Here is a 128240-nt window from a genome sequence, read left to right as displayed (position 1 = left end):
CAAACAGGCCCTAAATCTATATATGCATCCATTAAATAACGACTAGTTGAAATATCCATTTATTTTATCCATGTATATCCATCAAGGTATCCACCTGTGTCCTTGACATATTTTATCACGAATAATGTGGGTGCAAATTTCTTTAACATCCCTGCTCAAAACCATATGAGATTCCCTCAAAAAATGACGTGAAGACCCCATTGTTTGCTTTCAGACACCTTAAACCGATGAGAATACCCCATCGACAGTAATATACCATTTATTGATGGACAATTAATTAAGAGTGTGTTTGGATGAGATAATTGAATTTTTTTAAAGAATTAGAATTATAGGCAATTCAAATGATTTAATTAAAAAGCTTTCATTTCTCAATAATTTTGTTTGGATAAGGTAATAAAAAGTTTTATTGTCATAATTTTTGGGCAACTTTTATAAATTTTAATTTTTTCGGGCCAAATTTGAAAATTGAACTGAGGGGTCAATTTGTAAATTTCAAAAAAATTTAGGGTTCAAATTATAATTTTTGAAAAACTTGAGGGGTCAATTATTTTAAAAAAATTTATTGTGTTCAATTTGAAAATTTTGAGGACCAAAATGCAAAATTTGAAATTTTATAACAATGAAGAAATTTGAAATTCCTAGATTTTAACAAAATATTTCATAAATTTTCATTATTTTGAAAATTCTTCAAATTATTATCTAAACAATGAAATTCACCTTAACGTATTTCAATTACTTCAAAACATTACGTTACCTCAAAATTCTCTCATCCAAACACACTCTAAGTGTCGTTCGCTCACCTAATGCAATTAACTGTCGTTCAATGAAAAACTCATCTATCAATTAACATTTACATGGCACTCCCATATCTATCAATGATTATAATCACATCAATAAACTATTAAAATTGAACTTTTTATCAATTGAATCATTGGCTACCTCCATTGCTGCATATATATCACGCATGCATTACAAAAGGTCCCATGACCCTAGGAGTGTAGATTACATCATTCCAAAATAATGGCACAATTGCACATACGGTTACTTTCTTTCTTTATGATCCCTAACACACATGAAATTCAACCGATCTTCATATATAAACATCTACCTAATCTTGAATTTTAGTTTGTGTAACCTTTGCAACGTAAGGAATATTGTAGCAAACCTCGTAACTTCATGTCTAACCAACTCAATGTTGCTGGTTTTCTTCCTTTTTAAGTTCAAAGAAGATGTGTTGTGAATTCGGACTCAAATCTCACACCAATAAACTTAGATGTGTGGAACAAAGGAAAGTAGCAACCAACATTAAAGTAACCTCAAACTACAACAACAATAACAAATTAAACCTAGATCTAATCTATGAATCAAGTAAAAATCACAAAACCACATGTAAAAGATAAAGAGAGAAAAGAAACAAACACACGATTAAATGTTTATCCAGTTCGGTCCAAATTGACATACTATGGAGGAGAAATTGATCTCTTCAATCCACTATCAATGAGTTGTTTACAAAGAGATATAAAAGCGTTACAAAAAATTAGCTTCAAAAACTCACAAAGAACAAGCCCTAATTTCTACCTTTTTTTCCCAATCTCTCAAATGGACAAGACACTCAATGATTTTCACTCCTCCAAGGTGTTTACAAATGTTTCCCAACTCAAGAGAACCTTTACCAAAGACCCTCAATCCTAAAGGCACCTCCTTTGATTTCCCAAGTTTCTCTCTGGAAGCCTCACCCAAAAACATGAAGAATGAAGCCTTAATACAGTGTTCATACCCTGATTCAATGTGCCATGCTATAAGCTCATTGTCCCACAATGGAGTTGGTAACGGTACAGTGCTTACTTATCCTCTGCATCGTGCCACGTTGCTCCTACATCGTGCCACATTATTTCCATTGACACTCCCAAAAAACAAACCAACAAATCGTGCCACATTATTTTGTCGAAGGAAACTTCATCAAGTAAAGCTTGGACTAGAAAAGTTTCACTTCCATTGATAGTGAGATGGTGCTAAATTGATCTTTGATTTTAATTTTGTCTTCTTGTACCTATGAGTAGTGTAGGAGATAGGTGTGTCTCAAGATTTAAGAAAGTATTTTGATGTTGATTTGGAGCCTGGTTAGCATTGTGTTTGACGCTCATCGAGATTTGTTCTTAGGATCATATGCATTTGTGAACTTTGATGCTCATTTCTGCAGACCACTTTGCAATTATCATTTTGTGATGTTGTATTTCATACTTAATGAAGGACATTTGTTTCCAGTTCAAACTTTTTCTAGAACGAAGGACATCATTCTCTTGAGAATTTCACATAAATTTCAATTTTTCGTATTCACACTTAATGCGAAGAGTACCGACTCAGAAAACGAAGTCTAGCAAGGCAGGAAACCATATAACTTATAAGAGAGATTTCAGTTATCTTATATCCCCTACAAAGGGCAGGGCACACTCTTTAATCATAATTTAATATCATTTGTTTGGCATAGTAGTACCAGATATTCATGTGGGAAATTGAATAATGCATCAACTGAGGTTAATAATTGGATAGGTTAATGACAATCAAGCTTTAATAACATGGTTAATAGCATAGATTAGTAATTGGATACCATAATCAAACATAAACTCTGAAATGCATAAACACCAACATAGTTTTGAAATTGTCATAAAAATAGATGCTCACAAAAATGGATAAAAATGGGAGCAAAACTGGTTGAAAATGGAAATAATTTTGGTGACCAAGTCCACAAGAACAGAGAAAGTTCTTGAATCTGTTTTTTTCTTCTTCAAGAAATGAAAACTTCAAGTCCATAAGGTTGTGTACATCACAGTTCAGCTTCCTTCTGATATGAGTGACTGCTGCATCCCCAAGTCGGTGTATCAGCTACCTGCAGTCCTACATTACCGGTTCCTTATGCATGCACATCAAATAACGCATGTCAGCATATTGCATAACTCATGCCATTTATTTTGCCGTCAAACTAAGATACGATTAGTCGATTACCACCAAATAGTTGCAGTAATAAATCAAAGTAGGAGTAATTCTTAACCATGAAAAAATTCTTAAAATAGTTTCAGTAATGAATCTTAACATTCTTAACCAAGAATAAACTAATTTTTTTGAGGGAAAACCAAGAATAAATTAATTTTTTTGTGGGAAAACCAAGAATAAATTAATATTAACCTAATCTTTGGACTTTTGAATGCTGGGTTCTGAAACAAACTGAGGCGGTAGATTTTAAATTTAAAGCCTGTTCTTCGAAAAGAATAAAATCTGTTTTCCATGCCTCTCAATTAAAGAGATCAGTAGGGCACCAAATAGTGACAACAAAGCTGCCAGCTAAATTTGTATTTGAAGGAAGTTGGTTTTAACACCTTCTCCTTTTGGGAGAACAGAACACATCAGGATACAAGTATACCTTATCTCTTGTCCTGAAACAGTGGCAAGAGAGACCAGTTGATGAGGCAACTTGGGAGAACAAGGCAACCATTCAACAACAGTTTAGGACAAGGTTGTGGGAGGATGGTATTGTTACGTAGTAAACAAATTATTGGTTGCTATTTAGTTTGTTGATTAGGAGTAGTTGTTTTCTGTTGGTCCTATATACTATAAATAAGAGTAAGCCCTTCCTAACGGAGGTTAAAATATTATTTCTTGAAAGAATAATTTTCTAATTGATAGTAATATAAAAACAGAAACAAAAACAAATTCACTGAACTCAGGTGATTGTTGTTAACAGTAGCACATAGATAGTCATAAAAAATACAATCAATGTAAGCAACCATAAAATAGAATTTCAAACAATTTTATTATTGTGAAGACAACATATACAAATTAACATAAATTCAAACAAGTAAAATGTGGAAGAGGACTTACTTTCAAATAGGTGAAACTAAGCTTTCAACGTAACAATTGGGCGGGTACCAACATATATCACATCCAGTTCTATCCTTGTCTAATTTCACTTGTTTGAGATATCTACGGGCATATACAAATAGGGGTGTGCATAACAACCAGTTTTAGGCCCAAACCCATAACCATATCCTCTGGATTTTTTATAAATGGGTTACCAACCAACCCATTTTAAACGGGTTGGATATCCAACAGGTTAAAATTCGGATTCGGATTTTAACCATTTGGCCATTTTCATAAACTGTGAAACAATGTTCCTTGAATATTAAAAAAGAAAGATCAATAAAATATTGGTTTGTTTTAGAGAATTGAAGCGCCTCATAATAATACTGTAATAAAACTCATATATCAATTAACAACACATGCACATGCACTCCCATATTTTTATACGTGATTCTAATCACATCTATAAACTTGTCTAAATTAAAATTGATTTTTTTCCCATTGAATCGTTGTCAACCTCCATTGCTGCATATATTTCACCCATTAGAAGAGGTCCCATGACCCTAAGAGTGTAGACTACATCATTTCAAAATGATGGCATAATTGCACATAGAGCTATCAATTTAGAGGGCCTTGAGAATTTAGGCCACAATATGTTAGGGTGTTTAAAATACAAAAAGAGAATGAACCCCCTTTTTTATAAGAATTTTGCTGTTTACCCAAAAGTTTTTTTTTGAATTTTCATATGTTAATCTTTTTATTGCTGCTATGTTTATGCCTTTTGCTTGAGGACAAGCAAAGATTCAAGTGTGGGGGAGTTTGATGAGTCAATAATTAGCGTTTTTAATATAATATTTGAGTCCGTTTTATTTAGATTTGATTCCGTTTTATTTAATATTATTTCCTTTTTAGAACTATTTTACTTCAATTACAAGTTATTTAATTTCAGGAACAAATAATTGAAAGATTGAGTCTTGGAGTAAAAGAAAGAGGATTTGGAGCTGATTCGGGTCAAAAATACGAAGATTGAAGACAAAAATACAATTTCCCAAAGTCAGAAGCTTGGCATGGCCCGTGCCACTAGCCACACGGTCGTGCCACCTCCCAGGACACTCTTTTGCTGCTTTTGCTTCAAGAACAAGCTACCTATTAGTTTATTTTCTGACCTAAAAGCTCATGGTTTCTTGTGGAACATTCTAGTAATGTATTGCTTAGGTTTTAAGTCGCTATAGACTATAAATAGAGTAGCTAGCTATCATAACAATTCATCTTTTGTTCTTGGAAATAATAAGTGACAATTGTTTCTTTGAATAAAAGTTTCAACCTTTATTTTATGTTCTTCTTCTTCTTCTTCTCTTCTATGTCTACAATGAATGTGAGTGAGTAGACTCTCTTTTTGTCTTGGGATTGTTGGGTAAGTCTAAATGACATAACCCTAATCAAACCAAGCCTCGAACCCTAATTTTATATAAATATACTTTCTAATCTAATTTCACTGTTATCATAATGAATTAACAAATATCAAACTCATGAAGCGAAAGTGGAGGGTTAGTATTTGTTAATTCATCATCTCAAATATCAATTCATAAAGCGAAAGTGGATTTTTGATATTGGAACAAGTGAAATTAGACAAGGATTGCAAAACATGAGAATAGTCTAGCAAACCTTGAGACAAATAAAGTTTCGTTCTTCAAGGATTCCAAAGGCAATCAACCATGAGAACAGGCGTGGTCGCTAGAGGAACACATTCACTGAAACCGAAAGGAGATGTGAAAGGCTAAAGAGAAACTTGTCTTTAGAAAGTAAATCCAAAATAAAATTATGGTTTATGGTTTGTTTGTGAAGGGCTTGTTGTTTAGATGAACCAATAAATCCCAAGGTGCTTTTTATTAATTGTTATTTTCAATCTCTAAAAATCCAAACTTTACAACTGAACTTTCCTCTAATCACCCATAAAGGTTAATTGAATTGAACAACTCCCTGTCGGAACGATACTCTCTTTTTACTAATTCGATAAATCGTGCACTTGCGGATTTATCTCATTAAGTTTTTGGCGCCGCTGCCGGGGATTTACTATTTCATTTTCATTAACAACAAATTGAAGCAAATCCATAAATAATACCCATCGATTTCCTACCTTCATCCAATTTGTGAATCGTGAATCATGGTTGTTGTTAATCCATAAATCATGAATCATGAAGCAAATCCATAAATAATACCCATCGATTTCGTTTTCAGTAGCAGAAATTAACAACAACCATGATTCATGATTCACAAATTGAACTAAATTAACACCTCAGTTCATTATTTTTATACATAAGTTTATTTTTGGTATATGAAACGATAGGAGAATGTTCCATTCAAAAACTTTTACTGGTTTGAACGTTGTACTATTATTTTACGAGCTTATGGGAAAACTTTTGTTTTAAGGGAAATGCTAAGCGATGTTCCGGGGCGATTAATGATGCTAAAAAAAGAAATTATATAGTAGTCATTACATTGAAAATTGAGTACTTAATACTAAAAAAGTCAAAAATGTTTCCTTTTATGGTAATAATTTCCTTTTTTTTTACCATCCTTAACCAGTGTCCGGAGACATCGGTTAGCATGCCCCTTGTTTTAATTCAGCAGAACAACAATAGCCATTAGAAATGTATGGCAATGCTTTATTCACTTAGATATCTAACCCAAAATGAATGTAGTTACTGCCGTCATTTTAAAACAGAAACACGAGGTATCAAAATCAATAAGGTTAAATTACACCAGAGGTCCTTTAAGTTTGAGGTTTGTAACAAATTTCCTTTAATTTATTTTTGTCACACATAAGTCCTTTAAGTTTGAAATTTGTAACAGATTGGTCCTATAAGTTATTTTGGTAACACATAAATCCTTTAAGTTTGTAAACATTTTCAATTTAGTGCTTTTGTTAACCAAATGATGATGTATCAGAAGGACTAAATTTAACACGTTTAGAAACTTAAAGGATTTATGTGTTACCAAAATAACTTAAAGGACCAATATGTTACAAACTTCAAACTTAAATGACTTATATGTGAGAAAAATAACTTAAAGGACCAATCTGTTACAAATCTCAAACTTAAAGGACCTCTGATGTAAGTTAACCAATAAATAAATATAAAGTAGGAATCACTCACACAAGCTTTTCCAGATTCTGGTGATAAACAACCTAGATTCACAAATATTTAAATAGCTAGTAAAACCTTTTGAACACGTTTTTTAACTCATCATTATGAGTAGTTACACTCTATGCAACACAAACTTCACAAATTTCCCTAATAAACACCTTTCAAACCTTCACCATTTCTCCCACCATCATCTCACACCCTCTCCTTCTACAACAATATGTTTCGATCGTTGGCCTTTCACAAAAAGAGACTACTTTTGAAATTTAGGGATTGCATGAACAATCAATGGTGATAGTGCCGCGCTGCAAAGAAACACGGTTTGTCTGGGTGTCAAGTTGGTGTGTCTGGGTGCAAGGTTGACCATCAAGGTCTCCTTTGCCCTTGAGAGGAAACTAACCTTACCCTCCCTTCCTGTTGTCCTCTCCATCAGCTTGCACTACTGGTTTAGCTTAGGGTTTTTCATAGACTAGCATTAGGTTTGAATATTTTATGTAATAAGCTTAAAAACCTTTAAGTTTAAGCTTTATTTTATTGTAAATGTATTGATATAATAATAAAATGAGATTTTTTGTATCATTTTATCCTTTTAATTTTGTTTGTTTTTACATTTATTTTAGGGTAAATTACATTCACCTCCCTTAAAGTCTTCTTAAATAACACAAACACCTCCTCTAGTTTTGAACTAAACACTAACCTCCCTTCATTTTTATTTCAAGTTACAAGCACCTCTCCTTTCATTTAACACTGTTAGTCCTCTATTAACTAACTCCCTACAATTTGATTTAACACAACATTCGTCCTTTGCTTTGCATATAGCTACCAAGCAATCATGGCCATACCAATGGTTATCTAATTCTCTGTTAACTAATGGAATGAATAGAAACATACCTTAGCTTCTGACGTGTGAAGTTTGATGCTAAACAATGATTGATCGATTGCTTAATGTAACTAAATAGATTGAAAATCGATGGATTAGCTTTTGAGGCGTGAAGTTTGAAAAAAAAAAAGGATAACCAAATTCAAGAGAAAGAGGAATCAGTGCAGTAATTGAAGAAATATAGACAAATTGATTGAAAATCTTAACTCAATAGTAGTATATATTGTTCAAATCAATGTCACATGATGTAAAATTAAGAGACACATGCTAATTGAAAAACCTAGAAAAAGAAGAAGAAAGAAGGTGGGAATTTATGTGAATTGAAGGAAGGTGAGAAATTGATGTGAATTGAAACGTTTTAATACTACTTAAATTTTGGTCAGGAAGTAAGGTGTGATGACCGATGAACAGAGTGTGGACGGTAAGAGAAATAGGTTAATCTCTAAAATTTTGCAGTGATGTAATTACAGCGAGTTAACCTACTGCATGTAGTGGTAGCCAAATGGTGGTTAATCTTAACGGAGAGCTAACAGTGTCAGATGACAGGGGAGGTTATTGTTTAATTACAAACTAGAGGGGGCATCAGTGTTATTTACGAAGACCTCAAGGGAGGTCAGTGTAATTTGCCCTTTATTTTATGTTTTGGCATCAAAATAATATAAATAAACCAAAGTCTATTTAAAATTCTCGGCATAGCTAATTTCGGATTATATAATCCAAAAATTCTTGACAATCTAGTTCGGATCATATAATCTAAACCAGGGGTATTTTTAGAAAGAAAAAAAAAGGCGCATGAGAAACATATAAGATGAGAAGAGTAATAGTCTTAAAGTTATGTTATGTTATGTCAATGGAAAGTTGGACTTAGAAAATACCTTAGTATATCACCCACTTTCATGACAAATTCTTAATGGCTAACTTATATTTTTCATGCCCAAATGGTTTGGTGCTACAGCCTACTTCTCCCCATCTTTTTATCAGAGGGGAAGACTTAAAATAACATTGATCATTCAAATCTTATACTCATGAAAACTGCAGGTTGAAATTCTATGATCAGTTGCAAGAAATGAGGGTCATAGCATATAACACAGGAGCAACAAAAGTCAAAATATATCTTGAAAGTGCTAATCAGTTTTGCAGAATAACTTTTGCGTAAGAATTCTCTCAAGAAACTGTCTAAAGAAATTAATTTCCTACAATAAACAAATCCCAATTCACATACACAGTATGTCTTTGGCATGTAGTGAAACACAGAACAATTAATCTTGCTTATGTAGTTTTCTTTCAGCTTTTATCATCTTCTTGTTATCCTCCAACATCATCTTTGAGTTTGACCTAAGCTCATTCCTCAAAACATTTGAAGTGCTTCTGGATGATTTCTTCCTCCGTCAACCCAAGAAGCTAATAAAATAGCCAAAGTGTGTATAAAATTTTAGAGATGTATTAAAAATTCATAATGGAAATTTTGTCATAAGATCCTAAAGCAATTGCAACACAATAATAAACAATCAAATAACTCATCAGACACTCTTCCACATAAAGGTAGGTGAAACATGAACAAGTAGATATATATTCATCGATGCTTCAAATAAAATCTGCATAAATGAACTTGAAAGGGTTTAAACAAAATCAACAGTGCATCTACTAGTTCGGTGTCATAACAGGATAACTTCTACTAATTCATTTCCCTCTTTTTTCTATTTTCTTTTTTAATGCAAGAGGTGTAAGCTGAGTGGTAAGAGTTTGAGTATGTAACTTTAAGGGACATCGTTCAGATTAAAACTAATTCATACAATCTATTATATATTATGAAAACAACATATAAAAATCAATCCAAGCCATCATAAAAATGAATATTCACAAAATCTATTATATATTTTGAAAACAACATATAAACATTAAAATTAATATAAACAGGTAAATCATGGGAGAGGAACTTGTTGGAAATTTAGGTCTTAATAATAAAAACAGATTTCATAAAGCATGTTCAAATTCAGAATGAATAGCGGAAGCAAACAAAACATTGAACATGATTATGATCGGATCTACGACATGTTTGATTTATCAAGGATATTAAGAATTAGGTATTAGGAATACCTGGATGAAGCTTTGATGACATCCCTCTCAACAACAACGAAGAGAAACGATCTGAAATACACAACATAGGTTAGCGGCGGCTGATTTGGTTCTTCCTCAACCGGTACCTTTATGCCTCAAGTTCTCTTCAGATGGGGAGAAGAGAGAGTTCGCCGTGTACGGTATATTGGGGACCATAGCCTCTTTTATATTGGATGGCCATTAGGGTTTCCCATTATTCCGTTAATGGGCCATCCAGACATCCACTCATGGAGTCCATATCAACTAATTAAATATTTATTTAATTATCCAATTAGAAATCTAATAGCCTTATTACTTAATTTGATCACTAATCAACTAAGGCCCACAAATGATAAATAGCTAATATAATTATTGTTACGATATTTGCCCACATAATATTATTGGAATATAATAAATAATAAAATATTCCAACAATCTCCCACTTGGGCTACATATCTTAATAATTATATCAGAATTCTTTAGGCGCGCATCCGAATGCTATTTATCTTTAGATTTCAACCTTACAATCTGGTCCACCTCATACATTAATAATGGGACCACCGCGGCTGTCGTCACTGACATATAACGTAACGGAACCCCGACGACCACCATATCAATGCACTTGATGACATAGATTGATATGGATGAGTGGCATGGAAATTTCATGCAATGTGATCTCTAAATCATGCCTATTTCCAACTGATCCAACTGAAAACTTTAGTGAGATCAAACTGAAGTTTGCAAATTTAATATTTGCACAAAATGATACAGTAATGGTTATAATAAACATAACCTCATGAACTTTACTTCTGCAGAAAATCATAGCATAAAGTCTGTATCAATACCAAAACAAAAGTATAGAACATAAAATAAAGGAGACTCCCACTAATCCAAGACATCCTTAATGACAACAACCATATGAAAAGACCTTAGGTGTCATGTCTTTGATTAGTGGTATAGCTAGCATAAAGTTTGTCTCTACATGCATGTTCTATCATTCAACAACAATAATCTATAAGGCAATAAACTTTATAAAGGTTGTTGAATAACTATAAGACTGAATTATGTCATTATATAACTTGAGTGGTCTTTCAATACCTTTAACAATATGCAACCAAGTGACATAAATACTTACAGTCATTTCTTGAATTAGGATGTGTATTATCTACTTACATCCAAAAGCCAAAGTCTGACACATAAATGATCTCCAAATTGTCAGATCTCTGATGTGAGCATAAGCTCTCTTGTTCTCTTTAATAATCCTTAAGGTTGTTTTTCAACAATTCGAACTTTGAATTGCTCAAGTATCTGCCAAACAATCTGATTATATATGCTATTTCCCAATGCATATAAATAAGATCATACATAAAAATCCTATAGACAAAGCGTAGGAAAGTACTTAATTTTCTGAGTTTATAAATTTTCTAATGGGCAATATTTGAGACTAAAAGTCTCTCTCAGTGATTGTCACCTATAATTTATTATGTCAATTTATTTTCAACTTTATTGATATAAACCTTTTGTGACATCTGAAGGATACTTTGAGAGTAATCTCTAAGTATCTAAAACTTAATACAAAAGAAGTGTCCCCAAGATCTTTCATCGCTAAACTTTCATTAGAGATATTCTTGGTTTCACATAACTAATATATCAATGTTGACTAAACAAAATATAATTGACACATTAAACTTGAACTATAAATTTACTCCCACTGAGCTTAATAAAACCACAATTCTCCATAATGTTATCTCAAAACCAAATGAGACAATTACTTTATGAGAATTTGTGGTAACACTAAAGAGACAAATTTCTTAACTTATAAGTGGATTTCATGACTTTGCAAACCATCTGTTTTGTATCAATTGACACAAAAGTTTGATTCAGTTGCATCATTAATGTCACCATTAAGAAACACTAAATTGAAATCCATCTTGTGCAGCTCCAAAATTATAGTAAGCAAACTAGTATCATGACTGTCCTAATAGAGTCATCCAATTAAACTAAATAGAATTTCTCTTTTCAGTCAATTCTTAATGACACTAGAATCCCTAGTTCTTGAGGGTGTTGAGTTTGATCTATATGAAATAATTTCTTAACTTGATTGAGAGGAAGAACAATAATGTCCTCATGAGAATCCAAATATACTATAATAATAGTAACTATATGAATTAGTTTAGAACTAATTCTTCCTCATTCAGTTTTGTTCTAAAACCATATCTCTCCCCCAAACTCAATATCCTCAAGAAAGTTTAACAATTTATGTCTCAAAAAAAATTCTTAATTTGTGGGACGAAAAACTTATAATATTCAAAACCTTAAACAATATAGAATGTCACAAGTCATAACTGAATTGACTCTAATAATTGAACTTAAAAGACACATTGAATCATCATTTGAAATTAGAACTCAAAATATCATGACTTATTCAAAGAGAAAAAGAAAAAAAAAACAGCAAATGATGATTCACCAAATTGTCTTTTAAATACAAAAAAGCTAGTAATGACAATCTAAAATTGGTTCAAAAATGAATAAAGCAATCTTTATCGACTTTGTCCATTCTAAATTGATATATCTTTCAACATCATTGGACATAAGTCAGTCAAGACTACCTTTCTCTATTTGCCCTTATCTTTTGAGGTATTTTCCGAATGAGCACTATTTTATTTTCTCTTGCTTCAACTTTTCCTTATTTGCACACTTTATGAATTGATCATTTAAATGATCATTTCTAACTGGAACAGTTAAAAAAACTTAATTGTGCAAAGAGAATACTGAATTTCGAACAAGTCATATGATAGTCAAAATTACTGAATTTTCGAACAAGTCATATGATAGTATAAATTATAGTGTCTTAGCAAGATTAAATATTTACATAATGTGCTCCTAACATTTTCTTTGCCTAATAATCTTAATGAAATACTTACTCTCCAATGAGAGCTTGTCTTTCTTTATATTGCTTTAAAAGCACCTTAATTTAAGCAAAGAAAATATGACAAAAAATTTGTCACCTTAAATAACACCTCTAATACATATGATATTTTAGCTTTATGATCTCACGTGACCTATGAGATTTGGTGTATGCTCACTTGTCAAACTTAATTCTCACATTAGTTGCTGAATTTGTGAGAGAATGTGAGTTTCACCAACCTTATTTAAGGTCTAGATCCAAGAACAATATCAATATTCTTTAAATCCTAAAAATTAGAATTTTAAGTGTTAAAAAATTTAACTCAAATTAGCAGATACACAAACTATATTAGTTTAAAGAGAACAAGAGTAGCTAAAGAACTCACCAAAATATCTAGTGCATCATCAATATCAAGTCTTTAAACAATAATATCAATTGCTAGTGGTATTCTATAACAATGATCGAACAATGACAATTTACTATGACAGAATAAATTCTTATAATTGTCGTGTGTTTACCATCACAAGTGTAGATGTAAACTCTTAAATACTTGAATGAGTTTACATTCACACAACATTAGTAGACATGTCAAAATTAATTAATTATAAGACATGCACAATTTATCTTTATTTGTAAATTAAAAGACAAAAACAAGATACCAAACGCACCATTAAAACACAATCTTTTGACTGCTAAGAATTAATTGCAAGCGGTACTCTCAATGCAATGATCAAATATTGATAATAAGTCCTATCAGATAATGGGTGCCTTTTGACATCCTCATTACCCACATGGAAAAACTTAATAAGTCTTGTCAGATAATGGGTGCCTTTTGACATCCTCATTACCCACATGAAAAATTTAAGAATTACCACATATTTATCATCACAAGTTGTAAATTAAAAGACCAAAAACAAGATACCAAAGCACCATTAAAACACAATCTTTTGACTGCTAAGAATTAACTGCAAATGGTAATCTCAACGCAATGATCAAATATGGTAATAAGTCCTGTCAGATAATGAGTGCCTTTTGACATCCTCATTATCCACATGGATAAAAAGTCCGGTCAGATAATGGGTGTCTTTTGACATCCTCATTATCCACATGGAAAAACTTAATAATTACCGCATATTTACCATCGCATGTATGTAATTATCCGGCCAAACTGTGCCTTCCTTTTGGCCGACTAAAACAGCTTGCATGAACAATTACATACTACATCTTTTATAATTCCAACTGAATCAAATCTACGCAACAGAGGTTACTTTTGCAACTTGTTGTTTCAACCAACTCAATCAAAATTACTAGACAATTCAATTAATGAATTTAAATGGGGATGGTCTGAATTTTACAAGGCAGATGGGAAATGTCTTAAATTCACAAGGCACTACCGACATAATGTAGGCCGAACTAGTTCTTTATGTCGTTGTGTAACTATTAGGCCACTCAACAACCCTTAAGTGTGAAGATAAATTCACAAGAATTCTAAAGAAGATGCAAGTCAAAAACCACACCAATGTGTGTATGACAATACATTTACAGATATCGCGTAAAAACAACAACAAGAACCATAGCATGAAATATTATCCAAAATGCATGATCAGACAAAATATTATTGAAGAAAACTTAATAACAATAAACTATAACTTCATAATCATGCTATAAGAAAAATATTCAATTTCAAACCAAAAGAAAATTGAATCTTATATAAACCAAAATATTCATGCCACAATTGATTCACATATACCAAATAATTCTTTAAATAAAATAATGAATAACTCTAGACTCAATTGTTTCCTAAACAAGAAAACAAACTTTATATGTTTATAAATAAATAAACACTTCTAGAGTTCAAATTTCTTAAACTTTAAAGAACTAAATTATTACCTTATGTACAAAAAAAAAAAATTGTTCATAATATTTTGAGATTCATTATTAAAAGTCAACAAATATATCACAAATATATTTTAACGCTTTATTTGTCTACCTCTCAAAATAAACTTCACGTACCAACTCTTTGTGAATCAAAATTAATTTCAAATAGAAATTAAGCTACAAGATATTTGATATTTCAAAATCATGTCAAATCAAATCCAAATACTTATTTGTTAACAATATATTTATATTTGCTATACCCACTCTCAAAAAGGATATAACAATACAAAAACTTTATAAATAAGTCAAAACTAAATATTTGATTTGAAAATATGAAAATCAATCAAATATATATTATAAGCGATAAACAATTCAACTTGAATGCACAAAATTATAAGCTTCGAATTAATGCAAATGTGTGTAGTCGTAAGATAAAGCCAAAACTCTACGATACCCAATAATTGTAATCACAAAAGTAAATCAATATTATTTACTCAAAAATTATGATTACAAACAAATTTCAAATCCAAAAGTAGAACAAAATTGATGTAGAAAAGCTTTATGCGCAAACAAAACAAATACTGCATGTTCATGATGATTACATCGGCAACAACAAACAAAATGTGCACATAAAACAAAATAGGCACAAACATTCAATTTCTCAAGAAAGGATGATTCAAATATTCACTAACAGGAGCGATTTTACATAGCAAAAAAAAAAAAATTGTTCGATCATCCCACAAAATCAACATAATATTATTTCATGTAAGAAAAATCAATTTTTCTTAATCGTCGGAAAAGAAAATAAACTCAATTTGAATCGATGATCTTATCAAGCCATGAAAAAATCACAAATATATCATACGACAGATTAAACGATTAACTGCAGTGCCATGTATTCTTTCTAGTGATAAAAATTTAAATTAAAACAAAATACGATTCGAATACCGATTGTTCTTGTAGAGAAAAAAAAACAAAGGAGAACGTAAAATCGGAAAATAAACAATCGTCACCATAAATTATATAGTATGCAGTAAGAAGCACAAAAGGTTGCAAAAGGGTTTACGTAAATGATCTCAAACAGAAAATCATAAAATCATATATGAAATATATGATCCGATTCTAATAACAGCTTTATGTTAATTGGGAAATTAACTAACAAACCCCCAAATTAAAAGAAGAAGGGTTTGTACGGCATGAACAAATTTTACAACCTCAATCAATCCCAATAAATCAAACACGAAGACCGCTCTGATACCACTTGTTGGAGATTTAGGTCTTAATTCATAAAATATGTTCAATACAAATAAAAATATAGCGGAAGCAAATTGATCATTGAACATGAATATGATCGGATCTACGACATGTTTGATTTATCAAGGATATTAAGAATTAGGTATTAGGAATACCTGGATGAAGCTTTGATGACATCCCTCTCAACAACAACGAAGAGAAACGATCTGAAATACACAACATAGGTTAGCGGCGGCTGATTTGGTTCTTCCTCAACCGGTACCTTTATGCCTCAAGTTCTCTTCAGATGGGGAGAAGAGAGAGTTCGCCGTGTACGGTATATTGGGGACCATAGCCTCTTTTATATTGGATGGCCATTAGGGTTTCCCATTATTCCGTTAATGGGCCATCCAGACATCCACTAGTCCATATCAACTAATTAAATATTTATTTAATTATCCAATTAGAAATCTAATAGCCTTATTACTTAATTTGATCACTAATCAACTAAGGCCCACAAATGATAAATAGCTAATATAATTATTGTTACGATATTTGCCCACATAATATTATTGGAATATAATAAATAATAAAATATTCCAACAGAACTTACTTTCAAAAAATTGAAACTAAGCTTTCAACATAATTCTTGATCAATTCCCAGTTTACATAATCTCCAGTTCTATCATCAGTAATAGTTCTACATGTAGTAATGTTTGTTCGCTCTACTGTATTATATCTCCGATTATAGAGAATTGCTTGGTGTTCTTGACTGCATTTCATTATCAATGCATTGCCATCCTCAGAAAGAAGCAACGGCACCAATTGAAAATGATACTTTGTATATTCGAAACTATAGTCATAATCAATTTGAAGACTATGGTAACTAATTCTAAGGAATTGAGTCCAAGAATCTTCAACCCCAAATTTCTTCATTTGCCAAACAATAAAATCAGTTTCCTTGTAACAATAAGAAAAGAAAAGGCAGTTCTCCAACACACCAACAATTGGTCGTGCAGGTGGCACCTCATCAAAACTCGGAGGCAGTCGATATTGATTGTATGTCTCAGTCCCCAAATCAAGTGAAACAATAACAAATTGGTCAACAGTAATATCCTTAACATTGCTAACACTATACCAATATTCATCATGGATAGCCAACCAATTAATAGTGCCACTCAAATACACATGATTGTCACCATGGTACAAACAAAGAGGAGTTAAAGGAAAACTTTCAATATTTCTCCAAACATCATCACCAAGATTGAAAACTCTCACCTCGCTTTTCAATTGATCACGAAGGTAACAAAACGCTACCACTTTATAAATGTCCGTTGAATCATCACAACCAAACGCGAAACCAAAATCACCAAATCTGGGAAAGTTAAAATCACTAAAATTTCCAAATTTATGAGATATTTTCTTAGTGGATGGGTTCCATAAACGGAACCAGTACTCTGTATATTCATGGGTGTAAGAATCTCCAGCCAAACAGATCAAACCATTGCAAGTACCAACTATACGAGAGCATCCTTTGTTCTTCAATTCATAGTAAGGATCAACCGTAAGGTTGAAAGATGTGTTCTCGATTAAACTATGTATGGAGTATGGAACGACAGTGTAATCCATCTCAGTTTTATCATCACTGCCATAAGGAGATTCGCCTGGGATATGTGTGATGTGCTGAGAGATTAGTGTGAAGAGGGGATCTCGTGCTTTTGATTTCTTGAGATGCAATTTCACAAAGGTGGGATCAGAAATGAGAGTGTCACAAGACTTGCTAACGCACCTGAATCGAAGAACAGATTTCGAGGGAAGAGCGGAGAAAATCTCTCCGATGAGATCATTGGGGAAGAACTTCGGCAAGGTAGCTGATTGCATATTCATAGTCGCAATTCCAATTGCAATAGGAAACCAACGCTGTTGTAATGGAAGATTTATGTTGTTGAGACATGAAAATCACATTTAATTCATGTATCACAAACAAAATTGTTTTTTTTTTTAGAGATTTTTATAATATTGTAAACATTTTTAAAAAACCTTTCTTTCAAAAAAAAAAAAAAAATTTAAAAAACCTTATTAGAAATTTGAAGGGTACACATGACCTCACTAAAGTAGAGACAAAAAATGGTGGTGGAAAATATCTAGACGGCCAAAATTGAAATAAAATTGTAGAGGAACTAAACCAAAATTTGAAGTTTTTTTAGGGATCAAAAACTTATTTAACCTTTTTTTTACTCTATGTTTGGTGTTTTTAACAAAATCAGTTATTTAATAAAACTAGTTCAAATAAGTATTAGCTCTTGTAATATGTGTAATAATTATTAATTTAGTCATTTGGCTCACTCATACTAGAGAGATTTAAATAAAATATTTTACATATTACATGGACCTATTCCAATATAAATATATGTTGCAAGGACTAAATTATAACAAGGGCCAAAAATTAAATGTTTAGAAAGACGGATTTCTTTTAACGATAATAAAAGAAACAATTAGTATATTTTTAAGGAGCTCTGTTGTTTTGAGTTAGAGACTACTTTTTTTGCCGGTATGAAAAATGTAAGAATTACTTTGAATTTTTTTTTCTTAGAGACTAAATTGGAATGACTAAAATTGTGAAAGACCAAAATGGATTTTCACTTCTTTTTTACTAGAATTCGTGACTTTTTCATCCACCCATATTTTTGTGACCCTGTGTAGCTTAATTCTTTTTGACCCCCCCTTTGATCATTATTGTTCAAGTCCATGTATTCATCCCATATAAACAAGATACGTGGTGTCTCAAGTTCCTACACAACAATTGTCGTATATGAAGACAAATGATTGTATAACAATTTTTTTCGGATGGTGTGGAAGACAAATGTATTGGAATCTAGATTCGGGCAAAGGTTACACAGGAAGCAGTATATATCATATGTTGTCATTTGTGGAGCAAGTTGGTCGTTCCGACATCTATGATATAGTTTGGAACAAACGGCCCCTTGGAAGGCTTCTTTGTTTGTTTGGTGGTTTGTTACACAGTCGCTTACCAACAAAGGATTATATTATATAATGCGTCAACAAAGCTTAAATTATTCAACAGGTTAATGATAATCAAGCTTTAATAAAATGCATTCAAAACATAACTTTTCATTAAAAACTTTCTATTTAAAGTGCTTAAAGAGTGCCCCGGGGGCACTCGTTAACATTTCCCTTTAAATAATCACCTCCCAAACATATCAAGCCATTGCACGAACCAAGTATACGGGAGTATTCTTTGTCTTTAACCATGTAGTAAGGATCGACATCAAGGGTCATTGTCGGGTTATCAATTAAACTGTGTATGGAGTAGGGAATTGCACCACAATCCATCTCGTATTCATCGTTACTGCCACAAACGTTGCAAGACTTGCTAACGCACCTAAATAGCATAATAGTTTTGACAGGAAGAACGGAGTAAATCTTGCTGATGAGATCGTCATGGAAGAACACCGGAGACGATGGAGTCGTGATTGTATATTCCAATATGAACACAGCGCGATTGTACCTACGAGTGTGTTTGTCCATCTTTGTTTTTTAAGATTTAATTCCCTAAGTTTTGCAATTATGTGATTTAGCGCTCCAAAAGTTTTTTTTAAGCTATTTTGACCCCTCAAGTTCACGCCCTTTTTTATTTCCTAGTTCCCCACTCACATTTTGACCAAGTCTCAGCAAAATTAAAAATTAAAAATAAAAATGTTAGCAAAACACATCCTAACAAACTCCATTCTCTTCAACTCCAAATCCTTAGCAATTCATCCTCTTAAATGTTTCTTCATTGTTATTGCTATTGTTGTGGTTGTTGTTGTTGTCCCCATTCTTGTTGTTGTTTGTTGTTGTTATTGTTGTTATTTACTTTCAATCCAAATCGATTAACCAACTAAAGCAAGTAACACATTCAATCATCAGTCGCAGGATAATTCTCTATATTTGAAGCACAAGACACCAAGTCTCAACTTGACCTTTCCTCAAGTTCACCTATTAGTTATAAACTCGCAGGATCCAAATCGATTAACTAATGTACCGTTTTTTACTTTCTAGTCCCCCACTCACATTTTGACCAACTCTCAACTGTTGGGTATAATGTTGGGAATCTGATGCTTTGCTTACCAGCCCCATCTAATGCAGACGACGTTGACACCTTGGGTTGGGGAGGGAGTAACACTTGCCAGTTTACTTTCAGAGTGCCTATTAGTTATAAACTGGGATATTTAAGCTACAATTGGTGATTGGGAAGACGTTGTTTAGTTATAAGGGTCCCTATCGTATTCAAACTTTTATCAGGTTGGCTGTTCATGAGCATCGCCTCACCAATTTTTGCAAGAGCAAATGGGGGGTGTGAATTTCTCCTTTATGCACCAATTATGGGCAACATGTTGAAACTACTCTCCTTGTGTTGCGGGATTGTGTGTTTGCTATGTAGGTTTGGATCCTCCTTGTCCCTTTTAATCTTATAACTGATTTCTTTTCTGTTGATTGCAGAGATTTGACTTTTAACAACATCAACAAGTTGGGGATCAGAGTTATAGATGCTAACTGGCAGACTACTTTCATGACCACTTGTTGATTTCTATGGACGTGGCAGAATAAAGCTATTTTTGAAAATAATTTTTCAAAAGCTAAATGATCTTGTTTGGACAATCCACAATTTCATAGGAGGAATCAATAGCTGTTCTACGAAATCGCTTCATCATAATATTCAACCCAAGGAGACTATCTATATTGGTTGGAAGAGTCCCCCTATTGGATGGATAAAGCTTAATAGTAATGGTACTTGCAAGGGAGGTGGAGAGATCGCAAGATGTGGCGGCTTGTTTCGTAACTCTGAAGGGAGATGGATCAAATGTTACATTAAGAAAATTGGAGCTTATGACACCCTTCAGGTCAAAATGTGGGGCATACCTTGGTTTGGATATGGCTTGAAAGGACTAAGGAGAGTACTTATCATCTCATTGCAGAAAGTGACTGTAAGAGGCATGAACATGTCATGATTTTGTTATTTTAAGTAACTACTCACACTTTTTTCTAAACCTGGGTAGCACAGAGTAGTTTCTATTTTTCAGATTTAACCAATTCTGGTATATGTTCCAAGTTACTGAGACACTGCAATCTTCATCTGCATACATTTATAGGCCAGACTCATATTATGTTCTTTGAACTCATATTAGCAATCTGCACATGTTGGGATGTACAAGTTGGAGGAGGTTGTTTAACAGCTTCAATACATAGAAAGAGATATATAAAAGTTCTATTAATTTGATCCTATCGGTCAGAGCATCAAACATATCGTTACCTATTTATGCTGTGGTAATAGACCCTACATCAGTATCTGTTTTCTTTTTTAGGTTATCTCGCCCTAAAGTTGAGCTTGGAATAGTACTTTGGTAACACCCTCTTTCATGACAAATTCTTAACGACCATGTTCACCTAGAACTCTGCATAGTCATGTAGAAAACCAATGGCCATCTGAATTGATTCGATGTGAATGTCGAATAACCACATTCAGTTGATACATTAATCAAATTCCTAAGCTCCCTCTTGGATATTTACCCAATATTTTGGAGACTCTTATCATATGAGTCTAACCCACAAAGAATGTTCTGTGTTACTGTTCGTCATTTTAAAACAGGGTACACAAGATATAAAAATCAATGAATTTAAGATTTATCAAAGTGAAGGAATACAAGGTACAAATATAGTTAAACAAACATCACTCACATGATCAAACACATGAAATCAGAATAATCTCATGATAGCAATTTTATATTTAAGTATGTAGAATTCCATCGTAATCTTATATTCTTATCTTACTTAAACTAAAATATCAGACATTCTAAACCATGAAATCATCAATCTCCTTTTTACTTCATCCACACTTATAGGAATCACTCACTCGAGCTTTGTTTTGGTTTTTCGCCTTCACCCCTTTCATGACATACCTTTGATGGTGTTGAGTATTTTCCCTAGGTTATGTAGACTAAGTTAATTATGAAGTTTATTTATGTAATGTCATGATTAAGTGCAGAACATTATTAGATAGGTTGCTTATATAAGTAGGACTATCTTTTCTGTTTTGAGCAGTGTGCTGTCATAATTATAGCAGAAACTTATCTTGCACTCTATGTATTTCCTATAAGTATGTTTGTCTTAATGAATGAAAGCTTATGTTGATGCTATTAAAACCAACAACCTTCAGGTGCTTAGTAAAATTGAAATGCATGCATAACCAAAAAATGTGTTGATTTGAGGTAAAATTTATTTTATTTTTGCTCAGGCACGTATCTTTGATTAGACCATATTATGCATTTAATTAATTTTAAATCTTTGATTAGACCATATTATGCATTTAATTAATTTTAAAATAACTTATTTTTGTAAATACATTTTATCAGTTCCTGCTATGTCCAAAATTAGCAGTCACTGCAATCTTCTGTTCTTGGAACTTCTATTCGCAATATGCACATATTGGGGTTCTAGTAATTTGACCACGTTTATCAAATCAAACATATCATTATTATTATTTTTAGTTAGTACATTACACATGAGGGCCTCGTCTAAGTAGCATCATGCTCGGTTAATATGGTTGTACTTTAGAGCTTTCAATCATATCATAAACAAACATGTTCATAAAAATGTATATAAAATTTCAAGTTTTAGGTAGTTCTATCACCGATTATGGTTATTATGGGTCGCTGTTCTAGTAAAACCACCACCATTTTAAAACAGATCGCCAACATAAATATTAAGTATCGAAGTCAGGGAATACAAACCTAAACATTAACAAGCACGTACACATATTTGGGTAAATATATATAGTTAAACATCATTCACATGTTTAAACACATGAAATCAGAAACTTTTAATTTCATTACATCGGTAAATTTTCAAGTATGCTGAATTTCATTATGCTGTGCTGCTTCATTACCAAGTTCAATGTAATTTTTTGCATAAAGGTTAAAGACACATATGGTTCTCTCATTCTCACCCAACCCAAACACACATTCATGTTTGGTTCATATTACATAGACTGGATGACCCTTCAATCTATTTTTATGCATCAAATATTTTAAACTAAGTTACAAACCAATGGTCTTTTCTCTTCTGTGAGTGAGAATAGAGATTTCATCTGTTTTATGTATATTACTAGCTTATAATGATCCCGTGCAAGCGGATATTATGAAAATAATGACGAAAAATAGGTATGAAATTTCAATGCATGTCATCAAGGGGAAGACTTATTCTAGTTCTAAGAATATATTGATTCTTTCCAAAATGCACCCCCAAAGAAACATCAACACCATGGGGCACATAATCATGAAAATGCAGGAGTTTGTACTTGTTGCAACAAAAATGCAAACAAAGGGTCATAACAGATAACATGCATGCTCTATGCCACAAATGTAATAATATATCTTGAAAGAGACAATTAGTGTTGCAGAATAATTTTTCCATCAGAATTCTATCGCAAATTATCTAAGTTTATTTTCTTAGAATAATCTTATCTGACTCGGTACAAGTATCTTCAATACCACAAAACATGTGATCAAACACAGAAAAATTGATCTTAACTTGGTTCAACAACATCATCTTTGAGTTGGCCTTGAGCTCCTTAAAAAGCATCTGAAGTGGTTTTGCATGATTTCTTCCTTCAGCAACCCAGGACGCTAACAAAATAACCAAAAAATATGTGAATAATTAAAAGAAATAATAGAAAATCAGTCATATCATCCTAAAGCAATTGCAACCCAGGAAGAGAAACTTACTTTCAACAAATCGAAACTAAGCTTTCAACATAATCCATGGCCATGTACCAAGATATACTAGTGCTTGTTCTAACATTAGTTCTATGATCGATAATAGAACTACTTACAGAAGCTTCTGTTCGCCTTACTGTATTATCTCTCCAATTATACAGAATTGCTTCCATTTCTTGACTGCTATCTAATATCAGTGTATCACCATCCTCAGAAAGAAACAAGGATTGCAAGTTAAAATGATACTTTAGGAAATCAAAATTATAGTCATAATCAATTTGAAGATTTTGATAACTAATTTTAAGGAATGGAGTCCAAGAATCTTCAACCCCAAATTTCTTCATATGCCATATAACGAAATCAGTTTCCTTGTAACAATAAGAAAAACAAAGACAGTCGCCCAACACACCTATAGTTGGTTGTGCAGGTGGCACCTCATCAAAATCACGAGGCAAGAAGTACCGATTGTATGTCTCAGTTCTCAAATCAAATGAAACAATAACAAAATTCTCAACAGTGATATCTTTAATAGTGCTGAGAATATATTGTAATTGATTTTGAATAGCCAGCCAGTTAAGAGTACTCCTGAAATACACACCATCAGACACACCAGTTGGACCATCATAGTCCAAAGAAATAGGATCAACAGGGAAACTTTCAATATGTCTCCAATTGTTATCGCCAAAACCTAGAATTCTCACATTGCTTCTCAGTTCACGTCGATTGTAACGCGCGGCCAAAACCTTATAAGTGTCAGTAGAATCATCATAACCAAAGTAGAATTTGTAATTGCCATCAAACAAGAAAGGAACATCTTCTAGAGAATTGCACTTTTCACGAAAATACCCAAATATTGGAGATGTTATCCTGGTGGCTGGGTTCCATAAACGAAGCCAGTACTCTATATATTCACAGGTGAAGGAACTACCAGCCAAACAGATCAATCCATTGCAGGAACCAACAATGCGGGAGCATCCTTTGTCTTTCACCGTAGAGTAAGGATCCATGGAAATAGTGAATGACGGATTGTCGATTAAACAGCGTATGGAGTATGGGATGACAGCAGAATCCTCCTCAAATTCATCGTCACTTCCGTAGGGGGACTCACCTTTGATTTCGTGTTTCTGATCGATGATTAGAAGGAAATGTGGATTTGGTGTTGCTGATCTTCTTTTGAGCAGTAATTTCACGAAGGTGGGATCCGAAATGAGAGTGTCGCAAGACTTGCTGAGGCACCTGAATCGCAGAATAGATTTCACTGGAAGAACGGAGAAGATCTCGCCAATGAGACCGTCGGAGAAGAACACAGCCGGCAACAGAGTCATGATTGTATGATTGCAGCGCAGTTGATGCCGTATAGTGTTTTTTTTTTTTTTTGTGTCTGGAGTTTGAACTCAACTTTGTTTTTTTTAGATTTAAAGCTATTTTTTATGACATTTTTAAGCAATTTTAAATTATTATCGGTTTTATGGAAGGAAAAAAAAATTATTACTTTTAATATAGAAGTTTTTTTTGGTGAATCTTTTAATATAGAAGTTTGTAACTATATAACTTTTATGTTATTTTTAGTCAAAAATAAAAAACTTTTATGTTATTAAACTTTAATTGTTTTTTCAAGCAAACCATAACTTTAATTGTTTGTGTCAGAAAAAGTTCGAGTAAAATACCATACCAAAGTTATCCTTATTTATTAATTTTGTTAAGTCTGCAGCAATTTAACCTAATATTTTTCCGCTCATTTGTTGTAGTAGGTTAGCAGTAATTTAACCTAACAAATTTCATCTAAAAAAATGCATCGCACCAATTTCATTCATATCCTCTTGCCTTTTTTTTTGACAATATTTTGTTCACTTATTTAATACTAAAAAAATGCATCGCACCAATTTCATGTTTTTTTTTACAATATGTTGTACACTTTTTTTGTGAAGGAAATATTGTGTACATTTATTTAATACTAAAAAAATGCATCACACCAATTTCATTCCTATTCTGTTGCCTTTTTTTTTGACAATATTTTCTACACTTATTTATTTAATACGTTTACAAACAGAATACCCTAATCTTTATTTATTAACTAGAACGCCGACCCGTGCATCACACGGGTCTTTTAAAATTACAAACTGTAGTATATTTTGAACAATCGGTATTTAGTTTTTTTTAATGAGAATAGATTTCTTTTAATGATGAAGGAATATAGTTTGTTATTAACATATGAAACTATATCATATTTTTTGTATTAACCATCTGGTTCGAAGAAAAAAGGAGATATGGTAATCTGGAGTTCGGTCGAAAAGTAAGAAAAGTTTGACCAAAAATTGTCCTCCTAAAATCAAATTCAAGTTCTCTTGAACAATTCATTATTTATGGAATTCATTAACCATTCAAACCCAATTGTTTGATTTATGAAACATTATCATAATACATTTACGATTGCAATGAGAATAGAAAATATAGAGGTGGAAGACAATACATTAGAAGAATCGTCTTTAAAAAAAAAAAAGATTGATGGAGAGCATCAAGATCCATTCACTATGCTCGTTTACAACACAATCTCAAACATCCGTGTTCCACCATCATCGATTGGTGTGACCTATATTCCCTTTTCTCTTCTCTTTTCACTTGACTTGGTTGATGGAGTAATCACAGCTTTCAAACAATCCTATACAAAACGATAAAATTAAAATTAAAACAAACTTTGAATTTCCTTTGTGTGTGAGATGGACACAAACTTACATGATAGCCTAAAAGCAAAGTTGGATTATTGTAGAACCATTAAATATTCGGTAAAGCACCCAATATAACAACATAACATTGATTTCAAATAAGAAAAGAATACACCAAGTCGATCAATATCATAGTTGATTCTTAGAACCTCCTAACAATATGAATATTAATTGATACCACAACATATAGGAACAGATAAACAAAATATTAAGCACTAAACAGAATAAACAAAACTATCATGCAAATGTATGGAAGGAGGACAATAAACATTGGCACATTGCAGCAACGTTTAAGAGTATGGCTTTGTACAAAAAATGTATGACATAACACAACCAAGATCCTTAAAGCACAACTTACACCAGGTATTGAGGAGAGGATGAGGATATAGGACGCCGAAGTTTGGCTCACAAAAGACTCATGTCCACATTGTACCCACCAAACAAAAAACATAGTGAGCTATCAATTTCTTTCGAAAGGATAATCACAACTAACTATTATAACACCTTTAGATCCTATTAGAGAATCAATGTCAACTGATCAACACAACTACTATTAGTTACTATGCACATCTTTTTACAAATTTTTCTTCGCATGCTTCTAGTTTTTGATAACTCAATTCTTTTGAATTTCTTTTTAAGTTATGAAGATACTTTTTTATGGAAGAACACTATAGTTAAAACTATTAACTCCTCAATGATAGCTGTATAAACAAAAGTAGAACCAACAGAGTCCTCGAAATAGTTTCTAGAGAGCAATACATATTACAATATTTGACCAAAAAAATAAAATATCTGTGTGACAATATTATGGTCTTTGTCACACGGCTAAAGCATAGGATCATAATAAATTACTTTTAAGTTAAATAAATATGCATAGATATAACATGGCTTATAAAAACATACACGCACATAAGTTAAATGGTTAACATATGATAACTTTTGTAAATGTATTTTGCATCACATTGACTTCAAGCATATGACAGTCATAGCTATAAAGGCTAAAATTGTTTCCATAAAAATAGGGGAAAACGACTAAATAAATTCAAAAGCAGCAGAAATGTTTGTTAATTAAGCTAGAAATGAAGCAAAAACAAAAAGCAAAGATTATACATGGAAAAGGGTAAGAAAGGCATATCATTAAACTTTCGATCAGAGGACCTAATGAAAATGACAGGCTGATACATAACTATTGCAAAGGAGTTAACATATACTCAAGTAGAGGAAAGTAATATAGACATACCATAGTCCATAAAAGACTTGATGGAAATGAGTCATTGCAACAGTCATGTTTACCAGGAACTTCATTGGAGTATCAAATATCCAATAAGTTATGTTCTTGCCAACCATGTCCTTGATAATAATGCCAAATTGATTGATGCCAACAAAAACATAGGGATCCCATTAAAATCATGTAGTGTTTGCCAACCATTAGTTAAAAAAATATGACAGCATGGTTAGCCAAGCATTTAGCCAACATGACAGCACCCTTAAAAAAAATCAAAAATATCAACAAATATGAAAAACATCGTATAGCATACTATTAAGAATTCAAATGATGTAAGTCACCAAAACAATTTACCAATGACATATAATAATAGCAAAAAGATTCAAGTCACCAAACATTTAATTAGCACACTTTATTTCATATGGTACAAAAATTTAAAAAAAGTAACCTAGAATTGCATACTTTGTTATATACTTGGTTCTATATATGTACAACATCAGAAGCTAATAACAACAATGACATTCGAAACTTAATAGAACCAAGGTTAAATAAAAAGGATTCAAGAACAAACATTTCAAGATGATCATCTCATCACTTAAACAATATAAATTCATGTTTATATATGATGCAAACAACCGCACTCTGATAAAACTCATACACAACACAAAAATTACAACATTTGAAGAATTATTGTATAAGGCAACTGGACATGATGAGTTTATACTTACTTCTTCAGTATTGTACTCAACGTAATACAATACTTGATCCACAACTTGTTAACCAACTTTTCTAACTCAATGACTGGAAGAATCCTTATGTGATTACATGAAAGAACCTCAACCACCATCAAAATCCTCCCTACCTGCTCCAGCAAATCTGCAATCCCTTGCGGTCGTACCAGATTCAATTATATAACTGATATAGCAAAACCGCACAAAAATCTGAAACCAATTTAAGATTATTTAAGAAAATAATGACTAAAACTGAAACCAATTTAAGATTATTTGTGAGGAATTGTCACCTTCCGCCACCGACTTCGCTCCATCTGATCACACATTCAAGAATTCTGGTAAACTATCACTCCTCATTCGATTCCGCTCCATCTGATTACATATTCTGGTAAACTATCACTCCCCATTCGCTTCCTCTCCATCTAATTACATATTCTGGTAAACTATCTTTATTTATTTTGTAAATATCACAGAAACAAATTTCTAAACTCACAGTTCTTAACCAATAATCAATTGCACCATTCTTGATGGCACCAAACATTCATAATCAATTCCCAAACCATTCCGAAAATCAAAACTCAAAAACACAACAATAAACAAATATCGTGAAATTTACTAAGAGAGGAGAAGAACTCCCCAAGATCGATACCAGAAACGCAACCGTTCGTTCATGACAAAGATACTGATAGTGAAACAGAACCAAACAGAACACCAAAGGTGAGACAAAAGGCGAAATCGAAACTCTACTGGAGGTGTGGAAGGGAGCAACCGCAGGTGCCGGCGGCGGTCAAATCCTTGTGGGGTACTGTTCATCGAAATCACCTAATCAGAGATGTCATAATCAAAACGTGAGATTAATTCAAATGAAAAGTAACCAAACCAATATTTTTTTTAAAATAGAAAGAAAACAATTACAATGTTACTAAAAAAAGACTTTGATAGATCGATAACCAGGAGAAAGGGAATTAGGTCATCAAATCCAACAGATGGGTATTCTGAAGAATAACAATCTAGATCATGATAATCACCGTCCGATGAATTTTCTGAAATCCCTCTGATTTCTCTTCTCGGTTGAACAATCACCTTACACAAATCTCTTCGCTTCATCAGATTCAACATTTAAAAAAATCTGACCAACCATCACTCGATCTCCTTCGCTTCAGCTTCGTCACGTTGCGTTGCCGTATCAAATTTGCGATGCATACCGATGAGAGGGAGAGAGAGGGAGGGGCGTTAACAATTGATAAGAGAAGAGATTGTGGAAGCTGTGAAGAATGAGAGAAAATATGGTCATAGGAAAGAGAGAAAATTTGAATATGCATGGAGAACACAAATGCCACGTTGGGAATAATTAGGGGGAAAAATTAGGGTTAATGATAGCTTTAGGGGATAAGCTTTGGTAAGTAAGATAACCAAGTTTACATGGAAATTAGGGTAGAAAATATTTGCTTCATAAAAAAAAAGGCAAGAGGATAGGAATAAAATTGGTGCGATGCATTTTTTTAGATGGAATTTGTTATGTTAAATAATTGCAAACCTATAAGTGTAGAAAATATTTGCTTAAAAAAAAAAGGAGGATAGGAATAAAAAAAAGGAGGATAGGAATTCAAAAAAAAAAATAATAAGGATTCGGCTGGCCAAAAGGAGGATAGGAATAAAAAAAAAGGAGGATAGGAATTCAAAAAAAAAATAAGGATTCGAAAAAAAAAAGGAGGATAGGAATAAAAAAAAGGAGGATAGGAATTAAAAAAATAATAATAAGGATTCGGCTGGCCAAAATTATAGCAAACTTGATAACAAAATTCGGTTGACATTAATTAAGTAAGATGATCAATGGCTAAAATTGAATGGCGCCTAAATGTGCAAGATCCAATGGCTCAAAAAAGTGGTGGGAGAAATGGGGGGAAAATATTAGGGTTAGAAATAGCTTTAGGGGTTAAGCTTTATTATTTAGGGTAGAAAATATTTGCTTCATAAAAAAAAAGGCAAGAGGATAGGAATAAAATTGGTGCGAAGCATTTTTTTAAATGGAATTTGTTATGTTAAATAATTGCAAACCTAAAAGTGTAGAAAATATTTGCTTAAAAAAAAAAGGAGGATAGGAATAAAAAAAAAGGAGGATAGGAATTCAAAAAAATAATAATAAGGATTCGGTTGGCCAAAAGGAGGATAAGAATAAAAAAAAAAGGAGGATAGGAATTAGAAAAAAAAATAAGGATTCGAAAAAAAAGGAGGATAGAAATAAAAAAAAAGGAGGATAGGAATTCAAAAAAAAAAATAATAAGGATTCGGATGGCCAAAATTATAGCAAACTTGATAACAAAATTCGGCTGGCATTAATTAAGTAAGATGATCAATGGCTAAAATTGAATGGCACCTAAATGTGCAAGATTCAATGGCTCAGAAAAGTGGAGGGAGAAATGGGGGGAAAATATCAAGGTTAGAAATAGCTTTAGGGGTTAAGCTTTATTACTTAGGGTAGAAAATATTTGCTTCATAAAAAAAAGGCAAGAGGATAGTAATAAAATTGGTGCGGTGCATTTTTTAGATGAAATTTGTTATGTTAAATAATTGCAAACCTAAAAGTGTAGAAAATATTTGCTTAAAAAAAAGGAGGATAGGAATAAAAAAATGGAGGATAGGAATTCAAAAAAAAAATAATAATAATAAGGATTTGGCTGGCCAAAAGGAGGATAGGAATTCAAAAAAAAAATAAGGATTCGAAAAAAAAGGAGGATAGGAATTCAAAAAAAAAAATAAATAATAAGGATTCGGCTGGCCAAAATTATAGCAAACTTGATAACAAAATTCGGCTGACATTAATTAAGTAAGATGATCAATGGCTAAAATTGAATGGCGCCTAAATGTGCAAGATCCAATGGCTCAGAAAAGTGGAGGGAGAAATGGGGGGAAAATATTAGGGTTAGAAATAGCTTTAGGGGTTAAGCTTTATTATATAAGATTTTGTTAGGTGTGCAGCAATCTCTTATGTGTCAATCCCTTTACAATAAACATATGCGGAGCACGGGTCAAAAATCTGGTATAGTTACTATAATATAGATGTACGCAGATGCGGCCTAACTACTGTACAGAAGTAGAGAAATGCTAGGGTCACTTCCACTAACACTCTCTTTTAACACACTCAATTAGAATTAGCCACGTGTCCTATTTTTTTTATTTCAATTAACTTGATACCAGTTCAACCTGTTTCTAACATTTTGATTTTTTTTAATAATTTAATTTATCAGTTGGAGAGAGAAAGAGAAGAAGAAAAAGAAGAGAGAGAAGAGGTAGTGAGAAACAACACATCTTATTCAATTCCCATTTTTTCCAGATAAACTCTCTTTGTTTTTTCTCTCTGAATTAAACAACACGGTCTTCTTCAATTTCCATTTTTTCTCTGTAACTATGCTGAATTAAAAATAATTGATGCTAAATTAAATAATAAAACAATTTCTTTTGTTTATGGTTTGGTTTGGTGGAAATCTGTTTTGGGCATATTTCATTGATCTATGTTGTTCTGACACTTGAAAAATTGTATTGCTGTTTATGCTCTTAGTCAGGGGCTTTTTTTGGTATGTTTTGGCTTCAGGACTTTGATGCAATTATCGTTGCAGGTGCTGCTATGGTTTTGGGGGCTCCTTTGGTGAATTTGAAGCAGGAAGCAGGGGGGTATGCGTGTGATGGTTTTCAACACAAAATGGTTTAAAAACAGGTTGAACCGGTATCAAGTTAATTGAAATAAAAAAATGGGACACATGGCTAATTCTAATTGAGTGTGTTAAAAGAGAGTGCTAGTAGGTGTGACCCTAGCATTTCTTCCAGAAGTAAGAGAAAAAACTTGGTTTGTTTTTTTCTTCTTTTGCAGAAGTGAATTAATTATCTTTTGTATAGAGATAGCCCTCATTTGCTCGAAGTCAAAAACTTATAACTTAATTAGGCAACCCAAGATAATGTAAAAATTAATGATCAAGATGTCTAGCTAATTGCCCCAAGGCTTTTCAAAGGAGAGAATTCAATTCCCCTCCTAGGAGTTGCTAACACCTAATGATTTTGTTGATTCACTCCACGGATCTACTTCCCTAACATTGAGGGCTGCAATCACCTTTTTTAAACCACTTGCAACCATCCTTTTGCTTATAAAAACAAAAACATGGTTTTCTTTTAAAGGACAAACAGTACAACATCAAATTAGTTAACTTTGGAGTATCATTATAGAATTTATATACTTGCATGCTTATATATATGAGTCATGATCTGTTGATATATATCAAGTGTCAACGGATTTGGTAACACCAATCATAGTGTTATTTTAGGGGAACTAATCATAATATTAAGAGAAAATTACACTCTCCTCCCTTCAAAGATGTTTGAATTACACTCTCCTCTCCTCTTATGTTAAAATATACACTCCCCCCCCCCTCTAATTCAAAACATATTAGAAAATATTTCACTCCCTTCCCCTAAGAGAAGCTAGAATTACATTTTCCTCCCCTCTTATGTTAAAATCTACACTTTACTCCCTCAATAATTTTTAAGCATTTCAAATAATCATGCAAAAGTAAAAAAATAATCTAATACACTTTGAAAAAAAAATAGCATTGCGGACCATTTTAATATAATCAAAATTTGAATACATATTTTTCGATATTATTTATACACAATTTCACTAACATATAATTTTAAAGTTTATTATAAAATATGGAACAACCAAAAATAAAATTAAAATATGTGAAAAAAATACTAAAGATGATAAAGTATGGTTATTTAAAAGCTAATTTTATACTCTAAATTATAAAATTAATAGAAAAATATTTAAATTTAATTATCATTGACATTTAAATTATAAAAAAATAAATTTATTTTTCTTAAATGGTGGTTCAAAATTAGTATACATCATAAAAATATTTATTTATGTTAAAATAGATTAAAGTGTAGTGCATATTTAATTTTTAAGGGAGGGGGTTGTAATTCAAGCATCTTATAGAGGAGGGGAGTATAAATTTTACTTTTCAATGGAGGGGAGTGTATATTTTAACATAAGAAGGAGAGGAGTGTAATTCAATCTTCTCTTAGGGGAGGGGAGTGTAATTTACTCTAGTATTAATTACCAAATTAAATATTTAATGATTTTTTTTGTTGCTCTTTTAAAAAATAAAAATAAAAAAAAGCAAGATCCTTAAAGGAAGATACCAAAAAAACAATGATATATTTAAGGTACAAAACATGTAATTGGACAAACTTTCTTTCTTTCAAAAAAAATGTAATTGGACAAACTTTTAAGGAAGCAATATTTGTAATGATTAAAGTGGATGTAAATTAATGAGGTGAGTGTAAACAATTTGATAAAACTTATAAAAATGACTATAAATAATCAAATGGGTGTAAGTTGCTAACTTACACCTTAATGATTTAAGTGGATGTAGCTTACTAAATTACATCTTAGTGTTTTTAGGTGGGTGTAAATTAACAGTCCCTATACATATTGATTTTTTTTCTTCTTCACAAGTGAAATATTTATCTTTTTTATTCCCTTTGAGTCCCTTTAAGTTAAAATCATACAAGACTTGCAGCCGTTGCAGACACAACTCCAATTTACTTAAAAAGTCAAAAAATCTTAACTTAATTAGGCAAAATGAATTGATGGATAGATATAATAGTTAGTTAGGAATTAATTAATTGCCTAATTACCTCAATTCAAGAAATCCATTCACAAAAAAAAATAAAAATAAATGGGTACCCTACTCAAAAAGAATAAAAATCCCATTATAAAAGAAAGTCATTTTGCCTATAAATATTGCACCTTACCTCATCAAATTCACTCATCAACCACAACCAATTCATTGTTGGAAAAAGAAAAATCAGCATTATTTGCAAAATGGGTTCAAAGGGTGTTGGATCCATTTTCATTCTCTTCCTTGATCTCCTTTTGGTTTCTACTCTTGTTGTTGCAAGTCATGCTCTTACGAGACCACTACCACCACCACCATGTCTTTCCACACCACCACCTGTTGATACTCCTTCAACACCACCACCTGTGGTAACTCCTTCGACACCACCTCCTTCCACACCACCACCTTCGACACCTCCTTCTCCATCACCACCTATGATAACTCCTTCCACACCTCCACCTTCGTCCCCTCCTTCCACGCCACCATCAATTCCTACGACACCTCCTTCTACACCACCACCGATTCCAGTGACACCCCCGCAAAATTGTAACCTTTTAAACTTGAACATTTGCGCCAACGTATTGAATGCAGTTGTGCTCAACCCACGAAACAATCCTTGTTGTACCCTCATCAGTGGCCTTGTTGATCTAGATGCCTCTGTGTGTCTTTGCGCTGCACTCAGAGCTAATATCTTGGGAATACGTCTTAACATCAATGCTGACTTGGGAATAATCTTGAACCGTTGTGGGGTTAATAGGCCTGCTGGTTTCACATGTAGACGTTAAGAAGATATCATGTATGAGCAATGGCCAATGCATGCCATTGCCAATGGACGGTTCCTATTACCCTATATTAATTAATTATGTACCTATAAATTAATAACGTCCATTATAATAATACTAATCTATATATTTGTGGTGATCTTGTTCTTAATTGTGATATCAATGGAACCCTCTCAATTTGTTGAATATTAGGAGCAAAAGTTGCTTAATAAATATGTCTTTTCTATTGTGCAAATGCGATGAATTGCGAACAATTGTTTTTTTTTCCCCCTCAAAAAAATGAAATTTTGATTCCAATTATTTTAATTTGATTAAATATTTGGTATATGCCGTGTAGAATTTGTATATATTGCACTTTCATTTTATAACAAATTATATTTATTTTTTCAATTATACCACCAAAATATCAACAAAATAACATTCTTATAGTCATAGTTTTTTTTGAGAGATTCTTATAGTCATATTGTTTAAGGTTATAATTGAAAATGGAAAAATCAGCCGAAAATCATGTAATTTCTGTATATGTCTTATCTTATTTATTTTTTTTTAATTCTTTATTTACTTCGAATGTTTTTAACTAATTTGTATAACGTAAATACCACCCTTGCTTAATAAATATGTCTTTTCTTAATATTTAAGAAGTCTCAGAAGTATGGATGTCTTTTTCTCCAAAACTGTCTAATTTAAATAAGTGTTGCAACAATACTATTCTACTTGCCTATTAAAGGAAACTTTCAACTCTCAGTTAAGTAGAAATTAAAAGCACGTATGAAAGGTACTAATAACATCTTTCTACAAGACAAACATATCTCACAAATTATTCCCATATGCAACAAGTGGAATGGTGGGTGCCACTGCCGCATAAGAAGATATTAAGAAGACTCTTCCTGAGCCTAAACAAAATATATATTAGAGATTAAAATTAACTTCAAACTTCTTGCCTTGCAATGGAGATCTAAGCCCTAGGTGCCAAAATGATAAGGTTAATGGCTGCAATAACAAACAGAATCTTAAATGTTCATTTACCACAACAAATCGCTTCTACAACCCTAAACCAAGTCCTGTGACACTCGCACCTAAGTTGTCTCCAATGAATACACCGCGTAATTGTCAAATTCGAAACTTGCATGTTTGCCCTAATATCTTGGGATTAATCTTTGTTGACCTTAATATTCCCTTGAAAGTAGGAAAATTCTATGGTGAAGTCATGAAAATGACTTTTCTGCTGAACTTAAATGGCCAATCATTGAACATATGTGTATTTAATCCATGTCACGTCAGACTATATGGTGTATTGCACATTTGCCCATAAGGTGTGTCATCATATCTTTACTTCTTGCAATTGTGTCCCTGATTAAATCCAAATTAAACATAGATTCTCATTTGTGCACTAAGATTGAAAGTCCCCATAATATTTTGTATGAGGACTTATTTGTAATAAGGTAAAGTTTAGTTTTAAAGTGGTCCATCAGCAGGACACTAGTTGACATGACATCGACAGTTATACTATTGGATAAACAAAATAACTTTTTCAAAAAAGTCAGTTTTCTGACTGCACCGTAGAAACCCTCATTGAAAGTAATCATAGACAATTGTAGGCGTGACAAGCCCACCATATTACATATATGTATGAGCAATGGCCAATGCATGCAATTGCCAACGGACAACTCCTTTAACATTACTTTCAATCTATGAAGCCCGGATACGTAGTGCGATACGGGTACGATACGATACGGGTTCGCGAATACGCGAAATTTTTAAAATTTAGGATACGATACGGCTAAGATACATTAACAAAATATTTATATTAAAATTTATATGCCTGTAAAATACTTAAAAAAAACATTGATTAGTCATACTATATAATCATAAAAGTTACAATTTACAAAAAAAAATAAAATACATATGATCAAAATAAAAAAGGCTAAAATATGGTTTTAGTCCCTGCAAATATGCCTCGTTTTGGTTTTAGTCCCTGTAAAAAAAAGTTTTGTTTTTGGTCCCTGCAAAATTTTTTGTTTTTGAAAATAGTCCCTGGAGGGACTATTTTCAAAAACAAAAAATTTTGCAGGGACCTTTTTAAAAAACAAAATATTTTGCAGGGACCAAAAACTACAAAATGGGTTCAGTCATCATGTGTCATGCCACGTATGCAAATCATCACAAAAATGGGGTCAGGGACTATTTTAAAAAACAAAAAATTTTGCAGGGACCAAAAACAAAACTTTTTTTTTACAGGGACTAAAACCAAAACGAGGCATATTTGCAGGGACTAAAACCATATTTTAGCCAATAAAAAATGTAAAGTTTTTGTATAAATCATATTCTATTTTCATTCATATGTTAGGATATCAACAAATGTATCAATAAAAGAACTCAAAACAAAGTTTGTTTAATGTTGATTGATTAAATCTCCCCTCTCTCGTTACTTTCATCCACCAAAATCATAATATTTAATTTGTTAATTGAAATGTAATTATAGTGATTCATATCTTAAATTTTCACAACACAGTCTCATTTTTATACACTTCATTTTTTTTGGATACGTCTGTGTGAAGTATCTTATAAGTATCTGTGTGTATCCGTCGAGTATCTTTTAAGTATCCGATAAAATATATATTTTAAATTAAAATAATTAATTCCGATACTTCTGGGATACAGTATCCGGAGTATCCGTGGAGTATCGGTATCCGATACGTATCCGACACGGGTGCGGCACCATTTTAGAGTATCCGGGCTTCATAGCTTTCAATAAATTATTAACGTCCAACTCACTTGGGCTGGTTTGGTGGTGTTGGAGTATGCTCTTTCTCATGATCTCAGGTTAGATGATCTCCGATGTCAATTTATATTGGTCAATTTAGCTTCTTAAAAAATTTAATGTCCATTATATATAGTTTATGAACGTAGCTAATAAAATGCTTTTTAATATTTTAATTTATTATTTATAGTCTAAGTAATATTAAATATTGTGATTTAGAGATTTAAAGATTAAAAAATCCCTAAATTCTTCAAGCAAATCAGGTGAACGTGGTTTCAAGGACAACATATCCCCAAAGACCCCAAATGTCTTAGAAATTGTATATGATGGTCATGAGATTGATGTAATTAGTCCGCGATCAAATTTATGTAAATATTTGAAAACTAATAGTCGACAAAAAGTTATGACCCTAAGTGAATTGAATATTTCTTTTGTATTGTCTTTAGAGTATTTAAAAAGACCCTAGGTGAATTAACTATTTCTTTTGTATTGTCTTTGTCCATTCAACTTTGCCATATACAAGACTTGATGTCGATACAGACATAGCTCCAATTTGCCTAAAGTCAAAGACTCATAACTTAATTAGGTAAATCGCAGCAAAGCTTCCCTCGTCCTCAAGCTAAGTAAAGTAAATCGTTAATTCATCCCAAGGTAGCAGTGCATGTGCATGCAGTTCAAAATTCAAAACTTAATTAGATATTGGCCAAAATGAAAAATTATGCCCTGATCTTTCAACGAAAATGAAAAAGAATTATCAACCGAAATTTGGCCAAAATGAAAAATTATCACCCTCATTACTTAATTTTAATTCAATTCATGAGATCTACTTATTCAACCAAAATGAAAAAGAAAAAAATAGGACATATTGACTAAAAAATTATAAAGAAATTAAATTGAACTCCAAAGTCAATCCTTTTAATTTGCCTATATAAATTATGCCCTGGACTTTTTTTTATAAGGCTAGAGCAAAATGACATAAAAAAAATTGGCTCTCAACTAAGTTGGTAGCCTACTCTAATGTTAGTCAAATGCTCATAAATATTATTAAAAAAAAAAAGAGCAAAAAATTACATATAAACTGGGGGACATAAACCTAACCCAGTAAACCACACAAGAGTGTAAGTCGACACCAAACGGGTGATACAAAAATTAAAACAACACACAAGTGTATCAACCTCTAATTAATCATAAAACTAACTAAAGGTCTTTGGTGGGTGATTGAACCCTTAGTTAACACCGAGGCGGTTCATGTACCTCAACTCCCTGCAACAATGGCAGCAAGCTAAACAACCCTTTCGAGCCCCACAATCCACACCAAACAAAATAAATGACGAATCTTAAGCTGGTATATGATTCGTCTGCCAACACATAAACCATTCAAGATAAATCAACTCCCCAACCATTTCCTAAGTCGACCCCAAACGGGTGATACAAAAATTAAAACAACACACAAGTGTATCGACCTCTAATTAATCCTAAAACTAACTAAAGGTCTTTGGTGGGTGATTGAACTCTTAGTTAACATTGAGGCGGTTCACGTACCTCAACTTCCTGCAACAATGGCAGTAAGCTAAACAACCCTTTCGAGCCCCACTGTCCAAACCAAACAAAATAAATGACGAATCTTAAGCTGGTATATGATTCGTCTCCCAACACATAAACCATTCAAGATAAATCAACTCCCCAACCATTTCCTATCACAACACGCTATTTCTGAACGAAACAGTCTGAATTTAGTCACACGATCAAACTGACTTTGAAGACGATGACAGCTACGAACCCGACCTACTCCAATCAACCATCAGCACCATATTATGTTGCAGATTTCTACCCTAAAATGGGCATCACAGACTAACAAGCGAGAAGTTTTGTCGTTGAAGTTTATCATTACTAAACTTCATTCTCTAAGGAATTAGACAGTTAACACAAAAAAAAAAAAAGACACCTTTGCTAGTACAATTTCAAATTTCTTTATGTTACGAATAATTAAATTTTTTAACAAAATATAAAATATAATTATTAAATTGCCAAACTTGTAGTTCTGAAAACCGGATCGGACCGGCCGGTTGGACCGGTTCGACTGGGAACCTGTGGGGTGGCCGGTTTGAGTCAACCAACGGATCGGACATGCTTTTGAACCGGTGTGAACCGATGTGACTCGGGCTAAACCGGATAAAACCGGTGAACCGACCGTGTTGACAAATTGGAACGGTTTGATCTGAAGTATGAATTTAATTAAATAAATTTTTGTATTGAACCGGTGTGAACCGATGTGACTCGGGCTAAACCGGATAAAACCGGTGAACCGACCGTGTTGACAAATTGGAACGGTTTGATCTGAAGTATGAATTTAATTAAATAAATTTTTGTAAAAAGTGGCATGGGTGGGAGTAGAACTCGTGACAGCTAAACCGGCCGTGTTGACAAACCGGAACGGTTTGATCTGTATGAATTTAATTAAATAAATTTTTGTAAAAAGTGGCCTGGGTGGGAGTAGAACTAGTGACAGTTAGATTAACAAGGAAAACACATTACCGCTACACCACTGAACATCTCTTGGAAAGGATTTGCTTCTGATAGATTATATATAATTAGAAAATCTTGGAATAGGAAAACAATATCAATGTTGCCATCACATATATAAATCATTAAATTGTGACCTTAAATATTATTTGGCAATAAAAAGAACTATACCTGAATAAAAAAATAATTATACAACATAAAATAATTTCATAAACATTTTACTTGTCAAAAAAGAGAAAAATTCATAAATATTTTATATGATTACAACTATTTTTTTAACACACTTGGTTTATTTGTATATTAGATGCGAAGTGAAATGTTTTTTAATATTTATTTGAATAAGTACTGTATCTAAAAAAAATATGCAGTTGAATTCAAGGGGCATCTATGAAGATGTTTCTATTTATATTATAAAAATATGCTTTTATTTAGTGTCAAAAAAGTTTATAATTTTTTTAGAGATCAAAGTCACTCGGTTCAATATAATTCAATACAAAGAATCTTCGTTATAAAGACCGAGTCATATAATCGAGTCATATAACCGAGTCATCCGATTCAATCCGATTCAGTCATGCGGTTTGACCAATGACTCAATGGTTCGACCAGTGATCCAATACCCCCACCGAGTTGATCACGGGTCCGAGTTTTAAAACTATGGCCAAACTAAACAGGGTAAGAATAAAAATATAAATAAAAATGACATGTATATTGATTCTTTTTTAATTGCTAGTGTTATCATGTTAATTGTTATGTGTGTATTTTCTCTCTCGTCAAGGTTTTAATCACTTGGACTCAATCAAGTGAGCTACTCATCCCCTAATATGTAGAGTTAAAAATACTCATACCACTTAAACATATCCTTTCAGATTAGTACAAAAGAAATATTCTCAACTTATTCTATTCCATTTCTCCAAATGGTTCAACTATGATTCATGCTCTTGTCATTATAAATAAACATTTGAGCAACCACAAGTGGCATTTATTTTTTTGAAAATGGATATTATACATACCAATGTGGCTATCTATTGTGATTTTTACAAGTGTATACTTCCAATTTCGTTGACAAAGATTTTGATACAGATATTGAACACTCCACTACAATTCGCAATCATGCATCCAAAACACTTCCTTTGTTACATAAATATGTGGAATCATATATCGTTTATTCTAGATTCTACAAACACCTATTTAGCTCAAACTCCACGTATAATCCTTTAAATATCTCTTTGAACCTTCAAATTCCCAAAACTCAATCATTGTTTGAGCATAGAGAATCCTTATACCATACACATGTTTTTGACTGAAATGTCTGTTTTTGTCTACTAATTGAGTATTTTGCACTTTTGGGAAGGAAAAAAAACAAGTTATAATGAACCAGTTTACTTGATTTTGATACAGAAGCCTAGTTGTGGCACATGAAACTGTAGGAAAAGATTTCATTAAAAAATATTTATGGTTTGAGTGTTTTGTACCATCATAAGATTTGACTCTTGTTATGTGTGTTTAACCACAATTAATCTTCAAAGTTATTTTCATCATTTGAAAACAGAACACACAAGGTATCAAAATCAATGAATACAAGGTATCAAAATCAATGAATAAGGTTATGCAGGAAATAAGATATGCTTGTATATGCCACAGCCTCTACTGTCTCATTTGAAGACTTATTCTAAGGTACCAATTAGTTTTGCAGAATAACAAAGGTCAAACTATGTCTAAAAAAATAATTTTCTTAAAATAACATAATCCCAATTCACATACACAGTACATATTTGGCATGTGCATGGAATATCAATGTGAAGACTCAAAACGAGTATCTTCTTTGCCACAAAACATGCAATTAAACACGACAAGTATCTTCATTTCCTTCAACATCTTTGAGTTTTGACCTAAGCTCCTTCCTCAAAGCATTTGAATTGCTTGTGGATGATTTCTTCCTCCATCAGCCCAGGAAGCTAATAAAATAGCCAAAGAGTATGTCATGAATTAAAAATTTAGAGATAGATTAAAAATTGATAAGGGAAATTTTGTCATATGATCCAAAAGCAATTGTAACACAATAATAAACAATCAACAACCCATCAGACACTCTTCCACATATAGGGAAGTGAAACATGTGCAAGTAGATATATATCAATCAATACTTCAACAAAATCAGCATAAATGATCGTGCGCGGTGTAAACAAAATCAAAGGTGTGTCTGCTAGTTCAATGTCCTATCTTGTCAGGATAACTTCTACTAATGCAATTCCCCCTTTTTTTATGTCAAAGATGTGTTAGCTCATTCGTAAGAGTTTGACTTTCTAACTTTAAGTGAAATGGTTCAAATTAAAACTGATTCATACAATCTATTCAACATTATGAAATCAACATAAAATCAATCTAAGCCATCATAAAAAAGAATATTCCCAAAATCTATTATATATTTTGAAAACAACATATAAACATTATAAGTTAAAACTAGTTTAAACAAGTAAACCATAGGAGAGGAACTTACTTTCAAAAAATTGAAACTAAACTTTCAACATAATTCATGATCGATTCCCAGGTAACATAATCTATAGTTCTATCATCAGTAACAGTTCTACTAACAGTAATATTTGTCCTCTCGACTGTATTAGATCTCCAATTATAAAGAATTGCTTGGAAATCTTCTAGAATGGATTTCAGTATCAATGTATCACCATCCGCAGAAAGAAGAACCGGCACCAATTGAAAGTGATACTTTGTAGTTTCGTAACTATAGTCATAATCAATTTGAAGATTATGGTAACTAATTATAAGGAACTGAGTCCAAGAATCTTCAACCCCGAATTTCTTCATTTGCCATATAATAAAATCAGTTTCCTTAGAATAAGAAAAACAAAGGCAGTCCCCCAACACACCAACAATAGGATGTGCAAGCGGCACCTCATCAAAACTTGGAGGCAGTCGGTATTGATTTTATTTCTCTGTCCCCAAATCAAGGGAAACAATAACAAATTGGTCAACAGTAATATCCTTAATATTGCTTTCAGTATACCAATATTCATTATGGATAGCCAACCAGTTAATGGTGCCACTCAAATATGCATAAGGTTGACAATGGTGCAATTGAAGAGGAACCACAGGAAAACTTTCAATATTTCTCCAATGATCATCACCGAAATTGAGAGCTCTGACGTCGTTTTTCAAATGAGCATGAGAGTAACGGAACGCTAACACTTTATAAGTGTCGGTTGAATTATCACAACCAAACATGAAACCAAAATGATCAGATCTAGAAAAGTCAAATTCACAGTCAAAATCACGAAAATGTCCAAAACTTTTAGAAGTTTCCATGGTGGATGGGTTCCATAAGCAGAACCAGAACTCTGGATGTGCATGGGTAAAAGTATCGCTAACCAAACAGATCAAACCATTGCAGGTACCAACTATACGGGAACATCCCTTGTCCTTCAATCCATAGTAAGGATCAACCGTAAGGTTGAAAGAGGGGTTCTCCATTAAACTACGTATGGAGTAGGGAACGACAGTGACATCATACTCAGATTCATCGTCACTGCCATAAGGGGATTCACCTCGGATACGTGTGAGGTGCCCCGTGATCAGTGTGAAGAGTGGATTTCTGGATTTTGATCTCTTGAGATGAAATTTCACAAAGGTGGAATCAGAAATGAGAATGTTCCAAGAATTGCTAACGCACCTGAATCGAAGAATAGATTTGACAGGAAGAACCGATAATTAAGACCTCAGTTATGAGATCATTGGGGAAGAACGCCGGCAATCGGGATGATTGTGTACTCATGGTTCCACTTCCGTAGATTAGTACCAAACGGACTCTTAGAAAAGTTCCATAGGAATTGGAATCAGATTTTAATCTACTTATATACGTGGGTAGATTTTAATAGAATGATGTTTGTTTTTATTGTGTTAACGAGTATGAATTATTTACAATACTTTTTTTTATGAGATTTTGAACTATAATTAAAATTATAAGTATAAATATTTGCTACTTTCAAATTATAACTAATATTCGTAAGTCTGCCCTAGTTTTCTTCTCTAGGTTTTCTCTTTCATTTTCAATATTAAGAAGTAATTTTGGGTCAATTTTAGATATGAAATCACCTCTCTTCATCTTTTCTTTCTATTTCAATCTAAATAAATGATCTTCACATAGATCTAGGTTTCTTTCTTCGTGATTTTATTATTTGAGTGCATCGTTGTGTTCTTTGTCGTTTTGTGCGGTGTTGCTTACATCTTGTTGTGGTGTTCATTCAGATCCTATTGAATGATCGGTCATTCAATCATTGCTTTAGGCGTTAACGTTGTAGATCTAGACACACGAGCATTCCGGTTCCTTTAGTTTTATTATATTATTTTGTATGAATTTTGTTGTTGTAAAGTATTAAGTTTGGATGATGTGAGTTTATTTGAATATTCATCATTTTCGTTTATAGCAATATTGAAAGATGTACTCTATCAATTTAAACGAATGAATATTGTGTTGTTTATGTCAACAAAGAGAAACAAATTTTTTTTAATGGTTTTTTTAATGGTATAGTTAAAAGTGAATAAACCACCCCAAAATCAGGTATCATCTTTATATATAGGTATTGATACTAGCCTAAACGCACACTAAATTGTCCGTCTTTATGCTTTTTTATTATGCCTAATAGTTTGATTTATTACATTTGGTTGTAATAATTTTTAGAATATACCAAAAATAGATAAAGATAAATATTTAACTTATATTGTTCCTATTGCAGTTGAATTGTTCCTATTATAAATGGATTTAACCATTTTTTTAATTAAAAATTTAAAAAATATTATGAAAAATGATAAATTGTAATGACTAAAAAATATTATGAAAAATGATAAATTGTAATGACAATAGTTTAAATGGAGGGTATAATTGAAAAAAAGTACATCAATCAAATCTTATCCCACCAAGTGGGATCAGCTACATGAATCAAGCGACGTCATATAGTTCTATAAAAAATCATACCTTTCTCAAATTCATTAATCTCTACTACATGTAATGATTTGACTCGTCTCCATCTAATATACTCTCCTTATTACATAATCAACAAGTCTTCTCTAGATATGCCTAAATCATCTAAGTATAGTTTCTACCATCTTTTTTACTATAGGTGTGTTACTCCATATACCTCTCTACGTATCTCAATGATCCGACTTGATTGTGTCCTGGTGTCAGAGGATTGGTGGGATATATGGGGTGAGGCGAGCTAGTGGGACCTCCCTCGTGATGTCTCAGATCACTGCATGTTGGTCCTCCGTTACTCTTCTCAATTGTGGAGGCTAAAACCATTTAGATTTAATAGTTATTTGTTAGATCATAAGGATCTTGAGGAGCTAAGTATGAATTTAGAGCTATAACTAATCTTAAGGGAACCCCGCAACTTTAAATGGTTGAATTGCAGAGACAATAAATATACTTCCACTGATTCATCACGAGATTATTTTCTACTTCGTTAAATCCAAACATTAAGCAAGTCATAAACTAATAGTTAATTGAATCACGAAACCTAATCTCTTGGTAATTTGAAAATTTAGAAATGATAAGATTTTCAAAGATCAAAGTTTAGTGGTGCAGGATTCGGTGGATGATATTAAGTTGGTCTCATGGCGGTGGAGTTTGAGCCAGGCCAAACTTCCGCGTGGTTATATTATGAGTGGTACTGGAACCTCTGTGATTGTTTACAATGAGGATATGGATTGTTGATGCTTCGGGTTTTGGTGGAGTGACTGCGTTGGTTGTTCAGGTATTTTATGTTGGTGTGTATTCAGATGTTTGGGTATTCTGGTGATTCTCTTGGCGTTTCTGCTGTTCCATGTGGTCTTGGACAATGTTTGTTTTTATGTTTGCTAGCACTGTAGCAGCAGTTTTGGGGGTGGCCTATCTTGTAGCAGGTGTTGGTTAGGTTTGTGGCATTTCCGCATATATACAACGCCTTTTGAATTTTATCGTTTTTTAGCTAGCTTTGTTCTCCTTGTGCAGGCTAGACCTTAATAATATTTGGCTGATTCAAAAAAAAAAAAAATAGAGATGACCGTGAGTACATAATGAATATTTAGAGCTGAAACATTTCAGATTTTATTTTATTTTTTAAAATTCATAGTACAGTGGTCCCTAGTGGGGATTCAATAACAACTAGAGATAAATAATTAAAGCATCCTATTTTATTTTCTTTTGTGATAGTAAAGCCATCTCGTTTATTCTGTTTGTCTTGGTTGTAACCACAAACAAAGTACTTATTTATTTATTCATCCAGCACAAGGCTTGCAAGTTGCTAGTTTACCCTGCAATGAATAATTAAAGATAATTTAACATTAGTTTTTCTTCACAATCCTGTTATTTTTTCCAACAAAAAAAGTATTAATTATTGAACTTATCTAACATGTACCCGGTTCAACAGTGGATTATACTATTTTTAGTCAAAATTAATAAAATATTATTTTTGTTCGCTATATTTTACTATTATAAAACTGATTTTGACTAAAAATTGTAAAGGTTCACATTCAGACCATTTTTAAAAGATCCATGTTATACATACATACATACTTATATATATATATATATATATATATATATATATATATATATATATATATATATATATATATATATATTTTAAAGAGACATACTTTTACTTATTATGCATCAAAGTATAACATTTTTTGAAACAAAAGAATAGAAGTTTTAAAATATTCTTAATGCTCTCAACCTCTTAAGAAGAGAAGCTGGTGCAATCAGGAACAGATAAAAAACAAACCCCAGCGCTAAGGCATACAGGGTACCCGCAGCAAAAAATGAAAAGATTACCCTCCACAAAGGATAAGTTGATTAATGATAATAGTTAACTTTGTTTTGGTCCAAAAAAAAAATCATTAGTTTATATCTTACAAGAACTAATTCAACATAACCCAAATATTAGAGACTAAAACAAAATAATGAGATTTTCCCCTAAAAAATAACTAGAATCCAAATATTATAGTTTCTCAAGGATCACTTTCTTCTAGTTCCTAAAATTTCTAAAAATAATATGTAATGTATTTCTTAACACTTTTTTATAACATTTTCTAAAAAAACACTTTTATAACATAAAATTCATGTCATATTGTACTTAACATTCTGTAAATTACCCTATAATTTATGGAAAACTTTTCTTTAGGGGATTTTATGGAATACTTATAATATGTTAGGGAATGCATATTATTTTCATGTTATATGTTGAAAATTAATTTAGGGTATTTATCAACAAAATATAAAGGGTAAGTGTATGTAAGAAATAGAAAAAAAAGGTTGATGGGGAAATATATACTTGTCACAGTCCATGGTAGGGCTAATCTCATAGTGCAAGTTGACACCACACTGGGAAGGGATAGAAGCAAGGACAAGAATCTTGATATCAGGTAAGTCGTCCATAAGGAATTTGAGACACCTGCAAACATCTTGACGATCAGGGGTAGTTTGGGATACACTCCTAATATCATTGCAACATTTTTCAGGCAGAGATAGACCCGGTGGTGCCCTGGCGTATTCAAGGCATAATGTTAAAATGTGTTCCACTTGAGGACATGAAAGGGCCGCATTGGCAAATGGAATGCCCAAAACCAAGCATATCATATACAACCAACAAACCTTAACAAGCATTGAGCTAGCCATGATTTTAAAATTTTGGATGCAATTCAAGTTTTTTTTTTAAAGGGGAAATGCGATTCAAGTGTGTTAGTTAGTGTGTATGGAGGCGAATGATTATGTTATGGTGCATATCTAATGACTATTTATAGAGAATATTCAGCTAATTAAGAGAGTTTTAACACCCATCAAAATATCAGCAAATGTCTTTGTGAGTATAGCTCAATTGGTGGAAACATAACATTATAAATGCATGGACCATAGTTTGAGCTGGATTCATCATTCTATCTTCTTTAAAGGTGAAATTTTAACCATTAAATTACTTGACAAAAAAAAAATCTCGAGTAAATATCCAACACACCAAAAATTCATATCTATTTTTTATTGGTAGGAATCACATTTGTTACTTTAAGATTTACAACACACTACATTATATATACATGCACCAACTAAGTAAAATATTATTTCAGTTATATGATTTGGATTCTTCCGAATAATTCATATTTAGGTAAAACTAATTAATTACTTGATTTTAATTAATTGGTAATAAAGAAATTGGTTAAATACTTAGTTTTCAAATAGGGATTATTCTGAAGGAAAAAAAAAACTAAATATATTCATTTTTGTGATTCTTCAAAACCAAATTTGATATATTTTTTCATTTTTCGAAGAATAAATTGGTTTCCTTATTTTTTTATCAAAGACTAATGTGAAAATTTACTCAAATAGACAAATAGATATCAAAGACTAATTTGAAAATCATATTATAACACAAAGTCTTTCATCTCATCTTTAGTCTACCACAAAACTTATAATTACTCACTTTCTTCCAAGAATGACACATTTGTAAAAATATATGGAAATATAGATCGTGGCTGAGGAAAGAGAGACTCTCACGTTAAAGCTTGAGGAAGTTGTCTAATTTGTATTTATGTTGATTAGCATTAGTATTTCAATTTGGGTCTTGTTAACCGGTGCCCCCGAGACACTGGTTAAGAAACTAAAAGTAGAAAGAAAAGACAAGATTTGTATATTGAACATAACACTTTTTCAATTTTCGAAAAATATAATACACAATTTCCGAGGTAATATTTCCTTTTATAATTCTTTAACAAGTACCCGGACACTTGTTAACATTTTCCTTTCAATTTTCCATTTCCTTATATAACAGGTACAACAAACAATTATCATTATTAATTCCTTTGATAAAAATGACAACGGAAATAAATGTTTGTGTGTGTAGTTGGATCTGGTTTTAGTGACTTGTGATAGCATGATTATAGTGCATTTTTTTTGTTTTTTATATGAAAAAGGAATAATAGATAAGATGAGAGAGATATTTGAAGGAACACTAGAATTGTATAGCATGATTATGATTATAAAAAGCATCTGAGTCGGCAAGATTCGTAATACTTGTTTTTAGGTGATTAATTTGTTAAGAATTTGCATGTGGATGGAAGGATTCAGTCATTTTTTCAACCTTATTAATTTAGGAATTGACTAAATTGTTAATAAGATAAAAATTAACGTGATCAATTTGCTCTTTACATTTATGGAAACTTTTTATTCACAAGCAGCACTGAAACTTATATTGTAAATAGCAAAGAAATAGCAAAAACAAAAATCGTGCAAAATCTTTTATTTTGTTATTCTACAGTTTTACATCCTTCTTATGGAAAGTTTCTCTCCACCATTGATTCCTATAGAAAGAGATATATTAAGGAACACATTTTCCTATGGAAAATCAAGTAATGCATCAACAAAGCTTAATAATTGAATAGGTTCCGATAATCAAGCTTTAATAATCAAGTAATGCATCAACATAGTCAATCATAAATCCTTAAATGCATAAACACTGACACAGCTATGAAATTGTCCTAGAAATATATGCTGCAAAAATGTAAATATCTTTTGGTGCCCGGAACCAAAAGAAAGGGAAAACGAAATGAAGAAAGAAAAAAAAAATTGTAAATTTCTATAGAAATGAAAACAGAAATCCACAAGGTTGAGTACATAAGAGTTCAGCTTCCTTCGGATATGAGCGACAGCAGCATCCCATGCTGGTACATCAGCTCTGTGCAGTCCTATTTTCCTTTCCTGCAATATTACAAGATAAGATATTTTTATCAACAAATAGTTGCAGTGATGAATCAAAGTTGTAGTAACTATACGATAACCTTAAGAATAATAGCTAAATCTTAACCAAAACACGGAATTAACGCCATGAATAGCTAATGCAAAGCACAATTTCCCAATAGGGAATAAAACTATAAGAATAACAGCCACTCGTATTAACCAAAATCTTTGGTTCAATTCTAATATTAAGGAACAAAAAGGATTTTATATAACAACCTCCAATTATGAAAGAGTGCAAAAGACGAAGGAGATGGAATGATGGATTGTTATAGTGAACTTAAATTTGACTGATTGTTACCAACTAAGCTCTCTAATTCCTAAATGAATTGTTAGTTTGCAGCATTTGTAATTCCCATGTTGTGTATCATCCTGATGCTCCGGAAATGGACAGCTTCATCCTCTCCATATAGAGACCAGAGAGAGGAAGCCTAGAAATTGACGAGTCAGTTTAAAATGCTTGATAAAAATATGTTACTATACTTGCATCTATATTTTTAAATTTGTTTTGAGTCTATTGTTACTCATGTAGGTTGGACAACCTATGACTAGAGATATCCATCATAAAGAAGGAAATTTATCAACCTAGCAAGCCAATATTCCAATAGCACAATCTTCAAATTGCAGACGTTATGTATCAATCAACAAGAAGAAATAAAAGATTTTAAATCTATCATCCTCTGTGAATCTTCCCAACAATTAAAATTGGAAGGGGTGATAAACTATCTAAGCCTTTTGGTAATGCATCAAAGCAAATTATTTATCGAGGGCAAGTGGAACTTTTTGTACTAGCAAGTAATGTCAGGAAAGTGTTTACTGCAATTTGGTAAATATCATTCTGAAAATTGATACTTTAACTACAGAGTATTAATCAGAGTATTTTTGTACTACGTAGTCGACTTTTTATCACTAGTTGGTCATTGGTTTGCTGAAGGAATATATATAAGGTTTAGCTTGACCAGCTGCATTATTATCAATTTATTTACTAGTTTCTTTTTACTGCATTATTGTCTAATCTCCAAGAACAAAGCACACTTTCTTTCTCAATAAAAAGTTTAATTGTATCTTTCATTTATAACTTTTATTTAACCTATTCAGAACCATGTAAGGAATATGAGAATAATGGCATTTCAAAGTTTCATCATCCAGAGGTGATGCGTTTCACAAATGACGCTCAATTAAACTGGAAAAAAATTATCATTATCTATCACAATTTTGAAGTAATTGATATTACTTAATCTGTGTAATCTGCTAATTAATCTGTTTCTCATTCAATCATTTTTTTATGAATTTGGATGACAAACCAAATATTGAAAATTTCTTCAAAAAAAAAAAAAAAAAACCAAATATTGAAAATTCAAGAGAGAATGGATTTCCTAATATCTTCATTAAAACAAAGAGAGAATGCTTTTAATTCCATTTACACCTTGAAATATAAGCTTCTAAGGTCAAATCAAGTTCCAAAATCTCATCCAGTCCATGTTTAGGCAGATAGAATGCTTATTTCATAAATATACAGGACTAATTTTGTCAACTGTAAGAAAATATTTCATTCAAAAAATATTTCAGGTTTGAGAATTGTACCAATATACCTCTTTTCATGTTTAGACTAGCTTCATTTTGAAGCCTATGGGAATATTTTTGGGTTCTAAGACAGATTAATTTTACCATTCAATAAACTAATCCAAATTTCCATAAGCTGTCTTTGGCATGTGCATGAAATATAAATGTTAGTACTCAAAACAAGTATCTTTTTTGCCACAAAAGACAGAACAATTGATCCTTATAATGATATCCCTTTAACCTTCTATCATATGAAACATCCCAAATATCTTATTGTTTTCCTCCAACATCATCTTTGAGTTAGATCTGAACTCATTCCTCAAAAGGCATTTTAAGTGCTTCTGGAAGTTTTGGTCCTCCAGCAACATCCAAGCAAGCTAATAATGCAGTGAAAGAGTATGTCATGAACAGATTAAAAATTAATAATAAAAATTCTGTCATATAATCCTAAAGCTGTTGCAACACATAAAGGTAAATGAAATATGTGCAAGCAGATATATATCAATCAATTCTTCAAATAATAAATTTATTACGGTACGGTCGATTGATGCGTATAACTTGCACATTGCAGACTTCTGTTTTGATTAAATAATCGGATGATAAACCAAACATTCAAGAGAAATTGAATTTCCTTATAGGAGAGTCATCTTCTAGTTGATAATAATATAAAAACAAAAACAAATTCATTATATCTGCAATCGTTTAGTCGTTAAAGATAGCCAATAAATAGTCTTCAAATATTACAATCAACCTAAGCCATCATATACATGAATATTCAGAGAGTCTATAATTTCATATAAAACATTTGTATGAAAAACCAAAGAATGGACATTCAAGAAAGATTGAATTTTGTTTACGAGAATCATCTTTTAGTTAATAAAAAAACAAAAAAAAAAATCATTAAAACAATGAGATTGTCAACTAGTTAACAATAGCCGATACATAGTCACTCAAAAACACAGTCAACCTAAGCAATCATAAAAAACATTATTGACGCACTCGATAATAATAAAAACAATATATACAAATTAACATAAACCCAAATAAATAAACTATGGAAGAGGAACTTACTTTCAAAAAATTGAGACTAAGCTTTCAACGTAAACCATGGCCATGCTCCAACCTATACTAGTGCTTGTTCTAACGTCAGTTCTATGATCGGTAATAGAACTACTTAGAGTAGCATCTGTTCTCTCTACTCTATTATCTCTCCAATTATAGAGGATTGCTTCAATTTCTTGACTGCTACGCAATACCAGTGTTTCACCGTCCTCAGAAAGAAACAACGACACCAAGTTAAAATGATACTTCATGAAATCAAAACTATAGTCATAATCAATTTGAAGATTTTGATAACTAATTTTAAGGAATGGAGTCCAAGAATCTTCAACCCCAAATTTCTTCATATGCCATATAACGAAATCGGTTTCCTTGTAACAATAAGAAAAACAAAGACAGTCCCCCAACACACCTATGGTTGGTTCTGCAGTTGGCACCTCATCAAAATCACAAGGCAAGAAGTACCGATTGTATGTCTCAGTTGTCAAATCAAGTGAAACAATAACAAAATTCTCAACAGAGATATCTTTAATAGTGTTGAGATTATATTGTAATTGATTTTGAATAGCAAGCCAGTTAAGAGTACTCCTGAAATACACACCATCAGACACACCACCAGTTGGACCATCATAGTCCAAAGAAATAGGATCAACAGGGAAACTTTCAATATGTCTCCAATCGTTATCCCCATAACCTAGAATTCTCACATTGCTTCTCAGTTCACGACGATTGTAACGTGCGGCCAAAACCTTATAAGTGTCGGTAGAATCATCATAACCAAAGTAGAATTTGTAATAGCCATCATAGTCGTTGAAAGAATTGCAACAATTGTAAAAATAACCAAATTTGGGAGATGTTGTCCTAGTGGCCGGGTTCCATAAGCGGAAATGGTGCTCTTCATAATAATCGGTGTAAGAGTAACCAGCCAAACATATCAATCCATTGCAGGAACCAACAATACGGGAGCATCCTTTGTCTTTCACCATATAGTAAGGATCGTTGGAAATAGTGAACGACGGATTGTCGATTAAACTGTGTATGGAGTAGGGAATGACAGCGGAATCCATCTCATATTCATCATCACTTCCGTAGGGGGACTCGCCTTTGATTTCTGTGCAGTGATCTGTGATTAGTAGAAAATGCAGATTTCGTGTTGCTGAAATTTTTAGGTGCAATTTCACAAACACCGGATCCGAAATGAGAGTGTCACAAGACTTGCTAACGCACCTGAATCTCATAACAGATTTCACTGGAAGAGCTGAGAAGATCTCGCCGATGAGATCTTCTGAAAAGAACACCGCCGGCAATGGAGTCATGCTTGTATCAAGGGCGCAATTGAAGCAAATAGAATCCGTAGAGTGTGTTTGTCCAACTTTGTTTTTGTAGATTTAAATGCTTTTGCTTCTATTCATGTTTAATCCTTGATATATATATTTCAATTTAGATCAATTTTAAAGCTATTTTTTATGACATTTTCAACTTTCAAGATATTTTTAATTATTATCAGTTTTATGAAGAAAAAAAAATTAATATTACTTTTAATATAGAAGATTTTTTTTTTTTTGTGAATATTATAATATAGAAGTCTGTAACTATATAACTTTTATGTTATTTAAATTTAATTATTTTTTCAGGTAAAATATAACTTTAATTGTTTTTGTCAAAAAGAAGTTCGAGTAAAATACCATACAAAGGTTATACAATTACAAATTTCTAACAAAATAAAAAAAAGTCCTTCAAAAAACAAAGTTTCTTTAATAAAGAATAATAATAAATTATTTTAAAATGATAATAACTATTTATTTTCACAAACATCTTAATTATATCAAGATATTTGATTAAAAAAGCATTGCCTGCTAAATAAAATTTGAAAAATAATATGGAATCACAAATAAATATTTAAAAAAAAATAAAACCAAATTAATTAGAGAAATGTTTATCATACATACGGATGTGCATGTTTGTCTGTTTTTTTTATTCTCTTTTCCTTTCTTGTATTTCTTCTTTTTTAGGAGCAGAAGTGAAAATATGTCAAACTAAACCATTGACAAGGGAATTAACCCTCGAGGCGGGTGTCCGACCGGGAAGAATAGCTTTTTGTTGTTTCCTGGTTTCGAGTTTGGTGAAAAAGCTTAGTTTTTCAGTCCAAACCCATTAGGAAATCAGCCTATAAATACAACTTCTCTCATTCTCAATTATTCAAGCGGTTCAGAGAAATGCAAGCGTAAAATGATGTCATACTAATTAATTTTCCCATGTCTAGGCAAATCCTTAGAAAACAATATATCTTGATCTGGTTACAAAACCTAGTGTTAATAGTGAGCAGTAAAAATAATAGAAATTTAATTATTTTGTTCATGTTAATGAGGATCTGCGGGGATGGGGACAGAGAGGAAAAATTCCATGTGGCGGGGAATGTAGACGGGGAAGGAGAACAATTTGAGAGATCCCCGCCACGCCCCACCCTCTTGACATAGTTGCCTCCAATAGTGTATTTTAACAGATTTGAGCATATAAGGGGAGGAGATGAGCAATCACCTTGTTAAACTTCTAATTCCTGATATGCACTTAACTTGCTGCGCAAGTTTCCTTTGCAGCCCTAGGGTTCTTATTGTGTTCCTACTTTAGATTACAAAACCCTAGATAGGAATTAGTTAGAGTTTGTTAGATTCTATCTGTACTATATATAGAACTTTGTAACAAACTCATCAACAATTGAATCAATGAAATTCATAGTTTTCTCTCTCTTTTCCCTTTTCTTCTTCTCCAAGTTTCAGTTTTCTTCATCTTCCACCATGGAAATGGTGAAGTTTATGACACCTCCTTTGGGAAGCATCTATACCTTCGGGTGCTCATTAAAATTAATATGCCACATATGTTTGCATAAACATGTAAACAAGGGCCTAGTGATAAACAGACCCCAAATGGCCTCGTATAATAGAATTGCCTAGTGATAAACAAATATGTTTGCAGCCAAAAAGGAATATCTACCACTTTGTACTAATCTCAGTACATGTTTGGTTCAGATTACTTCGATTGGATAGCCCTTCAAGTCCACTGTAGTTGTGCTCTTCCATATGTGACAAGTAAGATATCTAAAACTGACCAGCAGTAATTAGGAGACCATTCAACCAACTTGATAGAATGAAAAAAAAAATATAAATTCAACTCGAACTTATAATGAAGAGACCACATTTCCTCAAATGGCACTCTGAATTTCCAATAAGCACATAGGCTCTACTCTTTAATGTTGTATAAAGTAGGTTGCTTGTGAGACTTGGAGGATACATAATAATTGGCATACAAGAAACCAATAAGTTGGTAATTGGAGGCTTTATATATTGATATAGAGTAAAACCTACTTTTATGGATCAAATTTTTAAAATAATAAGAAACTTCTGTTGGTTATAAACCAATGAACTTCATTCTAGTTTAAGTGAGAATTGAGATTGCATTTGTGAAATTTCAAGGCATTTCATTAAGGGGAAAACTTATTCTAGTTCTAAGAATATACAATTGATTATTACGGATATCTTCGACGCTTCCAATATGCAACCAAAAGCAACATCAACACCATGCGGCATATAATTATGAAAATTCAAAAGGAGTTTGTATGGCCAGCTATGAAGCACCAACACAGACATTGGAGTTTGTGTTGCATAATAATGTTTTGCATAATAATGTTTATGAAGGTGACAATTTGTTTTGCATAATAATGTTTTCATACGAATTCTCTCATATATATATTGTCTCAACAAAATATTTCCTTAAAAAACTCAGTGAAAAGTGAAAAGATCTCAGTGATGAGATCGTTGTGGAAGAACACCGGGGACGGAGTCATAGACATGGCTGATTGTAATTAAAAAACTCAAAAAATAGTATAGGATTTAAAGGATGGGAAAGCCGTGAAAAGTGTTTTTATGTAATGGGGATTCACATGTTGTGTAAATAGACATGGCTAAAATCAAGGAAAGAAATCAAAGCACTTTTTTTTTTTTGTCAAGGAAATCAAAGCACTTTAAAAGGGAATAATACAAGTAAGGAAGTAGAGTAATCAGGAAACGCGTAAAGTGATTTGTCAGTCCAAAGTGATTTTGTTTACGGTGTAGTGGCAGTAGCATGGTCAAAAATAATCTGAAAGGAATGGGTGGTTTTTTTTTTTTTTTTGGTTACAATGCAAATGGGAAGAAAAAATAGCAAAAGGAAAAACATAAAGCAAACGCAAAAAGGACTATTCTCTAGAAAAGAAAGTCCCAGCCGCGTCCATCATAAGGAGATTCAAGAGGTCATCCAGAAGGGAGGAATGGTTGAGCACCTCAGTATCCGAAGAGGCTCTAAGCTTAACCATGAAATCCGCACATTGATTACCTTCCCTAAGAGTGTGGTAAACAACAACATTATTTTGCTCCATCAAATCTTTCACATCTTGAATCAAAACCGCATAGACATGAAAACTCAAATTAGGACCCTTAAGGAGGTTGATACAATGCAAAGAATCGTTGTGGCAGACAATTGTCGTTATCAACTCCTTTGATACAAAATGACAAAGGAAATAAATGTTTGTGTGTGTATAGTTGGATCTGGATTTGTTTATTCTTAAGCAAGTCCCCAAAAGTGCTTAGTTGAGCCATAATTTCCATTTCATCTTTTGTTTCGATAGATATATTGATTAACTTCGATTCTTTTTCAATTTTGTATGGATCCATACATAGGTCTATGTGTGTATATAGATCCTACTCGTGGATTGACGAAAATGTCTAAAAGCTCTATTTGCCCCTGCCATTCTGAGTCTCTACCTTTTTGTGTATGGCATCACCACTCACTTTGGCAGCATCCACTAATTCGGAACTTAATTTGCTTTGGTGATAGAAAAGTCGTCATGATTATAGTGCATTTTTCTGTATTTTATGAGAGAGAGAGAGAGAGAGAGAGTTATGAAAAATGAATAATAGATAAGATGAGAGAGAACAATATAGGAGAGGGTTGACACACATATAGGAGAGGGTTAGCACAAAGGTACGATGTTTTTCCCTCCTGTAGTAGAATAAAATTTGAGTATCTTTTTAATTAAAGATTTAAATATATATAATATTATGAAAAATGATAAATATGAATTACAAAAGTTTAAATGGAGGGTATAAGTTTGAAAATTCGCAGCAAGCAGATATCCTGTTGAAAATTGATATTTTACATATTTGGTTAGATTAATCATGATTTGAATAAGTGTTCAGTTTTCCTACTTTTGTTGGACAAGTATTTTGTTGGACAAAAATTGAACACTCTACTAGAATTGACAGTCAAGCATCCCAACATCTTTCTTTGGTCTTTTCACAAAAGAAAATAAAAAATCTTTCGACGTTCATGATTCTAAAGACAAGTTGAACAACAACACTACCAGCAAATAAATATGCTTATATTTCATCAAGCACAATGATTGTTAAATATCTTTCTATTCAAGAAGATAGATAGATTGATTATATCTATTAGAATTTGGGCTATAACAGAACATCTGTTAACATTTATTTATAAAGTATTCTAACATTGATGAAATGAAACTCCACTTATATCATGATATAGTATGTCACTAATTATCTAAAATTATATTATTTACATCCATAAAAAATGATGAACGAGTAGAATGTCTAAATTGTTGGTGTATGGGAGTTGCTCTGCAACCAATAGGTAGAAAAGTCGCATTACTCCGGTGTCCTCATTGGTGTTGTTGTAGATAGACTCTAGAGTTAAAGTTTCACTATCAATTATCTTGACAGAACCTGGTATAGGATAACAAGTTTGATATTCCACCAATGTGCCCTGCTTTGTTTCCTGCTCCATTTCCATTTCCATAACTTGGCGTAGAAGAACACATAACCCTCCCATCCTGAAAGCATAATCCACAAAACAAGCTACTATTAGTACTATAAAATGTAGAACTTCTTAATCAATAAAGGCTTGCCTATAGAAAATGATATCTAAACTTTAACAATTGTCTACGGGGAATTTGAATTTTATCCCTTGAAATTATAAGGTCAGAGTCTTACTACCGAGCTGACTTCAAATATTAAGACCGTAAGTTGTAACTATTGCAAATTACCTGTCCATATAGAGTTGATCCAATTCCACCTGAATGCTGATGTGCAACACCATAGATCACATAACCACCAATTTGTAGTGGGACACTTATCCTCTTCACATCATATGAACACAACCATTTCCCTCATTCTTTGGAAGATGGATTTATTTAATAGTCTTTTGATGTTGTTGGATGGTAGACGGTTGTCCCAAGAGAAGGATAAGTGGGTGTGGCTTCCGGAAGAGTCTGGAGTGTTTACGGTGAAGTCCATGTACGAGGTGTGTTGGTAGTAAATAGAAATTTGCCTCCATTACAAGAGAAAGTGTATGGTTACTTATGGCTGAGTCCGGCTTCCTTTAAAGTGGTGGCATTTCTTTTGGAAACTACTCCATGATCTAATCCCAACAAGATGCAACCTTGCTTTGAGAAATTTTTCAATCCGGAAAACTCGTTGAATAGTGTGTATTGCGAAGTGCAACACCCTAAACCCCTTAAGCAATAAAACATTCGAAATAAATAATTATTTTCAAAAGAGTTTAGATGTTACGCCTTCGTTTCTCAAAACATGCATAATCGGTTTTCATAAAAATTTTGCAACGGAAGACAAACATACAAAATGATCTCAACAACATAAACAATTCTCCATTAACCATGCCATAGTCATAATTCATCACCAAATAAAATCTCAAGTCTCAAATATAAATGAGCAGCAAGTCTCAAGGACATAATAAATAACATAAGTTCGACATCCTAATCAGAGCTCTAGCTAAGCTCCAAAGCTAAACCTCAAGCAACTCACAAGCAACAAGAAGATCACTCATGCACGCTGTCTACCCATTCATATAAATATGCACGCAGTCAGCCAAACGACCCCGGGAGGTTAGATAATATTCCACAAATAATATATAATAAAATGAAAGTAAAGCGACATATTCATTTTCAATGATCAATAAACACTTAATTAAATCATTCACAATGAAGTTCCACATCAACATTATTCATCAGCTTACAAGTATAATCAAGCAATATATGTAAATTCACCTTTTTCATATATTCACAAATGAACATAATCATCAATTCACATAGTCAAGTATGACACGACTCACCAATTATCAAGTGCATGCAATGTTCTAGACTCTTCTAGATGCATGTGGTACCAATTGGATTCCGGAGATAATTTTACCGTATTGAATCCACACCCACATAAGAGTACACCTCCACTTACGTATTTCACCAAAGCAATGTAAAAGTACACCTCTATTTACATTCTTCATAAGACTCAACATGATTATGTATGCATGGCTTTCAAGTAAGACTCGACAATGCACCTAACACCAACTATATAATCACCAAAGCAATGTAAAAGTACACCTCCAATTACATTCTTCATAATTCATCACCAATTGCATTATCAAGTTTTACATCCACACAATCAACAAGTCATAATTCTACAAGAGTCATCATCAAATTAAAATCACCAAAGGAATCATCATCATAATCATCATCAATAACTATCACCTCAAAGAAACAATACCATTTCAAAATCACATTTTGCATAAAGGACGGACAACTAACCACGTCATGACATTCATCATATTAAACACCTAATCATCATTGATTCATTCTTCTTCTATCCTATTATCATAAGTACAAAGCCATTTGCAAGTTATCCGATCAAAAAATCTTATTTTGACAAAGTTTGTCTATTTTCACAAAAACCATCTTTTTCCCAAATAATTCAACGAAAACAAGGCATCCATGCTCAAACACAATATATCACATAACATAACAATAGTTCATACATATCCACATCATAACTCAATTCCGGTTATTTCCAAAAATTCACTAAGTTCGTCTCATTTTCTCATCTTTTAAAAAGAAATTCATTTTCCAAGTAAAACTAAGTCCTAAGCTCGCACACTCCTCACATAATCATCCCAAGTTCATTGTTACGAAAAACAAATCATATCTCCATCATTTTACTTGAGAAAAACAAGTTTCAGAAAATTCTACGTTCTTGACGATTTTCAACTAAGTTTCATTTCAATTCATCAAAACCATTTTAATCCAATCCAATTGATGTTCCAGTGGGTTTTTCAGTGAAAACAGCAATCAAACACATCAAAGGAAGCACTTAGTGGTGTCCGGAAACGGCCCCAACTGCCCGGAATACCAAAAACCATGGGTTCTATCCTGAACAACTCGCCATGGCCCATGCTAGCTTGCCTGGCGAGTTGCACCATAACAGGGAACCTAGATTTTTGGGTTCCTCTCGGGAACTCACGCAAAATCCTCCCAAAAAACTCTGATTTTGATCCCCTTTGACCCAAACTTGTTTTCCAAACTTTGTTATTAGTTAACTTACATAAAAATGCAATCAAAACCCTTACAAAAAAGAATTCATAACATCGTTTCGCCACAAATTCAACGTCAAACTCTTTTTTTTTTTTTTACCAAAAACTCACATTTTCACAATTTCACCCAAACTTCTCAAACAACACCAACAATTCAAACCCCAACAAAATACAAACTTAAACAAATATATAATGAGTGATGTGAAACATGTATGAACAATAATCATTCACAAAATCCATGGTTTTCACACAATTAAGCAAAAATCATCAAAACAACTTATTTCACACTCTCGTAAACAATAAAAATAAAAACTTATTCCACACCTCAAACATGAACTTGAGCATATAAACACATCAATTCCATAAAATTCAACATACTCATAAATACACAATAAATAGGAGCACGAAGATCAACATCGAAAATCATAAAAATGATAATTCACACAAAAGCAATTATGACCCATAAGTAGAAACATGAAATTATAGCTTATTTGATGAAATAGTTATATCCCCCTTACCTCAAAGCTTCAAATTCTCTAGTTATGGCTTCACTCTCGCTTCCAGCTTCCAATCTCTAGCTTTCCTTTTCTCCAAGTTCTTCTCTTCTACTCTTCTCTCTATCTTCCCACTTTCTTTTCTAACCCCCCCTTTTGTTATGAGAATGAAATGTTTCTAACCCTAATTTTCCTTCTGAGTTAAGTATATATACTACTCTCCAATGAGCTAGGTTTCTAATATTCATAATGGGCCTAAAACTCTTACTAACATTCTAAAAAGTTACTACTAGCTCAGTAATTAGCTAAAACATCGAATAATTACCATCTCGAAATAATTATCTCAACTCACTAGTAACTTAGTAAAAATAACTATTCTCACTATGGGACTAAAATAACCTTCCCAATAAAATTACTAATTTACCCTTAGCCCTCAAAATACACTAATCTCAATCCAAATACACACATAAACAAATAAGCACATATGATCACACATAAACACATATAATAAATAAATAAAATAATCCTAACGAATAAACGGGTTGTTACACGAAGCTTCCAAAGAAATATCAACTCATCTTTTCTTGCATTGTAACATCATTTCTTTGGTTTGGCGGGGGATTATGAATTGGCTAGGTTTCAACTTTATCACACCGCCCAACTTGTTTAATCATTTGGAGTGTTGAGTGGGGAAGCAAACATACAGGAAGAAACTTCGCAAAGGTTTTTTGATAATTAGTAATGTGATAATTTGAGTAATTTTGAAATTTAGAAATGATAAGATTTTCAAAGATTAAAGTTTAGTTGTGGAGGATTTGATGGATGATGTTAAGGTGATCTCGTGGCGATGGAGTTTGAGCCAAGCCAAAAGTTCCATGTGGCTGTATTATGAGTGGTGTTGGAACCTTGGTGATTGTTTACAAAAAGGATATGGGTTTTTTATGCTTGGGATTTTGGTGGAGTGACTTCCTTGACTGTTAAGGTGTTTTATGTTGGATAGCAACGGTTTTGGTCCTGTTTAATTTTTCTTTGTTAAGGCAGCGTTTGTGCAGGTATTGGGAGTGGCCTGGCATATAGCGGGTGTTAGTTAGATCTAGGGTTTTTCTGCATATATACGACGTCTCTTGTTCGTTGTTTGTCTAGCTTTGTTCTCCTTGAGCAGGCTAGACTTTTGGCTTGGTTGATAAAAAAAAAATTATTTCGCTGTTTAATTAAAAAAAAATACAAGAAATGATTGTGAATACAAATGTGACATAATGAATATTTTGAGCTGAAACATTTCAGATTTTATTTTATTTACTGAAATTCATAGTACATTGGTCCATAATGGGGATTCAATAACAATCAGAGATATATATAATCAAAGCATCCTATTTTATTTTCTTTTGTGATAGTAAAGCCATCTCGTTTATTCTGTTTGTCTTGGTTGTAACCACAAACAAAGTACTTATTTTTTTCATCCAGTGCAAGCCTTGCAAGCTCCTCAATACTAGTTTACCCTGCAATGAGTAATTATTGAAATGTCATTATTTTTCCTTTGATAAAAAAATAAATGATGATCTTTCAAATATTCTTAATCATTTTTTATTTAACTTCCTTTTTTGTTTTGAGTAAAATCTTCATTATTTTGTTTCTCGTTATTACTTTTTTTTTTATACATTAGTCCCTTAAATATGTATTACTATATATCTTATAGAAACTAATTCAACATAATCCACATATAATACGGACTAAAACAAAATAATGAGATTTTACCCGGTAAAATAACAAGAATCCAAATATTAGAAATATAAAGGGCAAATGTATGTTAGAAATAGAAAAAGAGGGTTGATGGAGAGATATACTTGTCACAGTCCATGTTAGAGCTAATCTCATAGTGCAAGTCGACACCACACTGGGAAGGGATGGAAGCAAGGGCGCGAATATTGATATCAGGTATGTGGGTTATAAGTAATTGTAAGCACCTGCAAACATTTTGACGATCAGGGGTAGTTTGGGTTTCATCATTTAGAGTCCTAATTTCATTGCAACATTCTTCTGGCAAAGGTGGAAGACCAGGTGGGAGCCTAACGTATTGAAGGCAAAATTCTAAAATTTGTTCCACTTGAGGACATGAAAGGGCCGCATTGGCTAAGGGAATGACCAAAACCAAGCATATCATATACAAACAACTAACCTTAACAAGCATTGAGCTAGCCATGATTTCAAAATTTTGGATGCAATTCAAGTTTTTTTTTTAGGGGAAATGCAATTCAAGTGTTTTAATGAGTGTGTATGGAGGTGAATGATTATGTTATGGTGCATATCTGAGGACTATTTATAGAAAATATATGGCTACTTAAGAGAGTTTTAATACCCATCATAATCTTAGTAAATGTCTCTGTCAGTATAGCTTAATTGATAGCAATATTACATTATATATGTAGGTATCGGAGTTTGAGCTGGATTCCCCACCTATTCACCTTTAAAGGTAAAATTTTAATCATTAAACTACTGGACAAAAAGAAAATATCGAGTAAATATCCAACACGACCAAACTCATCTATTTTTTATTGGTAGGAACCAAATTTGCTACTTTAAAAATCATAACACGCTACATTATGCACCAACTAAGTAAAATAATATTTCTCTTTAAAAAAAAAAGTAAAATAATATTTCAGTAAAAAAATTTGGGCAAATGCTTAGTTTCCAAATAGGGACTTTTCTGAAGGAAAAAAGAAAGACTACTTTCATTCATTTATGTGATTCATCAAAACCAAATTTAATATATTTTTCCTTTTTTCGAAGACTAAATGGTTTTCCTTGTTTTTTATCAAAGACTAATGCAGAAATTTACTCAAAAAGTCAAATCTCAAAAAAATAAAAATAAAAACTTGAAATGGTAACTTAGATATTTTCGAGTTGAATTTGAGTTTTTTGAAAATCATATAACACAAACTCTTTCATCTCATATTTAGTTTTACTTACTTTCTTCAAAGAATAACTCATTTTTAAAAATATATGGAAATATAAGTGGCTTGAAGAAGTTGTCTTTTTTGTATTTATGTTGATTAGTATTAGTATTTTAATTTAATTTTGCATTTCCTTATATAACAAGTAAAACAAACAATTGTCATATCAATTCCTTTGATAAAAAATGACAAAGGGAATAAATGTTTGTGTGTGTATTTTAATTTAATTTTGCATTTCCTTATATAATAGAAAAAACAAACAGTTGTCATCATCGACTCCCTTTGATACAAAATGACAAAGGAAATAAATGTTTGTGTGTGTATAGTTGGATCCGGATTTGTGACTTTGGTGATAGAAAAGTCATCATGATTATAGTGCATTTTTGTGTATTTTATGATATATATATATATATATAGAGAGAGAGAGAGAGAGAGGGAATATTATGAAAAATGAATAATATATAAGATGAGAGAGAGGACAATATTATAGGAGAGGGTTGACACAAATATAAGAGAGGGTTAGCACAAAGGAACGATGTTTTTCCCTCCTGTAGTAGAATAGGATTTGCATATAGTCATGTGATAAAACCTTTGCCAAGTAAGTCGTCCAATAATAAAATTTATAAAGATTTGTGTTCATATAGATTGTCTACTAGAAAATTAAACTATACTTAATTAAAAATAGTCAAATGGGGGGGGGGGGGGTGGGGGGGGTGGGGTTGGGGACGCTTACCCAAACCAAGGAAACAAAAAGGAAGGAAAAGAAAAACAAAATTATGTAGAATCAAAGGCCCAGAAAAGGGCAGCACTTCAGTGCCATAGTGATATGGTACCATTGGACCAATCAAATTTTGACACGTGGCACTGGTTATTAAAGCAAAACGCATAGCAACACATCACAAACAGTCTTCCCCCTTCTTTCTCGTGACGCCTCTTCATCCCAAAGGCACCACCATTGGTTTTCTTCGCCGTCCACCGCCATGACCTACAACCACCGCACCGTCGAACATCAATTTGAACAGGAAGACTGGACAGCTGCTACTGGGATGGAAAATCTCCAAAGAAGGCTTAGATCGTTATGTGTATTCAATTAAGTCTGATTTTGATTACATGTATTTTAGATTAAGCTATTATGTAATTTGGATCTCAATGTGTATATGAAATTAAGTTTTATCCATCAATGAAATCATTTTTTTCAATTTATTTTTTGGTGAGTATTATGATTTCTCATGATTTCTTCACAACAATGGTTACTCTTGATTGAAAACAATGGTTTGGTGCTGTTTTGAATCAATTGTAGAACAATGGTGCTGCTGTTCTGTTGTTGTTAGTTAGTGTGCTCTTTGGTTCCTTTGCTTATTAGTAGCGTGTGGGCCTTAATTTGTTTACCCATGTTATTGCTTGGTTCTGTTTGTGTGCTGCATAGCTGTGTGGAGGATTGTATTTTGCTTGGGCAAAAGTTATGGTGCATAAGCCATAACTTATGCACCATGCATAAGTTAATCACAACCATCAGATAATTGGACACTTGTAATGATCATGTGGTTCTCACCTCAGACCCCACAATCTTCTCCTACCTCATACGACTCAACCTTGCTCGCGCGCCACCGTAACTCCGACGTCGTTTTCCGGTTGATTCACGGCGGGATTGCGCCGACTCCAAGGAAGCAACTCTCCACCAAGGTAACCACCGTTCACCGCCGTAACTGATTTGTTTTCCGTTTTCTCCATGTTAGGGTTTCGTTTTCTTTGATTCGAATTTTTCGCTTTTTCGTTCAGGCTGCTAGGAAATCTGCTCCTACTACTGGAGGAGTCAAAAAACCTCACAGTTACCGTCCTGGAACCGTCGCACTTCGGTAATTTCGTTTTCCCCTAATTTTTTAGGTTTTCAGAGTTTTGAATTTGAATTTTGGATTCATAATTTTTAGGAATTTTGAATTTGCGGTTTAACATTCTTGCCATCTCGTGATTCTGCTGTGTGTAAGTTGTTGTGAATGTCTTTAAAGCAATCACCAAAGTGTTGGTGATTACACAAAATGTTAGACTCAGTAATTCGATTTATTACACACAACATCTGCTGTGTGTAAGTTGTTATGAATGTCTTTAAAGAAATCACCAAAGTGTTGTTCAAGTAGGAAATTATAGTCTTTCCCTTGTTTATGTCATTATTTTCTCTACCTAATTATCATTTGAAGGTTGGAATTAATTCCTTGGCTGTTTTGCATTCGTTGATTTAATTTTCTTATCTTTAGGTATATAACTTACTCAAAAGAATCTGAAGCAGTTCGATGTATTCAATCCGTTCATTTTTTTGTACTAGAAGGTAGATCATTGAGTTAAGGATATATCATTTTGATTGGGTTGTTAACTTGCGAGGTTTTCATGATTCTGTGATGACGGGTGGTTATTTTCATTTGCAGGGCTTGTTTTGGAACCACAAAGTATTGTCATGCATGGCTCAGAAATGTGGTAAAATAGACACTATAAACTGAATTTATGAATATTTTATCACACATACCTACATCTTTGTGCTACTATGTTAGAAACTGGATTAAACTTTGTAGAATGGGTATATCTATAGTATTATTCCGGAAATAATTCTGGTACCAGTAGGAAGTAGTGCCAAAATCGTAGATTTACAAGAGTTTTAATGACTAAAACTTAAAAGATAACACAGGGTATTTGATGAACCCTTCACTCTGCTTTACCGACTTGTAGGACTACTGATTTTCAGTCTTTTTCTTCACCCTAACTCATTTTTTTTTATTTAGCTATAGAGGTCAACTATGTCCCCAGCCCGGATTTCCTTTTTGTTTTGTCGCCTGAACAACTAAATTATTTCCTTACGTAAATCACTAGGCGTATCTTGGTTGTTTCCCATGCAATCTGCTACTTAATTATTCAATTCTCCTTGTTTTCCTTTATGCTGTATCCTAATATAGACCATAGTAATAGGTTCCTCACATACTATATAAATTATCTTGCTGGTCCAGCCTTGCAGCAATAGAGACTGTTTGTATCTACATGATCATGGTGCTCACGAAGATAGCTTTACCAAAGATGAATTAGTATTAGCATTTGCAAGGTATGACTGGTTCTCAACTCATGTACACTGTCTCTCCATTTTGATTGAACTTTTGAATTTGCTATCGTGCCTATATAAACCTCAGCTACTTGTCTTTTGACCATATTGTTTATTCATTTGGTAGTTCAAATTTTAATGGTTACACATCAATGTCTTTTTACTTCTCTGGTGTTGGATCCTCTTAAGTTTGATTGCTTTCAGTTTTCATATCGTAAAAAAAACCTGCATCTTGCATAACATAGTCTTAGGTTTCTCCATAATTTCCACAAATATGTGTTATCCATCTTGACAATTAAGAACCAGATTAAAGAATCATGTTCAAGCAATGGAGCTGCCAATTCAACAGCACTTCCTGCAGCCAACTCTTGGTAATGGATTTATGAATGTTTGGTATGATCGCATTAATTTGTTTTGCATGGCAGTACGACTGCTATTTTCATGGTGGTCACAGCATCTACAATTTTTTCTTTAAAAAAATAGTGTAGTAGCCGCATGCTTCTGCTTTAGGTTGCGTCACCAGCTATATTTTTATGGCAGTTTAGCTAGCCACCATGAAATAACATAATCCACTTCTAGCATATTTTTTTAGTGTGAACGCTGACTTTTTGGTATATTGTACTAAGGCAAGGTGTGTATCTGCCAGTCTTCCAAAGGATACTAGTTCATCTTCATCACGTGCTGGTAATCTGGTTAATAGAAAGATTGAAGCATCTATTGATTCCCAAACGGGGTTGCTTGCACCGAAAGGTCTATTCTTGATACAAAAAAATCAGGGGAAGTAAAAGACAGCTCTAACGTGCATTCCACCAATAGTGTATCTGTACCTTCAGAGTTGAACAAACATCACATTGGTGGAAATTTGCAAACATGTGAGTCAATTGTTATCAATGAGGTTACTGTGATGAAACTTTCTGGCATTATTTTGTCTAACTGTAAAATTTATTCAGCAGCTTCCGTGGGCCTTGGTCAAGAAAAGGTTGCACCTTCTGTGAGTACAAGCTTCCTGGAGATCAGCGCACCACATGATTTGAATACTAACAAGGCAGTTTCAAATCGGGATGTGCATGGCTCATGTTCGGAGTTATCATTTGTTAGCATCATATTAGAATATAGTGAGAAGATAGCTTGTAGAGCAAGCTATCTAGATAGCTTGGAGAGCAAGCAAGTTAGTTAGAGTTAGTTACACAACTAAACTCTATATATAGGAACACTCTTGTATCATTTCATTCATATCTTTTATTCAATCTATTGATTCTCCTATGAGTCTCTATGGTTATCTTCCTCATGAATACAACTATGCACTCTTCCTTGCCGATCATTATGACTATTATCCTTGGGATTCTCTGATTCGTAACATGGTATCAGAGCGATACCCTAGGAATGAAGATGATGATGTTGCTTCCGCTTCCGATTCAGATATTGGTGAAGATGAAGATGAAGAATCAGCTTCTGCCTCTTCCATTCTTGATTCTTCAGCTTCGCACAGGTTCGTTTTCGGTAGTTTTGATTCTCCGATTGTTCCGGTTTCTTCTCCTTCAATCGAACCAAAATTCGATGGATTCTCCGTCCAAATTGGTGCGATTTCTTGCGTATTCGTTGATTCTTGCAAGAACATCGTCGATTGTGCCGATTCTGTGTTCGTTGCTTCCGAAGAAGACGGTTACGTGAAGGATGTTGAACCAGCATTGAAGAATCACGACTCTGATTTCGTTGTTTCTGAAGCGTCGCAAGAGCTCATTGCAGCTTTACCGGTGAGAATGAGTAGCACTGTTTACGACGTCGCCGCCGCGAAACCTTGTGCCTTGTGGTTGTTCGTCGGAAAACAGTCTGAACAACTTGCTTCTTCCATCAAGATTCAGCTTCCGTTTCTCAAGTTACATGATGAACCAATCATCAATTTCGATCCCGGAGGAAGAACAGGTTCGTTCTTGCTGTTCTCTGTTTTCGCAATTCTCCGTCAAATTCGTTTCCGGTCGTGGTGGATACCATGGGATCGAGGCAAGAAAGTTCTGTCTTTGTTCGATACACACAGTGAGACGCCATTACAGAAGCAAAGCGATTATTTGTTCACAATCTCAATTCAGAATTCTAGCAAATCAAGAAACAAGATCGCATCATTTGTTCATCAATTTCAAAGATTCATCATTCCAGTTTCAATCATCACTGACAGCGAACGTGTTTGGAAAAGTGTTTCAATCATCGTGAAAAGTGTTTTGATTTCGTTCAGGTTTGCGTTTGAAGAAAGCTCTCTTAGTTGCGATGCAAAAAGTGCTTTTGGAATAAGTTGTTTGTGGTAACGTGATTCAATAAGGCTGGGTAACGTTTTTCAGCAGTTCAGTAACGTGATTAAATAAGCAGCTTTTATGTTTGGAATCACGTTTGCAAAAGCACTTTTGCAACAAAAGGCTGGTTGCAAAGCTTAAGGAAGAAAAGAAGAAGAAGGAAGCGCGCTGTAAGCTGATTCCCATCAGAACATGTGGGCCTGGGCTTTCTATGTTTTTCATTTCTTTTATGTCATTTACTAGTTTTAACCCCCATTTTACTTAGTTACTTCAGTTTGAATAATCATTGTAATTTCATTGTGTTTCAAACTCAAATTGGTGAACTTTCCCATTTTGAGTTTGAGGGGGACTATTAGAATATAGTGAGAAGATAGCTTGTAGAGCAAGCTATCTAGATAGCTTGGAGAGCAAGCAAGTTAGTTAGAGTTAGTTACACAACTAAACTCTATATATAGGAACACTCTTGTATCATTTCATTCATATCTTTTATTCAATCTATTGATTCTCCTATGAGTCTCTATGGTTATCTTCCTCATGAATACAACTATGCACTCTTCCTTGCCGATCATTATGACTATTATCCTTGGGATTCTCTGATTCGTAACACATCAACAGTCATCTTGAAGATTCATATTTCACTCGAGATTCGGACATAATTCTTTTTACTCCTAACTCGACCACATCAGCCTTTTGCATCAAGATAATGAGTATTGTAAAGATCATTCAACCACACCAGCCTTTTGGGAAGATATAATTGTGGATGATATGCTAAACAAAGAATGTGATCAACAACAACACGGCGAAGGCAACGATAATTTAGCATCCAGGCATTATTCACCTCAATGTCCTCAGAATCTAAGCCAATCAAGCCATCATCTGAAGCAGGAAAATCAAATTTGTAACCAGAATCATTTGGGGAAGCCTTCTGAGTATTTTACTGAACCCTTGGGGGCAGGATTAGAGAAGACCATGAAGAGTGAGGGTACTGGTTCAGATGTTGATAACAAGGTTTCTTCGGACGTCGGCGAAAACAACATTATATCTAACATTTTGTCTTTGGAACTAGATGCATGGGAAGATTCAATAGTTAAGTTGTTGGATAAAAGTGATGAGCCATACACATCCTTCAAAGCACCTGCTTTGTGCAAAATCCAAGACAATAATCAGTCCAGGTTTTCCTTTGCCAGACAAAATGATTCCTTGAATAAAACCTTTGATTTGCAGCAATCATTTGGGGTTGCTGGACATGATCCTAAAGGGAATTATCCATCTGGTGGTTGTAATGAAAATTATACATTTCACATTCTTTATAACATTCTTTATTTTGATATTGATGCTTATAGGTTGTTACAAAACCATTAGACAATTAGTTTGGTTTCACAAAGAACACTATGAAAATCATTAAACCATACGTATGGTTTCAACAATAGTTTTTATTTAAAACCATTTATCAATAATGATTTTCACTATTCTTTTAGAAGCACTTGTTGTGGAGCACTTGTTATTGGAAATTATAACATTCACATTCTTTGTTGTTACGTATTCATGATTATAGATTGTTACAAAACCATTAGACAGTTAGTTTGGTTTCGCATAGAACACTATCAAAACCATTGAACCATACTTATGGTTTCAGTAAGTTTTTATTTAAAACTAAGATAATTAGTTTATTTTATTTTATTTGCCATTTGACAATTATTTAATAGGTTATAAGTGTGTACTATTAAGTGGTTACTTAATAATGATTTTAATGTTTATCACATTTTTTTTTATTACAAAACCATTAGACAATTATTTTGGTTTCACATTGAAAACTATCAAAATGTGTACTACTAAGTGGTTACTTTGAAAACTAATTTTAATAAAATTGAACATTATTGGGCCAAAAATTAAATAAAATGAACGGTATACTATGATAGATACTATAAAAAGACACAACCAACTGATTATGTCACTTTTTGTATAAACTCGAGAGGTTTAACACGAAAAACAAACATAAAATAAAGCAAAAGTATGTTTTCTTTTTCTAGAAGATAAATTGTTTAAAACAAATTAATAATTTCATTTGAAACCATTAGGCAGTTATTTTGGTTTCACATAGAATACTATCAAAACCATTTGACCGTACTTATGGTTTCAGTATTCCATACCCCTAATTTCAGTAAAATTAAATTAAATTGAACATTATTGGGCCAAAAATTAAATAAGATGAACAATATAATATGATAGATACTATAAAAAGACATACCTAACTATCAAAACCATTAAACCATACTTATGGTTTCAGTATTCCATACCCCTAAGTTTGTTTCACCATAAACTTGATACAAATCCAGAAATTCATAAACTTGATACAAACATTAACAAGAAACTTAACACTAATCTAGAAATCAGAAATTCAATAAAAAAAAACATTAATGTGCTAGCTTTTGAATCAATTCTTCATAGTATGAAGTTGCTGCCTTCTCCACATAGTTTCTTTTTGCAATTGCTTGAGTCGCTTAATATTGATGAACAGATTCCAATTCTCAAATCCATAGTTTTTGCAGCCTTGCCATTCTTCCCATAATTTTCATCATCTGAACTTCCTTCATCAGAATCTTGTGCAACATTTTGTTGTTTCTTTTTTTGATGCTTCTTTTCTTTACCCTTAGAGTTTCTTGTTTTCTGCTCCTTATTTTCACCACCATCAGATGATGAAGCTGTGTCATTCCTTTCCTCCTCCTCCATTTGTGTTAGCCCAAACCTGAATGATGGCAATGGCTCTAGCTCTTTAGTTTTTTTCACCTGCATGATCAAAGAAAACCATTAAATACATCTAATGGTTTTGGAGTACAACTGACCAAAACCATTTCCACGGCACAATGGTTTTTGCATAGTTTTTAGAGTTTAACAAAGTTCTAACAAAGTGTATTGTGGCTTATGGCTTCTAAATCTCTATGTCCATATTACGTCTTATTTTCACTTATATTTTTGGCTCTTGTTTGTTTTTTCCTAACAAAAATAACAATAATGAATTTTTTGTTATATTCAAAATAATTCACACACACATACAATAAAACCAAATATATTAGTGTCATAAGGACGGAGCAAGTAAGTGAAATGCGGAAAAACCATTGAAATAAAACAACCATTGATTTTGGTCAGAGCACATATATAGCTAGCAGAGATGGACCAATAGAGCTCAAACTCAAATCACAAACACAGTGCAGGAAAATATTGTCTCAGCTGATATTTTAAGACCAAAAGGACGGAGCAAGTAAGTGAAATGATCTCAATCCATACTGCCATTTAAGTGAAATAAATCAAAAGAAAAAAATCATTGATTTATACAGCACAACACATAACACAAGCAAGATGAAGATTTCCAAACACTATGACAGTGTGGCAGATTGCATTGTAGCTACTGCCTACTGCTCGCACGCACGCACACACAAATGATCTCCAAACTTTTGAGTTTGGGTTCTAATCCTGCTAAAGATTACCTTCTTCCACTTACAAATTGGAAATTACCCTCTAACATGCTTTTTCAAATCAATCAAGAAATATACACTATTATCATACTTGAAGAAAGACTTTTTCCCCTAATTAGAAGAGCATTTTTAAAAGAATGACTGATGTTTGGTTTATGTAATGGATGACAGTGAGCCACATCCCATCTATATGAGCTAGTTGGACACTTATTTGTTTGTAGTTGGTTTTCGGTTTTTAAACATGTTAACACTGCATTCATTTTTAAGTGTTTGTTTTGTATGACGTTTGATGAAAATTACGGCAAAAATTCATATGAAAACATGCTAACATGCTTTTGTATGTTGTCAACGTGACGTGAAGCCAACACAAGCTTATTTCAATATCTCTGGTATACCGTACAATGTGGTAAGAAACAAAACTAATATTATGCACTTACTAAGATTGATGTTCTACCATATCTTTTTGGTAAGTAAACGTTGCCAAAGGACCTAAGAAACAAAACTAAAAGGCTCTTATTTAGGAAACTAGACCCTAGATGCACACATTGAAAATCAAGAATGCAATAACAAAAATCTGAAGTGAAATTAAGAGAAAGGCAAGACTAACACATCTACTTACACATGTTAAAACTGGTTGCCACAAAGGCACACATAGGCAATTTTTTCCCTAATATGATAAAATGTTACTAATAAATAATTAAACAATAACTGTGAGGACTATAATAGAGACACAAATAGATGGGTAAAAGTTTAAGCATGCACGTCCATGAAGAGTTACATTTTTTTGTTTCTTAAAACCAAAACTTTCATCAACTCTTGACTCACAATTAACAAAAAAAACAAAATGCACTAACTTAACTTAAACTAATAATGCTCTAGTCTTCTAGCAACACTTTTTTTGTTCTTTTCAAAATGCATTAACTTAAACAAAATGCACTGACTTAACTTAAACTAATAATGCTCTAGTCTTCTAACTTAACTTAAACTAATAATGCTATAGTCTTCTAGCAACACTTTTTTTTTCTTGAGAACATCCTCAACCTATCTCTTGAAATCTTCAGTCCAATTTTTCAAGAGATACTCTGAAACCATTTCCACAGCAAAATGGTTTCAGAGTAAAACTTCCAAAAACCATTTACACAGCATATTGGTTTTGGCATAAATTTTAATGTTGCGGTGAAATATAGTCACGTCAAAGTAACCACTCGCCCACAGCGCTAAAAAATTCTGTATTGAAAGAAAACTTAATTGTTAGTTACGACACTTCAATCAACCAATTGAAACAGAATAGGCAAAATTCGTGATTTAACTTAACTTAGGGTACAAAATTCATAAGAGATACAGTCGCTAAGTTCACAATCATAATCTTAGTTTACTCGAACCCGAACCCGTTAAAATTCATGAAACAGAAAAGAAGTGAATGAAGTACTTACCTCAGAGGTTTTAGGGACTTCATCGCAGAAGATTTCGCATTTAATATCACCTAGGTTATGGTGGAAGATGCTTGCGGAGGTGGAAGATGCTTGCGGCGGCAGAAGATGAAGATGATGCTGATGAAAATGCGGTGGTGATGATGTTGATTTCGAAATTGCGGTGATGATGAAGATTATGATTATGATTTCGCAAAAAATGCGGTTGTGACAAAGATGGTGGTGAACGACGGTGTTGTTGAGTACGACGGTGACGGAAGACGGCGACGGAAGTTTGTTTTCGGTCGTAGAAGTTTGTTACAGGTGGTGGAAGTTGGAAATGGATGAAAATGATGAAAAAGATCGTGATGTTTTGTTTTGTTTTGTTTGCTTTCTTCACCAATTTTTCTTTGGGGTGTAAGAACTAATTCTGTTGGGCTAGGTGCATAATGGGCTGGACTTATGCAGGGTGCATAAGGAATCCTTATGCATGATAACCACACCCTTTTGCTTGTGTCAAACCATACCCAAAATCACTTTCATAATGCATATTATCAACAATTTGGCATTGCCTTACATCAGATAAGCAGCTAGGAATTACTTCTGCTAACCAAAGTTGGGCCAATATAGAATAGGAGTACTTAGTCTTGTAATGCAATATTGCAGCACCATTTAATTCAAATCTCATCACTTGTAAAAGACTTGAAATTTTGTTATAGCATACTTGAGAAAGTGGTATTAAGTCACTTATAACAGACTTGAAATTTAGTTATAGCAGAACCAAAAAAACCAGCACAGGAAAAGAGAGGTTGCCAAATTGATGTTCGACGGTGCGGCGGTTGTAGGTCATGGCGGTTGACGGCGAAGAAACCCAATGGTGGTGCCTTTGGGATGAAGAGGCATCGCGAGAAAGAAGGGGGAAGACTGTTTGTGATGTGTTGCTATCCGTTTTGCTTTCTCTCATTAAAACTTCCATTTTCTGTTTTTTTATTACTTTAATAACCAGTGCCACGTGTCAAAATTTGATTGGTCCTATGGCACAATGGCACCATATCACTATGGCACTGAAGTGCTGCCCCCCAAAAAAAGCACGATCACTTATAGGGATCAGAAGGTTGGCAAACACAACCTATTCCCAAAACACCCCTAATGCCATAGGTGAAACTCATTATTATAATATCATACTAATTAATTTTCCCATGTCTAGGCCAATTCCTTATAAAACAATATATCTAGACCAGGTTATGAAACCTACTGTTAATATTGAATTGTAACCTAGAATCGATAAAAAGTTGATTAGAAGTTGAAAAACATTAAGAACAAGATATAATCAATAAATGCTAAATTGCATTTTTGGTCCCTTAACTATTTAGGTAGTATCGCTTTGGTCCCTTAATTAAAATTCGATTATTTTGGTCCCTTAATTTATCTCTGTTACGCATTTTGGTCCTTTTCGTTAGTTTTAATTCAAAAACGTTAGGTTTTCTTCAAAAACGCCACCTTTTGTTTCTTTAGTCACACATCTATGCATTTGAGTCGTCAAGATTCGTAATCCTTGTTTCTAGATGAAAATTCACATTTATAGGCACTTTTCCACTTCACAACGCATACCTTGTACACGTGTATGCACGCCGCATGTGCTCTTTTTGCTGACTTGGTTAGCTTTTTTTATCACAAGATGTGCGGGTTGCATGGTGATGTGCACGAGATGCACACGCCCAAAGAAACTTCCTTCTCTCGTCAGGGCGTGTGATAACATACTTTGGGCGCACTCACTTGAAGCAATTTTCTTCTTTTTGAACATCAGAGCACATGGGTCGCATGGACCTGAGGCTTATTTCAGTTGATTTCTTCACTTTTCACAGGCTTTTCATCTTTGATATGTGCTTGGGACATAAATTGTCCAACTTGTGTGAACTTCAATGTCTTCATTGTAAAACCATTAAATCACTTTTCCATTCTCATCAACCTTCTCTCCTATAAATAGAGCCCTCATTCCACACTTCATAAGAGACAAAAAGTTCTCTTGAGTTGTCAAAAACTTTTCTCTCTTCTCCCTCATTTAGCTTGTGTTGACGAGCTATTCTTTTCTTCTCCCTCTTTTTCCGTCCCTTCGGAATTTTGTCCATTTGGTAATTTTGTCCCTTCGGTTGCCCCTTTCTTTTATTTTCTTGCATTTTATTTCTTTTTAGCATTTTTGCATTTCATTTTATTTCTATTTATTATTATCATTTAGCATTTTAATTATCGTCATTTATTTTCCAGCAATTAGAATGTATCTAGGTTCAATGTAAACAATATAAATGAGAAAAGTGTGTGTGTGAGTGTGTGTCTTTTATTTCTTTACCGCTTTATATATATATATATATATATATATATATATATATATATATATATATCCAAAAATGCAAAAAAATTAGATTAGCTTAGGAGATTTTGTGGTGATCCAACGTCACTACAAAATTCTCAAGTTTTTATTTTATTGCTACGTTAGTCTATTTTTAGTTTTTTAATTAATATTCAAAAAACAACAAAAACATGCAAATAACCAAAAATCACAAAAAATTCTTTTCATAATAAACCTTGATTTTCAATCAAGTGGTCGTTCTTTTTATTTTCTTTCTTAATCAAATTTCAAATCAATTTTAATTCTAATTTGAGTCATTTTTCTTTCAATATAAAAAATACAAACCAATTCTTATTCGCCACTTGGCTTTTATTTTAAAACCTTTTCAAAAACTAATAAAAAACATACAACAAATCAAACGTCAATTTCTACCCCGAACTACGAGGTTTTGATCCCTCACAGGTACGTAGGCAAAGGACTTGTCCTTCCAAATCAATTAAAATCAATTTTCTTTTTCTCACCATTCAATTCTATTTTCTTTTCTTTAAAAGCAAGCAAGTTATAGCCAAAAATTAAATAAAATTAAGAGGTTCTCGTAGAGTACTACGAATATTAAGGATGCTAACACCTTCCTTAAATATAACTAACCCCCGAACCCTAAATCTTAAAAAATGTGGTAATTTAGAACTTTTTCCCCTTTCTTTTGAAAAATTAAAAGTTCAGTCGTGAAATAAAATAGTGAGTCAAAAGCTAATCAAATAGCCTTGGTCTCCGAAAAATGACGCGACAGGGATTTAGGTCATTGGGAGGGGGGTCTGTGGGTTTGGGATCTTATCTGGAAGAGAGCCTTGTTCACCTGGGAACTGGATATGCTTTCCGATCTCTTGGTTGTCGCGACTAGACGTGCGAGGGTTGTGACGGAGGATGTTTGGTCTTGCACGCTCAGTCCTGATGGTCGGTACTCGGTAAAGTCTATGTACGCCTCCCTTCTTAAGGGTCTTACGGTTATGGGGACCCCTCAAGGGGAAGTTCTGCAGGCGGTCTCAAGGGTGTGGAAATCTTGGGTCCCGTCTAAAGTCATTGTGTTTTCATGGAAGCTCCTTCTCGATAGGATCCCCTCGAGAAGTAATCTCCTTATGCGTGGTGTTCCGCTCCTGGTGGGAGGAGTGGAGTGCGTTTTTTGTCATGCGCCGTCGGAGTCCGCTGCACAACAGGTTTCTAGGTGGTTGGGTTGGGAGTTTGTGATGCCTTTGGGGCTAGCCCAACAGTTTCAGGCGTTTATTGGGTTAGGAGGGGGAAGAGAATTAGGTTAGGTTTGCTTCTTGTTTGGCACGCTGTTATTTGGACCATTTGGGCATCCCATAATGATCTTATCTTTGCTGGTGGCTTACTCTGAGAGGAGCTAGTGGTGGACAGAGTTAAACTCTTAGCTTGGCAGTGGTTCCGGGCTAAGTGCCCTGCAAGTTCCTGTTCTCTCTTTGAGTGAGAGGTGCAGCCCGTCCTATGTTGGAACCGGTAGGGTCTTATGGTGGTTGTTCTCCTGGGGTCGCTTGTGGGGTTGTGTGAGGTGTATCTCCTCCCCTCCCGGTGTGGCTTTCAGGCTATCCTTGTTGTTTTGGCGATTGGTTTTCTTTTTTAGGTTTTAGTGGGCGCTTCCAGCCTCGTTTGTGGGGTTTTGGAGGCATCCCCCAATGGTTCTTTGTTGGAGCGTCTTTTGATGGCTATTCTAGTGTATATTGTACCCTTTGTTTATATATATATATATATATATATATATATATATATATATATATATATATATATATATATATATATATATATATATATTGCCATTCAAAAAACAAAAAAGATGAAAATGAGAATAAAGCTTTTTATTTAGGGTTAATATGTCTTTACCCCCCTGTAATATAGGCGAGTTCCGGTTTTCCCCCTGTAAAAAAGATTCTTTCGATTCCAACCCTGTAATATAAAGATTCCGTCGAAAACCCCCTGAGCACATTTGAGACCCCCCAGCTGATGACGTGGCGTGACGTGGCGCGCTGAGTCACCCTTTTCTGCTGACGTGGCGTGCTGACTGTATAATTAATTTTATTTTTTATTTTTTTATAGGGTACACGTGGCATTTGTCATTTTTTTATGTCTTTAACCCCCTGTAATTTAGGTGGGTTCTAGTTTTCCCCCCCGTAAAAATTTTTAAAATAAAAAATAAAATCTGGAAAATTTAAAAAAATAATTATTTTTTAAAAAAATGCTGGAAAATTATTAAAAATTGAAAATAATGCAAAAAATGCAAAAAAAATTTAAAAAATAAAAAATCTGGAAAAAAAAATTCGCATGACATGTGTGTATATACATACCACATCATTAAATCATTTTAATAATAAAACTTAGAAACTGAAAATCTTTTAAAAATAACAAAAAATCAGATTATTTTTTAAGAAAAATAAAAGATTGATTTTTTTTAAATTTTAAAAATAACAAAAAATCAGATTATTTTTTCAAAAAATAAAATAAAAAAGCAGAAAAGACATTAAGATTTTTATCAAAATTTAAAAAATTGGAAAAAATTTTGGATTTTTTTTGAAATTTAGAAGATATTTAAAAATACTGAAATTTAGTTTTCAAAATAAAAAGTTTAGATTTTTTTGCGAAATAAAAAAACTGGAAAATATTTAAAATTTTAAAAATCTGGATATATATTTTTTAAAAATCCAATTACAATATGAAAATTAAATTTTAAAAATCATATAATCTGAAGAAAAAAATTGATTTTAGTTTAATTAAAAATTTAGGAAAAAAATCTAAGAAGCTTGAATTACATAGGAATTTTTTTGTAAAAAGAATTATTACTGCGTGTAAAATTTTAAAAATTACACTCAGGTTCATCGAGCTCGAAAGAGCTTTATGCTTGCTGCTTGAGCAGGGAGTTGTTGACACTTGGGTTTGTTATTGTGTTGGCAGTCAATCCATTCGCTAAAATTAAATCCTAAATGTTTTTGACAAATGTTCACTGTTCATATTTTTTTTTGTAATCTGGTTTCGTCCCCGTACGTGCGTTCGCTGAGTTATGCTCATGATTAGTGAATTTTTGTTTGGATATTTTAGGACAGTTTTGCTTGGTCTGATTTATAACGATGTATGGCCGTTTTGGGTTTTACTTGGGTTAGGTTTTATGTCCCCCCCAGTCTCTGTATCTCTCTCTTTTTTTAATGTATTTTTCTTTTTGCTTAAATTTTTTTTTAAAAAGCGTCTAATTTAAGAGACATTAAAATTTAAAAAGTGAGTACCTCAAGTTGCTCTTCCAATGTCTTTTGAACTTCGCAAAAAAATCTAAACTTTTTTATTTTGAAAATTAAATTCCAGTATTTTTAAATATCTTCTAAATTTAAAAAAAAATACGAACTTTTTTATAATTTTTAAAATTTCGAAAAAAATCTATTTTTTCATTTTTATTAATTTTTTAAATTTTTTGGAATTTTCAATTTTTATTAATTTTCCAGAATTTTTTTTAAAAAAATAATTATTTTTTTAAATTTTCCAGATTTTATTTTTTATTTTTTAAATTTTTACAGGGGGAAAACTGGAACTCGCCTAAATTACAGGGGGGTAAAGACATAAAAAAATGACAAATGCCACGTGTACCCTATAAAAAAAATAAAAAATAAAAATAATTATACAGTCAGCACGCCACGTCAGCAGAAAAAGGTGACTCAGCGCGCCACGTCATCAGCTGGGGGGTCTCAAATGTGCTCAGGGGGGTTTTCGACGGAATCTTTATATTACAGGGTTGGAATCGAAAGAATCTTTTTTACAGGGGGGGAAACCGGAACTCGCCTATATTACAGGGTGGTAAAGACATATTAACCCTTTTATTTAATTCGCTAATAAATTAGATAATAACTTGAACATTGTTTATTCTTAAAAAAAAAAAAAAAAAACTTGAACATTGTTTAGACATGAGAAAATAACACTTGGTTGCCACAATAAACACACATTAGTTCTTCAATTAGGAGCATAACATAAATCATTATAGGCAGCGATGAGACAAAAGAGTTTCAGAAACCTATAAATTACCATTAAACTGAATATTCAAACAAGTTCCGGTTATGTTCAAAATAAATATTGCATTGTCTAAACAAGGTATTGTAGAACTGTTTCTTTGACCTCAAAAGTGAACCTGTAGTTTTGTACTCCTTCCGTTTCAAAATGAGTGTCGTTTAAGGTTTTGACATACAGATTAAGAAATGGAATGAAATAATCATTAGATATAACATTAAACTGCCCTTACTCTATAAGAAAAAAATAAACTTAAAGTTGCATTGAAAATTGTGTGAGATAAAAGTTGGACTATTTATGGAGGGTAAAGTTGGAAGAAAAAAATTAAAGTTGTATTGAAAATGTAAAATGACATTCATTTTAAAACAATTTTTTTTTGCCTAAAGTGACACTTATTGTAAAACGGATGGAGTACTTGTCATTTGGACTAAAAAAAGCAGGATCATAGAACAAAGAGCATTACTTTTCCCACCCTATGGCCTTCTCGCGCGCCCTGTTTTTTTGACCAAAATACCCTTTATCCGGACTATGTAATCCGGACAATATTCGGATCATATAATCCGAAATGATTTGAGTAGTAGTATGGGTGATTTGAGCACAATACATGCTTCGTTTCAGACGAGCATTATCATGTTTGAACATTGGTTCAAAGACAAGGTGTTGTGGTCTAGGTTGATCCGGAACATTTCAAGGGAAGCTTTGCATCATCTCGTAATGGAGTACAATAAAGCACTTGAAATTGGTACGGATAAATCAAGATGTGGTTGTTTGAGTTTGGTCACATACAGATTACCGTGTGCGTGTATGCTAGCTTTGAAGATCAAGAACGGCACCGCAATTCGTTTGGAAGAAATTCACACCCACTGGAAGAGGTTGGGGTTCGAGTACGAGGTTTGACCCGAAGCTTCAAATAGAAGACATCTCTCTATTGCCAGAATGGGATATTCTCCAGGTATTTTTTTTCAAAACTGTGTTAGTTTATGTTCTGCCCAGGATTTCTGTTTCTGTACTCTGTTCTATTGAAATTCGGATTATATAATCCGGATATAATCGATGGATTCCGGATTATATAATCCGGAAAAGTAGCATTTACGCCCCATGCAAGTGCATTTAAGGCTCATGCAAAGGGTGTATCGGGAAGTTCCGGATTATACAATCCGGATTACCTTATGTATTTCGGATTATATAATCCGGAAGTCATCAGTGGTAGTAACAGAATGCATGTTTCTGACTGGTTTCCATCAAATGACAGTTTTTTTACACATTGTAGGCCCGGTTCAAGGACGCCGAGTACAACATGAAGGTGCATTTGAAAGAACAATTCCGACAATTTGTTTTACCGGAAACCACCTCTATGCGTCCACCGCCAAATAAGGTCACCACCAAAGGAGCTCAAAAGAAAGATAAGCAAAGCATTCGATCGACAAGGCGGTCCCCTTCCCTATGGGAGATTGTTGACTCCCAAGAGCAAGAAACACAGGGTTCACAGACACGGTCAATAGGGACGAGTAGAAAGAGTGCACGGAAAAGCAACATGTCTCCTACTCCTCCTAAGAAGCAAATCCCAGAAAATCCAAAGAAGCCATCACCCGTTGAAGTCCACATACCACACAAAGACCAAATCCCAATTTGGATGCATGGCTTTATTGTAAAGGTTACGGATGTACCCGGTGATGGCCATTGTGGGTTCCGAGCAGTTGTGGTCCTACGTAACTTGACTATTGATGATCACACATTAGTCCGGTACAACCTTTACAAAGAGCTTATCGGTGTAGAAAATGCCCGCTATCGGAGGATGATTAATGATGATAGGCGGTATAAAGAGGTCTTGGACGCTCTATCATACGCCGGTATTGGATATGCACCACGGGATAAATGGATGACAATGCCGGATATGGGGTTCCTCATCGCACAGAAATTCAACCAAACGGTTGTTGTGTTGTCCATTGGGAAACCAGAAACCTTTTTCCCTATATGTGGTCCACCGCCGCCTTCAAGTATCGATCCATTGATGTGTCTGGCATATGTGAATGACAACCATTTTATGGCATTGAAATTGAAGAATGGTTGTCTGATTCCTCCCACTTCCGCTCTAAGGAGACGATACCATCGAGAGGATGCAGACACATGGCCTGATAGATATGTCAGTCGTATGGCAGATTATAATGAGCTAAGTTGGGCGGCGGGTGTAAAGGTCATAGAAGATGATGAAGAATTGTACGTTGTTGAAAATCTTGATCCCGATGAGAGGGTTGGTACTGGACCTGCTCCTGTTGTGAAGGTTGAAGTGGATGATAGTCCCATTGATCTTTCGGCGCCATAGATTAGATATATATCAATAGTTTAGTTGAAATGTATATCATTAGGTGAAATTTGTGATGATATAAATTCAACTCTTTTTTGGTATAATGATATATATATAATCATTTTTTTGATATAATATTTAAGTTAGTTGTCTTTTATACAAACATATATAATGATTTATTGAAAAAAAATGATAAAAACCACAATGACATGCAAATCTGTTTCAGTTCTGTGCACTGGTTCATTCCGGATTATATAATCCGGAAAGCCCCGAGGGCAATTTTGGAAAAAAATAGGGCGCGCTAGGAAAGTCATAGGGTGGGAAAAGTAATACTCTAGAACAAATACCTTTGACCCAAAATCTAACTTTATATATCTTTCTCTTTTGCTTGTTATTACAAAACCAACCAACCAAATTACTTTACAAACATAAAGGAATTCACTATATATACTCACTTAAATCTCCCCCATAACATCAATACCTAAGAAGAACAAAAAAGAGGAGAAACATAAAGTTGTGTAAACAAAATGAAAATATTGTCCTCCAAATTAAAGCTTCTTTTCTTTTGTTGATTATTACTCTTATTTTAACAAATTGTGTGTATTCTGAAACTCAAAATTGTCGTCCAAGCAGTTGAATTAGAGGAAAGAAATCTCCTCCGGAACAATGCAATCAAGAGAATGATTCTGATTGTTGTGTACAAGGAAAAATGTACACAACTTATGTATGTTCACCATCAGTGTCCACTCACACCAAAGCATATCCCACTCCTAATAGTTTTCAAAAGGGTGGAGATGGAGGTGGTCCTTCAGAATGTGACAACCAGTATCATTCAGATGACACTCCCGTTGTTGCACTTTCCACCAGATGGTTCAACCATAAAAGCATGTGTCTAAAAATCATTACAATTAGTGCTAATGGAAAAAACGTGGTGGCAATGGTCGTTGACGAGTGCGACTCCACAAAGGGATGTGATGAACAACATGACTACCAACCACCTTGTCCAAATAACATTGTTGATGCTTCGAAAGCTGTGTGGAAAGCTTTAGGTGTACCTAAAGAATAATGGGGTGGCGTTGACATTACATGGTCAGATGCTTGAAATTTTATAGGTTAAAAATTCATTTTTGTGTTTCTATGGTTTAATTTAGTGATCATATTCTGTACTTTTATTTTTATCACAATGTGTATGTATCATATATACTTGCTGTTACCATTCTGTTATAAATTTAGAAAATACAACACATACTTTTATTGATTGAGTTCAAATTCTAAATTTAATTTGCTTTTATATCAATACTCCAAATTTCTCTTTAGTGATATTATTTACTTATAAATAATGATTGATAAGTAACATATGTTCCATGGCCTTAGATGTCATCAGTCGGTCCTTTAAATTTGGATGTCCTTGGCGAATCAAGAGAGTGGTGTCCCTATAATGAAAAATTCCACAAAAAATGATAAGATTAAGAGAAATGAATGGAAAGACTATTAAACATTTCATTTGACCTTGTGCAAGAAGAACATAAGTATAAATCTTTGAAATGTGAATCAATTAGCTCTAAACTAGGATCCATGTTCCAAAGTCTAAGCTTCACTCGACAAGTTTAATTAACTAAAGACAACATGTTTATCAAAACAACACACATGGACCATAATTCAATATTATATCATCACAAAATTCCATAATTCAATGTTGATTCCTCAAAAGTGAAAATTTGTTTCACTATTAAATAATAAATAAATTGTTTGACAATTGCAATTGGCACCTACTCCTATCTTATGAAGTTATGATCAATGGGATATGACACTTATGCTTTTGGCAATTGATTGTTCTTGTGTTAATAGTTGCATAATTGAGATGGAGATATGTTTTTTGTTTACAAATTGAGATGGAGAGGTTAGTCATAGAGAATAAGAATTAGAAAGAAAAGAGACTCATAAACTAGGAAAAATATTGTGACTCTTAATATGCAAAAGCAAAAAATTTGACTATTTATTACTCTTAACACCTCATATCATTATTTTAATTTTAGTTCATTAATTAGATTATTCACTTGCTTTTTCACTCATGACTCATCGGTTTAGTTGCTAAAATCATGGACGTAATTAATATTTTTTGGTACATGTAGTTGACCGATTTCATTTAGTAATGTCATTTATTAGTTTTGACTTTGTGGTGCCCCTGTAATTTTGTCAACAACTAGCATTTTACATTTTTTTATGGAAGTATATATACATACATATGAGGATGTATATAGGTAGTAAAAATATATTTTTTGGTGCCACTAAAATTATGGTGCCCTGGGCTGCCGCCCCCTCGGCCCGTGCGCAGGGCCAACCCTGGATGTCATATTCGTATAACACGGCCAAGTAAGATAATTTATTTGGGTAATCACAAGAATATAATTTTCTAAATATTTGATGCTTTCCTGATTTCTTAAAGAGAACAGATGCAAAAATGTAAGTTTGTCAGTTCATTTTGACACTGCTAGGTGGCTTGTTGCACAAACAAGCAAAAGTCAGCAGTTTGTGGTCTCTCATACTTATAGAGAAGGAAATAGATGTGCGGATTTGTTGGTGTGCTATGGACATTCCCGCCTTTGAGTATTTTGGTGGAGTTCGCTCCCTGTTTTTTCAGTAGAGATTTTCTTGTTGATAGATTTTCACTTCTTATTTTCTGCTTTTCTTAATCTTCGTGAGTTTCGGTTTGGATCCATAAGGTTTTGTAATTTTCACTTTTTTTGATAAATTTCTTTCGATTGCGCTCTTTTGGGGTGTCAGTCTTGCTGGGATGTCATTTGAGTATAAGGGATCACGGCTAATATTTTTCAAGTTCAAATTGTATTTTGGCATTCTTAATCAAGTTTCATGGGATGCTTTATAGCTCCATTCCATATGTAGCATAAGGGATTAGTGATTGCAATTACCAAGGTAATTAAAACCGAACCAGACCGGCCGGTTCAACCGGTTTAACCGTGAACCAGACCAATGTCCGGTCCGGAATGGCTTTAAAACCACTCTGTCATAAAACCGGGAAATGAACCGGAAAACCGGTGAAACCGGAGGTTCAGGCGATTTGACTGGTTGGACCGCATTTTGGTTCTTTTATTCTCACAAAAAAAAAAATACAGACAATGGTTTTGGTCTCAGTTTCGCGTTTGTTCACGCAAATATCACCGGGAGAAACCCTTACAATAGTATTCAAGCAAGACCGCAAGTAGATGAAGAGAGAATTGAACAATCGATTTGGTTCAAGAAGAAGATGAAGAGATAATTGAACCGTAAATTAAAAATAGAACAAATCATAAAGGATGAAATAATACAGGTGAGGCTTGCAAACTGAGGCGGCTGTGTTTGCTTTCATTTTTCAACAACAACCATGTTAGGGTTACAGGTTATAATAGGTTAATAATTGAATAGGTCAAGGATAATCAAGCTTTAATAAAATGGTTTATAGATTAATAATTGGACAACATAGTCAAACATAAACCCTTAAATACATAAACACCGATATGGCTATGAAATTGTCAGAAATCTATGGTACCCAGAACCAAAAGAAGGGGAAAACAAAATGTAGAAAAAAAGGTGTACTTAGACAGAAAGAGTTCCTGAATCTTATTTCTGTACAAATGAAAACTGAAATCCACAAGGTTGAGTACCTCAGAGTTCACCTTCAGTCGGATATGAGCGACAGCGGCATCCCATGCTGGTGCATCAGCTCTGTGCAGTCCTATTTTCCTTTCCTGCCATATTAACGCCATGAATAGCTAATACAAAGCACAATTTCCCAACAGGTAATAAAACTATAAGAGTAACAACCACTCGTATTAATCAAAATCTTTGGTTCAATTCTAATATTAAGGAAAGAAAAAAAAAACCTCCAAGGGATTTTAAGGATTTTATATAACAACCTCCGATTATGTACGGTTAGGCTCTCTAGTTCCTAGATGAATTATTAGTTTGCACAAGTTAATTTATTATGTTTACAACATTTTGTGATTACCCTGTCGTGTAACATCCTGATTCCTGAATATCATTCTACATAACAACGAATTGGATGAGACTGACAGTCATGCTTCTCTTAAAATAGTTGTGTAGGATTTTAGGTTGTACTTAGACAGCTTCATCCTCTCCATACCGAGAGAGGATGGGGTGATAAACTATGTAAGTGATGACAATATGTTTACCAACTTGCTACTGAAGTAAAAGGAAAGGAGGTCGTGGGAACGACTTTCAATTCTGAGAATTCAGATTTTATTACAAAAGAGCCTTTTGATATACATCGAATCTAATTATTAACCAAGGGAAAATTAACGAGTATTTGTTGAGGTTATTGTGGAATTTTTGTACTAGTAATGTCAAGAAAGTGTTGACTGCAATTTGGTAAATACTTTTAAAAAATGGATACCTTAACTACGGAGTATTTTTGGCTCAGAAACCAAGAGAGAATCCACTCTCTAACTCTCAAATGAGAAACTCAAGTTTTGATATATTTAAAATTGGTGATAATACATGAAGAAAATGGCCTTATTTATAGTAATCCTAGAGGCCATGCAACTGTAGAATGCTGAAAATTAATGTGAATGCAAGAAATAAAATGTCAACATAAGTGGCAAGGTGGTTGTGTGTCAACCATGGTGGCTTCAATGAGGTAAGGGATGATGCAAGTGAGGAGAACCTATGGATACTAGGGGTGGTGCAATTAATAGGCTGTTTGAATTTCATGATCTGCATCAATTTTGATTTGAACGAGTGTTTTGTTTTCAGCTTTTGCAGTACATTTCTACGAACGGAGATGACACATGGGCTTTTTGAAGGTATATATAAGGTTTAGCTTGCAGCTGCATTATTATCTATTTCTGGTACAACCCGAAGTACTGAAAAAGAGACTTACATTTTCAAATAACTTCTATTCAGAATCATGTAAGGAATAACAGAATATTGGCAAGAATTTCTTTCTTCTTTAACAGGAAACAATAAATCTTAAACAAAGCAAGCAGATGGAAACTATAAATCTTCAGAATCATGCTTGAATGCAATTTCTATTTTATAACAAAATTTTGAATAAATTAAAACAGATAATTCTCTGTACCGCTCATATACATGGTGACAAATTGTAGCTCTTGAACTATGATCTATGCAGTTTCAAGGTTTTTACATAACAACCCTCCCATTATGAAATAGTACAATGGAGTAAGGAATGGATTACTGTAATAATTGCCAATAGATAGTCTCGTAGCCATTCAAAAATCAATTAACTTAAGCAATCATAAAAATTAATAATCACTCAATCAATTATAATAGAAACAACATATACTACAAAACATAAGTTCAAACAAGTAAACCATAGAAGGGCAACTTACTTTCAGAAAATTGAAACCAAGCTTTCAACGTAATCCATAGCCCAACACCAGCGTACATCTTCTCTAGTTATATTGTTGTTGGTAATAGGTCTACTTGCAGTAAATTCTATTTCATCTTTTCTGTTTTCTCTCCAATTATATAGAGATGCATATTTATGTTGCTTGATTCTAAGCCTGATCAACACACTACCATCCTTAGTAAGAAGCAACGGTATCATTTGAGAATACTTTATTGCGTCTTCCGCAATAAACCCTTCATCACTAGGAATTTGGTAATTAATTTTAAAAAGTTGAGCCCAAGACTCTTCAACCCCAAATTTCTTCATCTGCCATACAACAAAATCAAAATTTGTTTTCTTGTATAAATAAGAAAAACAAAGGCAGCCCCCCAACACACCAACTGTTGGCTGTTTTGACGGCACTTCATCAAATCCACGAGGCAACTTGTATTGATTGTATGTCTCCGTCCTCCAATCAAGTGAAACAATAACAAATTGACCAACTGTAATATCCTCAAAATCATAATCGAGGTTATTGTGAATAGCCAACCAGTTAAGAGTGCCACTCAAATACACACCATTATCTGGACAATAGTCCCCCCAAATGCTGTCCACATCAAGAGGATCAACCGGGAAACTCTCAATATCTCTCCAAACATTATCACCAAAATTGATAATTTTTACGACACTTCTCAGTTGAGTATAATCGTAACGGAACGCCACAACCTTATAAGTGCCGGTTGAATCATCACAACCAAACTTAAAGTTGAACATTCCATGAGGCCTGAGAGTTTTTCCAAATTCGCCAAATTGCCCAAATTTTGAAGATGTTGTCCTGGTGGCTGGGTTCCATAAACGGAGCCAGCACTCTATATAATCATCCGTGCGATTGTAATTATCACCAGACAAACAGATCAATCCATTGCAGGTACCAACTATAGCACAACATTCTTTGTCGCTCACAAAACAATAAGGATCGACAGGAATGGGGAATGTTTCAGTCGGGTTCTCAATTAAACAGGACATGGGGTATGGAACGACACTGTAATCCACTTCAGTGTATCCTCTCAGATGATGTTTGACATATGCCGTGATTACTGTGAAGTGTGGATTTTGTGTTGCTGATATCTTGAGATGCAATTTCACGAAGGAAGGATTGGAAATAAGAATTTTCCAAGACTTGCTGACAGACCTAAATCGAAGAAGAAATATAACGGGAAGGAAGGAAAGTACTTCTGCGATGAGATCATCGGGGAGAACCACCGGCGACCCAGCCATAGACTTTGCTGTTTGAATCAAAGATTTTACGTTTAACTCCAAACTATTTTTTTTTTTTTTTACTTTTTGAAGGAACCGCAAACTGTGTTTGTTTTTCTTCTCTGATACACGGTTGTGCAAAACATATATAGACTATTTTTAGGGTTGTTTGTTTTCGTGGTCCACAAGATATGATAAGCTATCAATATTATTTTTTAGGGAATATGATAAGCTATCACATTTATCATTTTTTTTTTCTAGTCAAGTTTTCTTATCTTGTATTCGAACTAGTTATTTTTTTATTTTTTTGAGCAATGTATTCGAACTAGATTAGAAAGCAAATTATATGATTTTTTTTTAACAAGGCATAATGAAATATATTAATTACACGTAGAAAGTGTTCTATCTAACACAAGGCGTACTAAAGGATATTCAAAGTCGGCCTTAATTTTTTAGTGAGAGAAACTTCAACTTCTCTTTAAATTTTCTTTCTCCTTCACTCTTCGAGGAGGGGTGGTTTTAATTTTTATTTTATTTTTATTTTACCTAACATCATTCCTTGAATCTTTTTTCCCTATCTTTCAATCTAAATAAGTGATTTCCACATACATCAAGTGTTTTCTTTTGTGATTTCGTCGTCTGAGTGCGGCGTTTTGTTGTTTGTCATCATGTGTGGCGTTGTTTGATTCCGAGTTGATTTTGCGTCTTGTTGCAGTGTTCGTTTGGTTCATATTGAAAGATCACATTCAGTCAATGACAAATTTAATGAACGATTTGGACGTCAACGTTGCAGATTCGGAACCGGAAGCATAGGTGTTGTGGTGATTTAGATTTTATCATACTGACTATGCATATTTATTAGATATGTATATGTTATGTCATAGAGCCTTGACGTAGATCGTCAAGAATTAGTAAAGCATAGACGCAGATCGCCCAAAGCTAGTATGATAGCAAGATAAGATACGTTGTTAGAAACATCGTATTATGCAATAGAGCAAATAGAGAAAGATATGCCGATGACGATCTTAGGTTTTCCCTAATCGTCCGGTTTAGAATCGTGTCATGATTATGTTAGACTTAGGCCTCGATATGTAGAGCGTATTCTTGGCATTGCGGTATTAGTTTCCCCTCTACCGCCATGACACGTATAAGAAGTGAAGCCTATAACAAGTTAAGAAGAATTTTATGACGGCCCTAGTATGCATGACCGTCTAAGTATGCAAGTCCCCACACACGTATAATCAACCGGCAGGTTGTATTCTAGACACGTGGTGACCGTAGGTTTCCCCTGAGGTTACCTATAGCCTAGGATTAGGTAGAACTCACTGAGACATTATGTCTCATTCCAATCCTTATTTGTTTCAGATAAACAGGTCGGATGGCAAGCTAGTAGCCGAATGGATGTTTCAGCAAGTGATCGTTCGTACCCGCTGCAGGATGATATGGTTATACAAGGACACATTACTATGTTTTAGAAAAGTTGAGTTGTATTATTATTGTACGAACGCACATTGTTGTTTAAGATATTCATTCGAAGCTTTTTATGTTGTAAATTTTTAATGTATCCAGTACTAAATTAATGCACACGCTAAACTTTCTAGATACGTTTAGTGTGGGTATTACATCATTCCAGTGTTTAACAAATTTGAGATGTTCTGTCACCTCTGATATGATTCATATCAGAGAAGAACTTGTTGTATCCTGGGAGGATATGCGCTTATGAAGCGAATAAATCCTTAAGGACAGTGACTTCGTCACGCCTCAGGTTTTATAACGGCTTACTATTTTGCATGTCATGATTTCTTGTTTGTTTACTTCTCCGTTATCAACGTCAAATCACTGCAATTTAAAGAAAGATAAGTTTACTTGTTATCCTTCTTGTTTATTTTCTTCAATATTTAATTGATAGTTTTATTTATATGATGATTATTATTTATAGAGAGAATTTATTCCTAATTTTTACAACACAAACATGGGTGTTTTGACCGACTTGTTTAGCAAGAAAGGAATTTTATTATACGGGAGTAGTACGAAGTATATTAATTAATTAGTTTTTTTTCAAACTTTTATACTAAATTATAGTATTCAATTTCACATATACAGAATTATTTTTCCTTTTGAGGTGTAAAATATACAGTATTTGTTTATATATGAGGTGTTATATTTTTCTTGATAAAAAAATTAAGTGTTACTCCCTCCGTTCTTTTTTAAGTGTCTTTTTAGAAAATTAACATCAAATTAGCGACGTTCTTTTTTAAGTGTCTTTTTAGAAAATTAAAATCAAATTAGCGATGTGTATTTTTGCACATTTTCTTCCTATTATACCCTCATTTTAATCCACCAATACATTCCTATTTTTTTTGCACACACTTTATCTTTTCAATAAATTTAATATGTTATCTTTCTCTCGTAACAAACAATTGTCAGTTATTATCTTTTTCTGCAACAAATTCCTATTATTTTGTGTGCTCTCTCTCATAACAAACAATTGTCAATTTTCTTTTTCTTGAACATTCATGTAGTCTTTTATTTTTCTTCTCCTAAATATGTTCTTTTACTTTGCACTTGAAATTTTTAACAATTGTTACTCATCTTATTTATAGAATTTTAATTCTTCTTGAAATCATTATTTGTAACAAAATTTTTATTTTTTTTGAGAGATTTGTAACAAATTTTTGTTTATATTTGAAGATAACAAGAAAAAAACTTTGATTAAAAAAAACAAACAAAAACTTTGTTTAAAAAAACAAACTTTAGTTTTTCAAATAGATAGCATTAATTAGTTTTATTGAAAAAGATAAGAGTAATTGACAAACGGAATAATAGACAAATCGTACCCCTAAAATACCAAAAAGACAGTTAAATAGGAGCGAAAATTTTACCTTAAAATGACACTAAAAAAGGAACGGAGGGAGTATATTTTATGCTTTTAAGATAACGTTAATTTACTATCTATTAACCAAAAATAAAAATATTATATTCAACTTTACCTTCAAATCAATAGTGTGGAATTATGTCAAACTGTTATACTCCCACGGTTTTAGTTGAATTTGCTGGCACAATTCATTTCACTCCTCATTTTTATCTGGAAAATGTCTTGTATTGATGTAGTATTTTTCTATCAATCAAAAGTAAGTATTTTGTATCGTCTCCTCAGGGACTAGTGCGATATCATAAACCGTTCAGCATCGATTATCATTTTAAGTTAGGGTTTAATTGGTTGTTTGTTATAAAGACTACGAGAACTAAATTGTGAGAATAAAAACAGAGAGTGAGAGTAATAAGGCGTAAAAGCGTTGGGATTAGTGTTCGTTGATGTCACGACCCAAAAACAATCATCGTGACCGGCGCACGAACTAGATCATTCTAGCCCGGCAAGCCTATTAATCAAACTTGACAACTATAATGCATAAAAATTTAAATTTTTAAACTTTCATTTAAAAAAATATTCACTGAAATTTCGACAGAGTTTCCTCTGTATTTTCAACATTCCCAAGATGTAAATCCTGTTTTAAAAAAACCTGTTATATCAGCCAGAATCTCCAAATAACATCTTTATTTTCATACTACGTACACCTCAAAATAAAACATCCTATCAGATAAATACTTCTGATTCAAAATTTCTGTCATAAATTTCATATATATAAATTTTGACATTAATCTATAATCATTTCCTATGTCATCAAAATGCGTCAATATTAACGTCAATCAATTCAATAATCTAAACTAATGGCAATATCCACATAATAGAATGGAACCTCATGAATTCCATTAACAATGGCAATGATAAAGTGAGTCCTTCCTCCCCATTTCCTCAGAGGAAGCAATGCTCCGCTCGGCACAAATCCTAAAATTCATTTTAGCAACAATAAACAAATCATATAACAAATATAATCATAATCACCACAATCATATCAATCACAATCATATATCCAATATCGTATTTTGATATAACTTATACTTTGACATACTTATCTGAGTATGTCTCTGATCCTTTTTCGATAATAACTAATTTCGGCTAACTAAGTCGGAGTTCCATAACTAAAATTCCTCATTTATACAACTCAATATACATTATCTCATCCATATAAAATATGTTCTCATTTGTACCACTCAATATAAATTATTTCATCATTTTTCTCTTTCCATTATTTGTACATAAACCACATTATCTCTTCGTTGTGGCGAACGGAAATATACCACATTATCTCTTCGTTGTGGCGAACGGAAATATACCACATTATCTCTTCGTTGTGGCGAACGGAATATACCACATTATCTCTTCGTTGTGGCGAACGGAATATACCACATTATCTCTTCGTTGTGGCGAACGGAATATACCACATTATCTCTTCGTTGTGGCGAACGGAAATATAAATTTTAAAATACTATGAGCACTTAACTCATAGGCTGCATTATCTCTTCGTTGCAGAAAACGGATAAAAAGTTCATTACTATGACCCGTACATCATAGGCTACATTATCTCTCGTTGTAGCAAACGGATAAAAAGTTCATTACTATGACCCGCACGTCATAGGCTACATTATCTCTCGTCGTAGCAAACGGATAAAAAGTTCATTACTATGACCCGTACGTCATAGGCTACATTATCTCTCGTTGTAGCAAACGGAGTTTTCTCAATATTCTCATTTTTTTTTTCTTTCTTTCTTTCTTTTTCTATGAGCATATTACTCATTTCAATTTTTCTCATCATTTCCATTTTTCTGTGACTTTCTATAATTCACTGTGAGCATATTACTCATAGATTACATTTCAAATTTTCTTTAAAATCATTTCTATAATTTTATACATCAATTGTCTTGATAGAATTTCCCTCCAACATTTATACTAGCATAAACATACTTATTAACATAAAAGAGATTTTAGGATACACTAATTCAGAAATAACCATTCTACTATCTCATATTTATTCTGTTTCAAATGTACTGTTCATATGGCATAATAGTCATGCTATAATTATGCCAACTTATTCTAATAATTCATAGACATTCCATCAATCACCATCTTAATCCAATTCCAAACAAGTTCTTAAATTATCTATACACATATCGTATAACTTTATATGTTCTTTTTATTACTAATCATCCATATACTTCTTTAAATCCACGAACTATCAATGTCAATACACAAGTAACGATATCATTACTACTAATAAACTCTAATAATCCATCTAATCTACACCCTAATACTCACATAGGACATTATACACATTTCGGCTACAAATTCGATAAAATGAGTGTTAAAATTCTTAACCAAGCTAAAGCCATTTATTTCCATAAAAGCTTCATTTACACTATCAAAGAATTGTGTCAAAGCTATAAAAATCTAACAAATTTACTTTCCAGAGCACTAGCCGAAATTGTACAGACATACACTAAAACTTATTAAATTATCTTTACTCCAATTTCAACACTACCATAAACATATTTAACCTCGTAAGAGCTATTTTTTAGAGTATACTATCAAAGGGAATTAATCTAATGTTATAACATCACTAATTATGTCCTAATGTATCAAAATCATATATTATCATTCTAATGGCATAATATAACTACCCAAAGGGAAGTTTTTACTATCTAAGGGAACTCACCATGATAATCTGAATTCGTTCATAGCCTAAAGATTCTGCCATATTTAGAAATGCTCAACACAACTTAAGCACTATTGACATTTTTTCCCAAAATAGCTTAAGGCATCACTTTAACATCAACAATTCCACTTCTTGCTTGCTTAGAACTCTAACCAACTTCTTTTCTTCACTTCTTGTTCCTAATGGTACATTCTAAGCCAAAAACACACCAAAACCCGTAAGTATATTTTCTGCAGAATTTATCAACTTCAAATGCGTTTTTTTTTCCAATTCGTTTCTAATCCGAATCATACGAAATTTGTATCTAAATTGAAGGTAATTGAGTGTACAATCCGAAACTTTAACAACCATTCAATTATGGGTTTCACAGCGAAATCTGTGACACAAAAACCACAAGTACTGCCATACGAATTTTAGCCCTTATCTCATAAGTTCATGCATAATCACTTCTAACTATAATAACCCATTTTAACAACAGCACCAGCCCAACATACATCAACAACAATTCATCAAGGCTGCTAGAACAACTTTCCATAGTAATTTCTCAAATACCAAAGTTTAATTTCATTCTATTCTTTAGAATTCAAGTTTAAACTAAGAAACTCACCTTAATGGATGCTTCTAACAACTTATACCCCAGCTTCAGCCAAAATTCCTTCCTCTAGCTTCTAAACCACCACATATATTCAGCAACATCAAAACACAAGCACATACTTCTGAAGCTTGTACTCCACAAAATACAATTTTAAGGAGGATAGTGGTATGGCTCGGTTAAGGGGAGAAAGAGAATTGAGACTTGTTTTTGGGGTCTACTTGTGACAAGGATCACATGGGAGCATTACATGTTGAAGTTGATTGAATTTTTGGTGAGAAAAATGGGGATTGAGGTGGAGAGAGAGATGGCCGAAAAAGCCAAAGAGAAGAAAGGGAAGATATTATGATATTTTTTTTAGAAAGAAAAAGAGTGGAATTGTGTAGAATTCTCAAGAAAATTTCCCACTTTTATGGTATTAAAGGGAAAGTTACCTTTTTGCCCTTGTTTAAAAAAAAATCTCATGGGATATTACAGTTGATTAAGTGTCAAACATAACCTAATGATCACAATTCTAGCCATTTACCGAAATTATCACGTATCACTCAATAATATCATTCATGTCTAAATGAGATTGTGAGATCAATTGTATTGTTTAATAGACGATTTCTCAATAACAATTAAATCAAAGATAAGGAATGAAAGACAAGAATAAACTCAATATCACATAAATTTCTAGAATCATATATTCAAAGATCAAAAGTTTACATTCTAAGCTTAATCAAGTACCTTTAATCAGAACAAAGGAGATTTAGTTGATCATTGTTGTGATAACATTACAATCATGAAAGAAATGATGAAGATTCATTCTAAGATCTTGATTTCTCAAAGTTTCTTGATGAATCCACCTTCTAACACTCTTGCCCTATGAAGTATAGTAAATTTCGCCCTATTCTCTCTCTAAAGAAGTGATAAGATATGTCTGAAATGAAGGAAAAAGGCCTTTATACATCTACTTGCTCTGCTAATCTCGCCTCGCGAGATATGCTCGCCATGGCGAGTTGATGTTTCTTCACCAGCATTGAGGAGTTTTTGGTTGCCTTAACTCGCCTCGCGAGATTGTGCTCGCCATGGCCAACTCTGGTCCTTGCTCTCTGTCTCAGCTCGCCTTGGACTCGCCTTCTACTCGCCATTGCGAGATTTCTCGCCTTCCACTCGCCATTGCGCATTGGGGGCGAGTTTCTCTTGTGCTCTCTGCCTCAGCTCGCCCTGGACTCGCCACTGGATCGCCATGGCGAGTTGACCTTTGTACATTTTCTTTGTTTTTCTTTCTTGCTTAGTGTCTTGCTATTCAATTCCTGCACAAATGGATAGAGTGATGTATAAAAAGCATAATAGGATAATTATTCATATTTTCTTTGCTTTTCCTTAGGTAACTTGTAAAAAAAGTAACAATCGTGCTCAAATATACTATGTATTTAACTAATTTATGACACTTATCATGTATTCACCTTCATTCACTTTGAACTTGATTTCTATTTCCAAGTTTTGTGATTCTTTGAAGTGTTTTATCACTTTTCATAATGATAAATGTTTCTTACAGGATCTTCAATCCTAGAAGATGATTGGTTTGGGTGATCAATATGAAGGTCTCTATAGATTAGATTTAGATTTCTTTACTTCTTCCTTGAATAAAACTGCTTCTGTCAATATTGTTTCTGCTAATAAACTCATTACCACTCCTTCTTATGCATTATGGCATTTTAGGTTATGTCATGTTTTACACAAAAGGCTATCTCATATGTCTCACATAAATCCCAGTTTGTCATTTGATTCTAATGCTACTTGTGATATCTGTCAATTTGCTAGACAAAGAAAATTACCTTTTCTTCTTAGTAACTCTGTTGCCTCTCATAAAATATTACCTGTCAACAAGTTTTAGAACATGAACCTCATGGTTTGTTGTGTAAACACCGACTTAATGTTGGGTACTAGAGTAGCAAAATATTATCACACAGCTAAAATAAGAAATGATAAAAGAGGAATTGAACACACAATATTTACATGGAAACCCCTCAACGAATAAGGGGAAAAAACCACGGGGCAAGAGTAGAGAACTTTCACTAACTAGAAGAAATTACAGGACCTCTCTCTAAATACAAGGAGAGTACAATTACCACTCTCTCTTATAAATAGGAGAATACAAACATTAACACTACCTAGGAGAAACCTCACAGGAGAAACTAATTTTTCTCTCTATATTTTCCTCTCACTACTCTATTGAGAACAAGTAGTTGTTGTGTTACTTTGTTCTCTGATGGGATGAGAAACAATGGTACAAGAGCATGCTATTTATACTAGTGAAAGAGCCATGCCCCAACCAATTACATTTATGGCACGGTAGTATTTTCAACTTTGGTGCAGTAATATTGCATGTGAACACAAGAATAACCATAAGCAATTACTTCACAACTTGCCATGACATTTAATAGTCAACAATATTCTTTACCATGTTCACACTTAACATGTCTGAATAAAATCTACAGGTTTGATTCAGTGAATTTCTGTATAGTGGCAAGGCAATGTTCATCTTCTAACTTCTTATTATGACCGGCAGATATGTTAATCTCTTTCCGCAATGAATTGTTTGTGGACAATTTGTCCTCATACCATTGCGCTCAAAGCAGCAACGCACTTCAATTAAATCACCGTTGTGGCACATCAATTCAGGCTCTCCTCCTATTTTAGGAGTCAATTGATTCATGAAAAATTTGGTATTGATTGGATTGTTACTGGGATGTATACCGCTCTCTTCTAAAGCCTTTTTCACATCACAATTTTGATGAAAAAAGAGCCCTTTTCTGCAGTAGTCCTCACAATTCATGTCACTGAAGTACCCGTGCTGTTCCCATTCATGCTTCCATAATTCCTCACTGGTTTTATCATACAAGGATGGCCAATCTCGTCTCATTCTTAAAGATAACTTCTTTGAAAATTTCTGTAAAAACATTAACATAAGTACTTCTGAAAATAAAAATAAAAAACATTAAAATTAAAATTGACTGAACTTACGGGACAAAGAGGAACTATGCCATCTGGTTTTGGTTTTGAAGGTGGTTTTGTAGAGTTCTCTGCCCACAACCCATGGATGGTGAAGCTTTCCTTGTTTACATGTGTATGGCAGTTACCGTTGTGTTTGCAAACTCCAGGAGCCCATTGTTCCGCTAATTTGAAGTAGTCGTAATAGTATGCTTCACTACCATCACAACACAGGAAGAAAACGGTGGAAATAATAAAAATCCAGTAGACACTGGAAATCCTTTTTCTATTTGTAAACCGTTGTGGCTTCACACCATCCTTTGCCTTGCTTCCCTTCGTCTTCATCTTCTTTGGATGTTCCGACACCTGCACCAGACAAGCCTTTATATTTACTTATTGAACTTCTGTGTTGCAGTGCGGTTAGCATGTACGAGTACTTAGGTACCAGTGAGCAAGAGTATTGAAGTTTCTACACATACAAAGTTCTTTTTTTGTTATTTTGAAAACGTGGCTACAAGGACCAACACTACCTATTGCCATCCTTAACCAACCATTCAGCTGTATGCTTATATATCCCAGATAAGTGGTGCTATAGGCTCGTATCGTAGCAATACTTGTTGGGCATGATCACTGAATCATGAATTAGCTTTTTAATAAATATTTCCACTTGATCTAAGCGTCATTAGAAAATTGCGACATGCGGCAACAACAACTATCCAAATCTATATTATTAGTATCCCCAAGATAATCATTAGAAACAATTTGTACCTTATGTATATAGCCAAATGGCACACCAGATTCCCCATCCACCTTTTGCCCACAATGTATACAAATGCCTCCAAATGATCCAGGATGCATACATCCATCTACATTCACAGTTGATACTGCAATCATTAAGTATTAATATAGAGAGAGTGATAGAAAGAGAGTTACAACATTTTTAAGACAGAGTGACAAAGTTGTATGTGATTCATAATCATATTTTCACAAACATTTGAAAAGATTTTGCATAATCTAAGAGCCTTTAGAAATAAATTTACGGTATTGTTATACAATGGACTAAAGAAAATGTAGTATGAGGTGTGAGATATTTGATTGTGCATGCATCATTAGTTCATTTCTCTATAAGAAACAAAAGCCTCCGTAAATAGAAAATCCATACTATTTAATGATGAAGTGAAGGGGGGAACATATACTTAAGAATGCAAGTCTAACAAGCTTAGGCTGTACCAATGAAATAGTTCAAAAGAGCATTAAGGCAGATAAACTAACAGAGATTTTCACATCGTTTCTTAAAAATGTTTTGGTTTACTTGCTCTAAAGGAGAAACTGTGTGAATAAATTTTTGGCAAAGTTACATGTACCTGATGTGGGATTGAATCTTGTTCCTAGCAAAGAAAATGAAAGAAACAACCACAACAATAAAATTACCTAATTTTTGTTCCGCGGTTCCTGCTGAAGTAGACGCCTTAGTTTCACTGGTGCTATCAGACTTAAGTCTTTTAATTCTATTTAAATTTGTAGGCAGAGTGAAATTTGATCAAAAAACATGAATCAAAGAATACATCATAGTCTCTTAGACAAAATCAACATAAATAAGCAAAAAAGAATAGGACCCCTAAACCATGTTTCTCCCATAGGCCATTTGAGTCCAGATATCTGTCAATAGTTTGACCAATATAATTTCTATAATATTCCTTTATGCTTAAATGATTCACAAATCCACAAACCAAAAAAATTAGTTTTCATACAGCAGGGAAGATACATAAGCAAACCATAGCTAAAAACATGTTGTCATTTGACTTAAGAAGAAATGATTTCATTCCTGTAGTAATCCCTAGTTCTTAGCAAACTCTTCACACAATAAACACACGAGGGAGATTAACCCCTAGTTAGACTAAACCAATGTTGCTTGCAAGGGTTTATTTCTAAAATGTACACAGAATTACAGTTTTGTTTTATGCATAAGAAAAAAATCGTTTTAATTAATTATCTTTGAATTGAGATAGTGAAGTTAGTAATATAGTATATTACTATTAGCTTGAAAATTATACTGCTAGATGAATTATTGTCAAGATACATAAGAAAACCATAGCAAAAAACATGTTGTCATTTAACTTAAGAAGAAATTACATAAGTAGGCAATATTCATTTAATAATATAGTTGATGGCGGAAGAAGGATGGCGGAACAAGGATGTCATAAGGACCGCATATCCAGAACAACATTTCAGTGTTCCTTTATCTTGTAATAAAGGCAATGCCTTAAATGTAATTAAAACTTGCATGACAATCTTTCATGAGGTTTTGGAAACAAGAATCACTCTATCAAAGTTGAGACCACTACAATAATAAACATTGTTTCTACTGAATAGAGTCATTGCACTCTATCATCAATACCAAATTTTCAGATAAATTCATTTATATAAGCACCACAGTATTCTTTATCTAAACAATGTTTAGTCCTCTCACAAATCAAAACCTCAATAAATTAGTAAAATCAATTAGGCAACAGCTTAACTAATACTGTAACACATGTAATATGAAATAGGTGATGAAGAGCACCTGGAATCTTGGCTTTCAGCTTCTTCATCTGACGATGAGTTGTCTGAACCATCATCATCTAGTTCATCCTCAAGATTTTGAATGATCTCATCAGTACTGCCAGATGAATCGGTACCGTCAGGAAATTCTGTCTCGTCATCACTCATCTGTATTACAGCCACCCAACAAAACCAAATCAGAACCAACATCCATAATGAAGAGACGACAAAAACCACAATTCATTGGAAAAGTAAAACAAGGTATATCAACTAGAAAGCAGGCCCATCAAGGTGCAACTTTTCAACAAAATCAACACAAGAAAGCATAAATGTATGCAACCAAACAAGACAAACAGAATTGTGGTTACTGCTGTGTAACAATTGACAAACAGAAATCAAGGTACATATACCAAAGAGTGACCAGTCATCAAAGAAGGAACTGCATGATGCTATACAAGTCATCAGTAATCAAGTTAGCGATTGTCTTGTTATATGTTATGGATTCGATTTAAAGATTTGAACACAAGACCAAATTTAATTTGTAATGCCTTATTCTGGTGTACTTCTATAGGCTCAATGTTTATATTTACGAGTACTTAGGTACCAGTGAGCAAGAGTATTGAAGTTGCTACCCTACTAAGTTTTTTTTTTTTAAAAAAAACGGAACTACAAAGACCGACACAGAATCACTGAATCATGAATTAGCTTTTTAACAAATATTTCAACTTGATCTAACATTCATTCGAAAATAGCGACATGCGGAAACAACAACTATCCAAATCTATATTATTAGTATCCCCAAGATAATCATTACAAGCAATTTTTACCTTGTGTATATACCCAAACGACACCCCAGATTCCCCATCAACCTTTTGCCCACAATGTATACAAATGCCTCCAAATGATCCAGGATGCGTACATCCATCTACATTCACAGATGATACTGCAACAATTAAGTATTAACATAGAGAGAGTGAGAGAGAAAGAGAGAGTTGCAACATTTTTAAGAGTGACAAAGTTGTATGTGATTCATAATCATATTTTCACAAAAATTTCAAAAGATTTTGCATAATCTAAGAGCCTATATATATAAATTTACGGTATTTTTATACAATGGACCAAAGAAAAGGTAGTATGAGGTGTGCGATATTTGATTGTGCATGCATAATTAGTTCATTTCTCTATAAGAAACAAAAGCCTCCGTAAATAAAAAAACCATACTGTTTTAATGATGAAGTAAAAGGGGAAAACCAGTTCAGTAAAATCAAACAACATATATATAAGAATGCAAGTCTAACAAGCTTAGGTTGTACCAATGAAATAGTTCAAAATGAAAGATTGAACTAACATGAGATTATCACATTATTTCTTAAAAATGGTTTAGTTTACTTGCTCTAAAGGAGAAACTGTGTGAATAAACTTTTGGCAATTTACATGCAGGAGATTGAATCTTTTTCCTAGCAAAGAAAATGAAAGAAACAACCACAACGATAAAATTACCTAATTTTTGTTCCGCGGTTCCTGATGAAGTAGACGCCTCAGTTTCACTGGTGCTATCAGACTTAAGTCTTTTAATTCTATTTAAATTTGTACAATGAAGTGTAGCAGAGTGAAATTTGATCAGAAAACATAAAACAATAACAAAAAATTTAAAGAATACATTACAGTCTTAGGCAAAATCAACATAATGCCACAGGTTGATGCTAATTGGTTCGTAATGCCACAATAACAACAAGAATCAAAGTGTTTTCCTAATAGGTGTAGTCAGCTACATGGATCAAACAACACAAAAATGTTATCTTATGGAACATGTCTAAAAATAGGTCATTTGAGTCCAGATATCTCTCAATAGTTTGACCTATATAATTTTCTATTATCCAGAACATCATTTCAGTGTTCCTTTATCTTGTAATAAAGGCAATGCCTTAAAACTTCCATGACAATCTTTCATGAGGTTTTGGAAACAAGAATCACTCTATCAAAGTTGAGACCACTGCAATAATAAACATTGTTCCTACTGAATAGAGTCATTGCACTCTATCAATACCAAATTTTTAGATAAATTCATTTATATAAGCACCACAGTACTCTATATCTAAACAATGTTTAGTCCTCTCACAAATCACATGCAATATGAAATAGGTGTTGGAGAGCACCTGGAATCTTGGCTTTCAGCTTCTTCATCTGATGATGAGTTGTCTGAATCATCAAGTTCATCCTCAAGATTTTGAATGAACTCATCAGTACTGCCAGATGAATCGGTACTGTCAGGAAATTCTGTCTCATCATCACTCATCTGTACTACAGCAACCCAACAAAATCAAATCGGAAACAATATCCATAATGAAGAGACGACAAAAACCACAATTCAATGGAAAGTTAAACAAGATATAACAACTTCTTTCAAAAAAACAAGATATAGCAACTAGAAAGCTGGCCCATCAAGGTGCAACCTTTCAGCAAAGTCAACACTAGAAAGCATATAAATGTACATATACCAAAAAGCGATCAGTCATCAAAGAAGGAACTGCATGATGCTATACAATGTCTCGGCAAGGGATGTAACACCTTATATCAATAGGGAAATTATGGAATGTTTTAAGTCCCAAATCAGATGAAATTACTCGGTGAAGCACCTGAGTTGTTAGATTCTTTGGAATTCATCGTAGTTGCGAAACATACATCCAACTTTAATTAATTCGTGGGATAAACTATCAGATGAAATTCAGTATTAATTCAAAGTACTTTCAATCAAGATGAGGAATTTCAATGAGGAGAGGAATTTTACACATATACTCAAAATCGATCAATCATATAAGAAAGAAATTTCTTAATCTCAAATCAACAATGATATACAATTTCTCGGCGAGGGGTGTAGTATGGGATACTCGATGAAGTAACTAAATTGTTACCCATTAGAATGGTCCAAAATCTTATCAATCGAAAATTTCGCAAAGTAAAAATCAATATAAATTTAAAGGACTGCATATGTTACAGAAACACTATGACTATAAACTCTTAAATACGAAATTTGTTGATTCTTCGCATAATACCTTTACTCTTAGAGGATCACCAAATTCCAAAGATTGCTTTTCTTTTCGTGATTCGACCACAGGGAAACTAGCTGCATACAACAAATTGAAAAGAAGAAAAAACACATTCACATTTTCTTAAATCAAGATTAAACTTAAATCATTCCAAAGATTGCTCGAAAACTATTGAAAAATAAAAAACCAATATGCATCAAACGATATTCAAATTTCGTTCAACCATTGAAACAACATTTCATCAAGAATCAAAACAACAAGGACCATAAGTGAAGATCATTGAACCATTGAAACAGCATTTTATGAAGAATGTGAGATTGAAAGGTTCATTGTAATATCAAGAAATACTGAAAACGCAAAGAAAAACAATCCGAAATACCAGTGCTGCGGAGAAGAATGGTATGGTGAATGATGTTGGCTTCTCCGGCGAGAATGCAGAGACGGTTACGGTGGTCCGGCGAGGGACGGTTACGGTGGTCGGAGAATGGCGCGGTTCGTTGAAGTGTTGGTGTTTGGAGGGAAATGGTTTTTTTTTTTGACAAGAAGTGGAGGGAAATGGTTTTGATATTCGATCATTTGAATTTCGTTTTGAGGGAAATTAATAACAATATTACTCAACCCAACCGGTTCAAAATAAACTCGCCGGTTCACTCTTCTTTTCTTTTTACCCTTCACAATCAAAACCAACTTATTTTACCATTCACATTTAAAAACTTTTTTATTAGATAAAGAAAAATAAAATTGTAAATAAATAAATTTAAATTGATGTAAAATTAGAACACAAAATACAAAAAATTATTATATTTAAGGTGAGAATAGGTTAGGCTTGCTTACATACACATACGACCTAACCTGCGATAAATCTATGCCAGGACTTGATTTTTTCAATTTTTTAATAGAGAAGGCTTAAGTTTGTTTAGAAGGATATTTAAGTAATCTATCAGGTCAGCCTACCTAAGTAAATGTAACTAATATTATTTATTAGTGATATATTATATTATAATTTGAACTTTGAATTAAATTAGAAATTTGTTAGCATTTTCGGTGAGTTAAGATTATTAGCCTATATTTCTTTTTTCCATATTTAAATTTATTATTGGCTTAGATAAACCCTAGCTAGTTAGGGTTTATTTTATTTTGGAAAATTGCTCTTCTCCCGTCATGTTTTGCTCAATCCCAATTGCAGTTCTGAAAATGCCCCCAGCGTGACTTAAGTCACACAGATATTAATTGAAGTGTGACTTAAGTCACGCTGAAGACCAGCATGAGTTAAGTCACGATGTGTGTCCTTTTAAAGATCAGACAACAATCATTTCCTCATTTCCTCTTCCACATCTAAAATCTCCAAAAACTCTCTCAAATCAACCAAATCCTTAATTTCTTCAAAGTTCAAATCAAACAACACTTCAATAACAAATAAGTTTTCATAATCAAATACCATTAACATTTTATGTTTATATGTTAGATTTTTTCTCTTAACTTAGAAATTGTTTAGTTTAAAGGTTTGTTTAAATTTTGATTTTTTTAACAAGAAATGATACAATGTTTACATGTAAATGACTTATATTGCTTAATTGTTTATATGTTTGCATGTATATGTTTTAGTTTTGAGTTCGAGGGTTTATGTATAATTTTCACTCCAAGTGTTTAATGAAATGTTTGAATGAGTTTTTCATTGATTTTTTAATTTCTTATGGTGTAGATCTGAAACAATGGACAATCTGTTCAGCGTTCAAGTACGCTTCAACGATGGAAACTCTCATTTGTTCAAGGTTCGGGTCGGTGTCACGCTAAAGGATCTGAAGGATCAACTTAATAAAATCAATCAATGACTCAACCCCGGAGACACAAGGAGGGTGGAGGACCTTCACTATGCACGTCTCGGTTATTTGCAGTCCGAAAAGATAATGCTGACAGACGATGACTGCGTAACAGACGATAACAAGTCCTTCCGCTCCTCCTCAGCCTGGAATGATTGTACACTGGCACCTTCGAATTGTTTTTTTTACGGAACTGTCGCGTTCGATTATGAGTCTTGTCACAGTCGATTTTGCTTTCTTCTTCCCACCTTTCTTTTTCAACCGAACATCACCCTGATTCTAAGACATATCTACACAATGCAAACATCAGAGATCAAAACATACTCTAATCCTAAAAATTCTACCACAAATTCCTAACAATTTCAAACAATTCCTAACAATTTTTAACAATTTCTACAACAATTCAATCAATTCAACTCTAATCAACAATTTCTACTATAATCAACATCAAACAATTCAATCAAATCATAAACATCTAACATCATAAAATCAAAAATCAACAAAACATAAATATGTGACAATTTATCCAAAAAAATCTAACAATTCAATTAAAAAAAAAACTAATGCAATAGGATAATACGCACTTGCTAGATTTTGGGATTGTAATTGACGTTGAATGGCTTAAGGTCGGAGAAAATCACAACTTTGTTGATCAAAACCGCAAATGGAGTTTTGGAAATTCCTATGAAGTTGTTCTATTCTCATAACAGAACCCAACGTGAGTTAACTCACGCTGACTTAAGTCATGTGCCGAGCGTGACTTAAATCATGATGGGTTATACACTTGCATGAGTTACTCATAGTGTTGGCGTCAACAAGTTTTGCAAAATTATCCTCTAAGCTTTACCTAAGGTGTGTATGTTTTAGTTTAAAAAAAAATAGATTTTGGGTTTAAAAAAATAGATTTTGGGTTTAAAAAATCATTTTTTTTAAAAAAAAAATTGAAACTCTTACACATGAATTCCTTGTTTTTAGAAGAAGAAAAAATAGATTTTGAAAAAGCTATTAAGAATAGCTTTTCATTTTAAGGCTAAATTATTTTTTTTAATCTGAAACTGACACTACAAAAATAAAATTAAAAATTATTTTTTTTTAAGGACGGACACTATAAAATATTTTAAAAGTAAAAATTGAAGAAGTCAAACTATTCCAACGAAATTGACACTAGTAAGATCAAACAAGTGAGGGTTACATACAATTGATATATTATTTGAACATTAATCATTTCTTTCAAATTTTTAAAATATCAAATACTACTTTTCTCCCTAAATATAAAACTTTTTTGAGAAATTTTGTTATCCTTTTTTGTAAGATCTTTTTGACACCTCGACTTTCAATGCCTATGAACTACTATTTGATCAACCTTGTGTTCCAAATGATACCATGGGTATATTTTTCTATTAAAAGATGTAACCACAAGAAACAAAACAAGTAAGCATTTCCATCTCCATTCCAAGTAAACAAAACAAGGAGAGAGGGGAGGGGTCACTTTTATTTTTTAAATTACATACAATGTAAAATGTGTTTTTTAAAATAAAGGCTTAATTAATGATTGTTGGTGATTTCCAAAATAATGGAATCACTTTAAATCAAAAGTTGTAACTCTTCATGGGAATCATTCATATACATTGGAACTTTTCGCAAAGAGATGCTTAATGAACATTTGCATTGATTCAAATGTATATGATTATAACCTTTGGCAAAAGGGTGCTTAATGAACCTTTGCATTGATTCAAGTGTATATGATTATAACCTTTGACAAAGGGATGTTTAATGAACCATAACATTGTTTCAAATCAAAAAGGTGTTTTCTCTCATATGAAGGGTCATATAATGCACTATAAATGCTTGGCATTTGGGCATTAGTTGGACACACAAAAAAAGAACAACAACATAATTCTCCATCATTCTCTTACTCTAAATCATCCATCAATTCTCTAATGCATGAGTGAATTGCTGGAACCATAAATCTGTAAAATACTGTTAGGAGATATGCTTGGTGTGGTTGTGCAATACACGTCAAGGAACTCATAGTATCCTGAAGGGGATTCGCCGGTCATTCCTTATTGCATCCAATATACAGTTATTGGTGGGGGCGAATCGAACCTAAAGGTTAGTATGGCAACCCCATACGCTTTGAGTTTACATGCATAACTATTAAACTTTTCAGGTTTCAAGTACAGCAGCCTCTTCCCAACAATCAAGATATACAACAATCTTTGGAATTTAGGTGCACACTTCATCGTATTCATCTTCATCATCTTCTCGGTCAAGTTATTGCAGCAGACCCTCAACACAAGTTCCAACAATCTTTAGGTTCGATTATGATTTACTTGTGATTAAAGGCTGCAATTTTTGGGAGAGATGAAAGCTTACATTTTCATCCATGACTACGGTGAACGGTAAACAAATTCCATTTATGAATATACGTTGTGGAAATTTATGGATAAATATTTCATATGTGATGTGTTTTGTTAAATTTACATGTGGTTGTAGATAATATAAGCATGATAAATTTTGATATGTATGAAATTTATCGTTTGAAATTTGTTTGATGTTAATTTGAACATGAGATCATGTGCATATAAGTGATTACCTGTTATGAAATATTTGGTGTTCTAAATGCATGTGTATAGTATCTAAGTAAATATAAATATGTTAGATTTAACATGTGGTGACATATATATACATGATTTAGAAATTGTTCAAGTATATGAATTTTGATGAGTATAGTAATATGTTAAGAATGTTTAAACGCTATTTCATTTATGAAAGTAGTGTAGATAAATTGTCAAAATATCAAGTGGTTGATTTAATGATATTATTTACTTTGTGTAAGAAATTATTATCATTAATATTGTACTGATATTATATTTACATGATAATATGAAAAGTAATGGTTAATTTCTTGTTTATCATGATATTAAAATAATTTGGGTATGTTTTGAATTATTGTAAGTTGATATATGTTCATGGAAGAAAGTCATAGAAAATATTAATGATTTTGGTTCATTGTTTATTCTTCTATGTCATTGTTTATTGAAATTTAGTATTGAACATATTTAAACATAAACTTGAATTTAACACAATGAATTTATGATATATGTATTAGTTATATGATAACTAAAATCAAAATGATTGTGTTATATTTAATTTTATGTGGAGTATATGACTTACATGTTTAATCCCATCTTATGAAGTTTGGTTATGACATTCTTTTATGACCAATTTTTATTTTGCTATGTATGTTTAATGCATTCAATGTATGATATATCTTGGCTAGATATAAAAGAAAAGTTGAAGTTCAAATTGAAATGCATGTTAAATATTGTTATGGCAAAGGTGTAATGACATAAAAGTTTGTGCATTATTACAATATACTCAATTGACAAAAGTGTGTCATGGTTTGATGATAGTTGGTGAATACTATCAAGAGTATATAAGTTGACGAAATGATTGACAAGGAATGATGTCTTTGGAAATGAACCATAACATTGTTTCAAATCAAAACATTGTTTCAAATCAAAAAGGTGTTTTCTCTCATATGAAGGGTCATATAATGCACTATAAATGCTTGGCATTTGGGCATTAGTTGGACACACAAAAAAAAGAACAACAACATAATTCTCCATCATTCTCTTACTCTAAATCATCCATCAATTCTCTAATGCATGAGTGAATTGCTGGAACCATAAATCTGTAAAATACTGTTAGGAGATATGCTTGGTGTGGTTGTACAATACACGTCAAGGAACTCATAGTATCCTGAAGGGGATTCGCCGGTCATTCCTTATTGCATCCAATATACAGTTATTGGTGGGGGCGAATCGAACCTAAAGGTTAGTATGGCAACCCCATACGCTTTGAGTTTACATGCATAACTATTAAACTTTTCAGGTTTCAAGTGCAGCAGCCTCTTCCCAACAATCAAGATATACAACAATCTTTGGAATTTAGGTGCACACTTCATCGTATTCATCTTCATCATCTTCTCGGTCAAGTTATTGCAGCAGACCCTCAACACAAGTTCCAACAATGATTTGGTCCCTTAAGTTATTTGTTGGTTACATTTTGGTCCCATAAGTTATTAACCTTAAAATTTGGTCCCTTAAGTTATTTGTTGGTTACATTTTGGTCCCATAAGTTATTAACGTTACAATTTGGTCCCTTAACTTACTTTTTGGTTTCGTTTTGGTCCCTTAACTTATTTTTTGGTTTCGTTTTGATCCCTTAACTCTAATAACATAAAGGACCAGAGTGGTTGACGGAGGAAGAGTTAATGTACCAAAACGAAACCAAAAAATAAGTTAAGGGACCAAATTGTAACGTTAATAACTTATGGGACCAAAATGTAACCAACAAATAACTTAAGGGACCATTGTAACGTTAATAACTTATGGGACCAAAATGTAACCAACAAATAACTTAAGGGACCAAATCATTAATTAAGCCTAAAATAAATTAAGTGTTTTTGAAGTATTATACGATTATTTATCATGTTGTTGATTCAATTTTCTAAAAATTATTTTATAAAGTCCATAATTTTAAAAAGAAAAGTAAGTTCTCTCCTCTCTTCCCCTCCTAAACCCTCCCTCCAAACACATACAACGAAATTAAGGTTAACATTGGAAATAAGTAGCCTGGCAATACATAATACATGCAAAACTGCAAATAAATGTTATAAGGGAGAACTGATTTCGTGTAAACCCTCCTTTCTGTCTCTCCTCTTTCTCGTGCAGTGCCCTGAAATCAAAATAAATTCCTTATGTTTGATCAAATACTAAGGTTAGGTGGAAACACATCAATAATTCTGCTTAGTTTAAGTTCAAGTAGCTGTGTAACCACTACTACAGGCCTACAGGGCCCCTGCCGCATAGATTAAATTGTTTACATTTTCAAATATTTCTTTCTGCTAAAACACCTTTTATATTTTTATAAATATACAACGTTATTCATCTGCGTTTGGTAAATTCAAGTAATAATCTTGTCTGCAAAAAGAAAAAATATCAAAAGAAAAAGTATGCATTTTTCCATTTGTAAATAGTGAGAAGTAAGTAAGAAATACATAAGAAGTTTATGATAATTAGCCATTGTTTTGGACTTCTTTTACCTATCACTTGTAATTAGTATCTCTTCTACCCTAGTTGAAAATTAAATTATTATTATTATTATTAATACTACATTCATCTCTATATATAAAAGTCTCTGTTCAAGTTGAATGACAGGAATTAATTTTCTTTTTCTTTTTTTAAATTTACATTTTAGGAGATTAATTTCGTCTTTTAGTTTTTTTGTGAATTGGATAACATCTACATACAACCGTATAGAATAATTCCTAAATCAGGTAGAACCTTAATGAATGCCAAATTTATCTTGAGAGATTATTACAATTGATGACTACGAAAAAATGTAAAATTTAATAGGGAATGTTTTTTTGACATCTTTTCTTATTTTGGCAAATAAGAAAATGTCAAATAAAGAAGAAATACCATATTTGGGGATGGATTTAGTAAGCTTATTTTCTCTTTCATGCCGAAAGAAGTATGAGTAAGAGAGGTAGTGGGTAAAAAGGGAAACAGTCTACTGTCTAGAACCATCATTTCCTTCGAAATTGACAGTCTACTGCCTCAATTGTGTAATATCCCAAACATAAAAATGTTTTCCCCCTCAGCTCAGCATCTATCTTTGTTCCAAAACTCAAATCTTTGAAACATCATGATTGTGTTTGACAAAAAGAAGACCAGTAAGATGCAAATTGAAGAGAATCCACTAATTACAACAAAGTTAATTTTTTTCGAAGAAAAACAACACAGCAACCCCATCAACTTTCATGCAGGAGTGTTATAGATCAGTAATTTGGTGAATACAATATAGTATACACATCAACAATGAAAATACACTATCTATAGCCAAAACCCAAGTCTAGCTCATGACCATGAATCCCCTGGCTGTGCCCTGAAGGATGGATTGGCTTTGAGTTTGACCTAAGCTCCATCTCGAAAAGCCTCTGAAGTGCTTCTGGATGATTCCTTCCACCAGCAACCGCAGGAGCTAATAAAATAACCAAAAATGGGCATCAGGAATTGAACTAGAAGATTAAAAGATCAATCAAACCCAATAAGTATAAAATACAGCCACTAAATTCATTGTTATGAAAAAATAAATAACCACAACCATTGAAAAATTATGAACTTCAGAAGGATCAAATATCCAAAATTGAATTGCAACAAATTTGACATATATATTAATCCATGGACTAAAGAAAAGGATTTGAGATCATGCCCAATAACATTAATCTACTAAATTATTGAAAAACAATCCATGATTAATATCTCTCTGAAGCTATGATAATATAAGGCAAGCATACTAGCAATGCACATCAAATAATGTTTTACCTTGCAATTGCATTCCAGGGCCACCTAAACTAGGATGCTGCTGGCCACCAAATGGGAAGCCTTGCATTGGGTTTGGTTCTTGCATAATACCAGCCATCGGATTACTGGGATGAGGGGGCATTGTGGCACCCCTTGGGAAACCTCGTAATAGATGAGGTGGAGGAAGGTTCCCTTGCATGTGCATCTGTTGTAACAGAGGGTGATGAGCAGGAGGATCAAACCCAGTTACAACACTGCTTGGTTGATGAAAAGGAGGACGAAGCATATTTCCCGGAAATTGACGGTTGGTTGGAGAGCCATGATGAACCATGCCCTCAGAAGCCGCATGCTTCATATAAGAACTAATATGAGGAGAATGTGAATCCAGTTGATTCAACATTGGACCAAAGTGATTCAGCTGATGAGGTTGGAGTTGTGAAGGTCGGTGGGGGTTAAGATTTTGATATGGAATACCAGGTTCCCTTATATCATAAGGACCACGAGGGTATGCTTGACCTTCTTGATTTCTCATAAGTCGTTCGTCTCTAAATGCAGAATTCAGAGCTGCCAGTTTTCTAGTAATCTCAACAGGTGATTCTTGAGACAATTCTGCCTTAGCCGAATTTCCAACAGATAAAAAGGACTGCAGAGGATCACCGGCAGAAATCAAGTTATCTTCTTCAGGGAGGCGAATATCATGAGACCTATTGAAACCACTAGCCTTAGGAATTCCACTGTGAAGCATTGATGGATTAACATCACCATGAGAATCACCATAACCTAACCACTGCTCTTCAAATCTATTTGATTTGGGTTGATGAGTTTGTTCTGATGGAAAGACACCACTTCCATGTCTGTTTAGTGAAAGCTCGGCAGGAGGAGGATGAGAATTTTCTGATGTAGGGAAAGGAAACAACTGAGACTCTGAAAAATCTGCCCCTGAAGATCCAATTGAACCTCTTTGAACAGAAAGGGGTGCTCCAACTGATTGCAGCTCCTTCATAAAAGCTGATCCAAAAAGTGTTTCCAGCGTCAATGTTTTTGATGGATTAGAAGCATCGGCGTTTGCTTCCTCTGGATTATCAAGAAATTTGCCAGTAGTTACTCCTTCAGTGTTGTGCACCATGTCAGTAGAATCTCGAACAGATGATAGTTCCATATCTTTATGTAAGGATCCTTTCTGTAACAAAGAAAGAAGGTGTTCGGATGCATGACCATCAATTGAAGTGGACTTCCCAGTCTTTGCACCAAAGTCTTTGTCCTTCAAGCGCTGCTGAGATGATGAACCATTTTCACCAACTTGTGATAGAATTGACTGTTCAAGATCTTCACATGTAAGAACTGCTTGTAAAATCTCGGGTTTATCGCTCTCGTGTGATAGCTCAGAGTTGACAATAGCTGTATGTGTTACATTTGTTGCCACATGCTCACCAGCGGGTTCAGGATTACAATAAGTAAAATTCGGTGCAACATGATGGGTAGTCTCTACACCGGAAACCTGCAGCCCGCCCTTTTCACCGCCAACAATAAGTGAAAGCAAGTCATTTGGCCTAGGTGTCAAGTCATCCATCGGCTTCTTTTCTGCATTAAGGTAAGTGGGAAATGAAGAAGATAAGTTAACATCTTACTAAGTACAACTTTTAATGCATAAAAACGTTGAAGCACTTAAGTATTTATTCACACATACGCATACCTTCTTCAGCAAACCAATGAGCAAACTTTGAAGATTGGAAGGCATGTGGACTCCATGTCTCATCTGCTTTACGATCGGGCTGCTATAAGAGCATAAATAGTCAAACTCATAGTAAAGTTAAAACAAAGCATTAGTCCAAATCATAGTACATCTAGCCCAATAGGTAAAGTATCCGTTTTCAGAAAGATATCTGCCAAACTGCAGTTAACACTTTCTTGGCATCACAAGTACAAGATATTACAATAATTTCTTTAATTACCTCAACAATACTAGTTGATATGCCACTGGTTAGCGTTGAAGCATTACCAAAAAGCTTGTATAGGATAGACTCGGAACTCTCAGGATTGAAAGCTGCTCCAACAGCCTCCTTTCCTTTTACTTCAGCATTAAGTTGAATAAATTTACTGTCATCTGATGCTTCCAAGGCTTCTGAAAGAGCAGACCTCTTTCTTAGTTGATCACTCATTCCAATTTTAATGTTGGGGATATCCGCAGCATATGATAAATTTAAAATATCTTCTTTCTCATTGTTGATTGAAACATTTATATCTGCCTTTTGAAGATTTTGTTGATCGTTATCCACTTGCTTGGTTGGTAATTTTCCTTCTTTATTTTCAGGATTTATACTGAATACATAGCTACCTCTGGTATCTCCAGGCACAAGTTGCCCAGCCTGCATAAGCACCAGAGAAATCAAACATGTATGAAAGAGACATGAATAATAGCATGTAGTGAAACTTATCAAAAAAACTATTAGGATTTTCATTTAATTTTAAACTGGGTCCTCAATATCTAGGGTCTCTGTTGATATGGGGAAAAGCAGCATGTCGATGTTGTCTTTACTTAGGCTCTCTGTTGATATGAGGGGAAAAGCAGCATGAAAGCAAGAAATAATGGCCGAAATCCTACAATATCTTCCAGGTTGATTTGGCATCCAATAAGTAAAGACAATCATAATCCAGTCAAGGTTAACACCCTAAATAGAAAACTTTTAACATACAAAATTTAAATGTCGAGATTTAATATTGGAACTTGAATACTGAACATTTTAATAGAGGGTAGTTTCAAATGCTATATCATAATCCAGTTGAGTCCTCCCGTACAATGTTGGTAACAATCAGTGAAGTTACAGTGCACTACCATAATCCATCTCCTTGATCCATTTCATTCTTATTGGGCCTTGATCCATTTCATTCTCATTGGGAAGTTGCTACCTAAATATTCCTTTAAGACTTTTTTGTCGCTATTAGACAATATAACCCAACATTTGAAACAAAACCTCACAGTCAAAACATGCTGTTCTATCAGACTCTAACTCAATTGTCAACATCAAACTCTCAGCATTGAGAAAACTAATGTGTTGTTGAATCAAGCCACCCTTTTCTTTCAAACTATAGAATTTTATACTATTAAGATTGCTCTTCCAACAGAGAATATTATTCTACGACCACGCTCTAAGAACATGCTTCGGAATGATAGACTTTGGGAAATTTCAAAACTTTCATGCTCCCAGAGAAGTCATAGTGAACTGAACTACAAAATTTCATCAATGATTCCCATCCCAAAAACATCACAAAGAACTCAGTTCTCCAATACCATTGCCAAACACCAACCTTCTACCATACATAAAAATTTCCCTCTCCAGGTACATAACATTTAGAAAAGACAATATCGACAATTACGACTAAGAAAGTAAAACAGAAATGCATGCCAAATTAACACGTCAGGCAATAGATATTTGAGCTTAACATTCTAAAGATGACAGCATTTAAAGGCCATAAACAAGGTGAAAAAACAATGTATGCCAACTAGTTACCTCTGCTGCATGAGTGTTTGAGGATATTTTGGTACCCGTATTCCTTTCCAACATTGAGCTTGCAAAACCTGGGGGTACAAGTGGTCTTGCTGAAGCATGTGGAAGGGAAGAAGATTTCTCATCATTGCTTATAGCTGCTAAAGTCAAAGGAGACTCCTCCACTGAATCATTGCTTCGAGTAACTAGCCTTTTTGAATCATCATCAATAAGTGAAGAAAGGTCGAAATCCGCTTTACTCTTTTCTGGATTCAACTTGAGCTTTTCTGTTTGCTCTTTCCTCATCAATTCGAAAGAGGCTGGCAAAAATGATTTCATTAATTGAATTTGAATATATTAGACGTGATTATACAAATGGCCATAATTACAAAGTTAAACAGATAATAATTAAGGCAATAAATATTTTTTTTATGAAAGAACATTAAGGTAATAAATAATGAGAACAAATGCAACATACAAATAATACCGCAATATCTGTTGGTAGGACATGAGGCTTACTGCCAAATCAGCCCAGGCCCGTAAACATTGTGGTGTATTTTTATATTCTGGATTTTGTGTTCTGAATACGGCAGCAGACAATGTGTTCCACTTGGTGTGCACCAATATTTTATTTTTATTGAGGGATTCCCATTTCTATTTTCATGTACTTGACTAGAGCAGATGCCGTCTTTAAATGGGAAGAATACCCTAAATAGTATCTGTGAAGTTTCTATATATTTCAAATAATCATAATTATAATACAAAACTCATTCGAACTTATATTTATCAAAGCATTCTATCTCAAAGGATTACTTTTTTATTTGCGCATTCTTTTGGTTTTCTTCACCGTGGCACCGGAAAATTTTAGAGTTTATTTAAGTGGAATCATATCAGTGGCTTTCCTGTTGCACAAACGGGTTCAGATTATTTCCTGAATTACAGCCAGGGTAATTTCTCAATTCAAGATCCCTAGCTTTGTTTGATTGATTTTTGCACTGAGCATTCAGGTATTACTTAAATCTCTCCAGACTTGACTCAACATGACCAGATCTGACCTAACCAAACTTACAATGGTGGATTGTGACCCCCCACCCCCCCAAAAACCCCCACCCAATTGCAGTTTGATTCAGTTTGGTAGAGCTAGGTTTCAGCTCGTCAGTGTTGGATTCATTCATCTCATTGTCCTGTTGGTTCATTGCAAACTTAGAATGATGTGTATGTTCATATTTTCTGGTTAGAGATGGGATACCTGTGGGGTTGAGACTGAATACAACATCATTCGCCTCCTTTGCACAATAGTATCTTCTGTGCACTACAGAGCTTAATCATTCAGCTGTTGCATTTTGGGTCTTTTATTCAGAAAAACAACAAACCAATGTGATTCTTCGCAAGTTTAAATATTGTGCCATGTCGCTTGGATTAACTTATTCAATCTGACACCACCCAATACAATAGCAAGGCTAATCAAATCGCTGTTAATCCGGATTTTCATGAGAACACCAAATATATTGAGGTGTGCAGTGAGCCATCATTCTGTTCATGATGCTTTTGCCAATGTCTTAAACAACCAAATGTTATCTCTCACTCATAAATCAACCCTTCAATTTGTCAATGTCTTAAACAAGGACATGCCTCTCAGCCTCGTTGGTCATCAGTTCAATTTGGCAAATTGATGCTTCTTGATCAGACCAAACAATTTGAAAGGGAGTTAGTGGGCCATGCAGCAACCCAAATTTTGTTTAAATAGGCCTACAGCAACATTATCTCAGGCCCCATCAAACTTCGTGATGGTTTTCTAACAGGTTTTATGTAGTGCAGAAGACAAAGTGCTGTGCAGCATGCATTTCTACATAATTAGCCTTCTTAAAATAGAGCATGTACAGCTTAAAAAACGAGAGACAAATCTCATCCATAAATGGGAAGAATCTCCTTAAGTTGTATTTGTACAGTTTCTATATATTTCAAATAATCAGATACATAGATGTCATTTAAACAAATTGACAATATCTTCAAGAAATAACATGTACCTCTTCTCTTTCTTTCCTCTTCTGCCCTGTCCTCGTTTGTACACTCCAAAGAACCAAAAGTTTCATCATTGAAAGAGTCATTAGTTTCTCTACGCGAGTGAGGTGCCTAGAAAGAATCAAAAGCAATGATTATAACAGACTTTTAGTTAATCAAATTACTGTGCATAGCTTCACCACATCAAATGAAAATCATACATGATTGAGATTTGAGAATTTTTGGAGGTAATAAATAATACACTTCGGCCAACATATATCTGTCTGAGAAATAAATAACTACAGATAATTGAGCTAACCTTATATGGGCGAGGAGGATGATACGGCTCATTAGATCGATTTGGCTGGTAATTGTCATTAGCTCGAAACTTAGGAGCAGACGACCCAGGCGCATACCCAGGTGGCCTTGGAAAAGAACCACTACCTAGAAGTCCATCATGCTCAGGACCTTGCAATGATCTACGAGGCTGATTGCCAAAACGTTTTCCAGAATCTGTAAATTGACATTGACAATAATAGATCAACATAAACCTTGACTTACGATAAACTGCTACCCAAACACCCATTAAAAAGACAGGCACAGAAGAATTCAATGTTTATCCAAATATTTGTAAAGGCATTTAGATCTACTGTATTTTAAAAATTAAAAAGAAAACAGTATTTTTGATGGTCAAACGTAAACACCTGAATCCCATTCCGATTGAGAATCGCTGTCTCTGTCTGAACGTCCAGAAGAGCGAGAATCCCATTTTCCATGGGTTCCCCGCGAAAAGTTATTCATATCCCCTCTGGTTGGAGGGGATGAACTGTATTCATTGCGTCTGAAACTATGTGTTGACAGAGCACCGGTACTTCTCTGTCGATCCAGCGAAGCGTCTTCAAATTCACTGTTTTCCATGCAAAAAAAGGCATAACACATAAGTGAAAGAGCATAAATTGACAATATATTGATATACATATACATATACATACATACATAGATATATATATATATATATATATATATATATATATATATAATAAGGAAAAATTAAATGCAGCGTCCACCGATATAGCATCCTATACCTTAAAAGTGACCGATCAAACCCACTTGGAAACTCTTTGCAAATATCCAATCCACTAAACGATAACAAAAACTCTCTCGTGTATGAAATTTTCAACTTCCTGAACAACCACCAACAAATACGTGTTATAACATGCATCAAATTTCAAATTAAAACATTGTCAAAAATAAATACAACAAGCTAATCAAACAAGATAGAAAGTTACTTTTGCAATCCACTATCAGTTGCTTGATCCAACAAGCTCTGATCTTCGTTTTCAAAATCCATTATGTTCCCTCCACACAATACTTGATGTTAAACAAAGTTGATAACCAATGTCAAATATATCAAATCGACGAACAATGCAGAGTGTTACTACAACCCTTAAAGAGCCCTAGTCATCATCAAACATATAATTCACAACATATGCTCAAATTTTGAAATTTTGACCAAGTTCAACTCTAAGTCCAACAATCACTGCTTATTCATAATTCAATTCTAAAAGCACTTGTATGAAAATCTTCAAAACCTAGAAGCAATCCCAGTCACTGATCCAGCTCAATCTGCAAGACCCATCATCCAAAACCCTCTAAAGCTTCAACCTTTAGGAAAATCTAGCAATAACCACCACCAAAAAAATTGAAAAAACTACTCTCTCCTTCAATGAAATTCCCGAAAGAAACGTGAAGATTGGTATATACACAAAACCGTCCTAGAACACAGATTCAAAGGAAATAGAGATTCAATTCAAAAACTTGTGGAATACCCATGAAATTTACGTCCGAGGAAAATCTAATCTAAGGGATTTCAAATATTGAGGGTTTGTGCGATAAAAATACAAAATTGAAAAAGGAAAGAAAATTAGGGTTTTGAAATTGTAAAGATTAACGATGCGGATCGAAGGTTAATGAGAGAATCAATGAAGGGAAAAGCGTGAAATCGAGAATTTGGGGGTGATTTTGCAGAGATGGATCGGGATTGAGGACGAGGGAGTGAGCGAGAAGAGAGATTTGAAGAGAGAGAAAGTAGAGAGAGATTGTTGCTATTATGGAGTTATTATTATCTATTATCTAGAGCAAGTAACCTATTACCTATGGTTTTAAATTTGTAAGTTAGATTAGATTAGATTAAAAATTCGTACTTATCTAAATCTTAATTTTGATCTAATAGTAAAAGATAACAATTAAATTTTAAGTTTCTGTTTCAAAAAATAAATTTTAAGTTTTTCTGATTCGGTTTTGAGTTCAAACATGATTGATATCTTTTGAATATAAGATCGTTTTTGTTTTGAATTGAAACATCTTTCATTTACATACACGGTATAATGTTCGATTATATTTTATTTCGTCGTGTATATATCTTTAATGATTTAATTATGATCATTTAATTCGGATTATACTTTCAACTCTATTTATTTTTATTATTAATATGTGTAAACGTTAGATTGATAAATTTATTTTAAATATTTTTTTAGGAGAAAAATTATTCGCTATTCTCTTTATTTTGGATATATATAAAAATTAATCGCTATTCTCTTTTTTCTTTTTACTTAGAATTAATCACTTAAAGCATCATCAATTAAAGTATTTACGTGAGTTTCGTAGAATGATGAACTTTTTATATTTTTTTTTTCTTTCCTCATCAGAGGAATTGTGATGTAGCAGCGTGGATACCAAAGTAATGGTTGAAATAACTTAAATAAGCTATTGTATCATCAAATTCAAAGTTGAAGGAAAAAAAAATTAAAAAATTGAGTTTTATAAAAGTTGCTAAAAATGAGCAAAATATGCTTGTGTGCATAAGCATGGTGTGACATTGTGAAAGTCACTTTTTTGATAAAAACAAAATGATATGTATTCATTCAAATGCAACCATATATTTAACATCGTTAAAAACGTAAATGATAAATTTATGAACAAACTCATAACACTCATGTTAATCACGTACAATGAAAAATACCTACATAATATGATAAAATTAAAATGCACGAAATACTCGTGTCTCTATCAGTAATGTTGACATTCAAATCTTATTGAATTTGTAATTGCTGAAGTTGATCTTTCACTAAGAATCAATCGAATACCGCAAAGACAAAAAATAAAACAATACCGCACAAGACGACAAACAACACAACGCCGCATTAAGACGACGAAATCATGAGAAAAACACAAAAAGAAAAAAATAAATCTATGTAGAAACCACTTATTTAGATTAAGATAAGGAAGAATAAAAGATTCATAAGGGTGATTTTTAGGCCAAAAAATAACCCAAAACCACCTCCCTCTCTTGAGTGATGGAGAAATAAAACTTAAAGAGAAGTTGGAGTTTGTCTATTAAAAATTAGGACAGACTAGTTGAAGTTTACTTATTTCTTCAAATTTCTTACCATTATTTCAAAAGTCATTATAAGTACTCACTATTTATAACTATATAAAACTATTCTCTCTAAAAAAAACTATATGACAATTCTTATATATAATAGGACAACTAATATATGTGAAATGAAACACGGTCATAACTCATTTTATTCATTCATGTTTTTTTTAAGGAATTATTGATTTATGTTTGTCGATCATTGATAATTTTGTTACTATATTTGATGGAAATATGAGATTGCAAAAATTATTTTCATTTCATTGCCAATTGACATTTTTCAAAAGAGATGGATCATTGTAATTTCTGATGTAATTCCCGATCAACAATTATGAATGTTTCACGATAGTTATCCAATTGATATGACAAAAATCAATTTTTTTTTTTAGCAAAGTCAAAGTTAATTCATATCAGTAAAAATTAACAGATACAAAGTAGACATTACATGATGAAGGATACGGGGCTAGGGTGAGATATCAATACTCTAGCAATATTATGAGCAACTAAATTTGCTTGCTTCCTAACATTCGACACTACAGAGTTAGATCTATTTAGTAAACTTCTATATTAGGTTACAAGATCACCAAACTCGTTGATGGGAGTAAAGGTGGTGGCAAGAGCTATCAGACAAGATTTTTGAATCAGTCTCAAATGCGGCATCGTGCATACCATGCGAGATAACCACTTTGATAGCATCTAGTTGGCATAATGACTCAGCCTCTAAAATTTTGGTTGATGAGTAGTAGAAGTCCTATTTGCCAAGTAAGAATAAACACAGAGTCACAGAAACACATACCATGCCCTATAATAGTTATTGTTGAAAGCAGTTGCATCTACATTACATTTGATCATGTCAACCCGTGGTTTGATCCAAGTTTGCTCATAATTTTTATTGTGTGTCAGTGTCTTTGCTCGTTGCATACAACTACATTCATTTAGTGTGGCCTTTGTACTAGTGTTTATATATAAGAGAGAGTTATCCATGGACTTCCAAAGCTTGACATTACGACTTTTTCACAAGCTCCAAAGGGTAATTACAACACGAGCTTGTTGATGTGCAAACAAGTAGGCAAGTAATGTTGTGATGAACACCATAGAAAGGCACGGACACGCGGTAGAATTTACATTTTCCATATAGAGTTCTAGTGATTTTCACCTATAGTAGTAAAGGTTGCGGTGAAAAGTTCAAAACATATGTGATAAGCGGGTTTAATGGTGTATAAACCATCAGCAATGTTGTGAAAGTGACTCAAAATTGAAGAAATTGAAGTTCTGGTGTTGTCAACGTCGGTGGCCGAATTGGTGAGCATGGTGACCGAATTTGACCTGTTTTATTTTGGGCTTCTGTTTCGAAAATTTTCGGTGGCCGAATTTGACAGTAGAAAATAAAACAGAAACATATTTTCGGGCCTAGATTTGTTCCAATTTTATGAGGGATACTTTTAATATAAATATAGACTTTGTATCAGAGTAAACCTTGAGATAGAGGGGGCTGAAACAAGGGTTTAGAAATCAAACTAGGGTTTGTATGGAGTTTGCTCTTGGTAACAAACACTAGGGTTGGGTTGATTCACCTTGCGAAACACTATTAGGATTGAGTCTCTTGGTCACGGGAAGAGATTGGTGCTTTGGGTAGAATTAGGCGGGAGACTATTCTTGTAACCCATTGATATCTCTTTTGTAAAGTTACTCATCATTATAGTGGAACGGAGGGCTGCTCTCTCCCCTTGACTAGGTCAGTTTTGGACCGAACTGGGTAAACAAATTCTTTTGCGTTCTCTCTTTCGTTCTCTCGTTGTTTTCTACCTTTGCTTGTGTTTATAACTTCTGTGCACTTTATTTTGGTTGCTTGATTATGACTTGCTCCACACATCAAGTATTTATTATTGGTGTGATTTTTCATCGAATTCATAACAAGCAACAATCTTCCATATGAAGTAAAAATAGTGTTCATAACACATGCAACGGAATAAAGTTTGGATCTATTTTGCGCTTAAATTATAAAACTATAAATTAGATACTAAAAGTGTACCTTTGTATCAATTCTTGAAGCATGAAATTTCTTCAATGATATGAAGACTCTACGTGTATCCACACCGAGACCAATTCTTGCTCTCAACCTTTGAGTAGTGGAACAATAAAACTAGAGCATATTTTGTTTTGTATTTTGTTGTGTTGTGTATTTTGATCAAATCACTTAAGGTCTATTTATAAGTCACACACACTACTATCAAATAGAAGGTTGACTCATCTTAATGACCTTTTTAATTTTATATGGTCAATTATTGTAAAGAGCATTTAACAAAGGTTAATGCTAATTGCTTAAAAGAAAGAAAATGGACGTTGCAGACTGCATGAGACTTTGACCATTTTAATTTCATATAATTGTGTATAATATACATAAAAACACTTCCATATATATATATACAATTGACTATATGAATCAATTAAGATGTTCAAGGTACAATTGACCATTTCCATATAAAATTAAAGACGTTTCTTCAACGTGTAATTTATTTAATTTAATTTTTATTTATTTCAAAAATAAATAATTATAGTATGCTCAATTTAATTATATATATTATTTGTATTCTTTGTACTAGCAAAAAATACAATAACATTCCACTTAGAAAATTTATATTTTGATTAATTAAATTTTCCAATCTAATAATCAAATAATAAAATAATTCTTTAGCAAGAACTAGAACACTCGTTTGTGTGTGACCCTGTAGGTTCAATACTAAACTGGTAATAGATTAATCAAATTAATATATTAATCAAGGTAGGCGTCTAGTAACACTCCTTAACGTCCAGATAGTATGAAGTATTATTTTACTTTCAAGAACCAGTTAGAATAATATAATATTTTTCTTCCGTCGTTACAACTCTTGTTAACTCTAGAGCATGGTACAATTGTCAAACTCTAATAAGTTAACATATTTGACTTAAGAAACTCATTTCTTCTTTCATTTAATTTCCCTGGCCAGGGTTTTAATTTTATCATAGAGTTCAAACTCATTACCAAGAGTTGACGGATCCCATCTTGATTAGTCATTAATTATACAAGTATTTAATCGTATCCAATATCCTTTCAACTAGCACCCTAAGGTATTAGGTGTTCAGAATCAAAATACAATAAATAACATGTTAATTACCATGACAATCTCAGGTCAAAGAAAATCATTATATTCTTTCTTGAGAATTTTTCTATTGACATTTTAAGGTAATATCGACCATTAGAAATTCTCAGTCGAGTCAGTTCAATGATCACATCACTATATGTATCATCTATATATGTAATTTAATAAATGAGACTTATTAATCTTTATCCAATAAAGACTATCACATATATATTGATCTATCCGAATTATTGATGTCCTACTCACAATAATCATACGATCAAGAACAATTTAGATTAAAATAATAAAAGACTTGTTTCTCATTATCATAATCTCTATCATGATAACAAGTCTATAGTCTTAATCAAGGACGTTATCAAATTAACTATTTCACTAAACAGTAAACAAGATAATGAATATTTATTAAGTCTAAAATTGGTTACATAATTGATTGGATCTTGGGCATCTCCAACAATCTCCCACTTGCACTAGAGCCAATCATTCATGTATTTCAATCCTATTCCCCACTTGTGCTTGTCAAAGACATTTATGCCAAGTGCCTTGGTGAATGGATCTGCTGCATTCTCTTTTCCATCCACCTTTTCAATCTTGACGTCACCACGTTCAATAATCTCTCTGATCAAGTGATATCTTCGAAGAATGTGTTTCGATTTCTGGTGTGATCTTGGCTCCTTTGCTTGAGCAATCGCTCCATTATTGTCACACAATAATGGTACAGAATCTTTTATCGAAGGGACCACTCCAAGTTCAGATATAAACTTTTTCATCCAAACAGCCTCTTTAGCAGCCTCACTTGCTGCTATATACTCGGCTTCAGTAGTCGAATCTGCTACTGTAGCTTGTTTGGAACTTTTCCAACTTACTGCACCACCATTCAAGGTGAAGACATAGCCTGAAATAGATTTACTATCATCTCTATCAGATGCAAAACTTGCATCAGTGAAACCTTTTAGTTTTAGTTCAGAATCTCCATAGATGAGGAATTGGTCTTTAGTTCTTCTTAAGTACTTAAGAATGGTCTTAACCACTTTCCAATGTTCCTCACCTGGGTTTGCTTGATATCGACTAGTTACACCAAGTGCATAAGCGACATCAGGACGTGTACAAGTCATGGTATACATGATAGCTCCCACTGCGCTAGTGTCACGACCCAAAATTCACAATCGTGACCGGCGCACGAACTAGAACATTCTAGTCCGGCAAGCCTATTAACGACACTTGACAACTATAATTTACAATTTATAAATTGATATCCACTGAAATTTCGACAGAGTATCCTCTGTATTTTGAACATTCGCCAAGATTTTAATCCTTTTTATGAACCTGTGTTCTCATCCAGAGTTTCAAATAACATATTTGCATCTTTGTACATCTCAGAATAAAACATTCCTAAACTCCAAATAGCTGCAGATACTCTGATTCAACATATACATAAACAAAAGAGACATTCATCAAGGAAACCTACCACCAAGAGTGACACAGATGAACTTCAAGTCTACTAGCAGTTTCCTACTTGGCTGCTTGGAAATCTGAAAAAAAATAGAAAATGAAAGAGTAAGTCACAAGGACTTAGTGAGAGACAACAACCACCACCAACTAGAAGGGAAACACACAAGGGCACGATTATTTACTTTTCTCATATCAAATTGTAATTTACAAAGTTACTAACCGTATAAAAATGTAATAAACTTTCAATCAAGTGTACCATGAAAATTTGAAAATCTTTGTGAGTTTATCAAAACAAATAAGACTATATCAAAATTCCAATGTCGTAGAGAAGTGAACCCAAATCCACAACTTTAAAGAAAATATATAAATCGCGTATAATGAAAAAGAAATCGAAATAATCAAATCCAAATAGAATATAAAATCAAATTCCATTTAATAATAAGAAAATAATAAACTTTAAAGAAAGTATAAAAATCCAACTTTCGTGAAAATAATCAAATGGGTGAATCGAGAACTAGCTCCATCTCGTTGATAGCCCTCTCCTCCTAATGGTGGCCTTTCCATAGGGGCGGCTCCATCTAACGGATAGCTCTTTTCTCTCGACTCAAAACAAAAATGTTTTAAAGTATAGTAAACTCAATTTAGTGAAAATATTCAAAATGGGTGAATCGAGAACTAGCTCCATCTCGTTGATAGCCCTCTCCTCCTAATGGTGGCCTTTCCATAGGGGCGGCTCCATCTAACGGATAGCTCTTTTCTCTCGACTCAAAACAAAGTATAAAACATTTTCAATTAGGGAGTTAACCTCTCATTGATAGCCCTCTCCTCCTAATGGCGGCCTTTCCATTGGGGCGGCTCCATCTAATGGAGTAACTACCTAATTGAAATCACATACTAGGTGCACCTAGGTCGTCGTCATTATAACCGTAATTTTCAAAACACCATTCTTAAACACATGTCTAAAACCATATTTCGCAACGTAACAAAATTTATGTCAAAATATGTACCATCAAAACTCAATGGAAAATCTACTACTTATAATCATAAAGTAAATCAAAATTCAAATCCAAATCGCATATTTCAAACCATGTTTCACAACGTATGAAAAACTAGTGCCAAGATACATGCAATCAAATTCAATTCTTTACTCCACTACTTTATAATTCATAGGTCAATCGAAAATCCAAATTCAAATCCAAATGGAGTGTATAATAGTATCAAAATAATTTACAAAACAAAGCATATTTCTCAAACAAACCATTTTTGTATATGCAACCAAATCTCAACTTCAAAACCTTTGCTCAATAATTCATAGACAAGTTCAAATAGATACCATATCAATATTCATGACCTTAAACATAAATTTCAACGACAATAAAAATGTTTAAAGGGCGTGTGTCCCATTTTGATAAATACTTTAACTTGTAAAATCACCAAAATATCAATAATACGATAATTAAAATAAGTGATAATGATTGTTATCAACTCACAGTTATAACGAATCAACTAGTGTGTTCTCCTACCACCCCTGGAGAAGCATTCGAAGCGTCCAGCGTCATATCTGAGCATCAATAATATTTCCTCATTAATTAGAAACCCATTCTACGACTTTAGTAACCATAGATAACCATAAAATTCCTCTAACACATACTCTTATCTTAAAAATTAATTTCTAACTCACTAATCATACCTAAATATGCACTAATTGAAATGTAAGTTGATAAATATAC

At 33.2% G+C, this 128240-nt stretch overlaps 11 protein-coding genes, 4 long non-coding RNA genes and 4 pseudogenes across 22 annotated transcripts in view; 5 read left to right on the top strand and 14 right to left on the bottom strand.

Annotated features, from left to right (window-relative positions):
- Positions 1-8961: 8961 nt before the first annotated feature.
- Positions 8962-17921, bottom strand: LOC146908804 (F-box/kelch-repeat protein At3g23880-like). Its single transcript, XM_085726946.1, has 2 exons — positions 16608-17921; positions 8962-9279 (listed from the first exon to the last, which is right to left on the bottom strand). Exon 1 carries the CDS (start codon positions 17879-17881, stop codon positions 16610-16612), a length of 1272 nt encoding a protein of 423 aa, XP_085583072.1. The 5' UTR covers positions 17882-17921; the 3' UTR covers positions 8962-9279; positions 16608-16609.
- Positions 17922-23327: 5406 nt separating this feature from the next.
- LOC146908803 (F-box/kelch-repeat protein At3g23880-like) lies at positions 23328-25143 on the bottom strand. Its single transcript, XM_085727495.1, has 2 exons — positions 23779-25143; positions 23328-23679 (listed from the first exon to the last, which is right to left on the bottom strand). Exon 1 carries the CDS (start codon positions 25092-25094, stop codon positions 23781-23783), a length of 1314 nt encoding a protein of 437 aa, XP_085583621.1. The 5' UTR covers positions 25095-25143; the 3' UTR covers positions 23328-23679; positions 23779-23780.
- Positions 25144-26072: 929 nt separating this feature from the next.
- LOC146908802 (uncharacterized) lies at positions 26073-28986 on the bottom strand. The gene is made up of 3 exons (XR_015019610.1): positions 28739-28986; positions 28446-28658; positions 26073-26428 (listed from the first exon to the last, which is right to left on the bottom strand). It is a non-coding gene; the product is annotated as an uncharacterized LOC146908802 (long non-coding RNA).
- A 5260-nt stretch (positions 28987-34246) lies between these two features.
- Positions 34247-35088, top strand: LOC146908801 (uncharacterized). The gene has a single exon (XM_085727189.1). The coding sequence runs from the start codon at positions 34327-34329 to the stop codon at positions 34903-34905; it is 579 nt and encodes a 192-aa protein (XP_085583315.1). The 5' UTR covers positions 34247-34326; the 3' UTR covers positions 34906-35088.
- A 6697-nt stretch (positions 35089-41785) lies between these two features.
- On the bottom strand, positions 41786-43973 carry LOC146908800 (F-box/kelch-repeat protein At3g23880-like; annotated as a pseudogene). The gene is made up of 2 exons (XR_015018457.1): positions 42684-43973; positions 41786-42141 (listed from the first exon to the last, which is right to left on the bottom strand). The product of XR_015018457.1 is annotated as an F-box/kelch-repeat protein At3g23880-like (transcript).
- A 2286-nt stretch (positions 43974-46259) lies between these two features.
- LOC146908799 (non-specific lipid-transfer protein-like) lies at positions 46260-47958 on the bottom strand. Its single transcript, XM_085726864.1, has 2 exons — positions 47512-47958; positions 46260-46489 (listed from the first exon to the last, which is right to left on the bottom strand). The coding sequence occupies exons 1-2, from the start codon at positions 47853-47855 to the stop codon at positions 46480-46482; spliced, it is 354 nt and encodes a 117-aa protein (XP_085582990.1). The 5' UTR covers positions 47856-47958; the 3' UTR covers positions 46260-46479.
- Positions 47959-51494: 3536 nt separating this feature from the next.
- LOC146908798 (F-box/kelch-repeat protein At3g23880-like) lies at positions 51495-53915 on the bottom strand. Its single transcript, XM_085724355.1, has 2 exons — positions 52596-53915; positions 51495-51901 (listed from the first exon to the last, which is right to left on the bottom strand). Exon 1 carries the CDS (start codon positions 53897-53899, stop codon positions 52598-52600), a length of 1302 nt encoding a protein of 433 aa, XP_085580481.1. The 5' UTR covers positions 53900-53915; the 3' UTR covers positions 51495-51901; positions 52596-52597.
- A 2899-nt stretch (positions 53916-56814) lies between these two features.
- LOC146908797 (uncharacterized) lies at positions 56815-58730 on the bottom strand. The gene is made up of 3 exons (XM_085729306.1): positions 58678-58730; positions 58215-58464; positions 56815-57111 (listed from the first exon to the last, which is right to left on the bottom strand). Exons 1-3 carry the CDS (start codon positions 58728-58730, stop codon positions 56815-56817), a joined length of 600 nt encoding a protein of 199 aa, XP_085585432.1.
- A 4037-nt stretch (positions 58731-62767) lies between these two features.
- LOC146908796 (non-specific lipid-transfer protein 1-like) lies at positions 62768-63784 on the bottom strand. The gene is made up of 3 exons (XM_085727119.1): positions 63349-63784; positions 62976-63003; positions 62768-62925 (listed from the first exon to the last, which is right to left on the bottom strand). Exons 1-2 carry the CDS (start codon positions 63702-63704, stop codon positions 62994-62996), a joined length of 366 nt encoding a protein of 121 aa, XP_085583245.1. The 5' UTR covers positions 63705-63784; the 3' UTR covers positions 62768-62925; positions 62976-62993.
- Positions 63785-66873: 3089 nt separating this feature from the next.
- LOC146908795 (uncharacterized) lies at positions 66874-68634 on the top strand. 2 transcript variants are annotated; one of them, XR_015019389.1, is made up of 3 exons: positions 66874-66924; positions 67449-68409; positions 68491-68634. It is a non-coding gene; the product is annotated as an uncharacterized LOC146908795 (long non-coding RNA). The 2 variants fall into 2 exon arrangements; XR_015019390.1 differs by having other exon boundaries at positions 68488-68634.
- A 9286-nt stretch (positions 68635-77920) lies between these two features.
- LOC146908794 (uncharacterized) lies at positions 77921-78364 on the top strand. The gene has a single exon (XM_085729305.1). The coding sequence runs from the start codon at positions 77921-77923 to the stop codon at positions 78362-78364; it is 444 nt and encodes a 147-aa protein (XP_085585431.1).
- Positions 78365-81689: 3325 nt separating this feature from the next.
- On the top strand, positions 81690-83430 carry LOC146908793 (uncharacterized). The gene is made up of 2 exons (XM_085729304.1): positions 81690-81998; positions 82378-83430. Exons 1-2 carry the CDS (start codon positions 81690-81692, stop codon positions 83428-83430), a joined length of 1362 nt encoding a protein of 453 aa, XP_085585430.1.
- A 186-nt stretch (positions 83431-83616) lies between these two features.
- Positions 83617-84514, top strand: LOC146908792 (putative ripening-related protein 1; annotated as a pseudogene).
- Positions 83761-90494, bottom strand: LOC146908791 (F-box/kelch-repeat protein At3g23880-like). Of its 3 annotated transcripts, XR_015019722.1 has the most exons (3): positions 88779-90494; positions 87075-87158; positions 83761-84845 (listed from the first exon to the last, which is right to left on the bottom strand). XR_015019722.1 is itself a non-coding variant. In XM_085727572.1 (2 exons), the coding sequence occupies exon 1, from the start codon at positions 90053-90055 to the stop codon at positions 88781-88783; it is 1275 nt and encodes a 424-aa protein (XP_085583698.1). In that variant the 5' UTR covers positions 90056-90494; the 3' UTR covers positions 86842-87158; positions 88779-88780. The 3 variants fall into 3 exon arrangements, 1 of the variants encoding a protein (XP_085583698.1); XR_015019724.1 differs by lacking the exons at positions 83761-84845; positions 88779-90494 and adding an exon at positions 87824-87902 and having other exon boundaries at positions 86842-87158; XM_085727572.1 differs by lacking the exon at positions 83761-84845 and having other exon boundaries at positions 86842-87158.
- A 2962-nt stretch (positions 90495-93456) lies between these two features.
- Positions 93457-96690, bottom strand: LOC146908790 (uncharacterized). 2 transcript variants are annotated; one of them, XR_015019037.1, is made up of 3 exons: positions 96254-96675; positions 95647-95838; positions 93457-93881 (listed from the first exon to the last, which is right to left on the bottom strand). It is a non-coding gene; the product is annotated as an uncharacterized LOC146908790 (long non-coding RNA). The 2 variants fall into 2 exon arrangements; XR_015019036.1 differs by lacking the exon at positions 95647-95838 and having other exon boundaries at positions 96254-96690.
- A 1972-nt stretch (positions 96691-98662) lies between these two features.
- On the bottom strand, positions 98663-105136 carry LOC146908789 (uncharacterized; annotated as a pseudogene). Its single transcript, XR_015020223.1, has 11 exons — positions 105103-105136; positions 104812-104882; positions 103915-104054; positions 103259-103335; positions 102586-102701; positions 101781-101926; positions 100649-100725; positions 99912-100101; positions 99671-99847; positions 99251-99583; positions 98663-99164 (listed from the first exon to the last, which is right to left on the bottom strand). The product of XR_015020223.1 is annotated as an uncharacterized LOC146908789 (transcript).
- A 7173-nt stretch (positions 105137-112309) lies between these two features.
- Positions 112310-120620, bottom strand: LOC146908788 (chorismate synthase). 2 transcript variants are annotated; one of them, XM_085726451.1, is made up of 10 exons: positions 119775-120620; positions 119571-119669; positions 119190-119392; positions 118805-118998; positions 118512-118617; positions 116509-116804; positions 114952-115365; positions 114693-114774; positions 113021-114580; positions 112310-112676 (listed from the first exon to the last, which is right to left on the bottom strand). In XM_085726451.1, exons 1-10 carry the CDS (start codon positions 119834-119836, stop codon positions 112525-112527), a joined length of 3168 nt encoding a protein of 1055 aa, XP_085582577.1. In that variant the 5' UTR covers positions 119837-120620; the 3' UTR covers positions 112310-112524. The 2 variants fall into 2 exon arrangements, with proteins under 2 accessions (XP_085582577.1, XP_085582578.1); XM_085726452.1 differs by having other exon boundaries at positions 114693-114771.
- A 4908-nt stretch (positions 120621-125528) lies between these two features.
- On the bottom strand, positions 125529-126173 carry LOC146908787 (secreted RxLR effector protein 161 pseudogene; annotated as a pseudogene).
- A 263-nt stretch (positions 126174-126436) lies between these two features.
- Positions 126437-128240, bottom strand: part of LOC146908786 (uncharacterized) — a 6903-nt gene continuing 5099 nt past the window's right edge. Inside the window, exons 4-5 of the long non-coding RNA XR_015018418.1 lie at positions 128001-128071; positions 126437-126590 (exon numbers count right to left, since the gene is read on the bottom strand). This is a non-coding gene — a long non-coding RNA (uncharacterized LOC146908786). The remainder of the gene's footprint in view (positions 126591-128000; positions 128072-128240) is intronic.

Source organism: Medicago sativa, chromosome 7, assembly GCF_051527215.1.
Source record: "Medicago sativa cultivar Bolivia chromosome 7, Bolivia_mono, whole genome shotgun sequence".
Classification (NCBI taxonomy): Eukaryota; Viridiplantae; Streptophyta; class Magnoliopsida; order Fabales; family Fabaceae; genus Medicago; species Medicago sativa.
Note: the sequence above shows the minus strand (reverse complement) of the source record. Positions and strands in the feature narration are given on the sequence as shown.

Bases quoted from the DNA above. Each gene is read 5' to 3' on its own strand.
- LOC146908804 (XM_085726946.1), bottom strand. From the start codon at position 17,881: ATGAATATGCAATCAGCTACCTTGCCGAAGTTCTTCCCCAATGATCTC.
- LOC146908803 (XM_085727495.1), bottom strand. From the start codon at position 25,094: ATGACTCTGTTGCCGGCTGTGTTCTTCTCCGACGGTCTCATTGGCGAG.
- LOC146908801 (XM_085727189.1), top strand. From the start codon at position 34,327: ATGGGTTCAAAGGGTGTTGGATCCATTTTCATTCTCTTCCTTGATCTC.
- LOC146908799 (XM_085726864.1), bottom strand. From the start codon at position 47,855: ATGGCTAGCTCAATGCTTGTTAAGGTTTGTTGGTTGTATATGATATGC.
- LOC146908798 (XM_085724355.1), bottom strand. From the start codon at position 53,899: ATGACTCCATTGCCGGCGGTGTTCTTTTCAGAAGATCTCATCGGCGAG.
- LOC146908797 (XM_085729306.1), bottom strand. From the start codon at position 58,730: ATGGTGTTGCACATCAGCATTCAGGTGGAATTGGATCAACTCTATATG. The intron at 58,465-58,677 runs GTAATTTGCAAT...TTATGCTTTCAG, and splicing joins GATCAACTCTATATGGACAG to GATGGGAGGGTTATGTGTTC. The intron at 57,112-58,214 runs GTTCATCATTTT...TTTGTATCAAAG, and splicing joins ACAATTTAGACATTCTACTC to GAGTTGATAACGACAATTGT.
- LOC146908796 (XM_085727119.1), bottom strand. From the start codon at position 63,704: ATGGCTAGCTCAATGCTTGTTAAGGTTAGTTGTTTGTATATGATATGC.
- LOC146908794 (XM_085729305.1), top strand. From the start codon at position 77,921: ATGCTTTCCGATCTCTTGGTTGTCGCGACTAGACGTGCGAGGGTTGTG.
- LOC146908793 (XM_085729304.1), top strand. From the start codon at position 81,690: ATGGGTGATTTGAGCACAATACATGCTTCGTTTCAGACGAGCATTATC. The intron at 81,999-82,377 runs GTTTGACCCGAA...TACACATTGTAG, and splicing joins GGTTGGGGTTCGAGTACGAG to GCCCGGTTCAAGGACGCCGA.
- LOC146908791 (XM_085727572.1), bottom strand. From the start codon at position 90,055: ATGGCTGGGTCGCCGGTGGTTCTCCCCGATGATCTCATCGCAGAAGTA.
- LOC146908788 (XM_085726451.1), bottom strand. From the start codon at position 119,836: ATGGATTTTGAAAACGAAGATCAGAGCTTGTTGGATCAAGCAACTGAT. The intron at 118,999-119,189 runs GTGTTTACGTTT...GTCAATTTACAG, and splicing joins TCAATCGGAATGGGATTCAG to ATTCTGGAAAACGTTTTGGC. The intron at 112,677-113,020 runs GTAAAACATTAT...TTATTTTATTAG, and splicing joins CCCTGGAATGCAATTGCAAG to CTCCTGCGGTTGCTGGTGGA.